Consider the following 124,124-nt stretch of genomic DNA (forward strand, 5'->3'; position numbering starts at 1 on the left):
AAGAAAACAGAGCTATGAAATCACACAGTTGCAAGAAGCCTTAGCAAGAGAAAAACAAAAGTGAAACGAATATGGAGGGAGAAGTGCGATCAACAGTTGGCCCATGAAAAAGCTATTGATAGTAAAGACCTAGAAATAGCAACATTGAAGACTCGTTTACTTTCACAGACAACTAGTCCACTGCATGAAGAACATAATAGTCCTGATGGTAGCATGTTGACTAGTACCCCAGCTCCATCATATCATCGGGGGAAGGCTCCACCCGTTGACCAATTCAGTGCCGAAAATGAAGATGAGCGTTGGGATGATTGGCTACCCTCATTTGAGAGAGCTGCAGAATGGAACGGGTGGACCAATGCCAAACGCCTATTGCAGTTAGCAGGGCACTTAAGAGGGAAAGCAAGACAAGAATTTTTGTTACTATCTGAAAAAGAAAAAATATCGTTCAAAAATGCTGTGACTGCTATGAGATGCCGTCTGGAGACCGGTAGTAGAACCTTAGCAGCACAAGATTTCAGGCATGCCACTCAGGGGTTCCATGAGCCAGCTTCAGATTACATATTACGTCTCGAAAAGATCTTTAGGAGGGCCTATGGAAGAGATCATATGACGGATGAGACACAGCAAACTCTACTGTATGGCCAGCTGCAGGAAGGATTGCGGTACACATTGATGAAGTCCCCTGCTGTCTCTGGTGCTAGGAATTACCAGGAACTTTGTGTTGCAGCAAGAAATGAAGAGCGGCGGTTGAACGATCTCAACAAGAGGCAACAGTATATGCGGAACAGCACAGTAGATGGGTCACAGGACCGCCAGTTACCCAGGCAATACAGACCTACCACAAGTACAAGGTCATCCCCAATTGATGGTTCCCCCTCAGTGAACAGGACACGCCCACTCCCTTCTAACCATTCCTTGCCACCAAGACGCTGTTACATCTGTAATGATACTGGCCATATAGCCAAAGACTGTAACAAGACTGGGAAGTCTGAAAGCACGGGCAAAGCCAATCAAGTACAAGTCACAACAGAGGCATGTGTGAACACTGACTGTATGTCCCCTGTTAGCAAACTACAGGTGTCACCACTGGATCTTTTGCTTTCTGACTCTGAAGATGAAGATGTGATCCGTGAGGTGAGAATTACTGATAAGGGCAGTGAATCTCGATGTGTTGATGTCCAGGTACAAGGTGTTCCTGCAGTGGGGATAGTAGACACCGCAGCCGATATTACCATAATGGGAGGGAGTTTATTCAAGAAGGTTGCTAGTGTAGCACGACTACGGAAAAGAGACTTTAAAAGTGCAGATAAGGTTCCCCATGGATATGATCAACGCCCATTTCAACTGAATGGAAGAATGGATCTGGATATCACATTTGGAGACAAGACCATGAAAACGGCAGTGTATATCAAGATGGATGCAGTAGACCAACTGCTATTGTCAGAAGGTGTATGCCGGCAGTTGGATATCATATCATATCATGGCAATGTCAAAAAATGTAGGGGAGCAAAGCAAGGAGCCACACACCATATAAAAGTTGTGAAAACTGTCTATGTCCTTCCTCATCAAAGTGTCATGGCCCAGGTACATGTTCCTGGTAATTGTCCACTGTTGGTGGAAGATAGCTGTCACTTGCACGAAGCTGCGGGCCTGCTGCTAGAAGATACCTTGGTTAAGCCCAATGCAGATGGACTAGCATATGTAGTGCTCTCAAACCCCATGGGGTGTTCTGGCCATGTGACTGCTGGTACTACAGTTGGTATTGCGGCAGAGGTTCAAGTGGTTGACAAGGGTATTACAGAAGTTCCCATACTGGACAAGAGTACTCGCTCTCCACTAGTTGAGGATGCATCAGCTGTGTGCAGTGTCACATCAGAGATGGATCGTAAGGGAAGATTACTTGAGCTAATAGAGAAACCTAGCTTACTGAATGACCAACAGACTCAGGAACTCCTTGGTTTTCTCACCAGTCACCACACTGCATTCAGCTTAGATGATTTGGACAGGGGTGAGACTAATCTGCTTGATATGGAGATTCACACAGGTAATGAATCTCCTAGAAGGGTGCTTATGCGCCGAATGCCCCTTGCGGTTCGCCAGGAGGTAGCCCGACAATTGCAGAAGATGCAAGACACTGGTGTGATTGAGCCATCAAGCAATCCTTGGTCAAGCCCAGTTGTTATGGTGCGTAAGAAGGATGGCACACTACGTTTTTGCGTAGATTATAGGGAACTGAACAAAGTCACCAAGAAGGACACCTATCCATTGCCACATGTGGATGACCTCCTAGATGAGATTGGAGACGCTCGATATTTTAGTACGCTAGACCTGGCAAGTGGGTATTGGCAAATTCGTGTTGCAGCTAGCTCTCGAGAAAAGACTGCCTTTATAACTCCTGAAGGATTGTTCCAGTTTCGTGTGATGCCATTTGGGCTGACCAATGCACCTGCGGTTTTCCAAAGACTGATGCAGTCAGTTTTGATGGGGTTGAACCCAGTGGGAGGAAAGCATTTCGTTTTTGTGTACATGGATGATGTATTGGTATTCTCTGAAACTCTAAAGGACCATCTGAAGCACTTACAGCTAGTGATACAGCGAATACAAGATGCAGGATTGAAGTTAAAACCTAGCAAGTGCCACTTTGTACGTGAAGAGATTCAGTTTTTAGGGCATGTATTATAACTCCAAATGGGTTGAAGACAAACCCCAAGTTAGTAGAATCAGTCACCAAATATCCTAGGCCACAGAACATTAAGGAAGTCAAGCAATTTTTGGGGCTGAGTTCGTATTATCGCCGTTTCATAAAGAAATTTGCAAACATTGCGCAGCCGCTACATGCTCTTACTCGAGGTGGAGTGGATTTTCACTGGACCGAATATTGCCAAGAAGCATTCGACAGTCTTAAACAACATCTGACAACAGCTCCCGTATTAAGTTACCCATCAGTCAATTTTCCGTTTACACTTGAAGCCGATGCTAGCATACAAGGAATTGGTGCCATTCTCTCCCAGGCACAAGATGACAGCTTAGTACACCCAGTGGCATATGCTAGCCGGTCCCTAACAGCAGCAGAACGTAATTACAGTATAACAGAACTAGAAACACTGGCGGTTGTGTGGGCTATCACACACTTTCACCCCTACTTGTACAATAATGCTGTTACAGTATATACTGACCATTCTGCAGTGCTGGCCATACTAAACACTCCCTCTCCCTCCGGGAAACATGCACGGTGGTGGTCAAAAGTATATGGAGCTGGTATACAGAAGCTGGACATCATCCACAGAGCTGGGAAGACCAATACAAATGCAGACGCTCTTTCCAGGAATCCTCAGTCTTCAGCTCCGAAGGAAGGCATCGGAGAAGATGAACTACAAGTAGCAGTGGTAAATACTGAACCTGTGTCCAACATTCACACTCTCTTACAAGCTGAACCAATCACTAATACAACTACCTCCTTTCGAGTGGAGCAAGAAAAGGACCCTTACCTACAAGACATCATTAATTTCATGGAATCAGGTATACTCCCAGTTGACACAATCCAAGCAAGAAAAGTTGCTATTCAGCAGTCGTTGTTTACTATAATTGACAACATTCTTTACTTTGTGGATCACAAAAGGGATGATTGTAGAAGGATAGCTGTTCCTACACATTTGAGAAACACAATTTTGGAGGAGGCTCATCGGGGTATTATGTGTGGACATTTTTCGGGTAAGCATACATTCAGCTTGTTGGTTCCCCATTGGTGGTGGGAGAATATGTATTCTGATACCATAAGATTTGTGAGTAACTGTCCTGAATGTACTGTCACAGCAGGAGTAGGCAGACATAATAATCCGCCTTTGCACCCAATCCCAGTGAGTCGCCCTTTTCAAATAGTAGGTATTGATATTATGGAACTCCCCCAGACCAAGAAAGGTAACAAGTATGTTGTTGTCCTACAGGACTACCTGACTAAGTGGCCATTAGTCTACCCTACGTCTGACCAAAAGACACTGACTCTTGCTCACATTCTGGCAGAGGATGTTATTCCTTTTTTTGGTGTGCCAGAAGCACTACTTTCAGACAGAGGAACAAATCTTCTTTCGCACCTCATGACTGACCTATGTGCCTTACTAGGAATAAGAAAATTGAACACCACAGCCTACCATCCTGAGTGTGACGGGATGGTGGAAAGGTTCAATAGAACATTGAAAGCCATGTTACGTAAGCACGCTGCTAGATTTGGAATGCAGTGGGACTGCTATTTGTCAAGTGTCCTGTGGGCATATCGGAACATCCCCCATGCTAGCACAGGGGAAAAACCCTCATTTTGTTATTTGGATGGGATCAGAAAAGCCCCACAGAAGCTGCATTTGCTCAACCAACACAACCTATTCCAAGTACTATAGAGGACTACCGTGAGAAAATAATATTGTCCTTGTCATCAGCAAGAGAATTGGCTCTGGACTCAATTAAGAAGGCACAAGACCAATACAAGCACTACTTTGATCGTCGCTCAAAGCAAGTTGACTACCGGGTAGGAGAGTGATCTTCATCAGATTTCCAGCTGAAGAGACGGGACGGAACAGAAAACTGTCACACCCTTGGCACGGACCGTATCGAATACTTTCATGAAGAGATCCGGATGTGACTGCTGCCAAAGTTTACTTTCCCAATGAAGGACAAATACAGGTCCACCAGCAGAGAGTATGCCAGTGTCCACCAGAACTTGTCCCTGGTTATTACTGGTATGGAAAAGGACAAAGGAGTGCTGGGAGAACTCCTAGCTGGGTGGAGGACTTGCAGATAAGGCTATGCAGTGAAATAGAGAGGAATGCCAACACTACAGATGACAACCCCACCTATGATAATGCTGAAGTTAACCCTGACAAAGATGATGATGTAGATGATGATAACATAATTGAAGACAATGAAGAATCCACTGAGCATAATTTAATTGGAGATGACAGTGTGTCCACGGACAGTAGCATGATTTTTAGACATGTGCCCCAGGATTGCCCTTACTCCCTGAGGAGCAGCACATCAATTCCCCTCAGATTCAGGCAATAGCTCGGGATGAGCTTCATTCAGAGGAGAGAGTGATGTAATGACTGAACAGTAACTCATTATATTGCATTGTAATGTTATGTCATAGTGTGTGCGCATGTGTGGGTGTGTGTGCTGAGCATCATTAAGAGTGAACCGCGTGCTTAGTAGTAGTACAGAATCAACCCGGTACCTATAAGTATTTCACAGATGTGAGGTCGCGCAAGCTATGAAGCGCGAATAACTTAAGGTTTGTAAAGTCGATAAAAAGTATGTTTGAGGCATTATAGATACGTGTGAATGGCAGCAAATGGGAGTAGCCAGTGCCAACATGGCTGTCTTGGTCTACAGAGCGTGCTTTAATATGGCGAAGGCCACAAACTGAATTAATGGCTTGTACCGGCCTCGCTCCGGGCAAATTTTTTTTTGGGGCACACTTTAGACTTAGAAAATTTTCACGAAACATTTTTTCCAGATAATGTTGTGTACATAGCCAGATACTGACATGTTGAAGCCGACTAGTTCGCAGGGCCAACAACAGAACAACGTCGTGTTCTCCACCAGGCTGGCAGCAGCTAGAAAAGAAGGGCGAAAAAATTGTTTTAAAAGAACTCTTTTCTCCTGCCGTTTTTCAGAAATGCATGGACTCGCATGGATTATCCTTGTTTCTCTCACTGGCTGCCTCATCAACTGATCTGTTAGTGACGTCTCGCATTACCTGGCAGCACAGAGCTATTCACAACTATTGGTGAAACTGATAATGTGAGTGTGAAGCAGCTTGTGTTTTATTCTTGTGACACCACTGTGTGTAGTGTGTGTGTTGTGTGTGTGTGTGTGTGTTCGCTATTTAGACTGCATGAGTGTATCCCTTCACTGGACTGGACTACTGGACTGGCATATTTTTGATTTTTGCACATTCTGTGGTTGAAATGTATTAAGTCTCACAAGCCAAGGGTCCTGAGGGAACCTATACAGCCCACTACTAAATTCTGAATATGAGCAGTGGAGTATGCTATAGCTGTCTTAATAATTTCGCTCTGATTTATTATGTCCTACAACACTTATTCCTTACCCTGGTGTATAGTAATACTGTAGGGAATGCATATCAGCAATAGTTAACCAGTGATCAACTCACCAGTTGACAAGATATCCTTAGTGAGCTCAAGGAGCAAGCTATATATAGTATAGTCTTGTGTGGCAAGACCTTTACTTCTGGAGAAAGGCTTAGCTACCGATTAGAAACTTTTCAGCGTGTGCTTAATTATAATCATTGCATCCCGCAGTACTGAAAACAAGTCCGTCCATGCTAGCTCAATTCCTGAGCTCACACTAAGGATATCTTGAAGGATATTGTCAACTGGCAAGTCGATCACTGGTTAATTATTGCTGATATACATTCCCTACAGCATTACTGTACACCAGGGTAGGGAATAAGTGTTGTAAGACATAATAAATCACAGTGAAAATATTAAAAACAGTTATCGCATACTCTACTGCTCATATTCAGCATTTAGTAGTGGGCTGTAGGTTCCCTCAGGACCCTTGACTTGTGAGACTCGATAAATTTTTACCACAGAATGTGCAAAAACCAAAAATATACCAGTCCAGTAAATGGATACACCCATTTAGACTTACCCTATAGAGATGTTACTGTTTTTATATACGTTAATTCACCTATCAATGTATTACCCCACTATCCCGCCCTTGGGCATATATGGGGATTTCAAACAGCTGAATCAACTGACCCATAGAAGGGCAAACCTATTGTGTCAAATCCCCACTTATCCACACAGGGATATGACAAGTTATGTACAAGGAAAAGTATTTGTGTGCTTAATGAATCATTATCAAAATTAATGCCCCATAGCGTGGCAACAGTTTTGTGTCAATTCTTCCTGTAAATACATTGATAGGTACATTATAGATATTATAATTTTCATCACTACATTAGGTGGTAATGTGGTCATGATGTTGTGTGATCACATGTGTATTGGGTATGATGTTCTTGTTTGTAGGTGGAAACTCAGATATTGCAAGCAACTGGCCAGGAAATTTAACGTCTAATGAGGTAACCTAACACACTACAGAATACCAAGAAATGCTTATTGGATCAAGTCATCTCATCTTCATGCAATCACTGTGAAAATAAGGACTCATTGTTCCAACTCCATGCCAGACAGTTTGTGTGGGGGTGGCAAATAAGCCTTCTAGTCACTGTTGTACACATTCTGTGACCACTGCCGGAATGTGGCAGAGCCAATCAGATTGCCTTGCAGGCTCTATGATAAAATAAATACCAATTATTAAAAATCTTACTGTAATAAAGGACTGAAGTTGAACAATTCCATGGGCTTAGGATCTTTGTTCCCCTTGTACAGAGCTCTTAAAATCATTGTTGTAGTATGGTTCGCTATGGATTTGTGAAGTAGTGGAATTGTCGAGGAAGACCTTCAGCAATGTTTCAAATACATCATGACATTAACAGTACAATTTTTGCCTCAGCCTGCTCACAGACGTGACTGGCACGATTATCCTTGGCAAAAAGCAATAGTGTGATGTAATCTAATTACATGTCAGTGTATTCATGAAAAGTGTACAACAATGACCAGATGGTTTATTTCCTGCCCCCACACAAACTGTCTGGCACGTGAGACTAGTTAGGTACCTATATACAAATGTTGCTTCTTTTTTTTTTTTAATAACTGTGCATATTCAATTTGTGTTATTCAGACAAAATAATTGTTAAATCTGCAATAATGGGTAAATATGTGGGAGCTGATGAAAACAGAAAAGAAACTCACTAGTTTCTAATAATTATGTTACGTACTGTGCAAGAATTGTGTATGATCATAGTCCACAGATGTGGTTACTGTTAACCATTTAATTGAGTGACTGCCAGGCTACTTACTGGCTAATGTAGAACGTAGTTCTACGTATACGACTCAACCATACAGTTAGTCAGTTACAGTGAACCCCTTGATTGTAGACAACCTCATCTGTCTAGGTTCCAAATCAATAGCAGTGGTAGTTTATTACCCTCTTACATCTTTATTATTACAAAGGACAAAAAATACCAATCTTTAAGAGGTTTCTTATCTGTTGGAACCACTATGTAATGAACCATTAAGTATGTAACGAACAGTTTGAGACCAACTGATGAAATTTTACTGAGAGGTCCTATTCTATAGGAACCACAGAAATGTTTCTTTATAGTGGAGGGTACTTTAAGAGAGGTTCTACAGTACTTAAGTTAGATAATCCATTCAATGCTGCTTTAAACTCAGGAGTAAGAGTTGCATAATGCAAGTCAGGGTTGTTGATCAACAGGAAGAATAGTCTGCAAAAGAAAATGAATGAGCAGCTACAGGTACCAAAACACACATAGTCAATGATTGATAAGTGGGTGTGGTTCCATGATAGTCTACAGGCTCCCATAAGCAGGCATAGCACTTGTTCTTGACACCATGCAGACTTTTGTTGCCTACAACACACTGCTTGAAGTATCTTAGTTTACTACAGTGGTATATCCCCAGTATATGGAACAGTTAATTGTTTGTTATTTTAGTAGTTTTTCAGTAAACCCGCATTCACTGATGTTTTACTGATAGTTTAAAACTTAGTAAAATAATTATGTTCCATATACTTAAGTTTACTGACACTTTACTATCAGTATAACTACAGTAAGGCATCTTAACAAATTAGTAAACTAAGAACCTTCAAGCAGTGACACAATCCGACGTGATACATAAATGCCCATAGAGAATGCTGTGAGTGTGGCTCCATATATCACTTAAGACACCAAAAACATTCTCAAATGGTGCATGAGTATGGGTCCACATTAAGTCTCTTGAAATGCAACCCAAATGACCTGACACTAACACACTATTGACCAATAGCACTTCAAGTTCACACATGCATATAGAAGTACAGTAAATGTACTCTATAAAATTGACGAGGATGCATTGATTTTTATTGCTGAAATTTTAAATGACGTGCTCTTATACTATAGTACCTGAGAACTGATACCAGTAGTATATGGCTATGGGAGAGTAAACTTCACAACTTCCTTTTTTATCCCCTAAATTAATTAGGCTATCATTAGTTGTACAAGAGATGGTATGGTAACACAATTAGTACATACATAAAGCATCCACTATAGCTGTCACAACAATGGATTAAATATATCACACCTAATAGAAGTGAATACTTGATTATCTGAGCTTCAACTATCCACATACCTACAGTAGATGTGTCTGTTCTATTAGAGTATTTCATCTAAGGTGTGCATTCCATTAAAGTAACTCTGTGTATAAAATGGGCTTTGACTATCCAAACTTTTGATTGTCTGAACATGTCTTGGTACCTAGGGGTTAGGAAGCACTGTACGAGTAATTTCTTTACAGCCATCAGCCAGGCATTGTTTAGACAAATACGTTTTCAAGTACAACTACCTTATAAATCATGGAGTAATAAAAGTACTTCTTCAAATTTACCATTGGATAAAATAGTAAATAACGTGCACTAAATCTACTACACTAACACTAATGCAGCCTTCAGGTGTGGGGATACAGCTAGCATATTGTGTATTGAGGTGAGCATACATTCTATGTACAGCAAAATACAATTGGCTATATACATTCCAGCAAAAAGAATATACCATTTTCTTAAAGACAGTGATATCAATAACATGTAGCCATCAACAAAAATTAGTTGTGTGGAGGTGCTTTACAATACACACACTGGTGCTATTGTAATATACATCTAAATGCAAAACTTCAATCGTGTCTTTTGTTGTTGCCATTACCCTTGAATGCTCAATGTCAAACCATTCATTGTTAAACATAGATCACAAGATCACCGTGATAATATGGACTCATTGTTCCACACCTCAATTAGACAAGAAGTAGCTTGTTCATTCACAATAACAATGTGAATCCACCTACAAATTAAGAACATCACACTCAATCATAGATCGTCACACAATATCATCATCACCAGTGTTGGGAGTAATGTGTTATGTAATATTATTACTTTTGTGATATAACAAAATACGCTATAAAAACAGGTAATATAACTCAAGTTACTTTACTTACAAATGTAATGCGTTACCTAAGTAATATAGTTACTGTAACGAATCTAATATTACATAATATTATTACTCTAAGTAGGTTAGTGATCCACTGAGTAACGCCTAGCCACAACGAAGTAATGAAGCCTACTGAATGAAGCTTATTCACCAGCTTCTTACTTATAACCAAGATTTGCACATTGTCCAACAATGCAATCATGTCACGTGATAAGGTGGTAGTTTCACACGTGACAGCTAGCCTAGGGCTGTGGACACAAAGTAATATAATATGTAATATTATTATAGTTACTTTACTTTATGGGCAATATGTAACTGTAACTAAATAGTTCAGTTGCAAGTAATATGTAATATGTTACCTTTATAAAAAGTCACTGTCCCAACACTGATCATCACATAATAAAGTAGTGAATTGTTACCTAATACAATACCTATAACACAATACATAAAATCAGCAACATTTCTGTAAAGTAAGGAACATCTGAGTGGCAAATTAGGGAAAAATATTACTTTATATTGTGAATTGTGATGTAATTCAGTCTTTAAATTTGATATTACAACGATAAAATAATTATTACAACAATAAAAAGCTTGAGACAGATACCTGATCAATTCAAATCACATTTATAGTAATTTCACTTACCATTACAACATGTTTTGGTATTTCGGTAGTGCATTCCAATCTTCAATTATAAAATATTTCTTTACAAACTTTTATGCACTGCATGATTGTAGAATCTAGTAAGCTGCAAGGATTGGTGCATATTACCATGAAACAACTGATACATGGTGATCATGTCTTCTCTAAATTTTGTATATACTAGGTGGGTAGTTGTAAATGATGGAGTCTTTCATAACAACGAAAATCACTAACCAGTTTTGAAGCTCTGTGTTTAAGTGATTCAACTCACCCTAACAATGAGGCCCATAGATTACAGCAGCATAGTCATAGAACTAGTCGAATCAAAGTTATCTCCAATACTACAAACATCATAGCGTCCAAGAACAAAACATCTCTTTATTAAACCCATCAAAAGCACAACTGCTTGTTCACACAAATATAATACTCCTGTAAAACCATCCATGACAGCGATCAAAACTGAGGTTAGTTTCTACTGACTTAAAAGAGGCAATCGGGTGGCTTGTATTAGCAAAGCAGTGAAGATCTTGAGTGAAGCTTTATCTCCTTTTCCTGAGATAAAATCAAAAATCTTGATCACGATCACAGATGGTTTTACAGGACCATACATAGGCAGTGAATATCCCTTGTTCAGTCAGAATTCATAACACCAATCCTATATGTCCTTGTTATCATCGCTCTGGGGAACCAATACCCACCAACTTCAACCAACTGTCACATTAGTATAACTGTAATAGTAATTGTCTGTGGGTACATGTTGCCCACAGGCCATTAATGCAGGCTTGAAAAGCATATAATACATACACAGTGGTTCATTTATTTCACAAGAATAAACACAAGCTGTTTCCATAGATAATATATAAGGTATAGTATCTGTGCTGTTTCATACTCACATAATCAATTTCACCAATAGCTGTGAATACCTCTGTACTGCCAGGTAATGCGAGACGTCACTAAGAAATCAGTTGATGAGCAGCCACTGAGTGAGACAACAAGGTAAGAACAGCTAGGAACAGTCCATGTACTTCTGATAAAACGGCAGGAGAAAAGAGTTCTTCTATATAAACTGGTTCTTCTGAAACAATTTTTTCGCCCTTCTTTTCTAGCTGCTACCAGCCTGGCGGAGAACACGACGTTGTTGGCCCTGCCGCGAACTAGTCTTCCACATGTCAGTATCCGGGATACGTACACAACATTATCCGGAAAAAATATTTCGTGAAAATTTTCTAAGTCCAAAGTGTGCCCAAAAAAAAAATTCGCACGATGCGAATGGTGTATAAATCTGCTGAGCTACCCACGATAACAGGGTATTGGTAAAACCGGGAGGGGAGTGGGAGATTTCTTGGTAAAACCCGGACCGGGAGATACTGAAAGCAACTGTTATTTTTGCACTAAAGATGGTTTGTTGATGCAGAAGAGGACTCATGCAAGTAGTCTCTCCTCCTTCCAAACATGAGAACAAACTAGCTGTAGGCTCGGGAATTGCAATACTTTTTACAAAAGATCGAGATACTCTAATAGAGCAGTCAGCCACTTTAACAGAACAGTCTCATATTCTGTCTCTTAACTGCAATAACAAAGTGAACAGTCTTAGAGCTTTCAAATTTAAAAAAAAAATCATGCTCCCAGAATGTCACCAATATCATTGTCTTACTCTTGTATAGTTGTATGCTTCACTCCATGTATGACTTCCATTGCTATAAGTTCACCCAGATTCTTTGACCTGCTCCACTTCTACTGATTTTATTGTACCAAGTTATTATTGCTCTGGTTGCGTAGACAGTTGCTAGATCCAGAGTGCGTGCACTTTCACAGTTAGCTATTGTCAGTTTATAAATTCAATAGATATAGCTATCATAGTTGGGAGTTTGTACAGCAAGAAATTTTGTTTGTCAGTTAGCAATAAAAGTTCCTTAAATTATCAGACTAATTTGATTTATAAATTATGCTCTGACAATTGGCAACTACCATTCTTCCTTGTCAGAGCAGCATATAACAACGTTGAAACCGGGTCACTACTGCTGACCCGGATGACCCACTGACCCGGATAGCAATCCGGGTCAGACCCGGATTTGACCCGGATGTGACCCGGATTGACCCGGATGTGACCAGGATTAATTAAAGCCGAGACGTGTTTCGGCTAGTCTCGAGCGAGTGAACGAGTGTACATTTTGAGCGTTCGATTCGTGTTGAGTAAATATTGCAACTTCAGCCTAGCTGTAGGTTGAAGACCAAAAAAAAAGGTCTTCACCTACTGACAATAGCTACCCCTCACCATAGGGCCACTCCAAGTCATACCTTAGTTTCTGGTCACTCCCAAGCCTACAAATGGATGCGGGCGGGCGGATGATCAGGACTTCAGGACTATAGACTCTACTGTGACAATATACTGTATGGTATTATTATTTGCTCAATTTAGCAAATTCATGTTGATTTTATACTTAATCAATAACATAAGTAGTTGTGCTTCGGCAAAAAATGCACTACGAAAGTTGTTGATGGATCATGGCTAGCTATACACTGATGTATAGCATTTAAGTATATATTTATTTATTTATTTAGAATATACTATAGGAAATGTTTTGCTCATGTAGCTACCTATGCTTTCCAAGTGAAATAAATGTCTCATTAGCTATGTCAGGAAAGTATTACTATGACTTATAGCTATAAGTTGTTCAAATGATCATGATACACAATGAAATTTAACTTCTATTTTCACATCAGAAATTCTTCATTCATGCAAATGTAAAGTCTTACCCCACTAGCTATGAGTTTCCAGCCTTCTATTCAGTAACCTTGAGAAAAGTAACTGTCAAAGTTTTGAGTCATTGAGTGCTCCAGACTACTGTTTTTTTAGTGATCATCTGGGAATGTTTACACTATAAGGGTTTCTACTTGCCAATCTAATTTTAGTTATGGAAAAGTTTAAGTTTAAGCTCACCGAATGTTGCCGGCTTTCCATACCCCTGTAGTGTTCAGTGATAAGGAATTAGACTAATCATTAGAGGACTACATTTGAATTATAAAGTTAAAGCTATGGCCCATCTGCATGGACTAGTAGTTAATGCTACTGAAATTACTTTGGTTACAGAAGCATTAGTAACAGTTATAATCTGAACAGCTATATAATCAAGGACAAAACTAGCTATAGTTAGAAACATTTTATTAGTGTGGCATATATACCTAATATATACCTAATATTAGAGTTAAGAGTATAGTGTGACTGCTCTATTGGAATCCCTGAATGCTCTATTAGAGTATATCGATCTTTTGCAGTAAAAAATAAGTGTCTTGCTGGGTCACGTGCACTTAAGCACCTGTAATATTAATAATAGTCCTCATAAACTAGGGTTTCAGGTTTACCATGCGGGCGGGTGACCAGAAACTAAGGTTTGACTTGGTGTGGCCTAGATACCCTCAGTTTCGTGCTACATACTGCACTTACTAACAAATGGGCGTGGCTGAGCATATGTTGGTAATGCGATAAGTGGGCGTGGCTCACGAAAGAGCTACGCGATAGCGTTTATAAGTTCCACGTCGTCAAACGAACAATTTCGTTTCTCACGTGATCCAATCCGGGTCAGACCCGGATGACCCGGAGAAAATGTGACCCGGATGACCCGGATGACCCGGATGACCCGACCCGGTTTCAACGCTGGCATATAATACAGACAAAACAATGAACATCTACAAGTACAAAACTTAACACATGTCTGCAAAACAAATATACATGGACACAAATACAACAATTATCTTAAGGCAAATTATTGAACAAATACATGAAAACAAATAAACAGCAAGAACAGACACAGCATGCAGAAGTTGCCAGGATTGTCCAAAGCACCACGCATCTTTATGAACTGGAGTATATATGTGAACACTTCTTGCCTGTGAAGGAATAATTCCACTCTGCAATGAATGATTAAATGTTAACAGTATAAGGTAACCAATGGAGCAGCCTATATCTCTTTCAGGAACCTAGCAGATAGGGAATCTGGGCCTGTGGACTTCCTAGGATCCAGAAAGTTCAGATAAGACAGGACCAGATTCAGAAATCTCAGCAAAAGTGAATGGATTAGTGTCAAGTAGCAGGTATTGCAAAGTTGTCAGCAGATTGATGTGATGAAGTGACTGCTATAGTAGAAAAATGTTTATTAAGAGAGTCTGAAGTAAATGAATCATTCAATGCTGCTTTTATGGTATTAATTCTTCCAATTATGATTAACACATGACTACAATTAAGAAGCATTTTGTAGACAATTCTTGCTCTGCGACACTGATGGTTGAAAATGATCTGTCTTGGCTTGGTGTAGCTATACCATGACTTTGAGGACAAATTTCCATGCATTCCCATCCCATCTAATAATAGAAAAGAGATTTCTGGTAGTTACATCATGCCATTGTGCTTGGTCCTTTTCTTTAAAAAACAACAAAAACATGTATTATTGTCTATATATATATGTATGTATATACTATATTGGCCATATCTCTGGAATGCTTCAAGGTATCGGTGTAAGACCTATTTTGCTAACAACACTTACTATCATCTGGCTAGAACACAGCAATATTTTTGACATTGTGCCACTTGCTGGTGCAATAAGCTACCATTCGAAGTGCCCCACAAGCATGGAGAATTTGTCACTTTAATGAAGATCCACTGTATGACTATATAATAATAATTAATTTGTGTATTATTTAAATGTATTGCTCATGTCTTGTATGTTTTTCAGTTTTGTACTTGTGTATTTGTATGTGTCTCAGTGTACTCTGACGTGGAAGAACGGCTATGCCGAATTTCATGAGTTCAAACAAAAAAAATCAATCAAAATATCAAGTTAATATTTAGCACAAGATATAGATAAATTAATATCCATTTCCTTATATTCCAGCTACAAAAGAGAAAAATTGACCAATTGAAAAAGGATGTGTACGTAAAAAATGAGTAGTGAATACTGTGGCAAATAGTAAACTTCAATACAAATTCTTAGTCGGATGCTCATGCACCATAATTTGCCATGGTAGCTATTCACTGCTCATTTTTACTGTCAACGTTGGTTCACATTTATGATGTCAATTCATTAGGATGGATTTCATAAAGAATAAGATGTTGCCAGGCAAATGAATTAAATACAGTATAGCTACCATCATTATTAAGGGTGCTCGCTGATATTTGAAGCCGTTTAAGTGCCAGCCCAGAAACCACATGCGGCTATTACATCATAATTGGCATTACTACGCATACTTGTAGTATCCGTGTTAAGTGGACATGTTTTGCACCAGAGAACACGAGGAAGAATAGCTCGAAGAATAGCATGTTATTTCGCTTTAGAATCGTCACTGAAGTGTTAGCAAATGATTGTCTGATGGATCAACAGTTATGAATTAATTTAAAGCAATCACAGACTGTTTCAGGTAGTGACCTTAATTTAATCTCATGTTGTGAGCCAGTATCTGTTTGATGTTATTGTGAACTAAGCAGCTAGTTAGTATTTCACTATCTTGTACTACATGTTGTAGTGATGCTGCAGCCCCTTGATATAACTAATGTTGATAAGAGTAAACACAAGTTCATGGTGCAGTCGATGTATCCACCAGTGGGAGAAGTTAAACTAGAAGAGATATGGAAGAGTGTCAAGAAAGATGAGTTGATGGACTCAAAGTTGAGGTGTGTGTTTGAAGAAGGCAGTGATGATAACTCTACAATCAAACCAACTGATGATGTTCCAGTAGTTCAGCCATCAACTCCCAAACAGGATGATGTCATGATGTCCACTATAGAGGATCTGTCACAAACTAATGCTGGGAACACTCCATCTGCTTCAGTGACTAGTACTACAGCACAAGATTCTGATTTAAACCAGTTGAGAATGAGGAGGGACGACAAGGTGGTCCCCAATCATCATCGTCACCAAACTTGATGTTGGTCGTGCTAATAATATTAGTTGCTCTAGTGATGGGGTACTTCGTTGGTAGACTACTCTAACTAGACTATTTCATTATAATTGCACAACATTTGATGACGGCAAACAGTTTATAGGTAGTATTGTATGTTAGTTGTGCCGTCCTTTGTGATATTAATATTTTGTGGAATATGAATTATAACTTATTAAAAAAAAGTAAGTGTTATTTAAGGCAACAAGTGTGAACGCACTTTTCGCTTGTAGGCAACATGCGTTCGTGCCTTGTTTTCTCGAGTGATAGGGTATGCTGGTAGTTAGTATTGTAATTGTAAGCTGCTTATGTAGGGGACAATGTTACCAGCTGGAATCACAAGGCGTTACAAGCTGATGATGATGGCGTGCCTAGCGTAACCTATCCAAGAGCGACTTGGAGACTTCAGGCGGAGCAAGAAGCTGTTCCTGTGTGTGAAGAAGAGAAAACAGAGCTTTTTGTGTTTAGAACAGCGTTTATGACATGTTATTTTGAAAAGTTGGTGATTGCGGTCAATAGGAATTTGTGTGGTTATTGTATCAATAATGTTGGGCGCACGCAATCTTTACACATGTTTACTAAAAATAAAACTAGTTTTTGAGTGATACCCGTGAAGGCTTCAAAGTTTGTAGGGAGATTCGCTGATAAATTCTCCAGAGGTCTATGTTTAGATTTTGTCCGTAGCGTTATGGCTTCATGAGTTACGGCACCGAGAACATGAGGTTTTGAATGGTGTAGCACACTTTTAGTACTAACTTAAGTTCTATGTACGCTGTGTACTAATACTAAACATAGAGTTGTGAGTTATAAGCTGAAGTTTGTTCAACGTGGTTTCCAGTGCGCTACTGCGAAAAATGGAGGACTAGTTTCGATTTAAGCGCTTCATAAAGAACTACGCATAGTTATAAAATGGTATAGGCTAGAAGAATTCTGTTTGGTTTGTGTTGAAGAGAAAGAGAAGCACTTCCAACGCAAGTAGCATATGGATTCATTTTATACATTATGTGAGTATTAGCAACAATACAAAAAATGCATGTTGTATGGCTTCAAATAGCCGCGAGCACCCTTAAGTCAGTGGAACAAGCCATAGCATGAGAAGGACAACAGTGACAATACTAATGGATTGGACTTATAGAACATGCAGTGCTCACACCAGCATGCATCCTTTCATGGGACAGAACTCAAAATGAGAATTTTCTCCAAGAAAAAGTTTGATTTAGTAGAATAATTAAGTAGCAAAACATATGAGGTGGAGCAGGTCAAAGAGCCTGGGCAAACTTATAGCAATGAAAGTCACATATGCTAGATCAAGTAATCATTTAAAGTCTCTATAGTTCTTGTTAGGTTAGGTAATCCTAAGGCTGCAGTACATATTGCTGTCAGACCTTCAGTGCTGGTCACTGTAAAGTGTTAATAATAGTAATAATATGTAGTTTGAAGCATGCAACTACAAAAGGCAGACAGTGATGGGTGACTTTCTGGGAGCATATAATTCCCACCCAGTATAATTGACCTTTTTTTTAATTTGAAAGCCCTGAGACTATACTTTTTTACTTATTACAAATAAATTAACAAGCTACTGCCCGTTAAGAGACAGAATATGAGACTGTTCTATTAGAGTATCTCGATCTTTTGTAAAAGTTTTTCAATTCCCTAGCCTAGCTATAGCTAGTTCGTATAATATCTCATGTTTGGAAGGAAGGGAGACTACTTGCATGAGTGATGAGTCCTCTTCTACATCAACAAACCATCTTTAGTGCAAAAATAACAGTTGCTTGCAGTATCTCCCGGTCCCGGTTTTACCAAGAAATCTCCCGCTCCCCTCCCAGTTTTACCAATACCCCGATAACAGCGTACCTGAGTATAATTTCTTTGTAATAATCTGCTTGTAATCGCTTGGTGTTTACTGATGTGCGAAATACTAATTGTCCACAAAAGGCTAATTGCATTACTGTAGGTCACATTGTGGTTGTAAACAACTGTCGGGTGTCTTACCAGTAAGACACCTGATACCAGGTTTCTTTGCAAATAAGAGACCTCCACACATCAAACGAAACGCTGCATACCATTGTCTAAGTATAGAAAACAGTCTCTAAAAGCTGTAATGCTTGCAAAATCTAAAATAAAGAAATTGTGTGTTTTACCTGTAATTTACTACATAATCTGACATAATTCTAGACACTGTACAATGTCAGATTACAGAGGCGACTTCAAAATCTAACAACCTCTCCCATTGAGCATAGGATTAGAGAGATTTGACTGTACATCAGTTATACAAGCAATATTATTTTATACTTGAATGCCAAACTATACAGTGGCTATTCTATTAGAATAGTCTCCAACTACCAAAAAAAAATCTATGCATAATTGCATTTAACATACAATATCAATGGTAATATTACCAACCAGTAACAGCCAAAATATTCATGAACATATTATGCGAACAGAAGATGATCAGTTGCATGTAGTCCATAGCTACACACCACAATAATGATAACACAAGATCTGTAAGGACCAACACTAACTTGTACTTGTTATTCACAACAAGTACTGCTATAGACTCTACAAGTAGCGTTCTGTATACAGGATGATTTAAAAATGTAATAAATTACTTCTTCTAACTGTGAAAATTGTCAAGTCATAACCATTCTCCATTATGAGTGATGCACGTAATTGAAATGTATGCTAGTAGAACCTTCTGACCATGAGAAAGGAACTAATCATGTTAATATGAAAAGACACAACATAATACTGAAAATGATTAGACAACTTCAACATTATCACACTATACTGACATAATTCCACACATCTTACAGATGATCAGATACAAAATATTTCATACATGTTGTACATGGAAGAGTTGATGGTCTAGTTCCAGCTGAGGTCATCTCGTTGCAATGTGTTCTGTAGAGATTTCATGTTGTACAAAAGTTTACGATTTTTCTTAGGAGTAGTAGGGCAGGATGACTGTTTTGGTTTAACTGTAGTTATAATTTCTACCTCTCCATCAGCAGGAATGGTGACTGAAGAGCTTCTACAATGAGTGGCAGGTCGTTTGTGCTTATGACGTTTAGACTGAGCTTTAATGATCGTGATGTGTTCACCCTTACTAGTCAGTCTGGCTTCAATCTTATACAATTCATCTTGCAGTTGTGATAGTTCCTCAGCACTGTCGACCCCACTTCGCTCTTGCAACACCCTTGCCAACTCTTGTTGTTCACTACAACAAAACAACAATAACAAGAGTGTCTTCATACATGTACAAAATTTCCCATGACCCAGCTATACACAGTTGCTCTTACATATCAAATAGTACAGTAGCACTGTTTAAGTGGGGGTTTCCCCAAAAATGATACGCGCCGCCTAAAATGCCACCTTTAAAAATCATCCTAGAGACATCTTACACCACGGAAATCACCTTTATGGAATACTATTAACCCATGCATCTAACATGAAATACAGCCTTAAAAACAAGAAAACACTTACCGGTGACTGGATAGAGTTTTAAAAAAATCTCCATAGCTTGAAATTTCGTCTCACTCACTCACTCACTCACCCACCCACCCACCCACTGACCACAGTAGCAAGCCTAGAGCCCAAACAAAGCAGCGCATGGTCACCATTTTACTCTACAACAATGGAATGTGCCCTTTTGGGGGTGTATGCACTGTGCACCTTGTCTTTCCTTTATCTTCAATCAGGTTGGTTGTCTTCTTTAAACATCGAAACCATACGGAGACATTAATTTTCCGTATCAACACTTTTCTGTAGTGTAGACACCACAAAATTATTTCAGAAAACACTTATGCTGCTGAAAGAGCAGGGCGCTTGTTGCACATGAAACATTAAGGCTGCTGAGTTGTCACTTTGACTTTTGCCATCACCTGGACTGCAATCGACAAAGAGATCTGTTACTTAATAGACGAACAGATACTCGACAGCTTGCTCCTCTGAACACACTGACTCAGCCACTCAGTGCTGGACAGCAAGATCAGCGAGTGATTGGATAGTATTTGAGTGGAAATTGTATTACTTCATCCTGTTAGTCGAGACTAAGCTCCAGAAAACTGAAAGAGTTTGTTCATTTAAACAACTTCTGGCCCAGGAGAATAGAACGCGGACCTTTGTACTGAGACAGGTCATAGATCTGAGCGCCACTGCTACTACGATCAAAGTAAGCTATACATGCTACTACGGGCCTATGTGCTTCCAATTTTGGCACAGTACAGCCTGTATGTACTTTAATACGCTGTACAAGAACTTAATAGCTAGCTCACAAGTTACACTATAACTAGCTGTGCTACAACAAAACAAACTAGTATTTTTTTTTAAATGTTAGTTTAGAAATGAAGTTGGGATCTATACAATGAAACAAGAGATGAATGATGGTATTACAGCATAGCTCAATGGGAAAGTCCCTACTTTGGCACATTAGCTATAATTTTGCTCAATGCCAAAGTAGAGACTTTCCCATCGAGCTATGCTGTAATACCATCATTCATCTCTTGTTTCACTACTTTTTATTGCATAGATCCCTACTTCATTTTTAAATTAACATTTTTTAAAAATACTACTGTATTTATTGGGGCCGTTTATCTACTGTACTACACCACTACACATACCATTGTAGTATGGTGTACTCCTCTTCAAGTTCCCTCAACATACAGGACAAATCTTGTTGAGATATTCCTCCAGTGAAGGAGCTCCTACACACTAGAGGTACTCTACCACACAGTGCTGGACTATGGGTCTTCATCAGTGACAGGATCCTCTGATAGTTAGCAGTGACCGAATGAGACTGACCTGTAGACTATAATGTATAAGAGTAACAAGTTATTCCATATTACAACTTAGAGATAATTTAGGAACAATGAAAAGAAAGAAGTCATTTTTATCTACGTAGCCATTTCAAACCTACATTGTAAGCATACCCACCTCTCTGTTTGGTGGTAGGTCTCTTGATACTGTTTGTGAAAAGATACTTATTTCCAAAAACAGTTATGTAGTTAAGTGGTACATATAACTAGTTATAATACATATGCAATGTGATATCTCAACAGTTGTAAAACAAAACATCAACACAATCACATAGCAGCAGCACAAAGCAGGAAGGTAGAGAACATGTTGGTGTGCATATGTTAATCACATGCAGGGTACATGTACAAATACTAACCGTTCCTACTACAAATGGCACATCTTGGTAGTTGGCTCTGTAGTGTATAGTGGAACAAGTAGTAGAATGTGGTCTGTGTGTGACCTTCTGTGAAGTGTTATAACAATGTGAATGTAAAAACATCATGTGTGAATGTACCTTTTGTCTATGTCTCTTCTTAGCAGGTATTGACAATCTTGGCTTTGATGGAATTGAGTGAGTTTTAGTGTGTTCTACATCATGTGATGACCTCTTGTTAGTGTTGTACTATGAACAATGAATACCAAACATACCATATGTACATACCTAATGTACTACATGTGGGCATACATCTGCGTGTACATGTGTGCCCCCATATGCACCATAAGCACACTCACGCACACACATGCACACACTAACACTTACTACAAATAGAATAACTACAAACATACTGTACCTGCTCATTACAGTCTTGTAATAGTTTTCTCTGATGTTTCTCCTCTAGTAACTTGTTCTCCATCATCTTCAGCCTCTTCTGTACAATAATTTAGTTGACAAAATCAAGACACACGATAGTGTGTCGTGCGGCCCAAGAAGCCGGCGCGCCACACCGTGAGTATATTAACAGGAAGAAAGAAAACGCAATTTTCACACCTATGTAGCTCTGTGATCCCTTATCCGATTGGAACCAAATTTGCTAGAGACGTGCCGCCCAGTTAGGGGAGTCTACATACCAAATTTGAAGAAAATCGCTCCAGCCATTTCCGAGATACGAGCGAACAAAATTTCGTTTTAATTTCTTCGTTTTTCTTCTTCTTCTTCTTCTTCTTCTTCTTCTTCTTCTTCATCTTCTTCATTTCGCACACTTCGCAAAATTCGCCATAAAACACGAATGCGTGCTCGGATTGGGCTGAAATTTGGTACACTTAAAGGGCTCATTAAGGCGGATCTCCGTACCAACTTTGGTAGGAATCCGATGAACATTCACGGAGTTATTACCGATTATTTGCGTAAAATAAGGTCGAAGGTCTGTCACGCCTACAGGGTAAACCCCTTGGAGGAATCAGTTGAAAATTGATATGTAGATGGAGCAACCATTGTAGGAGTGCCTTTTTGTGGTTTGAAAAGAATCGGGATAAAGACCATGGAGATATGACACAAAACCCAACCTGTGTCAAAATTACGCGATCGATTTTTATGAATAAAAAACTATTAGTTTTCGTGTCTACCAGGCAAACCGCTTAGAGCAACGAGCTGAAAATCAGTATGTAGCTGGAACAATCATCATAGAAAGTTATTGCAGTAGTACAGAAGAATCGGATTACAAATCACTGAGTTATGATTCGAAAGGAAACTACGTGCAGCAAATGCGAGATCGAGATACTCTAATAGAACAGTCACCCTAATAAAGCATTCAGCTGCATGTATAATTTACACAGTTATATTACATTGCAAGTTATTCTGTAGGGAATTCAGCTACAAACAAGTCACCCTGTAGTCAGATCAGCTAGAAGAAGGTACCTAATAGAGAATTCAGCTACAAAGAAGCCATCATGTAGAGAGTTCAGCTCAAATAAATCATCCTGTAGAGAATTCAGCTACAAACAAATTGCCCTGTAGAGAGATCAGCTAGAAGAAGTTACCTTGTAGAGAGTTCAGTTACAAAGAAACAATCATGTAAAGAGTTTAGCTGCAAACAAATCACCCAGTAGAAAGTTCCGCTATGAACAGATCCCACTATAGAGAGTTCAGTTAGAAACAAGTCATCCTGTAGAGAGATCAGCTAGAAGAAGTCACATTGTAGAGAGTTCAGTTACGAAGAAACAATCATGCAAAGAGTTTAGCTGCAAACAAATCACCCAGTAGAAAGTTCCGCTATGAACAGATCACACTGTAGAGAGTTCAGTTAGAAACAAGTCATCCTGTAGAGAGATCAGCTAGAAGAAGTTACCTTGTAGAGAGTTCAGTTATAAAGAAACAATCATGCAAACAGTTCAGCTGCAAACAAATCACCCAGTAGAAAGTTCCGCTATGAACAGATCACACTGTAGAGAGTTCAGTTAGAAACAAGTCATCCTGTAGAGAGATCAGCTAGAAGAAGTTACCTTGTAGAGAGTTCAGTTACAAAGAAACAATCATGCAAAGAGTTCAGCTGCAAACAAATCACCCAGTAGAAAGTTCCGCTATGAACAGAAAACACTGTAGAGAGTTAAGTTAGAAACAAGTCATCCTGTAGATAGATCAGCTAGAAGAAGTCACTTTGTAGAGAGTTCAGCTACAAAGAAACCACCATGTAAGAGAGTTCATATGCAAACAAATCACCTGTAGAGAGTTCAGCTAGGAACAAGTCACCCTGTGCAGAGATCAGCTAGAAACAAGTCACCCTGTAGAGAGTTCAGCTAGAAGAAGTTACATTGTAGTGAGTTCAGCTACAAAGAAACTACCATGTAGAGAGTTCAGCTGCAAACAAATCGCCCTGTAGAGAATTCAGCTACAAACAAATCACCCTGTAGAAAGATCAGCTAGAAGAAGTTACCTTGTAGAGAGTTCAGCTACAAACAAATCACCCTGTAGAGGGTTCAGCTAGAAACAAGTCACCCTGTAGAGAGATCAGCTAGAAGAAGTTACATTGTAGAGAGTTCAGCTACAAAGAAACTACCATGAAGAGAGTTCAGCTACAAACAAGTCACCCTGTAGAGAGTTCAGCTAGAAGAAGTTACATTGTAGAGAGTTCAGCTACAAAGAAACTACCATGTAGAGAGTTCAGCTGCAAACAAATTGCCCTGTAGAGAATTCAGCTACAAACAAATCACCCTGTAGAAAGATCAGCTTGAAGAAGTTACCTTGTAGAGAGTTCAGCTACAAACAAATCACCCTGTAGAGGGTTCAGCTACAAACAAGTCATCCTGTAGAGAATTCAGCTAGAAGAAGTTACATTGTAGAGAGTTCAGCTACAAAGAAACTACCATGTAGAGAGTTCAGCTGCAAACAAATTTCCCTGTAGAGACAAACAAATCACCCTGTAGAAAGATCAGCTAGAAGACGTTACCTTGTAGAGAATTCAGCTACAAACAAATCACCCTGTAGAGAGTTCAGCTAGAAGAAGTTACATTGTAGAGAGTTCAGCTACAAAGAAACTACCATGTAGAGAGTTCAGCAGCAAACAAATTGCCCTGTAGAGAATTCAGCTACAGACAAATCACCTTGTAGAAAGATCAGCTAGAAGAAGTTACCTTGTAGAGAGTTCAGTTACAAAAAAATCACCCTGTAGAGAGTTCAGCTAGAAACAAGTCACCCTGTAGAGAGATCAGCTAGAAACAAGTCACCCTGTAGAGAGTTCAGCTAGAAGAAGTTACCTTGTAGAGAGTTCAGCTACAAACAAATCACCCTGTAGAAAGATCAGCTAGAAGAAGTTACCTTGTAGAGAGTTCAGCTACAAACAAGTCACCCTGTAGAGAGTTGAGCTAGAAGAAGTTACATTGTAGAGAGTTCAGCTACAAAGAAACTACCATGTAGAGAGTTCAGCTGCAAACAAATTTCCCTGTAGAGAATTCAGCTACAGACAAATCACCTTGTAGAAAGATCAGCTAGAAGAAGTTACCTTGTAGAGAGTTCAGCTACAAACAAATCACCCTGTAGAGAGTTCAGCTACAAACAAGTCACCATGTAGAGAGTTCAGCTAGAAGAAGTTATATTGTAGAGAGTTCAGCTACAAAGAAACTACCATGTAGAGAGTTCAGCTGCAAACAAATTGCCCTGTAGAGAATTCAGCTACAAACAAATCACCCTGTAGAAAGATCAGCTAGAAGAAGTTACCTTGTAGAGAGTTCAGCTACAAACAAATCACCCTGTAGAGAGTTCAGCTAGAAACAAGTCACCCTGTAGAGAGATCAGCTAGAAGAAGTTACATTGTAGAGAGTTCAGCTACAAAGAAACTACCATGTAGAGAGTTCAGCAGCAAACAAATTGCCCTGTAGAGAATTCAGCTACAAACAAATCACCCTGTAGAAAGATCAGCTAGAAGAAGTTACCTTGTAGAGAGTTCAGCTAGAAACAAGTCACCCTGTAGAGAGATCAGCTAGAAGAAGTTACATTGTAGAGAGTTCAGCTACAAAGAAACTACCATGTAGCGAGTTCAGCTACAAAGAAACTACCATGTAGAGAGTTCAGCTGCAAACAAATTGCCCTGTAGAGAATTCAGCTACAAACAAATCACCCTGTAGAAAGATCAGCTAGAAGAAGTTGCCTTGTAGAGAGTTCAGCTACAAACAAATCACCCTGTAGAGAGTTCAGCTAGAAACAAGTTACACTGTAGAGAGTTCAGCTAGAAGAAGTCACATTGTAGAGAGTTCAGCTACAAAGTAACTACCATGTAGAGAGTTCAGCAGCAAACAAATTGCCCTGTAGAGAATTCAGCTACAAACAAATCACCCTGTAGAAAGATCAGCTAGAAGAAGTTACCTTGTAGAGAGTTCAGCTAGAAACAAATCACCCTGTTGAGAGTTCAGCTAGAAACAAGCCACCCGTAGAGAGTTCAGCTAGAAGAAGTTACATTGTAGAGAGTTCAGCAGTTTAGCTGCAAACAAATCGCCCTGTAGAGAATTCAGCTACAAACAAATCACCCTGTAGAAAGATCACCTAGAAGAAATTACCTTGTAGAGAGTTCAGCTACAAACAAATCACCCTGTAGAGAGTTCAGCTACAAACAAGTCATCCGGTAGAGAGATCAGCTAGAAGGATCACCTTGCAGAGAGGTCAGCTACAAAGAAATCACCCTGCTTCATCTTTTCTTCTTCCTGTAGTAAAGAAAAAATGGCAGGTTAAAAAGCCCTAAAGCCGGCCACAGGCCGGCTTTGGGGTATACAAATACAAAAAGAAGTGAAATCTAATCCAAAACAGCCAAGCTGTAAAAAAAGAGTGCGGCCCTGAGAAAGGCTATGGTGAAAAAAGATGTGAAATCCAAGGTGGCGGCCAAGAAATGGCTGTGATGGTAGGTTAATGGTAAAAATTTTAATAACAACAATTCAGGTGAATTTGGTGCCGCTTGGTCTTGGCACAAAATTCACTTGAATTGTCGTTATTAAAATTTTTACCATTAACCTACCATCACAGCCATTTCTTGGCCGCCACCTTGGATTTCACATCTTTTTTCACCATAGCCTTTCTCAGGGCCGCACTCTTTTTTTACAGCTTGGCTGTTTTGGATTAGATAATAATACAACTTCTCCTTATAGGCTTGGCACAGTATCAGTAGCTCATAAGAACCTTCAGCAGTGCTTATAAGCTCCAGCATGAGCTCCATAGAATGTTTATGTCATATATCACAGGCATTAATGTCACTATATATCATATGTCACTATGTAACTTGTTCTAGAAATGATCTAGCAAAACATGTTTTCCTTGGTGAATTTCTGCAAAACGGCCACACTTTCAAGAGTATAATTCACATAGTTTTTTGGTCCCAATATTCAAACTTATACATTAAAGTAGCCAAATTTGTGTGCTATTTCTTTGTCACGACATAAATGGGCCACGACATACTATGCATGGGATTTAATGTCATATGTGACCGGCTGAGCAAAAACCGGCTGTTTTCGCACATTCCATGAATTCCATATTTTTTGCATCTCTGTAGTCTATAGTAACAAGAGTGGACAGCCAAAGTTTCAGCCTTTTATGATGAATGATCTTACCTGACAGTTAGAACAGTGATAACTCAGCAACGATACGGGGAAATAAATTACAGGTGCTTAGATAATCGATCATAACTCACGACTGAAACAAGCTACAAAGATGGGACTTAGCTCAATCCATGCACCATGAACTGGCAAATTTGATCAAGGTATAGTCTTTCTCTGTACTCCTCCATGTTGACAAGAAGAAGGCCATTCCAACTAAGAAATGGTGAGGGTGAACATTGTTTTTACCACATTGTAAATAAACACCCTAACTTGCTTATCCTTTGCTGTGCGAACGCAAAACAAAAATTTTCTTACTCTCCATAAACAGGCAAACCCATTGGTATATGGTTTTCATTGATCTGAGCTTAATTCAGTGCGTACAAATGCGATTAAAGCATGCGTAAAAATTTCATGTAGCATGTGTATTTTTACCCAGTGTATTTCAATACAGATTTATGACAAAATTGAAATTTGCAAAAATGGCCAGTTTTTGCTCAGCGGGTCACATATATCATATGTCACAACTACATCCCTACATGGATGGTACTGTACTGCTAGGTATTGTTAAGTGGGAGGGGAGGCTATTGCCCTAAGTACTTCTTGCAGGATCCATCATTGTTTACTAAGGAACTTGTACACATGTACACATGCAGTGTCATGCAAGTATAACTTGAAGACAAAATGAAACATCGGTAAGTACATCCTTTCCACAGGCTTCTCTGGCTTAACCATGGCAATTGTATGTAACTACAAAAGAAAAGGTGATGGAGATACTCTAATAGAGTATTCAATAGCTACAAACAATACAGTCTTTGCAACACCATGAGTTCAAATCTTGATTGATTACATAATTATGCAAAAATAGGATCTTTAAAATGAATGTTCAGTTTAATCTACGTGTACCTGCACACTCCAGAAAACTGATCTAAAATGCATGCCTGGCACAGAACTCTGTAATTTTTGAAGTTGAGTAATTGAATTCCTATAGCCTAAAACTATACAATGGTCAAAAGTCTGTTCACTGTGCTACTTGGAGAAGTTCAAATGAACACTGTAGTTAGCAGCTTACTAGTTACGAAGCGACGAACAGTGACTTGCATTTCCATGTTTCAAAGTGCTAAATTTCGATTATGGATTTAATCACGTGAACCATATATGGCCTGATAGAAAATTTAATGGAGATGGAACAGAACTTGTCACGAGATGGCAAGAGCAACCACCATCGAGTTATGGATCATTACATATGTAAAGGGTCTACATGCTTCTTTAGCGAAGAGATACTTGCATGGATAGTTTTAGCCTCACCGTTTAGCATTAAGGTAAAATCCTAGGAATCATTTTAATAGAATGACATCAGTTGTAGCCACAGGGCACATACCTAATGTCACTATGCATGTTCGTATTCTGTAAACACACCCCCAAAAAAGCTCTACTACGCAGGTTTAAGCATTAAACAATGGATAGATTGAATATCTCATCATAAAATTGAGTGCACTAAATCAAGTTTACATGTAGCTACAGAATTACGCATGTCTTCTGGAGGTGCCAAAAACATTTGTAGAAATACTTCCATACTTTTCAAAAGCCCAACAAAAACCAAGAAAGAGTCATTCAAGATGTTAATTGTCTCCACTGAAAGCAAGTGGCAAATTTATTTGTGATATTTTGTACAGTGCCATTATCTCACATAATGCCTGCTCACAAATTATACATACATGTACATAGCTACCTCAGTCTGAGACTGTGAACTCAACAGTCTCTGATGTTCTTGTTCTAGTGACTTTAACTTTATGATCAAATCATCTCTAGCATTAACACCATTGCTATGGTTACTGACACCTCTTCTGTGTCTTGATGATAACGTTGATCCCTCACTGATCTTTGATGATGTTGATATGGCTGGATCAACACTGACCTATGACATGTACATAAACAGCTAAACAGAAAACACATATACCTGTAGGTATGCATGTATGTAATACATACAAATAATTTTATACTACTGTTTTTAATGTACTCTAATGTAAAGTTAGGCTTGCACGAACATGTGGGATTTTGCAGATCCAGTAGTATGTTTAAAAGAAGACTTGTAATGCTGTTACTGGTGTATTAATTAACAAGCCTTAATATGGCAATTGCAAACAATTTCTTTACCCAAGCTACGTACAAAGGTAGCATTCATGTTGTTTCTCATGTCCCACAAACAAATTAACTTTGGCATGCATACATCCTTACATACGTACAAAAGAATATCTAATCACTAAAGTAAAAGTCTTATTTTTAGTATGGTAAACATGCATACTATAAGTGTATGCCAAAACCTGCTGTTTAAGGTGAAGTAAAGTGTTGCTGAGAGAAAACAAAGAAAATTGGGGCTTGCATGGCATTCTGCTTGCCACCACTGTATCATCTGTGTTAGCTTCCCTTGCTGCTAAAATGAAACATGGAGAAAGCTAGAGGTGAGCTGGCCACTCAGTTCAGCCCTTGCTAGCAAGCCTACAGGCTGATTAGGTCATCAATTTAACAAGTACACAATTTTTTTTGGAATTTTCAACTAGGGTAGGGTCCCATAGTACACCAATAAAAAGTACCGAAACAAGCTGGAGCAGTCCATGATATTAAATCACAGTAAAACAATAAGAAGTGTTATATCCCTACTGTGCTCAAGATACCATAATGGAAATGCACAGTAGGGATATAACACTTCTTATTGTTTTACTGTGATTTAACATAGTGCGCTACTCCAGCTTGTTTCAGTACTTTTTATCAATGTGCTATGGTCCTTACTCTAGTTGAAAATTCCAAAATTTTTCGTGTACTTGTTTGTAAACTTTTTTTTGTAAATAATTATTATGACTGGTGAACCCACGCATACAGCATCTGAAATGGCACCGCGCACCCCAGCTACGTATATCAATTATCATCTGAAAAGCTATTACGCTTCATTGTAAACTATATTCAACCCGTTACACAGCAGTACGAATCAAGAACTGTTTGAAAGCACCTCTGCAATCAAACTAGTCACTATGAAATATAGGACAATTTCCGTTATGACGGGAAGCCATCATGTGCTACCACCAAATCAACACTTTTCGCTGTCAGCAAAGATGAATGGAACACAAAAGAGGACACTGGTAAGTCCATGAAGAATGCACTGTATGTACTGCGGTATGTCAAAAGGCACCTTTCGGGCCAAAGCAATGTCGAACAGTGAAAAAATCAAGCCCATATATCTTAGCCGTTGTCAAGTTACGCTTGTCTGAAAGCATCAGTAAGTCAGTCAGTTACCCAGTCAGTCAGTAGAAAATACCAATAATTATATTAATTTTTAATTCTGTAAAAACTTGTTGAAAGCATTTCAGGTCGATTTGAAGGCTTGTTTGGGTTTAGTTTTGCCTACCAATACTGCCCCATCATAGTCTGGGAAAAGCAAGGGTAGTTTTGGGTAATGCTTTTTCATGGGCCATGCCTTCTCCTTTGTGGTCCCCACTATATGGTACGGTATGATAATCGTTTCATAAACACGGAGTCTTTCTTATGCACTCCCTTCACTAAACTCACATTAGCACACACAGCTTTTGGTTCGGCAAACAAATTCCTCCAGAGTATGTGGAAATGACAACATGCTATTTGTAAAATCATGCAATCACATTTTAATCACAGTGCCAAACATTAAACCCATTAATGGGTATTATACAGCTTTGGTCATTATAATACCTTATGTTGATGGTGATGTTCCTGTGACTTCTTTAACAGTTCTCTTTCATGTTGTTGTTTAGTTATCTCCATCTGATGTTTTAATAGTTTGTGTTGTTCAACAAGTTGGGCCTGTTCCCTCTTAACATCTTCACGTTGTCTCTCCAGTTCTCTTTGTTGTTGCCCCCTAAATCTTTCTTCTTCCAACTGTCTAAGTTTATCTTCATGACCTTTACGTCTCTGTTGGTTAGTCAATTCTTCTTCCAATAACTTGGCTTTGTTTACTGCCAGTTGTCGGTCAGACTCAGCTTGTCTGATCTTACTACGTAATTGTTCCAACTCTTGACGTTGTCCCTGGAACTGATCATTAAATGATTGTAGCTTCTTCTTGAGCTCCGTGTCTAAAAATATTCATGTACGAATCACATTTGCACAATTCAAATAGATTACATGTGTGTGTGTGTGTGTGTGTGTGTGTGTGTGTGTGTGTGTGTGTGTGTGTGTGTGTGTGTGTGTGTGTGTGTGTGTGTGTGTGTGTGTATGCACACCTGCATGTGTAGTGAAAACAACACACCAACCCACTCAATACTACCACAAAAAATGGCTTCTAATAAATGTAGTTAGTAATGCAGTCAGTAACTTTTCAAATAGGTACAAGTACAAAGAAAAATTTGGAATTTTCAACTAGAGTAGGGACCATAGCACATCGATAAAAAGTACTGAAACAAGCTGGAGTAGTGCACGATATTAAATCACAGTAAAACAATAAGAAGCGTTATATCCCCACTGTGCATTTCCATTATATAGCTATGGTATTAAGGGCACAGTAGGGATATAACACTTCTTATTGTTTTACTGTGATTTAATATCATGCACTACTCCAGCTTGATTCAGTACTTTTTATCGATGTGCTATCCATTTTGTATTCAGTACCAGCCAAAGATGCGTAGCGAGAGCCACATTCGATAAAAGAACTCTTTATTTTTTTAAATAAGGGCAGCAGTGGGGAGAATTGTGCAATGTTAAATAGATTTTATTAATTGCTATTAATGACACAGAATATGGTTATTAGGATTGTCTAAGGGCGTGCCAGCAGATGCGGTTAATATGGTCCCTACTCTAGTTGAAAATTCCAAATTTTTCTTTGTACTTGTTTGTTAACTGTTTTTGTAAATAATTATTATGACTGGTGAACCCACGCATACCGCATCTGAAATGGTGCCGCATGCCCCAATTATCGTCTGAAGAGTGAAGTATCCATTACGCTTTGTTTTCAGCTATATTCAACCCGTTACGCAGCATTTTTGAATCAAGACCTGTTTGAAAAGCACCTTTGCGCACCGAGACGCATTCCGAAAGAAATGATGCCACGCGCCTCAGTTATATTAATAATCGTATGAAAAGTGAAGTATTCATTACGCTTCGTTGTTGGCTGCGTCCAACCCATTACACAACAGTACGAATCAAGAACTGTTTGACAAGCACCTCTGCTATCAAAATAGCCGCTATGAAAAAATGGACGATTTCCATTATGTGAAGGGAAGCCATCACGTGCTATCACCAAATTGACACTTTTCGCTGTCAGCAAAGATGAATGGGACACAAAGGAGGACACTGGTAAGTCCATGAAGAATGCATTGTACGTACTGCGGTATGCCAAAAGGTACCTGTTGGGACGAAGCGACGTCAAACAGTGAAAAAATCAAGCCCGTAGCCTTAGCCATTATCGAGTTACGCTTGTCTGAAGGCATCAGTCAGTTACTCAGTCAGTAAAAAATTCCATTAAATAAATTACTTTTAAAATTCCGTAGCAACTTGTTGAAAGCATTTTGGGTTGATCTGAAAGCTTGTTTGGGCTTAGTTTCACCTAACCAATGCTACCTGATCATCATTTGGGGAAATTGAGGCTGTTTTTTGGGTGATATTATTTCGTGGACCGTGCCTACTCCTTTGTGGTCCCTACTATACACTACTATCGTAGTGTATGATGGGTTGATTGGTGTTAACTAAAATCCTAATATCATAGTCACCGATATTGCATATACATGTATACACTAGTACTACAACTTAACGTACCCTCAGTGGACACCTCAGAGGCAACACTGTACTGGGATGACTTGTTTAGTTTTTGCTTGACAGATTGTGTTTGTTGTTGTTTATGTTGTTCAGCTTGTTGACCTAGATGACGGAACTTTTCTGCAGCAGCTGTCCTCTCCAGCTCAAGTGATCGTATTTTGTCTTGTAATGCCTTCAATGCCTTGATCATTGCTATTAGCATCCATTAGTTATAAATAGGCATATATTGTACACATGTGTTTACTAGAGTAAATAAATGTGTCATGTGTTTTTGTTTGCATGATAAATATGTAAACAAATGCTGTATATAAAACTGAACTACATATGTACACATTTCTAGTGATGCACGAAGCACCTCTGTAGTTGCAATGCAATATACTATATTTTTTTGTCATGAGTGTACACTATATCTTTTGTTATAAAAACCTGCAAGTTTAATAAGCATGTGTATGCTAGTTGGCTTTTCTCCATGTTATACTTAAGTTTCTTAGGGTACCCTCTGCTGTAGGTAACTGTCCATAATTTATTTACCCACCTATAGCCATTTGTCCCCATATAAAACTGAGGCGTGCACACACGCGAAACACAGTTATTACTACCCAGTGAACCAGCACTGGAATGTCTGTGCATCACTCCGACACGTGAGTCCTGTGCAAATCTTCTCGGGACAGGACTATAGTAACCTGCAGGAGGTCTAACAGAAAGAGGCCATAAAACTCAAAGTTGCACAACGACCCCAACAGTACTAAGCAAGACAAAGCACCCCAGTTTATAAAAAAGAGGTACATATGTACTCTCTCATATCACAGCTATATGGACACAAGACCACCAGGTCCCCAAATATATAGCTGGCTAGACTGGAGCAATGTGAGTAATTTATTTTTGCTCAAGGAAACAACACAACTTGGCATGCCTACCCAGGTATTGCATCTGTGCAGGAAAATCATACTGGGGCAGGGCTAGTAACCCACAGGAGGACTGTACAGGTCTTACACATGTACATACACAGTCATATCACATGCACCTTGACTATTAGTAGAGGTCCCAGAAGCCTCTCTGTCCATAACATCTTGATGTGACTCCAGTACATCAGCTAGTGGCCTAGCCTGCTGCACAAATCGGTCTGGCTTCTCATGAAAGTATAGTGATGACCTCATAGTACTAGTAGATAACATGGACAAGTTGGATACTGCATCCTCATTGGTTGTGTTGTACACATCTTGTGACATCATCATTAACAACCCCTACAATGACACATACAAATACAGGATGAAATTTACAGAGATATTAGCTTTGCTTTAAAAGGTTGTGAAGGAAAACATCAATCATTGTGAAAGAAACATACGCAAAACTCCTAGCTAGTGATTAAACGATCCCAGGCATACTGTATAGCGGGTTATTTTTGAAGCAGAAAATTTCACACAAGAAGCAAAATCTGAATTTCGAAGGATTTCAATTTCAAAGAGTGCATATTTTAAAGGATTTCAAATAAACAGAAATTCGAGTCACAAATTATGAAGATACGTGAATGCTTGCCAAAAACTGACTTACTGATGGAATAATCTCCACCCCTGTGCACTAGAGAGAAGACTGGGGGAATATCAAGTGGAGCAAATTCACTGGTTTGATCGCGCTCAATTGTAGCTAGCCATCTACCATCATGAGATTCTAGAGCAGACTACATCAGTTCCCATTCTGGATTATCTGTTTTCTGGCTATTGGTACAGTAATGATACAGTTTACCCATTATCATCAGTAATACTGAGCTGAAGTTCGAGGAAAACACAAGCAAATCACCAAAAGTTGGACCGTTACTTTCACTTGTGGGAATTTATTTTCGAAGAACAACCGGATGTGGAAATTTACTTTCGAATAGAAGGGCCTCTTTAAAATATCCAAAAATAAAAACCCTTAGAAAATTACCAGCTATACGATAGCATGTGCCAATTTTGTTTGGTCACCATTATACATTACTATTGGTCTGAATCCCAACAGAAAATTGCTAGAATTTCATAGCCTTTTTGGATCCCTAGTGGATGTTAATAATCAGGGTAGCTAATTGGTGATATTGTTAACCCATTACTCAAACATTCAGAAAATAAACAAACCTTCAAAATGTTCTACTGTCAGAAGCCCATTAACACCACAAGGTACGTTTAACTAGTAAAACACACATTTGTTGATTATTTTGTAGCATTACCTTATTCAACAAACCACTTATTGGATCTAATTTGTGGTGCATTTTATTGGCTTCAATGACCAAGGTATGTTATGGCTTTTGATAAAATTGTGAGTGAATCTTCACGACTGAGCATGATTTTGTTACACGATTAAGCATGATTTTGTCGAAACAAATCCACTAGCAATGACGGTGTGGATACAGTAATGAAGAATGCTACATCTTGACGTGTTCTGACATAGATCTATGGTTCTGAAAACACTATGGAGTTGTGCTTACAGATGATACAAAGGCATTATAACCAATGAAACCATGTTAATGCTGTTTTTACCATTTAAATGTCGCACCTTCAATAGTAGCTGCACTCAAGTGGTACAACAATTGGTATTGAAAATAAGGGCTGCAACATCGTTTTCAAGCATCGAGTGGTGGCAAAATTCAAACAGTCGCCGCATCAATATTTAGATCCAAGGTATAAACACTGTGGCATTAACCAAGTAAGTATGGTAAGTGTAGAAGTTTTCTGTTTTGTTTTGTTTTGTCCAAGGGATTTTTTCCTTAGATTTTAGATTGGCTGCTATCTAAAATCCCCACTCAGAATTCGTAGCTTGATCAGGTGTAACAAATGAATAACAAATCTTGAATACCCCTTTAAATTTTTTGGTGTTGGTGATCCACAATTTTTTAAAACCCAAAATAACCTATTAAGCAGTATCAGGGGTACATCAAATCCTACAGACAAGGGAGCATAAACAGCAAAATTCAATCATGGCTCCATATAAGTTACTTTTTAAAAACAAATCCTAATAAGGATATTATGTGGAGGCGCATGCTTGAGTACGTCACGTTTCTGCTGCAACAAAGTGAAGCTATGGAAACAAACTTCTATGGCACAACGGAGGAACAGACTTAGCAGAACAGTCTTTCTACAGCTAGTCGATAATCACGCAAAATTACTTCATTTGACCATTCTATTCCAAGCTTTACCTTCAACTTGACGATATTCCTATCAAAGCAGTTTTTACTACCTTCACACAAGATCAGATGATGGAGTAGCAGCTCATTCAGTGTATTCCCATTGCACATAAGAATAGTCCAATTATATACATAGTAACACTGGATGCCATGTTTGAATTTCACCCATAGTATTGGTAGTGTACTGAGATACACACTCCTTGTCCATAGGATTCGATGAGATACTGGTGGTATATAACTATGACCATAAAAAATCATGGATTATTTCAAGGCTACACTGAAATAAGGCTGAAATGTCCACTAGTTGATCTCAAATATATGTGGCCTCTCTTGTTTTCATGTTTTATTTCTATGATCCCTAATACAACAAGGAAGGATGGCCACATGTCATCATGTTCAAACCAGAGGGTCATGCGGGTCAGCAGTAGTGACCCAGTTTCAGTGCTTACAACAGCCTTATCAGTACAACGCACTGGCAAGTCTTGGCACCTGGAATCAAACATCATCAGGCTATGACTGGTGAGCAACCTCCTCTGGTTTCTCATCATTTTGCAAGCCGTCAAGCACACATAATCCTAAACAAAACTGTGTACCACTCCACAGCAAATCAAATATTACAATGTGTCAACTATAATACACTCTAACTCAGAGTCCTTTCCTTGACTGATAAAATACAGGGTGTGGTTTAATTAGAAACAACAGCCAGTTTTGCAATACATAAAATGACAAATTACATGGCATCATGTAATGATATTATACAGTAGGGCAATGTAAAAAGTCTGATTCTCTAACAATGTATTGTTTGAGCGTTCGTAAGGAGGGAACGTTCTTTCTTACTAGCAGCTTTGCCAACAATACACTACACAATGTTCACACAATTACCACTAACCTTGACACACAACTCTGCTGACCTCTTTAAGATAACGTACTGTTGATATTATGAGGGTAACTTAAATCATAATTTTTTTTAAATTAATCTCGCCCGTTTCCATAATAACACGAATACAGGATTATACGGATCAATTATCTCTCCGTACACTCGATTATGGTTGATCCCCGTCTGAAATTTTACAGTAGTGTGGTGAGAAAAGTGACAGTGTGTACATTGATAGTGATGGAGTCGACTGCCTTGTGCTAACAGCCACAGGTTTCAGGTAAGAAATATTAGAGGCGCTTTGTAATAGAACCACCCTCGGATTGTGCTTGTTGTCTTTCCAAAGGCGGGGCTAATTAACACGTGAGGCGTAAACAATGGGGACAGAATCACCAGCGACGTCTCCAGTCTCTTGGGAGAGCGATTTGATCGGTGCGGCCACTGCTGGCAATTATCTTCCTATCAAGAGATGGGTGGACAACACGCTGCGTATTCCTTGCGAAGAAGTCAAACGTTGCTCACCAATGAACGCCAGCCTAGCTGGTAAGATGTTGAGAATTGCCGCACTCAATGGGAAAGTAGCCATCGTTGACCTACTACGCTCATATGGTGAGTTTGTGTACGTGTGTTAATTGGTGTACGTGTAGTGTGAATTGCCGCTGAAGTACTTGATAGGGCTATAACAAACCATTCAAATAGTTCGTTGTTCATTCTAAATCAAGTCAAGTATTCGATGCTGTGGTAGCAGATTTGATATTCTAACTGACATGATACTGTACAATGTTAAATAATAGACTTTAAAACTTAATGAAATATTTTGTTGTTTTCTCACAAAACTGGAGTGTGGTATTAACAGATCAGCACAAATGTTGTAGCTTTATTTCTTACAAAAACATAATTTTAACTGTTTGTGAATCATTTAGAATGTTCTTTCTTTTTAAAACTATTCATTTCATTTTAGAATATTTGTTTTAGCGCACTGCTTTAACACTCCAAAACTGATTTTGATTTTTGCTTCTGACCTCTCTTATATGTGCACCTGTATTGACTATGTAATAGTTATACAGGCACAATGTGGAGTCTATGACATTTATAAACCTGAATGCCTGAGTCTGTAGTGCACAAGTGAAGCAAGGGTGCTATAAGGGCTTGAGGGATTATGTAATAGTTTTAACATGGGCTTGAGGGCTTTGCCTGATATGTAACGAGGGCAGTTGGGCATACATATCAGGCAAAGCCCGAATGCCCGTGTTACAGCTAATATGTAACACTTATTACGCTGATAGCCTGTACAGGGCAATCAATCACCCAAGCCAATACAAGTGCAGCCACTGGATGTATTATATATGTATACCTAAAAATTTTTGATTATGGGTCAGCAGCTAGTATGTTCTGGTTTCGTTTGGTTATTATAAACGGACATATCCTAGAGATATCATGGAGAATTTCAGTTATGCGAGTTTAATGTTTTATTCAGTGCTATTGAATTGTTTATGGAAAAACTACGCAGTTCACTAAAGGCCTAGACAGGTAAGCTTCTTTGTAGAGTAGTTACTCCGTGCAGGGTAGTAGCTTCATGATGTGTGCGTGTCTGTATTCGAAAACGTGTGGAAACGATCGGTGAATAAGCTATAGCGCTAGTACTCACCTTAGCACAATGTTTTTCAACTCGTAGAATGGCAAGGATAACAAAACGCTCTCCGCCTGAGTGGTTTTCATGGTGAAATCCAAGTTGTGTATCCTAATCACGTGAGTATTAATCGATCTCACGATCGATTTCAGCGTCAGCGTCTATATAATCACTGCCCAGTTGTAGCCCGGTCTACACTTCGTATGTAGCCCGGAAAGGTGGGCTACATACGAAATGTAGCCCGGGTGGCTCCTTTGATCTGAGGTGTGAAAGTGTTGCATAAATTTCATAAACTTCATGTTGTGCCCATATAACTGCTTTAGACTCCTTTTTATATTACACTCAGATTACTTACCTCGTCCATGGCTGTTTCTGCTGTAGGCTTGGCAAAAGCAGCTGGTTTTCTTGCGATAATCCTAGCACCATGGCAACTATGCGTGCTCACATGACAAAATTAGTGCCCTCATTACATGACTGCACATGAAAAATGCATACTGATTGGATAAACCTAGAGTTTGAGCATATGTTATATTGTGCCGAGTATATGTCACAGCTGCTTGTGACATGAGAACTTTTTCTCAGTAGTACCAGCACTTATATCCACTCATGCATTGTAATGCTATACACATGCGCACCAGAGAGAAATCTATTGAGATGAAAACAAGGGATCTACAGGATCCAGTTTAGATCCAATGATTTTACTAAATTAGAATAGCTGCTTAGACACTTCACATTATAATGTTGTGAGCTGAATCCCTTAACGCCCCTCCTCCCTTAGCATAGTTTGGAGATGCCCCTCAATTCCTGTATATACTACACTATGAAATCTTGCCCTAACGTTATATCTATTATGGGCTGAATAGGTTTACCATTGTGTGATGAGTTTCATGTGTGTACCTGTTGTGTCTTGTACTGTACCGCTGAAACGCAATGTCATCTCGCGACAATTAAAAAACTTGCTAATTAAAGGGCATGGCACCCATTTCACTCTCAAGCATTCATCCGGTTTTCTTTGGGTTACAAGCAAAATGGGTGCCGTGCTGTTTAATTGGTGAGTTTTAATCACTTGCACGCTCGCAAGACAACATTGCGTTTGAGCAGTACCATATTTGTGTTGATGAATGTAGATATAAAGTTTTGTATGGTTTCCCTTGTCTGCTTTTAAAAGTTCATGCATGAGATTGTGTCGGTTTAGTAAAGGATATAGTTAGTGCTCCATGTAGTTTCAGTTTTAGTGTGTTGTGTAAATTAATAATGGGTAATCCCTCTCTGTAACTTAGTGACCTCCAGGGTATATTTTATTATAACAAACAAAATGATTGATCAATTGTATTATGTACAATAGTGAATACTACTTTGTTCAAGGTCAATGTACTATTGTGTTGATAGTTAAGTGTACTGTATACGTGTACACACACACACACACACACACACACACACACACACACACACACACACACACACACACACACACACACACACACACACACACACACACACACACACACAATCACGATGTACATATTGAAGGTAACTGAGTTACTAGGTCAAATATGTTACTGTGAAGCTATCAACCTTGCACACAATAATGTCAGATGTTTTGTTTACCTTGTAGCCAACATCTATGTCTAGTAGTTATATAGCGTGGATATGCATATGCATAATGTTTACAATAAGACCACCTTTATAATAAAACTACCATAAAGCAAAACATACAAGTGTTTCTCATGTACCTAATATGTTATCACTGTTATGTATTTATGGGTGGATTATTTATCTATTGATGTTACCTACTACAGTACCGCTCAAACGTAAGGTCGCAAGTGATTAAAAAACTCACAAATTAAAGGGCGTGGCACCCATTTCCTTTGCGAGTATTTATCCTGTTTCATATGAGATGAATACTTGAGAAGGAAATGGGTGCTATGCCCTTTAATTAGCGAGATTTTTAATCACTCACTGTGAGCAAGTGTGACGTTACATTTGAGCAGTACCGTACCTAAGTAGATATGTACAATATGTCTAAATACATAAGTTTTACTCCAGTACTCCAGTAATCCCTGTAGTATTATGTAGCTGTATTAGAGTGGGAGAGGTGTATGTAACTTTGTGTATGTACATAGTTGTGGGTGCATGTACTTAGACTCTATTTAGGCTGTTTTGGGTGGGTAATAAATCTCATATACTCCACCTTGTTTTCTAATATACTCCACGCCTTTAAGCACAATATGACATATGCTCAAAATCGGATTTGTCCAATCGCTATGCGTTGTTCACGTGCAGTGATTTAACGAGCGCGATTATTTAGTCACATGAGGACGCATAGTTGCCATGGCGCTAGTATTATCGTAAGAAAACCAGCCGCTTTTGCCGAGCCTACAGCAGAAACAGCCATGGATGAGGTAAGTGATCTGAGTGTAATGTGAAATAGAGTCTAAAGCAGTTATACGGGCACAATGTGGAGTCTATGAAATTTATAAACCCTCAGGCCCTTAGTAGCGCCCTCGCTTCGCTCGTGCGCTACAGCCCGGGCCTTCGGGTTTATAAATTTCATAGACTCCACATTGTGCCCGTATAACTATTATATATGCAGTACATGCATACTTACAGTAGTTGTCATGTGTGTGTGTGTTCTTGCTTGTAGCCTATGTGAATGAGAGGGGAAATGAATTCAACCAGGAATGGGTGAGTGATAGCATGTAGTATGTATGTACACACAATAATGTACCTGCTACACAGACTGCTCTACACTGTGCTGTGATGGGGTTCAGACACAACTCAGTTAAGGTATGGATAATAATTGGGAGAATAAAGTGACACCTGGGCCACCTATGAAACCAAATTTTTGGCTTCGATAATGTAGTGACACTTTCATGAGATCATGAAGTACACCTCACCTAGTAGCTGGGCATAGAACATATTTGATATGTACGTATGGCCACTATTTATAAAGATTTCATTTAGAATGTGACCAGTTATTATGCATCCACTATAATGGAATACCATGACCATGTGCTCACATGACTGTACTACATGTACATGTTTGTCATTTTAGCGTGGCCCAGACCGTTTTGTTGCTGGTCTTAACTGTGTTGAGGACGATCAGCTCCTCATCATTTACATGTTACATGAGTCTGGAGCACAGGTCACCACTGAGGCTAATGGTGATATACCATTAACACTGGCACTAGATCCTGAAGTGAAGTTTTATGCTGGTGCTGTTTTGTTAGGTACTGTATGCTATCTGTGTGTGTTGTGTGTTTGTGTTGTGTATGCACATGTGGTTGTATACATAAGTGCACAGGTACGTATGTATGTGTGCATTGTTATGTACAGTACGTATGTGCGTACATAACAATGCTGATGTACACACTTGAGTATGTGTGTGATTGTTTTCAATTTCAACTTCACATTTTGTTTACAGAAAAACTGCAGCAGATACAATGCAAAAGTAAGCCGTACACACATGTACATGAGTACACCCAGCTTTTGTTACTGTGTTAATTCTATAGCCAGTCCTACTCGGATTAATGAAATACCAGAATCAATGTACCTGAACTGTGTCCAGAACTTAGTACAATGGTAACAATATTCCCTGTATAATACAGCTAGTATACATACTGTTCCCATAGGGCTACAGTTCGGCAGTACACGGATCTGGTGATGCATATACTGAAGCAGTACAAAGGGATCACAAAGTTGATCAACAAATTCTTACTGCTGAACTCAAATGAAGCAACAGTATTTCACATTGTGGCAGAGATCGGCAACCATGACTTTATGTGTGATTTGATCAACGTGTGCTGGACAGCTTCTGGGTCCATAACTCCTGAACATATCGCCAACTGGCAGTGTAAACATGTGCTCCCCAGTAATCCCGAGAATGGGATTGATACAATTGAAATGTACCAAACGCCTCTGTCATTAGCTATCGGGAAAGATCATCTTGCTATAATCGATGCCATCAAAATATCAGATACACAGTTGTGTAGTGTGACTTATTTGAGCCTCAGTAATGTTTGTATTAAGACAATACCTTTAGAAGTGTTTACATTTCCATGTATAAAAGTGCTTGATCTTAGCACAAACATGCTGCGAGAGTTGCCATTGAATAACAGCAATATTGCAGATGTCAAAATTGTTGAAATTAATTTGTCCCACAATAGATTTGCTGCTCTGCCTGATGCACTCTTTGCTTTACCGATGCTTGAGTCTCTTAAAGCCACTTCCAATGCTTTAGCAAATGTGCCCAGTAACTGGTGGAAAGCTAGTAAATTACAGCGATTAGATTTGAGTGGTAATAGAATTATGACAATAGGTAGAGAACCAACATTCAGCGATGAGCTCTACTTTGAAGATGATAATCCTGCAACTGCTACCACCTACCAGCTAGCATCAAGCCATGTTGAGTTCAGATTACAGCAGAGAGCTACGCTCCACAGTGTTTGTATTAACAGAGATAATAGTGTGTTGACTGTATTACGACTGAATGACAATATGATAGAGCTGTTCCCAAGAGGATTAGCCTGCCTCACTCCTAAACTGGAGTCTCTACACCTCGTGAATAACAGCATCAAAAATATCTGTCCAATTGAAGAGTTGCCTCCCAAGTTACGCATTCTTGATATATCACATAACTATCTCACTTCACAAACTGGTGTGGTGTTCCAGCCAGGGAAAAATGCACTGCCATGTTTTAGAGCACCTAAGCAGTGTCCTGTGTATTGCCACCATATGGTACATAACAAGTTATTTAATTTGGGCAGCCTCAACTTCAATCACAACGACCTCGAATGTTTATCTCTTTTTGACAGAGAACAAAACTTACTCTTTCCTAAACTATTTTGTTTGAATATCAGCTACAATAAGTTTACCGAGCTACCGTTACAACTGTACCGTTTTCCTGAGCTGAGACTACTCAACATTAGTAACAATCCTACTGTGAGGCAGATCCCTCTAGATATCGGTAACATCAGTACTCTCATCGACCTTGAGTACAATAATATTGGTGACCCACTGGTGGAAACACTGGACACTATTCCCAGTATAATTGAGAAGTTGACTTACTTGAGGACATTGCAACAAAGGTATGTATTCATGTGTGTATTTATATTATGTTTCAATTATTGCAGTTCAGAGAAAAATTCCATCATTAGACTGATGATGGTTGGTCCTTCAGGACACGGTAAAACAACTCTGCTGTCACATTTGAAGTCGAAGAATAAAGCCATTCCTCAGCCTGTTACATTTCTTGACCGCCAGCTGTCATATTCTGTCAATGCTTCAGCTGTTTTATCAAAATCCTGTAACTCTTTGTCAAAATCAGGTATGTGTGGGTGTAGTATTCCTAAAGCAGTCTAGTACTACTAACATCATTGTAAACATGACATTTAATTTCACTTCTTTATGTATATGATGTAATATGGTGCATACATACATACATACATATTGTCTCCAGATCTTCAGTCAACTGTTGGTATTGATATTGACACCTTCTTCTATGAAGACTGTAGTGCCATGTCTCAGCAAGTTGTCTTCTCTGCTTGGGATTTTGCTGGACAGGTAAGTATATATGAGTGTGTTGGTAACGTTGTGCTACACAATACTCCTACTAGTCAAACACAAGTGTTTACACACAAACATTACTTGTTTACAGGCCAACCTACGTACAAACACAACACTGTATGTACAAACACAACACTGTATGTACATACATGCATACCTGTACCTATCTCCCTAGGAGGAGTACTTCATCACTCATCACTGCTTCATCAGTCCTGGTGCTGTATATGTTGTGTGTTGTAAGACACAAGAGTTGTTTGATTGTGGAGCCAGTATCCTCCTACCATGGCTAGCCATGATCAAGGTGTGTGTATACAGTATTGTACAGTAGATAGAATTTTTAAAATACGTATTCATGGCCGTATGTAGCATAATAGCATTTCCTGCAAGTGTGTAGTAATCATTATTCTCTGCACAAGTTCTACGTATGTATATACGTATGTGCACATGCGTGGCACAACGTCACTTAGTAACCACTCATATTCTTTACAGGCGAAGGCTCCTGGTTCCCCTATACTAATAGTGGGGACCTTCATTGATAAGTTATCCCGGAAGTCACTGAAGCAATGTGACATGTTACGTAGTCACATCATGGAACACTTTGCTAGTCCTACATCATCTCTACAAGTGGAGATTGAAGATGTTGTTTTTGTGGAGTGTAGTAGTAGAAGGAAACGACCTTGTATTGCTCTACTACGAAGGAAGTTGTATGAATCAGCATTCAATGTCATTATTCCTCCAGGTGTGTGTACGTGTATGGTTCAAGTTCATACAAGTGCTCTAGTCAGCCACACACACACGCACACGCACACACACACACACAGAGGCAAGTGTAAGGCATGTACATATATCTTTATTCAATATCCATTAGGTCCCAACAGGAGGAACCATTTGCATGTACTGTCTCAACAGAAGCTACTCAACCAACTGGTCCCTACAGTGTACACAGAACTACACAAGAAGTTAGCAGCTACTGCAGCACACATCAGGAGGCATTTATCAACACAACAACCAGTCTTCACTTGGGATGAGCTGAAGTAAGTTGAAGGAAGGTCCCCATGTACACCTGTAGGGCTTAACAGTGTCTGTATGTTGGTAATTGTACGTAGCCACACATATACTGAATAACAAAGCCACAGGACTTATTTTTGAATGTTCCACACAGAAATTGGGGGGTTACTATTCAGTGGACTGGACTACTGGACTGGAACACTGGACTGGACTACTGGACTGACATATTTTTGGTTTTTACACATTCTGAGGTTGGTTTTATTGAGTCTTGCTAGTAAGAACCCTTTGGGTACCTGCAGCCCACTTCTAAATACTGAAGACAAACAGTGGAATATGCGAAAACTGTCTCTTAATATTTTCGCTACTGTTCATTATGCCACTATACAACACTTATTCCTTACCCGGTGTGTAGTAATGCTGCAGGCAGTGCAGGGAACTGAATATGACAGCAATAGTTAACCAGCGATCGACTAGCCAGTAGACAACCTTTTGAGATATCCTTGAGGAGCAAGCTAGTCTCGCCAGCATGGCCAGACCTCTCTAGTCAGTGCAGGGGCTTACCAATTAGAGACTTTTCAGCATGGGCGCTTATATTCTTTATTTGATAAGCCCCTACACTGAAACAGCGAGACTAGTGAGAGCAAGACTAATGAGACTAGCTTGCTCCTCAAGCTTGCTCCTCAAGCTTGCTCTAAGGATATATCTTGAAGGATATTGTCTACTGGCTAGTTGATTGCTGGTTAACTATTGTTGTCACATTCACTGCCGGAATTCCCTGCACTGCCTGCAGCATTACTACACACCAGGTAAGGAATAAGTGTTGTATAGTGGCATAATGAACAGTAGCAAAAAATATTAAGAGACAGTTTTCGCATATTCCACTGTTTGTCTTCAGTATTTAGAAGTGGGCTGCAGGTACCCAAAGGGTTCTTACTAGCAAGACTCAATAAAACCAACCTCAGAATGTGTAAAAACCAAAAATATGTCAGTCCAGTCCAGTGTTCTAGTCCAGTAGTCCAGTCCACTGAATAGTAATCCCCCAGAAATTGTGATAGCAACATATTGAACATGCCAGTGTGTACAGCAATTGTTTATACCAAGAGTCTTGTTTATACGTAGTAAGTTGCAAGAAAATTAAACAGTTTGGAATTAAATCAAACCTTATGTTCTGGTTTAAATTTGTTTACTTTTGAGAGTACAAATACCAAACAAACAATACTGCAGAGCCTTGTGTGTTCGTACGTACATTTCATCCCGTGTTCCCATAGGGACACTGTTTCTGATGTCATCGAAGATGAGATGGACCTACACTCTGCTGTGGAGTACTTGAAGAGAAATGGTGAGTGTATCAACAACCTGTATAATATGATGTAATGTCACTACTACTACTACAGGTAGTCTGATACATTTTGACACTGATGGTCTACAACACTTATACTTCATTGACCCTCAATGGTTGATCGATAAACTAGCACTAGTAGTGACCACCCCTAATAGGAGTATCCTCTCTGAACTATCTGGTGAGGTCAACTAGTACTGTCTAGCTACTGTGATTGTATTATCACTGCTTCATGGGTTTGTGTTGGACAAGCTCCAATAAAATTAGTAAACTACTCTAATGTAGCATACAGGGTGTTTGATAAGGCAAAATGGTGCTCCATTGGCCCAGTGATAACATAAAATAACCCACACAACCCATGGCTTCTGCTCCACTTTTCTCATCACTAGTTCAGTAACTTCAGTTTTGTGGTTACTACACTTCACACTTGAAGTGATTGGTCCAATCGATTCCTGGGTTGGGCCAGTTTGGCTCAGAGTCGGAATACTTTACCAAAAACCCTGGTAGCATAATTATTATAAAGAGCACTAATCAAATGATAGCTTGAATGACAATCGTTTTATTCCATTGGTACAGTGTAAGACTCTACTGTACACCATAAGTACTGAACTAGTTATGCACTATTATAGTGTGTACTGTCTGTAGGTACTTGAGTTTGACATGTTTATGCTGGTATCAGTGTATAAAGACTTGCTGGTCTAAGTGGGTCTCTAAGTGGGTCTACAAGTGGCTGTGAGTTTAAGCTGTCACTATGGTAACCTGCTTTTTATTATTAAATGGTCAACCTTAATTACATTTTTTTGGCTCCTTTGTAATTAGTAGCACCAATGTGTTAAATGCATTCCCAGCAACTATCATCTTCTAAACAAGGACTTGTTATTGTACTGTGGTTAGGAGAGGTGTTTATGCTCTAGCAGCAAGACCACACAATGTATTACTGTTTCTCCTCTGTAGCACCTACAGCAAATTTGTGTGTGTTCAATGAAGTTCCACTTGTGTAGCAAACAAGACTTTTACAACTGTTTGAGCAAGACAATTATATGCTTCTATATCCATTCTTCACAAAGTCCTCTCCCTTCAATGTTAGGACATCTAATATGAGATTTGTTGTCTCTGTAATATTCTAATTGAACATTCACTATACTATAGAGACTACATGTTTGTGTTTATCTTCATACACAGGTCATCAACACCCAGAGATCATCAATACACGCAGTTTGATGAGGTATCTCTTTGAGTATGGATTCCTGCCTGTGTTCCAAGATGCCTTCTGTGAGCTGCTATCACGTTTTGAGCTAGCCATACCGATAGGGGATGGATCACGTCTGTTCTTCCCATCTCTTCTGTTAACACACTCAGAGTTCCGCTATTTCAAAATGCACTATTCCTTCCCAAGAAATTGTGACATTGAGAATCTTGAATCTGAGCTAACAGATAATGTCTTTGGTAGTCAAGTGACAGCCGAGCATAGTCTATCTGCACCAATCAATGTCATATTAAGGCCAACGGGGTTGTGTTATCGAAGGTTCTTTGTACTAACTGTTGTTCCAATCCCTCTATGGCCGAGGCTGATATCAAGGTGTCTAACCACTTTAAAATTCCTTGAGATAATCAAGAAGAATTGTGTGAGTTCGCTACCGTTTCAGTTATTTCAGGAGTTCGGTAAGACCAGAGTAGGAAATACAATTCTGGAGTGGATCTATTGGATGAATGGGATAGAGTTAAGGCTTAGTGATACAACACTGCTGCAGATTTCCAGTGTGGATTTCACTAGATGTGACTCTGATGTTGAAAGTATTTCAATGCAGACGCACATGAAACACATCTTCATAAACAATGGCAACCAGTGGCTACAACTACCTACTGCATTTAGTGGCGGTCTCGAAGTGGTGGTCCCAGAATATCTTCTTCTCTCAGTGGGAAGTTGTCCGGGCCAGTCAATGGTGTCTAACACTGTCAGTGCCCAGATCTTTACTCATTGTATTGAGGTGATTGATGAGATATTTGTGGAGTGGTTTACCAGTTCTAGTTCAGGCAGTGATATACATGCTGTTAGTAGGTATCTTGTTAGCTTCACACCTTGTCCAATTTGTGCTGGTGACAAAGATTACAGGACCCCCGGGAAATCCCCACCCCCTAGTCCACCACCCTTTGAGATGTCCATGTCACAACAATCTCATTCAGCTAGCGTGGAATCAAATTTTGTAAGATCTAGAAGTAGAAGCCAGAGTAGTGTATCCAGTTGGTTTACTCGTAGCAGGAAGCCAAGTTCAATATTTGACCTCAGACAACCTGAAGTGATAGCTCAAGTTAACAAACTTGGGTACCGTTATGTGGACTCTTCAGACACCATCGGTCCTAACCCAGTTGGGTTCACTATCATGCACTGTCTGTGGATAGCTCAGTATCAGGACTATGTGTACTGCCCCAAACATGGCAAACTGGAGTTGATGTATTTAGCTCCTGACTTGGTAAGTAAAAACACATTTTTTTGTGATTGAGTGTGACTGCTCTATTAGAGTATTTGCCTGTTCAAGTACAGTAACCTCATTCTGTGTGACCAAAACATGTGGCCTTAATCATGAAGTGGCCTTACTAATGAGATCTGTTAGCACACTTCAACTATGTTTCGGACCTAATGGAGGTTGCCACTAATGAGGTGGTCTTATTATAGAGGTGACTTTTAAGTAAGTTAATATCTTCAATGGCTTTTTTCATAAAAATGAGCTCCTAACTTTTAACACCATCTAAATATGTAATTGTGACTGTATGCTATCTACATGCAACCCTATATTACATGTATTGTTAAAGGTGTATGCTGATGCCAAGGACTTCATTATTCCTAATGATCAGCTGTCACGGGATGTTGAAGTGATTGGACAAGGAGGATTTGGCAAAATCCTAAAGAAACAGCTAAAAATAGTAAGTAGAATTTGTTTATAATAGTATTACATGAGTACCTGACTCTTACTGCAGAGAAAATACAACCAAACATTTGACGAAGTAGTAGCCATCAAGATACTATCAGAACAGACTGAGTGTACACCAGAGAACATACTACACCAATACAATGATAGTAGGAGAGAGTTGAACATGATATATGGACTGGATCATGAGAGGATTGTCAGGTTCTATGGAATCACACTACAACCTGTAGGGTTTGTGATGGAATGGGCTGGATTAGGTAGTCTTGATGATGTCATCAAGAAGTACCACTCTCATGGACTACATGTCTGCCCTGACTGTGTCTTTGCTGTCACTAAACAAGTAAGAGCCTCACATACTGTACAACTAAATGACTACCAGTAATGAGGCCATTATTATGAACTTACTAACTTTGATGAGTACATTAATTTTGTAATTATTGTCTAGAGCTACTTTGAAATAGACGTGCATAAATTAGAGCTGTGTACCATCTCAAGTTGTGGCAGCATGATATAAGCATTCATCAGTATGAAATTGTTTTGGATTAGAGCATTGATGCATTGAAACATAGATATGTCAACCTGACTGTTCTATTAGACTATTTGTCAACAGGTGTATGTTCTATTAGAGTAGTTGTAATGAGTTCTGAATGAGTGGTTACTTTTGTGTACTTGTATACAGCATCATTCCCACCAACATATAGTTCAAATAATTGACCCTTCACTGTGTCTATATTAGCCTTTCATGTGTTCATTACAATTAGTGTTTGATTTGATTCCAAGAAATATACTATCATAGTTTTCTTAGCACTAAAATAAGTGTGGAACAATACACAGGAGTTGTAGACTCACATGAGTAGTGACTTTTGGAGACCCTCTACACAATCAGTTATGTACTTATACTAATTGACACTTTATATATTTATCCACAGGTTGTTACTGGACTGGGATATTTACATGGACTCGACATTGTTCACTTTGATCTCAAGCCACAGAACATTCTCATATTCAAGTTCCCTCGTGAGACTCACTGCTGCTACCCTCAGACTGATGATGAGGCCACACCCACCAGTCACAGATGTGTACACTGTTACAATGAGGCCGGTGATATTGATGGGGTTGTTATTAAACTGGCTGATCTGGGTATTAGTGTTCGTAAGGGCCCCAGGGGATTTGTGAGGAGTTGTGCCACACCTGGTCATACTGCCCCTGAGGCATTACTTCATCGTGGACTGAAACACCTCAATGAGAAGGTAGTGTGTGTAGCCTTGTAATAGCACATAGTGTTGGGCTGGAAGTACTATGGAGGGGTACTTTTGTCTTCTTTGATCTAATAATATACTCTGTGTTTCAGGTAGATATATTCTCACTTGGTATGTGTATGTATGAGACCATGTCACTGGCTCTGGTACCTCCTAAGGAATATGACATGTTTGAATTTGATGAAGAGATCAAGAATGGGATCAGACCTGGATTTTTAGAAAAGGTACTTGTAGATGCTGTACTCATAGAGTGTGAGTGTGTGTGCTAGGAATATTTCAATAAATCGCCAATATCACCTAAGCAAGTGCTTGCAATACCATCATTGCATGTATTTGCCTTCGAAATATTATCACATAGGCAATATTTATCACCTTTCACAATAATCATTGCATTTATCATCTATTTTGTTTCCCTTCTAGGCCTCATATTTGATACAGTTCGTGCATATTATTACTAACTATGTCAATTGGTTAACATGTTAGCGAAGAAGTTGTGTTTGTAAACTAATTCTCAGTGAAAACAAGCAGTCATATGGATTTTTCAAACCACGTGGTTGTGTTTCAATTTTCACATGCAATATTGCAATAATTGCATTAAATGACTCATGCTTTAATTGCATGTCACAAATTCAATATCGCCCAACCCTAGTGTGTGCGTGCGTGCGTGCGTGCGCACACGCTACTGTAGATACGTACATACAGACTCACAGCTTTTGGGAGTGGTATTGTAATGGTTGGTTTGATGATCTACTTTACAAGCATGTACAATGTGACTCAATTTTGGAAAATCATCTGTATTGGCACGCGTGAAATAATTAGAACTTTATGGTTATTAATAAGGGGTAGTGCTAAAAGCCGGAACGGAACCAATTGGGGCGCGCGCCAAGTAGAGGAATCATTTGAGACAGATTTTGCATCGTTTCCAACTGCCACATAGTGACTAGAATTGTGCTAGAGTTCATTTCCTTCCACTTATATGCAAGCTAGAAATCGCACTCTCGAAGTTTCTATTTAATGCCCGCCACGTAGCATGTGCTCTTACCAATCCATCAAATTCTGTTTAATCCTGATGTAGAATTGCTTCCTTAACATTCTAAAAGGTAAACTACTGTCGTATTTTCATGTTATAGACGTGTCCAACTCTTCAGAAACAGCGAGGATGGTTTTCTGAAGTCTGCCAGCATGGGCAATAATTTACGACAGTTAACCACAGTGTATGTTAGTGGCTGTGAATCATATGCTTACAGTGCTTACAAAATAATAGTTTAGCAGGTTAAATGATAGTTTTTCAGCGTAGGTAATTGCAAAACGCTTTCGTGCAGTGGGCATTAAATAGAAACTTCGAGCGAGCGATTTCTAGCATGCCTACAAGTAGAAGAAAACTAACTTCAGCACAATTCTAGTCACTATGTATGGTAAGAAACGGTGTGCAATCTGCAAAAAAACGATTTATTCACTTGGCGCGCGCCCCGTTCCGTTCCGGCTTTTAGCACTACCCGCTAATAAGAGCAGGGAACAGTTTTAAAAATATTTCAAGAATTTTCTTGTAATTTATAGTATTGTGAATAGCTTAAAACCATCAACAAGTAGATTTGCACTATAAAGTTTGGGATTTGATTGGATAAATGTAGCCATGTATACAGAGAGCTCTGTTAAATTACTCTAGCAAAATACTCTAATTCAACAGTCACATTTCGTGTAGTTACAGTGGAACCTTTTAATCAGGACACTTGAAAAGTGGGCACCTGTGTATTCTGGGCATTTAGTAATGGTCCCGAAGTATCCTTAGCATGCAAACTGATCTGCAAAATCAAAACACCTTGATAACCAGGACTGGTCAGTCAAAAGGTGTCTACATATTTCACTATACAACTTAGTTATACATTCAAACACTCTTCATACTTGTAGGACCCAAGGTATCCAGTGTTCCTCTATGACTGTATGACAAGTTGTTGGGACCAGAATCCTCAAGTAAGACCATCCACTGACCAGTTACTGGACATCATGACACCAATGAAACTACAACTGGTTGACTTCTTTGCCTTCAACAACTACAAGATCAGTGACATACAGTGTAGCTGTGTTGTGTTTAGTGAGGAGAGTAATGAAGAGTCCTTATGGCTTGCCATGAATGAGCAGTGTGGAATGACCACTTTGTTAGTAGTGAAATTTCAAGTACAAGAAAGCAAAATTATTTCCAAAGTCATTTCAGTAAGTAAAAAAAATCTTTTCTTTAGTTTTTACAATTAATTCTTTCTCCTATAGCCAATTTCTTTTATTGGGAAAGTTGTCACACTTTGTCAAGTACAACAATTTGTGTATGTTATATTAGAGGGTGTAAAGGTAGCCACCATACACTCACAAACATTTGAACAACTCGACATGGTGGATAATCCCTTCAACACAACTATCAATGAAAACTTGTGCACAGTTTGTTACATTGAGAAACTACATGTACTGTTGATGGCATTTACTGGTGGTACCATTGGTGTTCTACGCTTGCCTCATAATGGGTTTAACCTGACTGAACTAACTTCACAATTCCAGTACGAGGTGATATCATCTATTGGGAAGAAAGGTGCCCACATACATCATTTAGATGTTGACTGTCATTTCATTTGTATGGAGCAAGTTATTGTTAACGGTGACACAGACGAGTTATGGATTGGTTGTGACAATGACACGATCATCACCTTGCCATTACAAGTGCTATTGACAGAGGCTACCCCTGAGGTGCGGTCACTGATCCGTAATGTCTCCAGCAACAGTGATTGTCCTTGTAAAGTGGTCCAGTTAAAGTCAGTGGAGGTGTTTAAGAGACAGTTAGTATATGCCTTACTTGATGTGGGTGTGGTGGTGTGTTATGATGTCAGTGTGGCTGTACAGGACTGGCAGTGTCTGAAACAGATATCAATACCATCAGGTACGTACTGTGGTGTGTTTGTCATTGTCTCTTTTTTCAATTGCAATTGGATGGTATGTGAAAACACTGCTGTTTATAATAGTACAGATCATTGACACTTTAATTTCCCCTTTATACATTCCACACTAGACACAAAGTAATTCTTATAGTTAGGGATCTGCTGGTTATGCTATTACAGTATACTACTCTAATAGAACAGTCACATATCACAAGTTAAGTGATTGCTCTATTAAAGTATTTACTGTGGTGATGTTTTCCAATATACTGCAACATAATTGGCATTGATACTACAGATTAGTGGTCACCTAAATTGAAACGGCACCTCTCTAAAAAGGCCGGCTTCACAGACTACAAGGTTGTAGTTTCTTTTCTCCAGGGTGGTAATGCATGGAGTACTTACAATCAATAATGATCCCATAGGTATAAGGTACAATATGAAGGCTACATGTAACTACACAATATATAATTTAACCCATCATTTATGTAGCACATAAACAAGGAAAAAATTTGCTTTAACTAAATCATTAATGGTGACAAGCATAGTGAAAGAGAATTGATTTTTTGTCCCGTGTACGTGGAATCAATGGCATAAATGAAACAATTGTACCGGGTACATTTCACAACAGCATGAAATGAATTGGCCAGTAATGTCTATTATAACAAGACTACACTGAACACTGTTGTGTAATAATAAGTGTAATTGTTTCATTGAATTATTTTACTCCCCACAGCTAGTGTTATGTTAGTTCATGGTACTAAACTCTACCTGGGGACCAGATCTGGACAAATATTTTACCTCAAAACAGACACTTTGATCACTGACAAGGTCAACACCCACAAACCACTGCTGTGCGGCAAACATCAAGACAATCAACCAGTGTTTGACCTGGTCACAGTAACTGGCCAACTATCACCGCACAACTTCCTCCAAGGACTGGGGACTAGATCACACCAGCAACTAAACAAACCTTGTGAAGTTATGTTGAGTATTGGAGGTGGGTATACAGAGTTACTGCCATCATCTGAATCAACAATGAACCTCATCAACAATGATCTCTGTATAATAGCAACCCTCCTTTAGTGAAATCTGATATTTGAATATATTTAGTATGACAAAGTTTGTGTATTTAATATATACTGTGTATATATATTATGAAGGTATGTATAACAGGTGTACTATGAAAGATATTGTGATTTTTATTGACTTCTAAAAGGTTGCAAGGCATGATATACAGGCTTTCTGTTGTAACACAACACAATACACAAACACAATTACACACAAATAATAAATAATACAGGACTTGATAAATTAACAATAAAATATATATATATATAAGGGGCTCTGATGAAATTTACTTTAGTATGATACCATCCATAGTAACAAGAAATTGTCATCAAAGTCTCTGCCTGTTGCTAAGGGTTCTACCTTTCCTGCAATGCCATGATAACCCAGTCCAAGACTGACTAACATTTTAGTAGTTCTACCAGTCATTGCCGATCGAATGTTGTGAGCTTCATCGAGTGTTTCTGAAGGCATTAGATGCATGTACTTGTCAATGACATTAGAACGACCAATGATACTGGGTAGCCATTGTCTTGGCATAGTTCTACAACTAATTGGCAGGATGGAGTATACATTGTCAATGTGCCCGTGGAGGACTTGACCAGTCATCTGTGATGTGAGGTTGTCTAGTCTCAAGATCCTGCCATTGCTCAGTGAAGCATGGATACTAGAGTCCAGGGTGAGAATGGATGTCACTACAGTAGGAAAAAATTTTTAATAACTACATAGCACAAGGACACAAAACACACGAACTTACCAGCTTCATTGGTGTACGTTGATAAAGGAAATCTCTTGTTGACTTGTTTACTGTAAACATCTACACAACACAGAGTATTGGATGGTTGTAGTAGCACCCATACAACAGATTCATTAGAAGAGAATGCCATACTAGTAACATTAACTACACCACTACGAATTGTTTCTGTACATGAGATACAAGGCTTTGCTGCCATTGTAATGTGTCCATAGGTCAAGCTGAACACAACAATTGAGCCAATATTTGTACCACACCAGATCTCTACTGTACAAGAGTTACCAGTTGATACAACAATGCCACAGTTGAATAATGCTTTAACCAAAGATTTTCCAACTTCTTTCACAGGTAATTCAGTGCTGTACATGGAATTGTCGAATTCTTGAGCATCACTGACATTATGTTCACTAATACCTTGGTCCATCAACAACACATAACCGTCATGACGAACGATCACAGTGTGGTACATGTCAGGTACACTAATGTCTAAGATGCTCTTGATAGCTTGAGTTTCAGGATTGATAGATAGTGATCTCTCATAGAGCAAATCTCTAGTGCTAGTAGCATATATGTAGAGTTTGCCTTGTTCACTTCCTATCCACATTGTATCCTTGATTGGACACATGGCTGTGATCCGAGAGTTACACACTGATATTGACTGTGGAGCAAGAAAAGTGTGACATGACATGACATGCAACAAAGAAATGTACACAATAACAGACATGTAAGCTAAAAAACATTAGTAACACATACGTCAGTGTAGGGTTCAGCTTTTTTCCTGAAGCTGACAATCTTGACATCAGAAGAGGGGACGTTCTCACTACAGTAATACAGGCTGAGCCACACCTCCTCCTGCAGGTCACCCTTCACCACATCAGAATACTCCGAGGTGATCATGTCCAGAGACGACCTGCGATGTGCTAACATTTTCTTGTCTAACATGGCAGCATCACGACGTCTGATGTGAGGACTACTTGACCTATAGAAGAATAACAATGTATGTGCTGTCTGCTGTGGTGCTCTACCATTACACTTTAACTCAATGAAACACAGTAGCAAACTATATAGCTACAGCTTTAACACTGACAGCTCTATTAGAACATGTAAACACTGTGAAATCTCTTAGCAATACACAACCAGTTCAGCAACAGTCAGTCATTTCATAGCGCATGATAGACAAATCTACTAGGCTAAAATTAAAGCTATAAACCTTGTTAATAATGACTAGTTGCCTTACCAATGAACTAATATAGTACAGTGAAACCTCTCTTAACAAACTTTGAATTAGGTCAACAGGAAACATCTGCAAGGTCTCGCCCCCTACAGATATACTATTGTATAAGGTCGATCTCAGCAAAAATTGAGCCTAACTCTTATTGAGAGGTGTTTACTGACATACTTGTATGACATAGACAGACGAGGGGCTTCAATTAGAAAGGTACCAATACAGGCACAGGTAATCTCAGCATTAGAGTTCAGTGCAATGGCATCAACCAGTCTGGGGAAACCAGGGGCAGTGATGTACTCTGATACTTGTGATGAACTGGGACGATGACGATACTCCTGCTGCCAACACCATCTCATCATGTCAAGGTACAACATGGGACTATTGAGCTCCTGGAAGAATAATAATACGATGGTCATTGGTGTGTAGACACACATACACACCCATACAGACAAATACAAGTGTGCATACACAACGTATACCAAATAATGCTTATATTAACAAATGTCCAGTATTGCAAATATGCTTTTGCACATACACTACTTCAACCAAAAATAAGTTAGCACTCTTACTATACTCCTACAAGAACATTCCAGTAAATGCTCCACACATCCCATCTACTAAACTATGGATACAATATTCAGTAATATGGTTCAATAAACTACATTTGGTGAAGGCAGGATGGTAAGGCTTAGACAAAAACTGTCAATTTAACTCTAGGAAGATTAATTTTTTACACTATATATTCACTTACTCTACTGTGCAAAGGAGGCCTCTCTCCTTGTATGGTCAACTTCTCAATCTGAGAAGCCATGATGTTCTGCTTCTCATAAGGGAAATACAGGGAGATCATCTCATACAGGAACATGGCATATGAGAACATGTCAACCTGATGAAGAGGAGAAATACTGTATATGTACAGCCTTGACAACAAAGTGAGGAGGTTTTATTATATCATTACCACCAAGAGTAAATAATATTCTCTATTGTTTACTCTTGTTACCACACATCACATACACACATAATAAGAACACTATAATACTATATTACATACCTTATTTGTACAGGCCTCAGTTCCCATGTATTTCAATATTTCAGGTGCCATAAATCCAGGGCTACCCTTGAAGCCCATAGAGCGGCCAGCAATAGCCTGTCTACTGATACCCAAGTCAGCAATCTTGACGTAAACCTCTCCAGTCTCTGGCACGCCAACAAATCCTGGTTTCCTGATGGAGTGCTTGGGTGTGCTGGCCATCTGCTCAGAGGTAGTACCAGCAGTACTTTGTATACTGTAGTAAGCTGATGGGTACTTGAAAACTAGTACGTTAGGGGACTTGAGGTCATAGTAGATTACATTAGCATCATGGAGGTAGACTAGTCCACAAATCACCTATGGTGTGAGATGGGTGAGTAATAAGAGTGGATGTGTACACACACACACACACACACACACACACACACACACACACACACACACACACACACACACACACACACACACACACACACACACACCCTCATGATGGGCAAATCACGTGCCCTCATGATTTGCCTGATATGTACACCCACACTCTCGGGCCTGACGGCCCTCGAGCTTTTGGGCACATAATACAACTATTACATACACTCTAATAGACTGCACATACCTGTCTGGCAGTCTCCTGCAGGACTAGGGGACTGATACGAGCATCAACCTTCCTGTACTTCTGTAGTAGTGAGTGTAAACTACCACCTGGTGCCCACTCCAGTACAAAACACAATGGGGACAGTTGAACACCTACAACAGCACATTACAATTGAGAAACAGTACACTGAGAATAGTTAATCAGTAGAAGAAATAACAGTTTGGCTTCATCTGATATCATGGTCAAACAAACTAATCTTTTAGCTTGTATTGCTTCATAGTTTCAATGTGGAAGCTTGAAAAAAAATTATCTGCCAACCAGATCCCCCCTCCCACACACACATACACACAAATATGAGATGTTACAGGTATAATGGAAATCTACATAGGCCAAGGACTACAGACCTTAGAAGACAATGAGACACTGGTCACTGATGAGAAGACGGGCTATATAACACACCTATGAACTCAATGATGTGAGGATGTTTCAATGGTTGTAGTATAGACACTTCACTTCTCATCTCCAGGTAAGCCTTACAAGCATTATCCATAATCAAATCTTTCCCCTCGTCTTTGTCAATCTTAATAGCCACCTCTCGGCCTTCACTATCCGTGGCATGAGCACTGGGGTACACTGCTCCATGATAGATCTCTCCAAACGTACCATGGTCTACATACTCCCTCTTATCTACACAATCTGCTGCCAATATATAAACCTTGTCCAAGTCTGCAAAGACCTAAAACAAAAGATTTACACACACATAAAGCAATGTGTAGTGTATGGTACATATGTGCATAGCGTCTAATCACTGAACTGGAACTACTGAACCAAATTTTTTATTCTATAATGTTTAAGCTTGTCATCCATCAGTGAAGGAATTACATTACTTGTATACCAACTATATGTATGTGCACAGTGTAGTACATTAACTGACCAGGTCTGGAGCCAGACTACTGATGGCTAGTGGCTCGTTGTGTAGAGGACACACCACACACTGGTCAGGCTGTCGTGACGCTAACACACACACTTCAAACATGAAGCCAAATTTGGACACCATCATTAATCCTGATCCACTAGTATCAGGCAATGGGTCTTCCTCCCCGTCTCCTATACCTGATGGAGAGGGTAACAACAATGGCTCTGAATGGGACTGCATATAGTCTGTATCACATTCATCATTGCTGTTCTTCAGGGAGAACAGTTCACGTTTGGCTCCCTTCCTGCTGCTGAATCTGTTAAACTTCTTGCGTCTGCTGCTGGTCTGTTCTTCAGGGGTATTGGTTGGGGCTATTATTAATGGTGTGGTTGACTCCATTGTTGGCAGTGACTCAGTGAAAAAGCTGTCATCCACCAATGTAGCATATTCCTTCATGGTGATTGCTCCACTGACACAGAAGGGACAAGGAATGATACGGTTGACATAAGGTATGGCATTATTACTTTGCTTTGCATCCCTAGCTCCGATACCAGGGTACCAATCTTCTAACAGTGAGTCCAGCGTGTTCACAATGTGAGCAAGAAGCTTGGCACTCATCCATGAAGGCTCTCTTATAACATCTTCAGCAGTGGCCGCCAAATTGAGACCCTTTTGCACCACCTGAGGACACACAGAATCAGGTACTAATATTTCAATTCCTCTATGAGGCTGTAGGTCCACAGGTAACCACTGGCAATTTAGTTCAAATGTGAGGCCATCACTGTCACTACTTGGCTCAATAGGTGTAGTATCAGTGTGTTCAAATATTGATGGACTGGGCAGACAATCTGTATAAGAATACTCTGGTTTTATTTCTGCTACTCTTACAACACTGAGTTCCTTGTACCAGAACTCAATACCAGTATTCCAGTAGGACCAGGAAAGATTACAAACTGGAGCAGATGAGTCTCTGGCATGTTCTTTCATTAGTTCATTGATTTTAGCCTGGGGTAATTCAAATGATTTCAGGATAATAGTGTAAAATGTGCTGTCAGTGAGAAATCTTGAGATGAGACGAGGCCAGAACCCATTGGGGACAAAGCTCATGAAGTAGAACCTTCGTAGTAGCAGCCCAGTTCTTATCAGCTCATTGGTAAATGAAACATCAGTACTGATCACTGGTACACTTCCAGTGGATTTGGTACTATCCCATCCAGCAAACAAGCTAGTGCGGTCACTAAACTGCTTCAGGACTTGTTGTATAGGAGGACGAGGGAACACATTGGGGAAGTGGTGTATAGTGTATTTGGGCTTGCTGGCTAGCATGGAAGGGACCAGTAGTCGAGATCTGTCCAGTGTCAACGCCACTTCAAACTTGCTGAGCAGCTCAATATACTCGTTGCGATAACTAGCTGGGAACACCTTCCCTTTAAACACATGGCTGAGGACACTGGTCATGAGAATACCAGAGTCCGGACCTGTAGATGACAAGGGATACAATATGATATACAGAGACAAAGCAATAGATAAATTATTATCTACCTAACATAAAAAGCAGATGTGCACATGTAGCATGTGAACTTAATACATATAACATACACTACAATACACACACAATAAAGACAAGTATATGAGTGTGTGCATCAATAGGAAAAATCTGACTTAATAACGGATTTATTGTAGGACAACTGATAAATCATACAACATGATACACAAGCACATAAATACCTCTTAAGATATACATAAAACTATTGGTTACAGTTCATGTTATAGTTTTTTAAGAGTAACGGTGACGCTTAAAGCACTTCACCAGTGACAAACACTGCTCAAATCATTAAATGCAAGAGTTTTGGAGTAGGGCTGGGACGAAGCTTGAAATTTATATTCGAACATTCGCTAATAAAATATTCGAATATTCGAAGCTTCGGTGTTGGTAGGTTTTCTTGTATTTATGTTTAAGTTTTATCTTTCTAATCCTATTTTGTAAGTTTGTAAGCATTTGGATAATGCATAGCAGCAGTTTTGAATGACGCGATCGAGCGATTGCAAATGGGCGTGTCCGCTATACTGCAATCATGCATAGTTAAATGCCAACTAATGGCTTTAAAGACATTTTTCATGCATTATCTATCACTTTATAAGGCATTAAAGGCTTCTACCATGGTAGAAAGATAAATTTTAATTAGCTTTAAAAATGGGCGTGGCAGGTGACATCGATCGCATAAGACGAACATTGATCGTGCAAGGTGAATAAGCTGCTGCAATAAAGAACAGAATGTTTATTCGTAATTCTTTTTGTAGGTTGAGTGCATTACGAAGCTTCGAAGGATAGTTTTATAATTCGAAGTTTGCTTAACCCTCGAACCTACCGAACATTCGAAGCTTCGTCCCAGCCCTATTTTGGAGCAAGATATTTGAAAGATGCCAATTCTATGGACTACATACACATCATTCCCCTCATTACCTGCATCACGTTTGATGAAGCGGTTCACCTCAGGTACGGTGATCACATGAGCTAACATGTCACACAACCACTGAGGATCCACAAAGTAGAGATGACTAAGTGCTGGTGTGTCATAGTGTAGGAGGATACCATTCTCATGTAGGAATGATACTGCCTGAGATAGCTCACGAGGATTAGATATGATATCCTTCACTTTGTCCCTGTAATACAGAACATGTAACATACAACAATCACAATCAACTGAACACTTGAACAGCAAATTGACTAATCTATGTATTCTGCTGATGAAATCATCCTGCAACAAATTCCACTCGATTCACCGCTAAATTTTCTATCAGGCCATATATGACTTACATGAGTAAACCCACAATCAAAATTAAACACATGGCAGGAATTTTTAAAAAATGGAGACGCAACTTGCTGTTGTTCATCGCTTCATAACAAGCCACTGTAGTTACAGTGTTCATTCAACCTTCTCCAAGTAACCCAGTGAACAAACTTTCAGTTTTAGGCTATAAGAATTAAGTTACCCCACCTAATGTTGCCATGCGTGCCCGTATTGTGTAAACATGCATTCCCAAAAGTTCTTTGTGGGTTTAAGGGTTACATGCACTGGATTACTGCAAAGTGAATTACCTACTGTTGATTACAGCCAGGGCCGCCCACAGGGGGGACAACTGGGGCATTTTGCCCCAGGCCCCTGCCTGAAAGGGCCCCCATGAAGAGCCCCTTGAATACCTGTTTAAAAGATCGATATACTCTAATAGAGCAGTCAGATCTAGATACTCTAATCATAGATAATAGACACCCCATACTGGATTGGAAACTTCTAAGCACCACCTAACCTATCTGCGCTTCATGCCCCTTATACTGTACACAGTACCCGGAGTGGATTTTATAAACACATGTTTTCCTTACTGGAGAGTAGTAGGTGCACCGCTATGGAATATAAGGTTTGGCCTATTCATAGTGGGTGTACTGATGTGTATTAGCTAGAAGTTTGACAAGCGCGAAAGGTTGATACGAGAGGTGGGATTTGTGAACTTGGCTAAACTAGAACGAATATACCATGAAATCCATACTAGTACACGTAGCACTAATAACTAATAAGCATCAGCCTTAAACTAGACTTGTTCAACCCGCCATTTTCACAAACATGTGCAAATTAATACTTTTTATACGGAAAGCGGCCTATACCATTAGTAGGCTAATCGCCATCCAAGAAACAATCTACTAAACTTACTAGCTAAAACAACCAAGCTGTATCCAGACAGTAAAACAGAATCTTCGAGTGAGAAAGAGTGTTTCAAAACTTCAGGTGCAAAACGCGGATAGTCACGTACTTTTGTATGGACACTGTACGTGTGCTTCCATTCCAATCCAGGTAGGATGTCTATTATCTATGCTCTAATAGAGCAGTCATAGTATTCTTCAGAGGAGCAGTGTAGCAAGCTTATAAATAAGGAGGTACGGTTGGTGAGGGGTAGCTATTGCCATTGTCAGCATGTAATGACTTTTTTTTTTGGTCTTCAACTTACAGCTTGGGTGAAGTTGTGATTCAGAATGGAGCCTCCTTGCCCCTGGGGCCCCACTTTAACTCTTTGCCCTGGGCCCCTTGATTTCTCTGGGAGGCCCTGACTACAGCAAACAGCACATATCGTATTAGACCAGCTAATAGCCACAGCTTGTATAATAGCTGCTCCACAGCCTAGAATTATTGTCATAGGAGCTGCCCTCGGATAAGAGCCATGGCTTGAATCTGAATATACTGATGCAAGTGTTAATAAGACACGTTCGAAGTAGAAACCAGAAAAGGAGTTGTTTTATGCCAGGAAATAGTGTTTTTGAGAGAAGTTAAAATGAATGATAGTGATTAAACTAGGTCACCCACTTTTACATCCGTATAAATGCTGTGGGCTGCCACCACACAAACCCATAGTGGCCGCCCTCGGATAGTAGCCGCAGGGTCTTCCTTGTGTAGCTGCGGGTATGGCCATCAATACAACAAAGTAGAAGGCATCAATATCAAGCAGCCACTGAAAATTCACCAGACTTGTGTACAATGATGGACTATTTAGTGAATAATTTAAGACTGAATCATATGATTGTTGCAGTGGAATTACAAATATTTATGTGCGTAGCCATTAATTCGTTGTTAATTACTATGGTAACGTTGTTGACAGCCTTGTTAGAGGGAGTAATGTGGTCATTCCAGTGTCTCCACGGGTCGTGTCACATTCACACAAAGTCTGCATTGCTGTAATACAAAGGAAATTTTGATGGAAAATATAACACACAAAACTTTATTTGGAGCAGATGGTATCACACATCAATTTCATATTAGTTTCCAACAGTTAGACATAACACTATCACATTTCCACTTGACATCTAACAAGCTAGAATTGTTAGACAACACTGAAGGTTATGTAATCTCCAGCAGTATATGCAGATACACATACATTCACAACGAGATTCCGCAAAATGTTTGCACACAAAAAGGGCGGTTCATATTGGCATCAATGGTTCACCATGCAGGCACAAGTTCCATGCAGGCACTGAGATAGGATGTACAGTAGTTTACTAGTACACTTTTACTTGGCACAATGTTTGCCAGTCATATTTAGGAGTTGCACTTACTTAAAGATGGTCTCTCTTAGTAAAGTGGGCCGGTCTTCAGTACGACACTGTACAGCTAATTCTCTGATCCTCTTCTCCAACTTGAGGAAACTAGCCGGGATGGGTTGTTCCAGCAACTTTGTGTTGTTCTTACCAAATTTGGTACGAACTTTACCCTCTGCAGCAAAGTAAAAGAAAGGAGACACAATAAGCAAGTCAAAACCTTACAATGGCAAATGGTTGGATGCTAAATTAGCATAAAATAAGTCACTGTGCTGATCGAGCTCATACAGACTGAACACTTAACAAAATAACAATACCATTTTAATATTGAGGGCATATCTACATAGGAGGACATAATAAGACTTATACAACTAATAAATACCAAATACAGACTAAAATTATCAGATATCATACCTTTTGGTAAGGTAAGGTTAAACGCCACATCATAGAGTGTTTGTCTCAATTCTGACACTCCCTCATTCTTTCCGTTCGGAGGACAACCAACAAACGCAATCTCAATGATCTTGGGAAGCCCTCTCTCTCGGAGATCACGACTGTTACCACCAACAAGATATTTGTTGTAGATGAGCTTCACAAACTCAGCTTTCCTCTGGGACTTTTCTACTTCTGACTTCAGTCGGTCCCAATTAGTGCCCACCAGCACTACTGGAGAACCAGGAGCTCTAGCCTGTGGTATGCACAAGAAATAAACCATCTGTATTCTGATGTTGGGTGACAGTTGGCAAAATGACTAATAACCAAATGGCAATTCTAGAGAGTAATGGGTTGATTGAGGCGTGTAGCAGGTGTTAACTAGCTGGTAATTGGTACAGTTTAATCTGCACTTATCATGATTTATTAACACAAACACACTCCAACCAATAAGAAGACAGGGTGAAGCAACACATACACAACTCGTATTCGACACTAACTGCAAAGTCAATGAAAAGACATTGTGCTGTAGTTGGATAAAGAAAGCAACTATACACATAACAAACACGGACATGGACACACACACACACACACACACACACACACACACACACACACACACACACACACACACGTACACTAGCTACACTACATCTACAAATTAAAGCACAGCAAGTATACCTAGAATTACACACATACACACCCACCTGTATATTATGCAGCCAGGGAGCCAGTTCATCAATCCCCTTCTCACCATCCATGATGTTCCATATCAACAAGTACAGTGATCTCGTGGAGAGGAAACACTGATGAGTGACATAGTACTCCTCCTATAGGGTGTGTAGGATATGCTCATATACACACATGTCATAAATAGACAGTCTAGCATTTAATCAATTCACGATACCTACGCAATAAGAAGCTATGACAGCGGCTTACCTGTCCACCAAAGTCCCATGTGTAGAAAGTGACACTTCTCATATTCCTCACAGACCTTGTTAGCCTCTTTTCCAGATCCTTACGATACTTCCATATGCCTAAGTCTACCCCAACTGTAGACAATGGCTCCCCTGCAAGTGATGGAGTAGTATATACATTACAATGTGTAGTGTAGTGTGTGTGTGTGTGCGTGTGCGTGTGCGTGTGTGTGTGGTGTGCATGCATGCATGCACGCATCTGTGCATATACCTGCACCACTCCTGCTTAAACGGTTGCCAAGAGTCTCTCCAGAGTTCCTACTGTTATACGTGGTGGCCACTTGTTCAATCTCATTCAACTCTGTTAGCCGAGACAGTAGTGTAGTCTTGCCCCGCCTCTGTAATCCAACCAGCATCAGCTTCAAACTCTCGTTAGCAGTAGCACTACAATAAGGATACATTGTAGGTACTGTACAATGTTCATGCGCATGCGTACACGCACGCACACACACACGCACGCACACACATATGCTTACTGGTGCAACAATGATCTCATATACTGTAGTTTATCTGATGCAATCCGGAACTTATCCAGGTCCTCAGCAGGAGGATTAACGAGGGGCACCTCATCATACTCAAGATTCCACAAGTGCTCCAAGTTGCTCAACTCCAAAGGCAACGTGGTGATGTGCTCATTATGACTGATATTAAGTGATGCCAGGTGGGAACAAAGATGCAGGTAGGGTGGAACAAACTTCAATTTGTTACTGGCAATCTCTAGTGACGCCAAATCAGGAAAAATGGCTACAGGTATCATGGAATCTTTAGTATCGTCAGCCTCCGCATGTGATGAAGTACCACTAGTGTTATCCGACCCACCTACTATAAATCTGGTTGGACTTGCTGTAGACTTTGTCAAGTTACTATCTGACGGCTGTTTCTGTATGCTAACATCTCGCATGCTTCCATGGCCACTGCTACTGCTGCTACTGCGGGTACTAGTGCTGCCGCCACTTGCCTGATTGACAATTGCAAAATCACCAACACCTTCTTCAATTGTTAGGTCAGTGCTCTTTCGTTTAGAGACAACTCGGAACAGTTCCAGTTCAGTTAGTTTGTTGTTGTTCAGTTTTAACGTACTCAATTTAGATAGTGTTTTATGGTGCCAGTGGCCACAAGGCTTAGGTGGTAGTGGCATATCAGGTGTGAGTAGTTTTCTGGGACAAAATCCTTGTAAGTACTGAAGATAAGAAGGTCTTTCTTTGTATGAACTATCAAATGCTATAGCTGAAATTGCATCATTCTCTGATGCATCTAATACCTCTAATTCCGGAGGATAATCAATGATATGCCCAAGATTTTCAATATGGTTTCCACATATGTTCAGTTTCTTCAGTTTTGGTGAAAGACATGCTAGCCCAGATGGCAACGCTGTCAACTTATTGAAAGCAATATCCAACATTTCTAACAATGAAGTCTCCTCATCAGCGTTGTAATGAGGTGCCTCCGACTCCTCTGTCCCATCATTCAACAGATCCTGGAATGCCAATAGTCTTCTGCTAGTTAGACGGTTTATATATGTAGCTGAAGGTGTTCTACGTTTTGGTCGGCCAGCTTGCCTGCCATCCGGAGACATTATTTGAGTGTTAGCTGAATACATTGAGCTAGCAGTGAAAGAAAATGATGTATTTGAGAATGCAGATGAAGAATCTACTGCGAGGAGATGGGAGCTATGAAAGTCAGGACTAGGATATTCTATAGTAGCCTCATAAGAAAATATATTTACCGGCGGCGATGTTTCACTAGGTGTGTGTGGTAATAGATCAGGAGACCCATGTGATTCATGTCCAGCTGGGGTAGGTAGTTTACAAATAGAGTTACGACTCAGTCGAAGTTGCTTCAACTTTGGAGCACTCCACATATCAATAGGTACTTCTTTCAGGTTATTCTCTGATGCAGTGAGCTCTTTTAGTTTTGGCAAATGGAAAATACAAGGTGGTAGATTGTTGAGGGAGTTCTTGTGTACATCAATAGTACGTATTAGAGGACAATTCCACCCACAACCACTGTCATCTGTCGGCAGATAGGTTAGCTGGTTCCTACTTAAGTCCAAGCTAAATAATTGCTCTAACTGAAAGAGGGCAAGTGGAACTTCTCCTAGCAAATTTGAGGACAAATCGACTTCTGATATAGCACAGAAATCAGTTTGGGGACGTGGACACTCCACAACAGCTGCTTTCAACCATTCTTCTTTGACATAAGGCAAACCTTTACTATTCCAATTGAGATCCAGCAATATCTTAGCATAGAACAATGACATGTCACGCGGTAGCACGTTACGATCTTCAGTTGTAGCTACCACATTGTTGTTGAAGGCTAATATTAAACCAATAACTTCATCCTTCTTGAATCTTATTGATCTGCCAAGAGCCTTGCCTCTTGCATCTGTTGCTCCATGTTGCAGTAGAAATCTTACCGTTTCCGCGTCATTTGACATGCAGGCTGTTACCAGTGCAGTAAGATCAGCATTAGCTGAGCGATCAAGATACGGACGCATGATAGCATTGATGTCAGCACCAGCATCAAGCAATGCTTCCATGATCTCAAAATTATTGATCTTTGTTGCTTCGTGAAAGGCAGTACGACCAAGTAAAGTCAACATGTCTACAGCAGGGTGAACAAATGGTACCTTGTTAGCAGGATAATGTGACGGTGATGAAGCATATGATGTCGGTGTAGCAGCATTGTCTTCAATCAAGTCAGTAGTTGAGTTTGATTGTAGTGGATGTGTCTTAATAAACTCCAAATACACCAGGACTATGTCAAGATGTCCATTAGACACTGCTTCATGTAATGGTGTTCGTAAGTCATTGACAGACTGCATGTAAGGATTGATATTGATATCAGGTAATGAAGGATTAAGAGAGGTAGTGCTGCGATCACTTTCCTGCCTAAAGGTCACTTTATCATCTGCAATAGAGACCCCGGCTTGCTGCAGTACAGGTGGTACATGTAATTCATCATTTTTATCAGCTATTCTAAACAGAAATTCTATCACACCAACGTGGCCATTCTTGGCTGCTACATGAAAAGAGTTATAACCAGGGCATTCATCAAGGGCTAGAAGAGCTGGTAGTCTTTGCAATAGTAACTCCACTACTTTGGTGTGGCCTTCACGGCATGCTTCATGTAGAGCTGTCTCTTCAGTTTGTGGGGACAGCGTGGCCTCAGCTCCCTCATCAATGAGGTGTTCCACTATATCTATGTGACCCAACTTGCTGGCCCTATAAGAACAACATAGACAACACAAAAACTGGTAATGGAAAAACTATACATAAATCTTTTGCGTGCATGTATGGTAATCTCACATAGCAGTCAACTCTTTATTAAGACCACCTTATTACAGAGGTCACCTCTAGTGACAGCTAACCTATATGTCATTGTTACAATATAATGGCTATTTTCACTGTACACAAATATTCAGCTGCGACAGGGAAGACCTACAGTGTATACCTGATTTGACTTTTAAACACCTATAAGTTTACAGGCAGAAGTGTGCTATACAGTAGCTTGGGGGAAAACGTATTGTATATACATACACACCTGACCTATATGGTAATTGCATAGTGATTGTATTAAATTACAGTGTGGCTTGATATGTATGGATCAGGTTGCAGCTCCTAGGTGATGAAATGTGTATGTTGTATATTGATCACCAGGACAACCCAGTAAAAATAAGTCTAGTTGGATTAGGTGCATCACACCATGTACAGAATCAGTTGCTAAGAGCTAAATCAGTCTACATGTAATTATTCTGTAGATTATGTGCAATTGTTAGCATTCCTGTATATAGCTAATGCTAACTAAGGTATTACATCACATGTGTGGGAATTTATACTCAAACTGGTACACAGTGGAATCTTGTCTTAGCAGCTATCTGCATCGAAAGGCCGCCTAATGAAAATTGCTAACTGTAAATTTCTAAGTGAAAAACATTTATAATTTAGGCCAACATTTGATAATACTTTGTTTCCTGTCACCTGCCCGCATCCAGTTTTGTCAAGTGCATTGGTAATTATTATTGTAATTGGCATTTATAAATAATTAGGAATATGGAAAATATTTGTAATTTGTGTGCCTCCAGTGTTAGTCTATGAAGTCAGTACAAATATGATAGTTTATTGGAGTTTCATAAGCAAAGCCAATCATTCTGCAGATTGTTTGACCCTACAGATGGTTCATTACTCTTCACTGAGGCAGCCAGCTGGCTTGGTTTTGTAGCGTTTTGATGATTTTCAAAATTATAAAATTTTAGCTATTAATAATAATAATAACTGCCTGCCTGCCTGTACTGGTTGAATGTTCTTTTGACAGGAAACTAAGGAATTAATAAATGTTGGCCTTATATATATACAGGGGGTACTATTCCACCTGTCTAAAGCAGCCACCTAGCTGCCTATTACAGCAAATAAATTTTGGCCTGAAAGTGACCAGCAAGAAACCACCATGGTTAAATGGCTGTCTTTTTAAAACGACAAACAATGAAACCTGAGTATTAAGGACACCTCGGGACTGACCAATGTCCTGAGTGTCCAGGTCAGTTATATGAAAAGGGATACTTTGGGGCCATTACAACATGTATCCAAACTACGCAGGTGTCCTCTTTTTTAGTGGCTGATTAACAGATCAATCCTCTTGTGTACACACATCAAACAGTGCACAACTATTTACTACTTAACATTATACACTAACCACATAAGCAGTGATCGACCCTCATACACACTAGAATTGAGTCCATCATGTGCTATCTGGAGTAGTTCCTTCACTTGAGCCAAGTTACCCTTCTTACATGCCTCATACAATTCTACAGGGATGAAACATACAGTATACATGTGCCATATAAGTTATTGTTATATCCCATTACGAGGGTGATATCATTGTTATTACACGAGTCCTCAGCTCCGCCTCGGACGAGTGCAACAACAATATCATCTAAGTATACGGGATATAACTATTTTATATCCCAGTGCGTGGAAGTTTATGGATAGCAAATTAAGTTCCGGATGAGTTCCTGTCACTGTGCTCAAGATTTTGTTCGAATTGTGTGGAGATTCGACTTCTCCACATACTGCCTACAAACTGTAGCAAAGGGCAATATTATGAAGCAGCAGTTTCAGATACGATTCGCCTTCATCAGAAGTTGGTGTGGTGGTGTCGCATGGCATGCAAGAGGAAAAAAGACTAGCAAGTGGCTACGTAGTTCGAGATAGAACGATGAAGCTAGAGGTTATCGAAAGAAGTTAGTTCTTCACCATAGTGACTGTTGGGACTGATTACAGGAGCGAAAATCAGCACAGACTGTTTTTGACATTTGTTAAACTTGTAGTGTTACTGTATAAAGGATTAACAGTTTTCTTGTAAGATTTAGCAGGTTTTAAGTGCTGTACTGGTGTGTTTTGTATCAATATTTCCTGATTTGGCTCTTTGTTCCATTGGTAAACAATACCATTCGCGCTTACTATGGTGTCACGAACAAGATTGAGTGGCTCCGCAACAGGGAATTAAGTTAGTTATTACTGGACGATAACTAATAGATAACTAATAGATAACTAATATATCGTGCAGCAGCAGCAGTAGCAGCGCCACTCTGCCCAGCGCACACTCCCACGCACTGGGATTTAATAGCATATAAGTGCCAATATATTATAGCCATTAGCCACTGTAATTACTAAACCACACAGGTCAATAAAAGGGCAGCCAGGACAGCAAGTTATTACAATGAAAGATCAAAGGAGATCAATAAGAGTGTTTTGTTGGGATTGCCATAAACTGACTGAGGACAACTAACACTTACACCATGGCTACACAGCTCATATAAGGTTAGTGGTTAGTGTGGGACTACACCACTAAACAATACACCCACTACACAATGATGTCATTACCACTAAGGTGATAGTTGTACAGTCTTTCTGCTGCTTCTGCTTCTTGTTTCTCTATTGGGAGAGAAATGTGTGATAAACAAACAGTATACATGTGCGCGCATGCGTGGATTGCATCAAGTTGAGCTAGGGCACAGGGTATAACATCAAAAGTTGTAGCTAGCTTATTTCTTTATGAGATGAGGCACAAGGCAATACAAAAAAGTCCAATACTACTAACAAAAAATGCAGGTAGTATTAAGTGCCCATGGCACTTACCCTCAGAGCTCATAGGCACCTGGTACTCCTGGTAGTACATGTATAAACATACTATATTACTAAACACACATTTTTTTTTAATTTAATTTAATAAAGCTTTACAGCACAAGTGCTGAAGGTCTGTAGGACAGCCTGCTCAAAGACATTAACTAAGACATTAGCTGCATATATATTGCAGTACACTATGTTTATGTAAGCATTAAAAAATCCTTTGGTCCTTAGGCAATTTGAAATTAAAATGGACTACAAAACTCAAGTTTGTAGGATGTGGTACGTATCCTACTAAAACAAGTTTTAAAATGTTGGTTGAATTTTATATGATATTTAATCTGGGTTGTCAAAACATGCAAGCTTTCTAAACAGTGTGACATTCTAAACAGCAAGCTATGGAAGCTGTACAAATAACCTTCAACAAGCTGCCATGGAGACAAGTTTTTAAAAAAACTGATACATATTTAATAAAAATTGACCCACTAGTCAATGGTCCCATAAATATTTACTGTTATAGACTTACTGTTTAGTTCAATCATGATCTTCTCACCCTTGATAAAGTCATTCTTACAAGCCAACTCCATTGGAGTATCCCCAGACAAATCTTTTACACTCAAATGTGCTCCCTTCTCAGCCAGTAACTTTATTATCTCAATCTGTTGCTTCTCTATGGCTAGTAATGGCTTCTCCGGAGTTGAATACTATTAAGAACATTAGGAAAATGAACTATAATTCCTAATAGCCCAGTCACACAAATAACCCTATAAAATCACCTAGTAACAGCTTAAAAATTTTATTGAAGTATGTGTATGCTGTGCAAACAATGTTGTACAACCATACTACACACCTTAGAAGTCTACACAAGACAAGACGTACATACACACTAGGTACATACTACACAATCTTAAAACAGAAATCATAACATATGTGGTAGTGTATATATGTATTAAGTTGAGCTGAGCCTTGAGTAAAATCAGCAAGAAAAAAGAAGTGTTTTTCCCCCCTCAAGACAAATACCATTTCAGCCAACCAGATGAGTGGTAACAACATGTCAAGTCCAGACAAGCTTGATTAGGCTCCATTACAATTGAGCAGAGGAAACAGATGGTGTGCTTTTAAGGAAACGAAAACATGAGTTGGTCATAAATACTTGGAACGAAAAAAATCCGAAATATTGTTTTCAAGAAGTACAACAAATGAGCCAAATTTAAGACCTTGTGTAATTCCAACCTTGATGTTACTTGGGGCTCAGCTCAATATGTCACAGTACACACACACACACACGCACACAAATAACTTCTCACCTGAACACACACTCCAACTGCTGCTCTGTGTAATGCAGTCTGTATGATATGAATAAGAAGTACACTAATAACTATAGCATAAGAAATCATTACATTAGCTAAGTAATAAAACACCTGTGAATATTTTATAGGCCAGAAAGTGAACATGTGCTACTCTGTGAGCTAATGTGAAGTAACTACATACAGTACTTCATCAAAGGAGGTCAAAAGTGATTAAGCACTTTTATTCAAAGAAAGCCAATTTTCTGGGATGGAATAAAATGTGTGGACGTAACAGTACTGAATATATGCACATCTAGAAGATACGCATCCAATAGAGTTACATCTTTGAAATCAATAGGAGCTTTTACAAAATAAACTACATTACCTTAATGTGTACACAAAAAATATAAATATCTGCGGCTTGAATGAGACACGTTTGAAGCAGAAACCAAACAAAGTAAGTCAAGAAATAGTGTTTTAGAGAGAAGATAAAATAGATAATAGTATTGAAGGATGACTGAACAAGATAAGTCATTAGTGAATCCGTATAAACATCATGAGCTAAAGCTCACAGCAGCCACCTTTGTTTTCCTTGCAAAGTTACAATACCCACAGCTATTAACTGTCGATTACAGTATTCATCAAACATTTCTGACAATGCACAACTTCTTGGAGGATTCACACTATACTTGTTATAAACTTCTGAGCGAAAATTGATAGAGCAAATCAATTAACCATTCTACATACTTATATGGCATTGTGTGTGTTATGATGTCTCTTCCCATATAAGGTAAGTTCTACTTCCTGATAATTAAAAAATCCCTGGTGACTAGACAATATAATGCAATCAACATTGATCAGTCACAGGTGATTACTCATAATCTCTCTTAATTCTCTACACTAACAAACTCATGATCAGTTGACACCATGAGCTGTGACCAAGCTCATTTGACTACACAACACATTACACACTTACCCAGCCATGTTCACCAACCAAGTTCACATCAGCTACAATAAGAACAGTATCATTATAACAGCCCATATGAAACAGTCGTGTGTGTACAGCGAACATACATCAAAAAGGACCAAACACGTGTTTCTGGTAATAAAATGAGCATAAGGTGAATAGTTGCATGAAGTATAGTGAAACTCCAAACGGATTTATGAAAGCTACATAATGGTTCCATGAGACCTACACAGTAATCAGCATGGGTTAAACTACAAGATATTTTGACTTGAACGGAAACTGTGAAAAAATGTGAGACTTCTAATTCTCTATCACAGTAGCACTTCAAATACATTAGAATTTAGATAGGCAAAATATATATAGAAATCACACATACCAAAATATAGCTAAAAACTTAAGTCAAATACTCACTGAGGTACGGTGCTTATGGGCTCCTGGTAAACAGAATGCTTACAATAAATGTCTTATAGTATCAATCTCTGAACACATAACCATTTTCACAGTTCATTAACTTATTAAATAAACCTATTAACACTACACTACAACTAGTATAACAACTGTACTACACAACAGAATGGAAAGAAAACTGATAGATTCAATGAATTGGAATGCATGTGTCTATCACCCATCACACTATTCCACAGTGTTTTTAACTCGTGCTAGCTCTATTTCACATTAATGCATCTGATACGAGCTCAATACTGTGCAGCAACTAATAGAACAAGTTGTAAAATATCACGACCACCATGTTTAAGCTAGTGGGTACACAACTGCAAAGAAACTATGAACACAACACAAATATACTGTGTAAATTAAAGCTTATGGCACATAAGAATATTCCACAAATTGCATTACAAACATACCATTGTACTTCAGTAGTATGTTAACACACTCTAGTTGTCCATAATAACAGGCGATTTGTAAAGGACTGTTACCCCTTGCATCCAAAAGGTCAGCGTCGCCTGTGGTACCATTCTTCAGCAAGTTATCCAGCAGCGATGTGTTCGCATGAAATACAGCGGCGTGTAGATCAAGAACTAAGTCACTACAGACCGCTTCTCCTTGCTCTGACATACTTCGCTAAAGTCCCTAAGTAGAAACAACACACGGTAACATCTGACAGGATCACTTTAATTTGTGGAAATGAACGACAAAGCCATGTAGTAAAAAGCGGGCTCAATTAACAACATAATCGAAAGTCTAAACTAAGCCCATTTACCAAAATAGCATCAACACTTACACAACACACTTGTAACTGATACAATACAAAACCACTCTGCTTACTGTGCAGTTTACAATGCCAAAGGTGCAATTTACCGCTCTTAACACGGAAAGTTTCGCTGGACCGCTACTCCAATTACTTAATGTTTACTGACCTGAGGAAGCGACTCAACTTAACAGCATGTACTCCATTACGAAATATTCATCTTCGTGTCTAATCCCAGGATACCAGTAAAGTAACCGCCCGTTCTTATTAAAGAGCGATTTAAAGGGGCGTGACATTTGAATTTGAAATTCCGGCGCTTCACCCTGGGGACTCGTCAACAACGTTCATTTTAACACACAACAAGCTGGTGAGTAAATGGTGAGCTGTATTGCTTGTAAGTAAATTTTACAATCAAAATAGTCGATAGTGGTTGTCGCTATTTTACACACTGCCCTGTAAATTGCGGCGAAATTCTGAAGTTTTACCGCAAACCCCTCAATGCTTTGGTGAAGGTAGTAATAATGGTGAATTCAAGCGATGAAGAAGTTTGAATGAACTATCATTTGTTTGGTGTTGCTAAGCTACTACACTGGTGATGTAACACATTGTTATATAACTGTAAAGATGTGTATCTAGTTGCATATAATATCAGTTTCAAGGTAACCAATTCTGTGAATATGAATTTATTAAAGGATATTCAGAATTTGATATGAGCTGGAATTTATTAATGTGTGATAGAAACTTTTCATGGCTCAGCATCAGACTGGTACTCGGCTAGTTTCATCAATGTATTTACATAATTACACTATATTCATAAACTACACAGGTATTGAGTGATGTTTTTCACATAGGTGTTGTGCATGAAGTAAGCAATCTTGTAATTCATCTTGATGTTTTCCGTTTTACTATTGAATTGGGTGAATAAGTTTCTGTTAACATGTATTTGTGTTACCAGGATATCATAAGTGCCAAAGGTTGTACCTTGCGATCCTTTTAGTAGGTGCTACAAGAATATGAAACTAATCCTGGCTGCCACTATAACTGAAAATGTTATGTGTTATGAATTGAGGCCAAACCTGTCTATAACTAAGTCAATTTCTATCAGTAATTCTGCAATGACTGAATGACATCACCATTGTGAATTCATGATGTATATCATCTAAGGTCTGATTAATTACAGGCAGATGTTCTTAAGACATCCATCTAGTACATGTTACATCAGTAATTATATGCCATTATGTATAATTGTATTTATTACTAACCTAATGACACTTGTCCATTATTGTAGTTTGAAGCAATGCAAGCTAGCTGGTCACAGATGGAACTAGGAGAGCTGATCTATTATGAGACAAACTTGGCAGCTTGTTATGAGGCAGAATACTTGTTATCACTTCAGTACACACAGAACTGTCACTGTTCAGAACCCTACATCAATAATACTTGTAGCATTAACTACACAGAAACGTTACCAGTAGAAGGAGAAGTTTGGATGGAGAACTCTGGAGAGGTTAAGATGGAAACTGGCCAAGACAACACAAATCTTTTTAACCAGGACCATCAGTTTAACACAAGAAAGAGGCCATCATCCTCTAACACAGACAGCGAAGATAGTTCTGATCAATCTACCTCCTCACAGCTACATGTACCCCATCACATTACACCATCTGATGGTGGCAGTACATCAATATGTAGTGATATGATGATGAGTGGTGATAACAGTTTATCAGGTCATGTATCCCCTCACATGAAGAGAGTATGTCTTGGACTACAACAGTGCCATAGTTAATAATGGAATACGTTATAGGATATAGTACGGTTAGATATTTTATATTTTTTCAATGTAATTACCAGTGTTAAAAAGCCAGGCATAGTTTTGTGTTTTAAATGTTCTCATTGCTAACCAAGGAAAACATTGTTGCATGTCAGTTGCTTGCATTAGCTAGTTATATTAAATGCTATAATTATGTTTTGCTATTACAAAATAAAAATCCCTAGATGTTGATTCACAATTCTTGGAAAACGTTGAATAATTAAGTTAGGGATTTAACATTATCGTAAGCTAACCACACTCAATACAGTAAGGGATTGTGGTAGTTTTTGTATGATTTTAGGTGAGCTTTATAGTTAATTAAGTTTGTATTAAAAACATATCTCTTTTTGTTTCACTTGTCACACTGGTAGGTGATTTTTTCTCATACTGTTCTATCATCTGTTTACTGGTGAAAGATGCTAGGAAAATCTAGTGAACATCTCCCCAAATTTAAAGATACAATACATATCATGACTCTCAAGAGCTAGTTACCATGGAGTTGTATATACAAATTCTGTAAATTAAGATGCACCCTTATAATATTGTCTATGTGTAAGAAAACTTGCTCCATATTCTTCAAGAAGAACCTTAGACATTTTACTGATCCTTTCAGTTATAGTGCAGCACAGTATAATATTTCTCTTATTCATCAAGAACATAGTGATATTTTGGTTTTGTGTTTACCAAAGAATTAAACCCGACACCATACTCCTTTATAAAAGTTCTCAGCCTTTTCTGGATCACAGGATGGCTCTGAAATCATCTTGTAGACATTATATAGCTGTTTTCTAAACTGGACCACTTGCCAGACCAGGACATGTAGCTAGACGTTGAGGTACTGTCATATGAAACTTCACTAATTTTGCTCTATTGGAATCATTGGATACTTCATTGTACTTGCATCCAACATAAGCTGCATGCTTAGCTGTGTCTCACATTTTGGTGCTAAGATGTGTGTTGCAATGATTCGTGGGATGTCTTAAAGCTACAAACTTGTTAGAGAAGTTTTGGCCGGCACCAGATAGTGTCAATACACTCTAATGGAGCAGTCAGTAGTAAATGGACAGCTCTGATACAAAGCAGAGTCTCAGAATATTTCTGTGCAAGTCTTTTTTTGACTTAGTGACTTGCAATGTCATAGTCTGTGTTTAGCTCTATTTGTCTCTTCTTGCATGTTACATAAAGTGTGTCTGGATTCAGTGGAATGGACAGAATGGCACAGTGATTAGATAATTTCACCTAGTGGTCACCTCTTTATAAGCCACCAAGACCACCTCTTTATAAAGACCATTTACTTTAATGTCAAACAGATTACACAAGGTTTTGGAAAATTGCAATAGATTACAATGTAATAGGTTAAAGCAGATTACAACAGGTTACAGTAGGTTCGTTTTTACAACTAAATGGTATACCCCATATATAGTAAACATCTTTACAACTAAGGATGATGACCTGCCCTCAATACTCCATTCACTTTGATAAAAGCATCAAACCAGTTGGTACAACTATTTACATTCATTTCATATTAAATATGGTGCCATTAAAATTGCCAATCATATCATGCTCACAAAAACCAATACTGAGAAAATGTACTTGGGAAGTCATGAAGTGTTCAATAGTAAAGTATGCTGAAACTTTGATTTACAATGGATGTTCATATCCAGAGGTGTCATCCAGCTAACTTGCAATTTTTTTTAAAAGCACAGGGTCAAGGTATATATGTGCAATAATAATTCCAACACTGGTGAGTGCCATCTATATTTTTCTCAGCAAATAGTTGGTCCCATCGTTCAATGCATCTTACAGCAGTCTTCATCTTCTCCCTCTTACAGTATATGTCGGATCTACAGCACACAATTTTTCTTGAACAATCAAAGAACAAACATTTACTGATGCTGTACAGTCCATTCATGCCTTAAAAATTGTCTATCTGAACTTCAACACACTATTGATTACCTGCAGGAAAAAGGCTCATCTTCCTCTCTTCCCATTAAACAACATGGGTTTGTAACTTTGTTCTTCACAAGGCTAGGATGTATTCACAGATGTGCTTTGTTTGTGTTATGGTTGGACACCACCCAGGTTGCCATCTCATCGTGTTTGTGGCAGTGATTTCTCAATCCCTCTTAGCTGTCCTCATGGTGCCTTTCCCACCATAACAACATTCGTGACTTCACCGCATCTGTCTTATATGATGTCTGTCTGTCATGATGTTAAGATCAAACCTGTCTTTCAACAGCTATCTGGTGAGAACCTAAGATTTAAGACTGCTGTCCGTGATAATGATGCCCATCTTGATATTAGTGCTACAGGTTTTTGGGGTGCTCGCCATTAACGTGCCTTGACTGCCACTGCCTTCTTTAACGTCCTTGTGTTTTAACTCCCTCGCTCCCTCCGATAGGTCTCCTCTTTGTCCTCAAGTGCTATTTTTCGGAGGCATAAGCAGGAGAAGCAACCTGCATACAAGGAAAGGGTTTGAAAGGTGGAGCATGGTTGCTATATACTCCACTTGTTTTCTCTTCATCTGGTGGTATGGGGAAAGCTGCTTCTGTTGCGTTTAAACGTCTAGCCAATCTTTTGTCCATTCAAAGAAACACATCTTAATGAGTTGACTGTGCTGCGGTCTAAGCTTTTCACTGTTGAGGTCATCCAAGTCAATACAGTAGATATCCTTTCCTGTAGTTACTACCTAAACAACAGAACCCAGTGAGTTTCTGTAGACAATCAACTATCTAAGACTCTACCAGTCATCTCTGGTGTACCACAGGGTAGCCTGTAGGCATATAGCTAACAGTTTACAAATTTCTAGCTTTAGGGAGTGTTAATCAGTAATTTTATTGGTTCAATCGTAGGGGGTATGATTATCTGTGGCTCCAAGAGTAGTCTGGCACGGCGAGTGGCACGGTCGCCCTTTGATCTGATCGAGATTAATCAAAGGGGCGGCCGCGTCAAACTGATGCCTGAGGATCCGCCCTGTTTGTGAGTTGTGAACGGAGGATGGAGGATTACTTACAGTGGGTGCCGGCATCGAATGGACACATCCCGCCTAGCGCAGTGTGCGGAGGGGTGAATGAAAAAGGTGATATTGTCGTATTACAAAAACACCAGGCATAAACCCGCATTTTAGTATCATTTGGTGCAAGGTCATGTAGGTACGCGCTGTAGGTAGATCTGCGACCGAGGTCAAAGTCTTGACCTGTGTCTAAGAGCCTTCAGAGGCCAGGCGACGATTTTTCTGTACTTTTCGATTGTGGGTTGGAAATTTTGTCCATTGACTTGGCACAAATTTGGTGGCCTTGACCTTTGATTCAGACTTTGACCACGGTTACATATCTACCTACAGTGAGTGCCTTTGTGTCACCTCCTTGTAGTATGATTGAGTCGAGCTACGAATCCAAGACTTATGCCCAGACCATTTTTCTTTGTTTTGTGTGGGGGTAGGTAGTGATACCACAGAGATGATCGGTCTGCATTGGGGTGAGAGTGGGATCTATTATCTTGCGTGGTTAGACTGCTTTTTTCCGTGTGTTGGGTGGGGAAAAGGATCTAGTGCAGCGTTTACTTCTGGGTTGTCCCTGGATTAGATTGGCCGCAAAGGATCAAGGTCCGGACGGTATGTCAGTAAGCCAGGGAAAAGCGATCTGGCCACACAAGACTAAGCAGTAGACATCACAGCAGAAAATTTATGTTCTTTGTGATGAAAGCATGAAACCCCTACGTAGTATAGTAGTCGGAGAGATGTTATTTTTCCTTTTTGACTGGTCCGGGCAGCAGATAACTTCTGTCAACCATCATTTAAAAATAGTAAAAATGTGGTCTGGCCATGAAAGAGTGTATACATGTAGTTAGTGGGCTGGTGACATGAAGTCTGAGAGGTGGAGCCATTACAAATTTTACCTTTGGTGTCCTTTATATCTCCAAAAATAGTGACCTTTGTCTTTAGAAGACTCCGAATTTACCGGACACCATTATGTCATGTATACACTAGCTACACTGTAGCAAACTTAGATGAGACATTTTATTAAACACTATTATGAATTGCCTATACCGTATGTTCACGTTGAGCTGAATCCTGAAAAACAGCAATATTTAAAAGTGGCCATTCCACTGTTTATACACTCCCGTTAGGGAAAGGGGCTGTAATGGACACTGTACTTATATGGCTTCCCCATAGGAAATGTATTGTGAAATTTTTGATTGGCCTTAGATATGTCAAACATTTGAACAAAAAGATTTTGAAATATTTTTAGTGGGTCAAGCAATACTACAAAAGAGCCAAATTTCAAGATCATGTGTAATTGCATCCATGAGTTATTAAATGTTTTTGAAGATTCAGCTCAACGTGAACATACTGTAATAAAATGATTATATTTTTAAGCACTACTGCTGAAGCTATTTAATTGCAGTTTGCTGGCAAATCTGCATTAATTTTGACCTAAAATTCAGTCTTGGTGACAAACCCTTGCTTACTGACTTTTCTTTGTAATATAGTGCTGGGTAGTCAATATCCAGTATATTCAAGATAGAAATAATTGGTTCAAAGCTTATTCTGTTCCATGTAAATGAAGCATATGTGTAGGTTCATATACTGTAACATTGACCCCCTCCCACACACATGTGCAAACAATTAATCATATTACATTCATTATCTACATTCTTTTGTTTAAATTTTAATTCAATATTTTAACTAGCCATTTAGGCTCTGCAGGGAACTTATGCAACTTGGTTTGAAAACATAGGAAGTATGTACCCTCCTCTCTTGAGGTAGTTTAGCAATGATCATAATTATTCTATCGTCAATATTTGAGACAAAGATTTGTTTATGGCTATAATTTGCTTCTATAATAGCATTAATTTTGATGTATAGAACTCCATAACTTGTGAAGGACACATCATACTTTTAGTCAAGGTTGCTGTACAACCCAGTGGCGGATCTAGGATTTTTAAAAGGGAGTTTCTGAAATTGATATAGCTAAATAAGGCATCTGATGACAGAAAATTTTTGAGATTTTAGAAGCTCTGAGATTGGATTTTAGGCTATTTTTAGTTAGCAATTACAATAAACTCAATGCTTTAAACTGTAAATAGTTACTAAGTACTATAGCTAACTATAGGGCAAGTATGGTGACTACAAACTGTAGCTTTGATTGCTCTGTTAGAGTAGTTAGTTGACTGTTGTATTAGAGTATCTCGATGGTTTAATGCAGTGGGAGATGAAAAGTGAAGTGTTGCTGAGGGTTTAATAGCTACAAATGGTGTTAGTTGAGTGCAACTGCATGCATGCTACTGAAATACAGTGTGTTTGCTATGACAAATTGTCAATACAATAATGTTTATGTAATGAGAATGCCACTAAGCTAAATTTAAAAGGGGATTTCTGTCGAAACCCCAGAAACCCATCTAGATCCGCCAATGAACTCCGGAAACTTTTTGAGGTTGTAAGCAGTGTTGAAAGTGGGTTGGGTCATCTGTTATTTTCTGGTGTGAACTGCTTTATAGAATATAGATCTGGGTCTTGAATCATGATGATGTGCAAAGTGTAAGTGTATTAGTGCATCATAGTCTAGTCCAAGCTTCTTTCGTGAGCCATGCCTAGGGATTATGTGTTACTGTCTGTAGGCATACGTGGAGCCACGCCCTATTGTATAATGTATTTTAGCAGTGCTTAAGTGTGCTGAGGAAAAGGAGTTGTCTGCTTTGTGAAGTAGACTATCCTGCAGTATTTTTCAGTGATATTTTCAGAAAGGAATAGTCATGTGTCATACCTTTCATCTGATGTTCCTTTTTAGTGCGCATTGTGCTGAAATGTGCTGGATGAATTCCGCCCTTGAATAGTGCCTCCCTTCCACCCAACCTTTTGAATAGTAGCCACGTGCACATTGATTTTTGACACTAGCCTAATAGTAGCCACAGCATTTAACCAAGTACATATGGTATACTGCTCTACTAGGGTTTTCTCTCCCTCACAAAAAAGAAAAAAAGCAGTCTGAGCACAAAACGGAGTACATATATTACTTTAACAGACAAAGACGAATTTAAAACCACAATCAAAATATCACATAAAATTTCAGCAAAATTCCTTGAACAGTACATGTAGGTTTGTATTGTTTCACTAGCGGTTGGTTGCATAATTTTGCTTGCCAACCTTATCATCGTATCAGTGTAAACATACACACCACAAGAGTGAAGAGCTCACACTTACATACAAATAACCTAGTTCTCCCTGTACGCGAAAGTTTGACAGTTTGACTAGTCTAATGATCATAAAGGTACACGCCAACTGCAAGGGGTGAAAGTCTTGACTATGTGTATAGTGTGAGTCTTGTGCCCAGACCTCTTTTTGCGTGGGGTCAAAGAAAAAAGGGTCTGATGGGTCTCCAATAGAACTTTTGCGCAGCCAGACCTACGGATCATTGCTTAGTGATGAATAGTAAATTAAGGCTTGTTAATGAAGTGAGAATGAGAAAATTGTGTGTGTGACAAGACTTTAAAGTAGGTCTGCAACAAATATTTGATTTGTTCGGATATTTGCTTATTAAAGTTACCATTCTGATATTCATGTAGTAGTAAATTACAAGTATTTGCAGTGGAAATTGTGTTGGTTACCAGCTTTATTTCTACAAGATGGCCTGTTCTGCTATGCAAAATTGATATATAGACAACCAACATTAATTTTGCCTAAATTTCAGAGAGGAAGTAGTCATGTATGTGGCAATAAGTAGCTGAATTCTAGCACTTTTGCATTAAAAAAATGTTGCCTAATAGTTTGGTATTAGTTCGTTAAGACCTCCATAAAAATATCTGGATACTAAATTTGACATTCGTTGCAGCCCTACTTTAGTATACCGTATTTCCCTTTCTCGTTTCATTGACAGGCTTTTGTTATTCATCAATAATCCCCAAAAGTTGTAGATCCAGCTGCACAAAAATTCTATTGGAGATCCACCAGGCCATTTTTCTCTGCCCCCACACAAAAAAGGAAAAAAGTGGTCTAGGCACAAGACTATAACTGTACGTGTGGATTTACCAGAAGGATGAATTATTGGAGGTAAAATAATTTCACTTTATAGATGCTTTGTGTTGCAGACCTGATGGTAGCCATTTGAAGTTGTTTTGTTGCAAATTGTTGTAAAGTGGTCTCCTATCTACATAGCAACTTCAATGAAAATTACTCTAATAAAACAGTCAACATGTAAGTAAATGGTTTGTCTGTACTTTAATAGTATTACCAAGAGTATATAATAGAAGCCAAGAGTGTCGAACGGTGTATTAGCCCGTGATTAGTGATTGCGTAAAGTAACATGGGTATTTCAGTAATTATTTGTTTATGCGAAATAGTAATCTGAAATGCGTACGTGGCAACAGGTCTTTTTTTGCCAGTTTTCCATGTTATTCAACCAAGTATTCAACAGTTATTGTACAAAGAAAGTGTAGTAAGGATCCAAGATAATTCCAGCTTGCTAAAACAACGGTTGCACAAACAAGCGTGTCGCCACACCTTCAAGGATCCGCTTGGCAGTGCCAGAACTTTAACATTATAGCCAATTCCCTTTAACGTTATCATGTTTTCACTTGGTTTAGTGATCAATTTGGGCTAAATACAGCAACCCTTAATGGCAATGAAAATGAACAATTACTGAAAAGCCGTGTTACTTTACGCAATCATTAATCACGGGGCAATGCATCCGTTCGATTCTATTGGTTTGTATTATATACTCTTGGTATTACATAACACATGGAATAACTACCTGAAATGTTAGCAGATTGATTTTCAGTGTACATTAACCTTCTATGGTTCACCCATTGCATCACTACTCCGTGTTTAACATTTCAGCAGTGTGTGTACCTTATGGTGCTTCTATTTATGTCTGTGTCAATATGATTTGTGTAGGAGAGAAACTTTATGTTGCTCGTACCGTCCATCAAACTGATGACCCACACAATCCGACCACTCGTTGGCCATCTGATTCATTCCCAGGTGTTGTGATCCCTTCCCGTGGAGTGATCAGCTACTTCACTATCAAGATGCACCACCGTAAACAGATCAGTACTAGTAATCTCAGTAGTAAAAAGTACATGGTCTTAACATGTACAGTTCCAGACATACTGTACTGGGAACCATTCAAGGACTATGATTCTCCAGCATTTCAATATAATGTAATTTCAACTATGGTTTCAGGTGTTAATTTTGGGTACATCATGTTCTTTGGCAAATCTGACAATCCTAGTACAGTACATGAAAGTTTGAGTGAAGCTCCTAAGGAAGTGTGTGGTCCCATTGCTGGGATGGGGTACTACAAAGTACCCATCTATGAGTGTGGGGAACATGAATGGTATGCTGATAGTGAATATCTCCTTGAAATACACTTTCATACACAGAACACAGAAAGGTTAATTGAAACTGTTCACTTTTCAGTTCTTTGTGCTCATGAAGTTCCTCCATTATCTCATTCTTGTTTATCTTCACCAGAAGTGAATTGGACAACTGTTTGTTTGGATGGTTGTCTACCTCCTAATTCATTTCCTACTGGCATATCTCCTACTGGAGAAGTGCTATATCTCGGTTTGGTTGAAAGAGAAGGACCCACTTTTGCAAATACAATGTTAACAGCAAGGGATAGCCTGTGTAGTGATACTTCTGTTAAATGTAATGTATTAACAATTAATGATCCCAGTGCAGTTAAATGGGACAACTGTTCTTCTAGTGCTACGCCTGAAGCTCCTGTGTATGTACCAGTATATACACCTGAAGCATCTATACCATATGATACTAATATGTGCATTGGTCGTACACTATCTAACTCTGATCTCACTATTGGAGTGTCAGCAGATCATCGTCTCATAAACTTACCAATTGATAGAGTAACTGCTACACAGTTGGTAGGTGTAGTTAGAGGTAGCACTCGGAATCTTTTCATCAGATGGGATGATACGGACTACAGGTATCTGTCTTATGAAGTTTTGGTCAGGAAATTGATTCCTAAGAGTTTACAACATCTTTGTCGTAACACCATCATCATTGCCACACTGGGGATACCTAACCGGGTTGATCAGTTACTTCTACCTGATGGACTGAAGGAATTTTGTAAATTAACAGATGACGAGAAAAACAACATTGTACATTTTGATAACTAGAGAAGATTATTACTAAGCTGTAACTATACCTGCATTTGTACAACCACTTTTGGTGCAACTTAGATTTTTTTTTTTTTTACTTATATAGCTGTATATCTTTTTTTATGGAAATGTTGTACGTTTTTTTGAAAGTAAGACTGCTCAATATAAAAATACAGTACTGCTTTTCAGCAGTGCCCTGACAAACATACAGTTTTGAGTACACATTAATTACATGCATAAAAATTACTTATATAAAAGATTTAAAATCCACCAGTTTCCTTGCTTCATACAGTGTTGAGTTCCAAATTTGTGTACCACGAAATAAAAAACTGTTCTTTGCAAATGCATAGTTCTAACTCTTAGTACAAATGCATTATGAGCAATGCAAGAAATGAAGTCAACAGTGCAGCTGTATAATAAAAAGTGTCATGTATGGGTGTATGATAATGTCATTGCTCTGTCAGAGTAATACTAATACTCATAGAGCTGCAGGAACTGGTAAATAGGAAAATTTTGAGTGAAATCTTCCAAGTTGCTTGAAGTGCATGGTAGAGGAAGGTGAGTCAGTAGTCTAATATTGGCAACACAAACAGACGATGTAGCCTACCAAGAAGCCCAGTTGCTCTCTTGTAAGTACAGTAGGACCTTGATTATCCAAACTTCGATTATCTGAACCCCTTCACTTATCTGAACACTTTTGTGATTCAGCTGACACGTACAGGTGTTCGGATAATGGAGGTCCTGCTGTAGTTGTTGCATGTAACTGACTTAGTAGCTATTTATTTACTAATTCATTTGTTAGTTTTTCAGTGCAAGATATACATAGTAAAGGTAGCTAGTTGTGTAGTTTTTGTTGTAGTTTTGGCTACTTATAGCTACATTGGTTTTGTGTGTGTGTGTGAGTGCGTGCGTGCGTGCGTGCGTGCGTGCGTGCGTGCGTGCGTGCGTGCGTGCGTGCGTGCGTGCGTGCGTGCGTGCGTGCGTGCGTGCGTGCGTGCGTGCGTGCGTGCGTGCGTGCGTGCGTGCGTGCGTGCGTGCGTGCGTGCGTGCGTGCGTGCGTGCGTGCGTGCGTGCGTGCGTGCGTGCGTGCGTGTGTGTGTGTTACATTATTATTAATCTTTGTTGTGGTTCATAATGCTTCATAATAGAGATTAGAGATCGCCTATGTTTTTGGCCAAAATCCTAATACAACACACACCTAAACACCACCTTAGGAAGATCCCCCAACCACAAAAGAAGCCCTAGAAGTTAATTTGGAAGACGTTTAGGTTCACTGGAAATATGAAGTCAAAAGGAATGCATTAAAGTACTTTTTTAATTTTCTGAAATATGCCATTTTGTTCTTATTTTTTTGTTTCCACAGGGCTAGAGCAAAATGTGAGTACTTTTTGGGGATAAAAACTACGTAACTTTCCTTCCTATGTCTTTCTTCACATCCATGACCTATTTTTAAATGCATAGTACAATGATATCACCCATTCTCAAGCAATTTGCTTCTTGTTGGTTCACTTTGCCATTGATCTTCTGACTTAGTTTCTGCAAGGGTGACCAATGTGTTAACAAGTATATGTTAACAAGTTCATTTGGAAATTTGGAAACCTTATAATCATTACCTATATATTTAACCACAGTATATTAAGTTCATACCAGAACAACAATGTTGTTGTGTACAACTGTGTACTTGACTTATTGTGATCACACAGCTGCACAAATCAGAAGCCATACTATTGCTGACCACAACATGCTATACACTGCCTATAGTTGGATAACATGCTAGCTTGTTTGACTCTTTCTTCATTACTTTTTTCAGTGAAAATTATTTTACACTGTTAGTATTATTTAATGTACAAAACTCAATCATGAGTACAGTCATGCATAAAATTTAAATGATCTCTTATTTTAAGCGCCAATTAGAAAACAATACATGAAAATAAAAAGCTGCCATTTGTATGAGTAATTTATTAAAGCGTGTGTATAGCTATGAAGTTTTCAGGAAATTTTACCGTATGCTAACCCACATATACTTCCATGCCTGAAGTGCTAATGTACAAAAGAGTCATAACATTGATTTAAAGATTCTTTTGAAGTGTCAAGGCTGATTATGTCTTGTGATAGCTGATTCCACTCTGCATGGTATATTGTTCTAGGAAAAAAATAGGATATCTGTAACATTCTATTTATGCATAGGTTGATAGTGTAGGAACTCTTGGTCATGATTAGATCTTGTGATAGTTACAGGTGATAATATTGGTAAGTAGTTGGCAATTAAGTTGGGTTAATCTTGCACATTTGTATTTGAGGCCATTCAAGTGCTGTTAGCATTTCAGTTGTGCTATCTCTCATGTCTCTTCTGCAAGGGTGATTCAAAACAAATCTAGCTGTTCTACGCTACAAGGTCAACATTAATTTGCTATTTTATTGGTGTTATTAAGATGGTATGGGTCTCAAACTGCAGCTAGTACAGGTAAGACAAAGTTGTTTGAAGCATAGCTCATGGATTGTTTCGTAAGTCGAGTTGTAAAAATCCAATGAGTCTGGTTGGCTAATTGCCTTGTTGATTATATGGTTTACTTGTGGTCCCCAAGAGACTGAGATAATAATCTGAATGCTGTTCAACAACTTTGTGGGGTTTGCTTGCCATGTGATACGGAAATGTTGTTTTGTGGTGGTGTCTGGAAAATTTTTTGAAGATTGTCAACATTGAATATCATTAATTTGCCTTGTTGTAGTCCATGTGTTAATTGCTTGATAGATCAGACATTTAAGACAAAATTGACAGTTGACAGCAAATCATGAACAGCAAACAATGCTTTGGATGTTCGTTATTAGATCACTGATATATATGGTAGTACTGTTTATGTAAGGATCCTCCCAATTAATGATGCATGCTGCCTAAAATTCCACCTTTAAAATCATCCAAGAAACATCCTACATGATAAAAAATCACCTTTATGGATCAATATTAGTCCATCTAAGTTGATCTAACATCAAATACAACATTAAAAACAAAAAAACACTTATACAGACAACCAGATATAGAATTTTATAAAATATCACCAAAAGTTTTATCTGCCTGCCTGCCCGCCCGCCCACCCGCTTGCCTGCCTGCCTACAGTACCACACCTTTGTGGTCCCTACTATACAGTACTATTGTACTGTATGATTATAACTATATAGCTAGCTGTGTTAGCTATATATATCATTATTGCTGCAAATTACTTCATGATTTAAATTGCAGTGCCATGTATGCATGCAGTTTGAGTGCCACCTACTTTAAATTGCCTGCATTGCATATTGCATAACCCTTTTCTCTTTTCCACATAGTGTATTACACAAACATAAACTGAATATGGGGGGAACTATTAGTGTTACCTGTACTCCTCACTGCAAATATGATGTGGAGAAGCCCTGGGTAACTAAGGAAGTTGTCGGATACCATCCGGAGTATATACAATCCTACCACTACTGGTTTAACCCTAACAAGAGAGAGACAGTACAGCAAGTGGCAGTGAACATTGAGACTTGGGTCCAGGGTCTGGGGGATCCAGGGCCTGGGTCAAGCATGATTGTTCAATTTGGGTACTTATAGGAAGTTGCATAGCAATCTGATATTGCCATTAATTTTAATAACTGATGTTGAGAACAAAATTAGCTAACACTATCAATACTAATATTATTTTATTCTGAGTATTATTGTATAATTGAAATGATCGTGACATAGCTATACATTGTTCTGTGACCATCTCTGTGAAAATCAACCTTATAGCTTTACTAGATGTGTGATGTGTCAACATAATTTGACTGAGGGATTATAATTGGTCAAACGTAATAAGGGCTGAGAGAGACAATCACATGATCATCATAATGAGCAATCATGCATGTAAACTTATTATTAGATCTTTTAATAAGGTGAAGCACAATGTGCCAAACTGAAAGTTGTGTTGTTCGTAAAGAAATCAAGATGATCTGTATTCTGTGCTGATAAAGATGGCAGATCTAGTGGCAACTTTTATATCAATTAATAGTCCCACAAATGGCCCCTCTATTATGAGGAACATGCAGTCTAGGATGGTCAAAATATATACTGTACTAGTCCTCAGGCATAATCTCCATAAATGAGTTATATGGCATACGGCTGCAGTTTTACCTATAGTTGTTAGGTACACAGGACAAGTATTAGAACAACAAAGTGTTGTGGAATCTCCCTTTTGAAAGAGCCTCTCTTACTCAAGATACTCTAATAGAGCAATCAAATCGAAATACTCTAATAGAGCAGTCACAGTAGTCTTTTGAGGACAGTGTAGCAAGCTATGTATCTAGATATAAAAAAGGAAACATAGTTGGTGAGGGGAAGCTATTGTCAGCAGGTGATGACCTTTTTTTGTCTTTAACTTACAGCTAGGCTGAAGTTGCAAAATGGAACCTCCCCTTTTAAAAGTCTGAATCCTCCCCTGAGACCGCATACTCTTAGTATGGCTTCCATTTTTCTTCTGTGGGAAGATCAATATGAGGAACGTTCTCCCCTATAAATGATCTGAAGTGGATGGCAACATAATGACCTGTCTTCATACCAATAATTGTTGCAAGTGATCTTTGTTCGTGCATCACAGAGGCAGCAATTACTTTTTATTTATTTATTTATTTATTAATGCTTTACAGCACAAGTGCTGAAGGTCTGTAGGACACCTGGTCCTACAGCCTGCTCAAAGACTTTAGCTGCAGAAGGTGTGTTTGAAAAGTTGTACTGGATTGTATCTCATGGAACATCTATATTATTGCTAATTGTGAACTACTCATTTTCATTTGTTTTACATTTTCTGACCAAAGTTTGACATTATAGTTTGGGATTTATTACTTCTTGCAACATTGGAGAGTGAAAAGCATATAGAGCGTGGTATGGCTTCTTACATATTAACTAGCCACAAACATGTATAGTTAACTCCCATTATGGTGTTGTTTACTGTTTTCATTCCTAATATGGACTATAAAACAACATTCTTTGATCAATTAAAGAAGCCATATGATGCTTTACGCTTTTTGAATTTTGCCTTCTGTGTTGCAAGAGGTAATAAATCTCCTGTACCAACATTTTTAGTCAATATGACAGTATCTTTGATGTTGTATTAGGTTCTACCACATTCCCAACGTTCCTTCACACAAGGATTGTTCATAATTATGTTAAAATGTCTAACATGTTTGTCAAATCTCTAATATTTTATTAATCATATTAGGCATGAGAAACTTTCCAAAAGTCAAAGGGATGACTGAACTCTGATAAAAATAATAAAAATACTCGACAACAATGATACGACTTCCCCACTTCCTTCTACACTACCATATAGTGATATTCTGCATATTCATGCCGCAGTCTAGTGTCACCACAAATTTCTATATGGGAATGCCAAATTTGTCCACAGCACTCTTGTTCCCCAGAGCATCTTCATGCAATGCTGTAGGCAATACTGAACGAAATGCTGCAAGATAAGAAAAATCAACAGACTAGCCAGACTCAGGGGTACCAATACTAAACAAGTAATTAAGTTTGGCCTTGGCAATACTTACACCATAAATCAATCACATACAATTTACAACATGGTTATAGGCACTCAGAGAATGGACTACACAACAAGAATGATACCTCAATGTGTTACTATCAATTTACCCATTAGGCACAGGAGAGCTATGTAATAGCTATACACAGAAGGCAGAGCCTGTACAAGCCACTAGCTTAATGGGAGCCTACATAAACCATTGAGTGTATCTATTAGTATTAGTATTAGTGATTTAGGATACATAGGCAATGCCTGTATATGATCCTATTCTATAGCTATAGCAAAATAAAATCAAACATAATTTAAATTAGCTACCAGTCATGATCGATAGTAAACATTTGTGAGGAGAAGTGTTGACCCAGTAGGTTTTTAAAACTGTTGATAGATTGGGCTGCAATCACATTCTCTGGTAAATTGTTCCATACAATAATGCTCCTTACTGCAAAAAAGTTTGACCTTGGCCGGGTGACAGCACGTGGTTTAAAAAATTTGTTTGTGTCTAAACCGCTATCATTTGACATGACAAATCAAATGGACCAGCAATCTCTGAATGGCTTCCAGCTTTTTGTACTTATATCTGGAAGGCATTCAAATTTTGTTTGTCTGGTTTCCTCATACCAAACAAACCCGGTTGGAACAAAATGAATATTCAGAATTGACAAAGCATTATTGTTGTGACATATAATAAGCATTGCTCTTACAAAAGTATGCAGTTTAGGTTCACTGATACGCATTAACAGTGTAGTCCACTGCATGTATGTACATGTGCAAGGAAAATGTGGTTAATATATATATAAGCATCACATGCTATATACCATCAATATACTAACCACAGGCCAAGTAATATGATGCTAGCCTACTAACACCTCTCCAATGTGAATCACATGTTTTGCCCATTTTCAGACAATTGGTGTACGTGATCATTGATCACATGTAGAGTTAGTCCCACTTGTTAAACAGGTCGTTTCCGTGCAAGTATACAATTTCAGTTGTGTAGCTTTTTATAGCTGGGGCGTACAACTTCTGGCTTGTCAGAAATCAGAATACTTACACAGACACCGATTACTATTTTCCATAAAATGAGAAAGCTATATATATACCTTTGTTGTTTTAGCATACTACATATATACTTGTTTTACACTGTGTATTATGTTTTTTTCCATCCATGAACCAGAATTAAACGTATTACTGTCTGTGGCAGATTATCACTTAAAATACATGTAAGTTCATTTGTAAAGCTCAAATTCCATAGATATACATAGCTGCATATAACCGCTGTTCATGCATGCCACGGCAACCAAGTAGTTATTCAGAACATCATAACCCTTGGATGACTTTTTATTCAACATTACCAGTAATCAAAACTTGCATGCTAGCTATTAAGAAACATGACATAATGAAAAACTGATTATTGAAAAAGACTGAAAGAATCAGTTTGAAGTAAATAATTTTTTTTCAGTATGCTTGACAAAAAGAAGATTAGCTATTGACTGGTGTCAGTAATAGAGTAGAATCCAACGGTGAAGCTCCTCATCAAGAACAATATTATTAATTATGACCATGCAGGTGTTGAGTGCATGTGTGGCAACAGTATACTGAGCTATGTACAGTTGGCTGGTGTACATGTCCCTTTGATATTGATTTTTATGTACAAACATGGCATAGCAGAGGGTTTAGAAAGGGGATGCATTTGGGGGAAGGCCGGGGGTGCTTTACCTCTCCCCCATGACTACCTGCACAGACACACACATGCACATTATTAATCAGCTGTATGGCTGAACATGGGCGCACGTCTGATTCTATGGAAACACGACTTGGGAAAGCACGTGCCTGGACCAGTTTGCTAAAAATGTCACAGCCACCAAAGCGCTCTATTTCAACAAGCTACGCTACTTTAGCTGACGCAAATATTCCAAAGAGGATTCATACTTGTCATAGTGACAATGAAGACTTAGAAGACGTAGAGAGTTCCAAGGAGGGACACAGCAGTGATTTTGATGAGGAATCAGGCTTGGAATCAAGTGATGAAGAAATTAACGCTAGCGATGGAAGCACAGTGTGTGATTCCCCTGGTGACAGTTGCAAGCGTTTCTGCTTATTGGAGGAAATAACAGCTAAAATTAAATGGGCACTATCGTCAAGTCTGAAAGGAGATCCTGTGTGCCGTATTGTTATGCCATTTGACAAGATCTTGTTTCAAGATTCGCTGGCTGTGAGAGGTAGCAAAGAGTATGAGCACAAAGCTAGGAGATCAGAAGCGAGAGAAGTCTACACTATACCACACCTACAACATTTCAATGAGGTTTTTGGAGAAAGGTGGTACATCCGTGGTCTGAACCGTGCAGGAGACTTCTGCTATGTCATACCTGGCACAGTAAGTTTCTATTTAAGACAAACAAAAAGAGGGGTCGACTATCAACTGCAAAAAGATGGTACACTACAGAAGACATACTTTGGAAAAGGCTTCCAATTAGTATTTTCATTTGTCCGAGGTGACGGAAATGTATTACAATGGAATGAGGTGCTAAAACAGTGTGGGGTGTGATTTTGGTTATGTGTATTATATTTAAGTGATATTGTATATGGAATACAATGTATGTGTGTTGATGGGATAGTATCTCAACTTGCAGTGTCTTCAGTGTCAATAATCTTGTGGGTACTAGTGTTGTAGCCACTTTATAGTTTTGTACGTTTAAATTCTGTGCAGAAGTACAAACCTATCTTTGCTACAGTTATGAGACATTTTTCAAAATTTCTCATCCCTTAAATAAGAAGCAATTTTTTTATGTGTGAATAGTAAAAGCATGCAATGTACTGAACATACCATCTGTGATACAGTGATAGTATCTTTACTAAGAAGCCATCCAAAACTCGGATTATCCAAAGTGGTTTCCAAATCTGATAGTGAGTTATAGGGGTTTGAGGTGCAGCCCCCAGTCGCTGACAGATTAAACATTAAAATGCTCACTAGATTCATGGATAAGTTGTACTATATGCTTGGTTACCTTTGAGTCCTAATGTCAAATACGCTGGCCAGTATTGTTACTATGTAACACAGATAATAATTATCAGTTAAAAATACATCCAAATTTTCTCCTCAAGATTTAGCTGCTGTTCCATTACGAGTGTTCTATAAAGTAGTTTTGACTGCTGACTGCTCTATTAGAATTTATCTGACTGCTCTATTAGAGTATCTTAATCTTCATGAAGGTTTTTCTATACATAGTTCAGAGGGGTTTCTAGAACCCCCTCTAACATTTTAACCTGCAATTGTTTGCATCAGTACACCAGACTGTTAATTTAACAGCATAGGGAAGCATGGCTATGATGTAATAGGAGACTTACAGTGGGTTGATATGACATTTGTCACAGACTATATAATGTAATTGTATTTTTGAAGATAAGATTTGAAATGCAGCAGTAATATTTGGATTTCACTTGAACCACTCACACACACTGTGTGTGTGTATGGGTGTGCAACCTAGTCTGGTAAAACCAGTCTTATTGCCTATTTGAAAGTATTGAGAAATGCTGGTTTTAAGTATTCAGTGTGCTGTAGCTTGCCAATGGTTGAAGCAATTTTTTTTACATGGATTCCTTACTTTCCAGAGCATCTACTCTACAAGTACTTAGCCAACAGCTAAGTTCTCACCATTTTAGACAGCAGAAGTGACTGTATCAGGCGAGCTCCAAAAGGAATGGGATGCTGGGTCCAGAAGAAGCTGTTTCAAAAATTAAGGAGAAAGGCATAGTTAGACCAAGTTTGGACCATTCAGGTCTCAAAACTAGCTAAAATGAAAGGACATTCACAGCCACAGGTCTTTCTTCAATACCACGAAGCTGTACAGCCACATACATACATCACCAGACTGGCCAGAGCTCCATTAGGGCCGGTACGGATTACCACTGTGCTTTAGAAAAGCAGCCAACAAAAGCAGACCACTCAATCTAGCTAATTTTTTTACATTTTATTCATGTAGCTTTGTATTCTTGATGGAAATCAAATTTGCTGCCATGGGCTTTCCCAGACCCACTCACATATTCAGTGGAACCTTCCACCAGGAACATTGTAATGTCAGCACTAGTGCGTTTACCTACTGTATCATATTAACTTTGGAGATTAGAATTGGCCATTCTAAGGTATATTACTACAGTGTAACTATGTAACATAGTGATTACTCCAAATGCATTTACATTCGTCGATCAATAATCAGTTAGGATGCCATTGTATAAGTTGCATGCATGGTGACAAACAGTATATACTGTGAAGTCTATTTCATTCAGATATATTGTGTATGTGGGCATTTGAGATGCTGTAACTTCTGTGACCTGATCCTATGATTTAGATCAATATAAGTACTGTGGTGGCACCATGCACTGAAGGAATCATGGTACAACAGACACTATAATAGAAAATCATGATTTTGGGTTTGTGATATTCTTTGATCAATAATATACCAAGAATTCATACGAACTATAGAAGGGAGAGGGTATTTAGGTCTTAACATATCCCATACAAAACTATTGTGTTTAGTGTAAGGATTTTGTATGGATCGTTTTCTGTAATTTTACATATTCACATCCTTCTATATAATTTATAAACCCTTGATAATAGTATTCACTACATACCGGCATCAATCAACACTGTATGTATAACAAATAAGTGTGTATCACAAACATGTTGATACTACTACAGTTTTCACAAAATAGTACATATTGCATTTAGTAACAAGTGCACGTTGTGTGGGGTAGTAAATGTTGTACAGTTTCTGGATACATACATGTATGTGACCTGATTTAGCAAAATCAACCATATGGGTGCAAAGCCAAAGTGAGATAGCTAACACCGGCATGAAGTTGCTGCACTATCAGGCTAACAATTTCCATATCAAACTCGCCTTCACCTTGTCAGGTCTGCTTTTAGTGGACTGTTTTCTGGCGGCCTGTATAGCCACACCAGACGTCTGTACAGGCCTGTGAACAACAGGGAAGTGCTTCGGGGGGTTCATACACTCTGGACAGACGAGCAGGGAGCTGAATGTGTGATGTATGTCTGTTTTGTGAGATTTTAGTCTATTTCCTGCCTCTGGCGGGCTGTTTTGTGGTCTGGTACCTTCAATTACCATTCTCATCCATTTTGTAGTCTATCTCTGCCTCCCCCCACCCTCCACCCCTTTCTGAGGACTCGTGATGCAGCATCACTGGTGAAAAAAACCTATCTAAAATGGCGGGAAAGTCTACAAGGATTACCTTGGCCACTATAGCTGCTCTTAAAGGTTGTGAATTGCTCCATCTTTGCTGAAAAGTCCATACGTGTAGCTGCCAAGGCTGGTGAGTAACAAAGCTTTAGATTATTAAAATACATTTTTTTCTCTGAATCAACAATGCGCCCATAAGGTGATTTTCCAAAATCCAGTCACATATTGCTGGAATACATCTGTGATACAAATACGTGCCCATACTGTACTGTAATTTTTTTATTAGCTATTTTCGAATGTCATTTAATTTTGTGGTTATGATTAAATTTGAGTTGTAGTGCCTTTATACTAAATATAACAAAGGGACCATGCAAGACCAGGCTGACAAGCCATTTTACAACTAGATATGTGGTAACACATGTATTGATCTGGATAAGTCCACTCTAGTACAAGATATATACACTGTAGTACATGAATTTTCCTTGCAATTTTTAATGTCAGTGTTTTTTATCCATGTGAACAGTGTAGCTGTGCATTCTGCTGACTTGTCTGGTGATTTGTGGTCAACTCTGATAGGCAAATTCAACTAACCTGTCAGAACTAATAATCATGCAAATTTCTTAACTTTTAAAATTGCAAGCTATAGCTACTGCAGTATGCTGATATAATTTATAGTATAGTCCAGTCCAACAAATAGAAACCACCATTATAACATGTTGTGTTCAGATATCCAGTTTTTATGCAGGTCCCATCATCGGCACTTTGCTAAATGCTTTAAATTTACATTAAGTTTAGAGATATTGAGCAAATCTATATTAATTTTTTGACCTTCTCTCCCCCCCATCCCTGCAGTATATAGTGACTCACTATGTAGTGCCACATTGCAAACTTAGCCCCTTTGAAATATTCTAGCCATGCATGCATGCGCCCTATTTAATATGTGTACAGGGTGTTAGGCCACTTCAACTAAATCATATATGTTTATATAACTCAGCTACATAAGAGAAGGGTTGGTTAAAAAAGACAACAAATAATAAAGCAATCTGAGAGTCAGATGTTCTGCCACTAGGGACCTGTGAGAAGACCTATACTGCCTGTGAATACAGGGAGTCAGAAACATGTAACTAAAATATCTAGTAGCTATATGATTGTAGTGTCACTTGTCAATATCCTCAATAGCCAGCCGTTTGATGATAACAATTGATACTCCTCAGTTTGTGATGGAAAAGGTGAACCCCTTTCTCAAGTGATCATGTGGACATTTTAATAAACGGTTGGCAATAATAGGTCTGAGAAACATAAGGATCATGCATGAATTGAAGTGAACCTATAGTGTGTTTTAAATCAGCACATACCTTGTGTACATGCACAGGTTTTGAAAGTCCATAACAGCTTGGCCGGTTGGCTTTGTTGCAACATCAAGTACTATGGGACATCTTGTGAAGAAATGTAATGAATTAAGTTTTCATTACAAGCTAGCTAATGAAATTGCAAGCAGTTTATTAACGTAGCTAATGAAATGCTTTAAATTGATTATTTGAAAGTGCAATGACGGAAATGGATCAAGGAAATGAAGTGCATTAATTTTATTTTTCACGATCAACTACAGGTTCTAGCTAACATGCACATCTTGTACATGAAGCACTTGCAATAAATTTCATTACCTGCACGCAAAGGAAAACATAATAAAATGTCACTATAGGTATTACCCTGTTCATTACTTTTTCATATATAGTACTGAGTGATGCTGCTGGAAATGTGTAATGAGTATGATGATGCAGTTATAATGGTGGAATATGCAAAGATGATTTAGTTTACAAACCATATATAGCTATAGCCGCTAGTTACAGTTGATTAGATAAAATACAAAGTACCAAGATGATAAACTTGTCCTGGCCTTGAATGTGTAGACCTGCAACACATTAATGACAACCTCACGTAGCTACCAAACAATAGGATCAGCCGGTGAAGCCCGTTTATAGACTATGCTGTTAAATTTGAAGTAGCACTTTGAGGTGCTATTTTTTGAATGAAGCAGCCAAAATTTAACACTTATAGGTGCTACTATAGCATTTGTAAGTGCTATATACCATTATGATATCACATCAGTGTATCTAGCTGTGGTAGTGTGGAGATCACAACACACTGCAACACTTATAGTACAAGCTGAATTGTATAGAATAGCTAATAGTGGATGTTCACCCATACTATATACATTATTCAGTTCATTAGATAACATTTGTGTCAGTGGGTACACAGAAGAAGACTTATACTATATGCATACGGTAATAGAGTCCATATTTCGTTATATACACAGGGTACAAATTGCAAGAAAATGAAATCTTTGTAGGCAAACTACAAGTCATCACACAAAACTTTGTAAAATATGGACCCCAGTTCAACACTATACTGAAAATAGCTCAGCATCATCCAGAAACTGAAATGGAATAACCTCATGACTAGTAAATCCAAATCATTACCCTGCACCTGTTAACCTTAACCACAACTGTTACGCAACGAATCAAGAACATTCAAATCATATTACTATATATAGTAATTGCAAACTTTTGTATAGTGATTACAATAAACATGAAGAACTGGTAGCTTTCCTATCAAATGGTATTGACATTCTGCTTGGATCAGAATCTCATGCATCTTTGAAAACGCCATATGTATTAAATTATAGTGAAATATTTCCAAATTGCTACAATATACACAGAAAAGGATAGAAATAGGCACATGGTGGTGGTGTATTTATCCTGATCAAAGACACTTTTTCAACTTCAGAAATCACTTCAGAGTTGCCATTGGAAATTGTTTGGGTCAAAGTGCATGGTAGAGTATGCAGACCATCTTTTACCCATGCCAATCATGTAGTTAACATTACTAGTTATCAAAGTAACACAAACATCCCATTATCATTAATGTATTCGTTACAAATACTGCTTAGCCATGATGATAATATTAATTTAACAATTTCTAAATCAAAATTCTACAAACATAAAGCAGTGCAAGTGTTAAATAAATGTGGCTATCATAATAGAACTAATCTTATCAGTATTGTTATCAATAAGTGCAGTTTCACCAGCATGAAGAATTTAAGCCAAGTTGGCATGATTACACTGCATGTAAAAAGCAGTACTAATAGAGTCTTGTTGGTTTCTATAATTCTATATGTGTATTCAAATATCATCAAATGTATAATATGGTTACATTGTAAAGGCTGATATAATATTAAAAACCATGATGACCTTATAATTGGATCGTTTTACCGTCCACCAAACTCTCCACCAACAGTATGATTTAGTGCACAATTTTAGTGATACCAAGGAGAAACATTAACAACCTCATACCAAGATTAATATTATTATTATTGGGGGTGATTTAAATTGATTTGTTCTGGCATAGATTGCATGGGAGCACGGTCTCTTACTGACAGAGTCATACACATCAAAAACTTCTAACATTTTCACAAGACTTTCATCTCAACCAGATTGTCAACTTTCCAACACGTGGCACAAACATCTAGACTTATGTTTTACATCTCATCCCAACATCATCTTCACTTGTAACTCCATACCTGGCTTTACTGACCATGATGCCATACTGGCTAGAATATCTGTCTCGTTTTATCAGCGAAAGCAAGAGCCACACAGAGTATGTACCTCTTTACAGAAAAGCAAATTGGGATATAATACAAAATAGACTATCTGACCTGTCACATGAATATTTTTATTTCAACAGCACCTCAGCCAGAACTGTCGATGAAAACTGGTCCTTTTTTCAGGAAAACTTTCAGATGATCATTTCCCTTTTAAAACACTATGTAAAAATACTAGTCTCCTCTGAATGACAGCTGAACTCACATGTCTAATAAGAAGAAAGGAACAAGTGTACAAGAGAGCTAAACTTCACAAGCAAGACTCAGATTGGTCAGAATACAGATTTACAGCGTAAAGTATGTCAAATATTTAAACATAATTTTGTCCTCAAATGATAACATAAAACTGTTCTGGAGATATATTAAAGCTAAACAACAGAATTACTACTATAAAAGGACCCGATGGTGAACCTATAAGTGAGTCAACAGGAAAACCATATGTCTTAAATAAAAATTTCAAATCTACATTTACCACAGAACAATTTGATAATTATCTGTATCCAGCTATGCCACATTTTGAGATTACCACACAAGGAGTTTACAATATACCAAATGAATATAATTCAAACAAATCTTCCAGGTCCTGACTCTAAAAGCCACAGCAGCAGAGATATCACCTATGCTTACCCACATCTTCCAACAGTCTCTCAGCAATGGTAGACTACCATTTCAATGGAAGCATGCATATGTTTATAAAAAAGGAGGCAAAACAGGTCCCAAAAACTACCATCCAAATCACTAACTTCAGTAACCTGCAAATCCATGGAGCACATCACTGTCAGCCAAACATCTAGAGTCAACCAACATCTTAACAGAAAATCAATTCGGATTCAGAGAACATCACTCCTGTGAGTCACAACTGCTTGTGACTGTCAACAATATAGCCAAAGCAATAAACAATAAACTACAGGTAGATTTGGCAGTACTAGACTTCTCTAAGGCCTTTGACAAGGTCGCAGATGCACAACTTCTACACAAAGTGGAATATTATGGAGTGAGAGGAAGTTTGTTTGAATGGTTTGAATCCTATATAGTCTCCATAACAGAACACAACAAGTAATAGTAGATCAACGACATAACTACAAACATACATAGTGAGTTGCAACTGTTTGCATATGACATTTTAATTTATAGACCTGTGCACTCACTAAGTGATCAGAAGATTCTGCAGGATGATTTATACTCTTATAAAAAATAATGGGAAAATGAATGGCAGATGGACTTCAACGTATCTAAATGCAACATCTTACAAGTTACCACACATCACACCACCAAAACATTTACATATCAAATGAACGGAGTTGCTACCCTTGAAAAGATTATAATCTTGGAGTTTACTTGAACGATAAACTATCATGGCACGATCACATTGACTACATATGCAACAAAGCAAATTGATTACTTAGTTTCCTATTTACATTCCTGCCATAAACACTTCAAAGACTATGCCTATTGTGACAAACAATTTCTGCTACCATCTATTGAATATCATGGTGCCACCTGGGACCCACACCATCAAATTAAATGACATCTCTAAACTCAGCATCAACCTGCTCGTTTTGTCTTAAATAAGCCTTTGAACAGACACCACCGTGACAGTAGCACAGAAATGTTAATACAATAGGATGAGGCATGCTTGTTTTCTGCGTTCTTGAAGAGATGGCCAGCTTAGTTCATTTAACATTTCTGTGCTACTGTCACGGTGGTGTCTGTTCAAAGGCTTATTTAAGACAAAACGAGCAGGTTGATGTTGAGTTTAGAGATGTCATTTAATTTGGTGGTATGGGTCCCATGACGAGCTTGGGTAGCAGTTTGATTTAATTATGGCAGACGGTGATTTGGGACAAGTATTACTATCTTGTATATAAGTAATACTTGTCCCAAATCACCGTCTGCCATAATTAAATCAAACTGCTAGCTACCCAAGCTCATCCTCATCAGAAATTTAATGATCTTCAGTAAACACTTAGGCCACTCCATATCCAAGAAAATTCATTGTTTCCCATTTCTCACCGTCCGCATGCAGATTCTCTTCCCGCATGGTCATTCATTATTCAGTGCTGTCAACTGAACATTTTATTCATTATTTAACCTGTGGAGAGTAGTAACTAGCTATTCTAGTTTAGCATTCAGAATGAGCCCATTTAGCTAGCTTTTCACTGTTCAGGTTTTTAATTTAAATATTTCTACTGTATTCTTACCTGTAAGTTAGCTATGAATTTTGGCTATAATGAATAATGGGTAATGCATGAACCGCCTGCCGCATGTATTTTTGAGGTCAATGAAATGGGAAACAAGGTTAGCTATCACAATTAGCTAACAACTCCTACTTTGTAATTGTAGCTAACCGATCATGATTTTATTATCAATTTACCATGGGGGAAGGAACAGTACAAAAGGCAAGCCTGTACAAGGTACTGTCCTAATACAAAACACATACAACCACTAAACAAAACACACACAAAATAACACTTACAAAACAAATTTATCCGGTGTAGTCTCACGTAGCCAGACCATAGATAATATAATCTATGGCCAGACCCTTTCTCAGTGCCTTTTCTTTGTGTGGGGGTGGGGAAAGTAGAATCCCCACTGAATCTACGTGAGACTATAACTTAAACTTAGCACTCATTGTACTTAGCACTTCTGCGTACGTGTACATTAACCTGTCAGGTGATTTCTAATATAAATCTGTAAATGAATGAAATAATTAAATAGCCGGCGCCCGCTGTGGACTCCTTTGACTAGTTTTAGAACAAGTTGACACGTGTAAGATGTGATATCCCAACCAATCTTTCCTCCACCCTCAGCAGGCCTGACTTGGTATTGGTTTCTAATGATTCCATTTGTTTGTTCGAATTGACAGTACCAACTAATTCCCAGCAACATCTTCTTGCTGCTAGAGCTAGAAAGGAAGATTGATATAGCTCCTTGCAATATGACCTCCAGCTTTCTGGGTTAACTGTCAATCTTGTTCCCATTGAAATTGGTTGTTTAGGCCACTTTTTGTCAGAAACAATTGCTCAAATGGTTACTGCTTGTGAAGTGCCAAAGAAAACCGTAAGATCCTTGTTTGAGCAGGCAGCTCGCATTGCTGTGTCCTGTTCTTACAGAATTTTTAATTCTAGAGCCTAGCTCTAGAATTAAATGGTGTGTTGCTCTAGCCTAGCTCTAGGACTGGGATCTTTTAGTCCACCTTAGGTAAACTTTAAGTATTACATATATGTAGATTTAGATTTTTTTTGGTGTGTTGTAATTTAATTTACTATTAGTTAATGTAAGTCTTGCCAGGGCTCCATCAGCTCTCTATAGTCGCATGTGTCTAGCTCTCTATAGTCGCATGTGTCTTACTGCAGTAGAGTGGCTAAGCAACAAATTTTGATGAAATTGTATATGTCAGTACAACAATACAATAAAAATATTATTGCTTATTAGTGCTCTGCGATATATCGGTAATACCATTTATCATGATAAATTATTGTAACCGATTATCATACCATGACAGTGTTTGATAACTGATATATCGAAATACCGGTATATCGATGAATACCGGTATAGGATTGCTATTTTTAACCCAGCCTTTGGTGTTTAATTATCCAATTTGTTGTTGATGGTTTAGCAGACACACCCTGAACAAAAACGTAAGGTTGTCACATTACAACACATGCTTTCTTGTACTGAATTATATTTTTAGGTTTTTGGGATGCATACTGCTTCATACTAGGCCAAAGAAATGATGCAATAATTACAATAACAAGCTAACTATATACCGATATACCGCAATATTTTCCTGTTACTAATACTGTGTATTCAAATTTCAATACCGCCGAGCTCTATTGCTTATCTGTGTACCTTAATCTCCATCTTTGTTAACATTGCAAACTAATAACCTGGATGGACACCCCCCTTGAGGATATGACCATCCCTTGCTTTTGTATATGCAAATTCAAAGTTTCAGTATATTAACTACTGAGCACTTTAATGTCTTCCTCAATATATTTTCTATTGGGTGTATTGTCAGGTTGGTAATTTTAATGGCACCATATCTAATATGAACAAGTACACAAAAAACTTTGGAATTTTCAACTAGAGTAGGGACCGTAGCACATCGATAAAAAGTACTGAAACAAGTTGGAGTAGTCCATGATATTTAAACAATAAGAAGTGTTATATCCCTACTGTGCTCAAGGGATATAACACTTCTTATTGTTTTACTGTGATTAAATATCATGGACTTGTTTCAGTACTTTTTATTGATGTGCCTACTCTAGTTAAAAATTCAAAAAAAAATTTTTGTGTACTAGTTTGTTGCCTTTTTTTGTAAATAATTATTATGACTGGTGAACCCATGCATACCACATCTGAACGTCCCAATTATTGTCTGAAAAGTGAAGTATCCATTGTTTCGTTGTCAGCTACAGTATGTTCAACCCGTTATACAGTATTTCGAATCTAGAACTGTTCGAAAAGTACCTCTGCAATCCACGCATACTGAAAGAAAGAAATGGTGCCACACGCCCCAGTTATATCAATTATTGTCTGAAAAGTGAAATATCCATTACGCTTCGTTGTTGGCTATGTTCAACCCGTTATGTAGCAGTACAAATCAAGAACAAGCACCTCTGCAATCGAAATAGCCTTTATGAAAAATACCATAGATCCTTAACAAAATATGGACGATTTCCATTATGAAGGGAAGCCATCATGTGCTACCGCCAAATTGACACTTTTTGTTGTCAGCAAAGATGAATGGGACACAAAGGGATAGTACTGTATGATGAGCAGTATGAATCAAGTATATATTGTACCAAGTTTGGTGATTTTATCAAAAAGTAAACAACTTTATTACTTAGCTGCTCTACTAATAAGAGTGCCTGCTAAAGCTGCTTTTTTCATGTTTTGTCCAGCAATTATAACATTTTATACGTCCAGTGTCGTAAATTTTTATGATGCATGGAGAATCTGTATACCTTAAGGTGACTAAATTTAGTGATACACCAAATTTAGCAATTTTGGTTGTTTCGCTAAATTTAGTACATGCTAAACCTGCAAAATGTATGGTTAATTATTTACATCAATTCGCAAATTCATAAAATCACTACATTTTGTATGCGTTAATTTTGCCAATATACAAAATTGCTAAATTTAGTGTGTCACTAACACCTTAAGATATATACACAACTTCTATACTTTTATTTCATTTAGGCGTTGCACAGGAGTGGAACTATAGCTATTTCATAAATAAAATTGATCTAATTATTGTCATTGAATTGATGGATCAAGATCGAGACAGTTTTCATGAGGAATCTCATATCAACCTGTTGACACTTCCTACAGAGTTGTTAGTTTATATCATCTCATTTCTATCCACACTACGTGACAGGGTAAAACTGAGATATGTTTCAAGATGGTTGAGGTGTGTGATTGAAAGAACACCATCATTGTGGAAGGAGTTTGTGTGGCCTTACTATGACAGTCGTGAAGAATGTAGTGTGAAGGAAGTGTTGAAGGTGTGTGGACAACACATCAAAATATTATCCTTCCCTATTTGTAGAACACCATTAACACTGCTAGGAATGCTGCAGTATTGTAGTAGTAATGTACAACATCTTAGTCTACTATCAGCTGAGTTAGATCCTGATGAACAACTGTTTAGAAACACCGTACTGGGATGTCTGCAAACACTAGAGCTTAAAGTTGACTATCTTTATTATAACTTTAAACAATTACTTCTTAACACTGGTCAATTGAGAGAGCTCAAAATACATTTTTACGGGCTTGGACAATCTCCAATTACAGAGCTGCTTAAGCACTGGAAGGAATTAGAATTTATGCCAACAAGTATTGCTAAATATGGCACTGAATACAGCATTGAAACTTTAGCTGGCATTGCTGTTCGACTCATGACTATTCCTACTGGTACTACTGCTAAATTCAGAGCATTCAAGAAATCTAGAAAAGTACCTTTTAACTTTTCTCCTATACTTCCATATTTTCAACTACATTTTGAAGGATCTGATCAGGTGACCATTCCATGTGTGAAACTCAGTGACTGTGGTATATTGGGATTGGAACATGATTTAGGAATAATAACTGATTGTCAGTATGGTGGAAAGACAATGTGTATGGTACAGTATTATTACATTGCATATACAATCAAGTGCAGTAAATCCAGACTTATTGCCAGATATGGCAGCCTTAGTTGTGCTACTCATTTTGATCTTTCTGAATGTTCCTCACTTCAGTCTGGTCATTTGAAACAAATAACAATTGCTTGTCCTAATCTTCAGAGACTCGACTTACAGGGCTGTCGTCATTGTTTAGCAAGTCTACATGGTTTGCGGGCTATTGCTAGCCACTGTTATTACCTACAAGGACTAAACTTACTTAATATACCAGTGTTGAAGGATCACATACTATTGTGGGAAATATTGAGTGATATGAAGTTGACCCACCTAGGTATAAATTTTAGTACTTTTGGATCAGAAGCTGCAAACAAGGAACAGTTTGTATCAAAAGTGTTGGACTGTAAGAGGAATCCAGAGTTATTTTGATTCTGTGTGTTGCACCAAAGGAGATCCATTAGTGTTGTCCTATTTTCCATCACTAAACTATTGTTATCTAGACTATGGTAAACCCACTATTGTACAGGATGTGATTAATAACTGTAAAGAACTCAAATGTGTGCGTTTCAACTTACATTGTCACCCATCACTACACTCATCAACTTATAATCATAATTTACAACAGTTATGCATTTGTTTTTCAGCGAACTATGATGTTCCTGACGACTTTATGACCTCAGTTTCAGCTCATGGTAGACTGGTACATGTAGTTACGGAGGTAGAAACTTTGACAGCTGAGGTATAACTTCTCTTGTGAGCAACTCTCCCAAACTGATAACATTACATTTAAAGGCAAAAGCTATACATCATGTGAAGAATTTTCTAGATTTTAAAACAACACTAAAGACAATGTATCATAACAGAAGACTGTTTACTTCTGGTCTCTGCGTAATAGCTACCAATCCTAACTATTTGTTGGAGGATATATTTTCATGTACAGATCTTTTACCACTTTGGAACTTCAACCTGGTGTAGTTACCATAGTAGAGCACTTGACATAAGTATGACCATTATAAATTATTATTATGTATACATTTGTGGTAATTATCTGATGCATGCATGGCTTTGACTGTTTTGCAACTTATGTAAATGCATTTGGCACTTATAAATCATATTGTGTGTATTGTGCTTTCTGAACTTATTTATGCACAGCTAAATATTTGGGAGGTTAATTATCATTCTTGTGAAGTATATATGTGATGGATTTAGTGGATATATGTGCCTTGGTCTGAACACAGGACATCATGAAGTATATGGTTTATATAACCAACAGCCTACAAGCTGTTTTTAATTTCACAATGTCATGAATCCTTGACTATTTACAGTGTATTTACAGTTACAGTGTATTTACAGTTTATTTACAGTGTATTTACAAACAAGTGCTATTATATTAGTAAATTGTCTATTACTTTCAATATCAGTGCAGTTTTAACTGTAAATACCCAAAAAGTGGTCACGTGGCCAACAGCTATACAGTTGTATACAGTGTATTGTGTAACCATACAGTAGCTAGAAGTACTACAATTACAATCCTGTACTAGTCCAATGCACTACTAAAGAGTTTGTATGATGTGGCTGTGTTCCCTAATAAACTTCCTAATTGTTCCTTCTAACTTGTTCGTTTACTTTTTTGTAACATAATTATTTTGACTGAACCAGTGCTTACTGAATCAAAAGAAAGAATGGCACTATTGATCAGGGACAGCTTCTAAGGTTTCCAGAAACCGGTCAAGTGTATTCAAGCAGTTAAAAATATAATTTTGCATTGATTTGCAAAGGCAGATTGAGATACTCTAATAGATCAGTCAGTTACTCTAATAAAGCAGTCACAGTATTCAGAGAAGCAGTGTAGCAAACTATGTAGCTATAAATAAAGTATTTTATCAGTGATATATAATACATAGTTAGTGGAGAGCAGTTATTCTCAGCCGGAAGTTACCTTCTCTTTTGAAAAGTCTCCCTGTATATATGCTCCAGATCAGAAACCAGTCACCAAAACTCGAGACTCTTGATATTTTCATATAAATGCATGTTTCAAACTACCATGCAATTACTGAAAAAGTGAAGTAGCCATTACACTGTGCATGTTTGCAGCTACTTTCAGCCCATTACACATGCTGCATTACAAATGAAGAACAGTACGCAAAGCACCCCTCTGCAATCATTATGGAAATACAAACAAATCCCATTACAAATGTGGTGTGTATGTATTGCAGTATGCCAAAGGGCACCTGTCAGGCTGAAGTAACATGAAAAAATCAAGCCTGTAGTCTTAGTCATTATTGAGTTACGCTTGTCTGAAAGCATCAGGCTAGATGTTTGTTATTCAGTCAATGTTTCACTCAGTGGGCCACAATTATTATGAAGTGAGTCACAATACTGTTTAAGAACATCCACATAATCATTGAAGAGGAAATCGATGTGGTTTGTCACCAGTGGTGTCATTGCATTCCACTGGAAAAAAGTGCTGGGTAAAACTTTGGTGGGATATTTACAAGTTTTCTTGTACCATAGGAGGAGATTCCGCCAAAAAATAGATGGCTCTGCATTTATACTGACGGTATTGATGATACATTGAACATAATTGTAGTGTTTTGAATTGAATGAAGTAAAACAATCGCAACTAGTTGTAGAATGTGGACACATGAGCATAGAATTGTTTCATGCGTAACATCAATTTTGAGACTGTCAAAAATTTAGCTGGTCACATAACTTTTTTGTGGCCTGGAGTGGAACACTGATTTCCCATTGTGGAGAACTACTGCACCATCTAGATAGATGTTGAGCCTACTGTGTGGTGTATGGGAGCAAACATAAAATATTAGTAATTTATCAAACAACCTAGTTCAGGCCAATAATGGGTGCTGTGCCCATCTACTGCAGGAGCAGTGACAGTGGGAGTTTATGTACTGTATGTTTAATTAAATAATATGCAAAATTAATATAATTATAGTGAGACAATTTTCTTTCAGATTTGTGAGACATGGTGGTCCCAGGATCAAATAGTAGGCCAAGATACTTCTGACCTGTAGCAACTAACTTTCAATACAACATTATTCACCATAATAGGAGGATAAAAAGGTCTCTGGCTATGCTTAGACGTCCCGAACCATGTCACTGTAGATTTTGAGTAATTCAATTCCATTCTATAGCTACTATCAATGTCCACTGTTTAAGAAGTTCAAGCTGTGAATTCATATAATTCTTTGGGGGTGTCTCCACTACAAATAAGGGTGGTGTTGTCAGCATATTGGAGTAGAAGGCCTTCAGTAATCTGATGAGGAAGACTATTTACATAAAATAAAAACAACTAAGGACCAAGTGCACTCCCTTGAGGAATATAATGAATTACCAAGAAGAAAATTAACACTGTGAGTTCTATCACCACTGTAGCACAGGTGGACTGCCATTCATATTATAGAGCCTTTGCAGTAGAATACAGTGATCCAAGAAATCAAATGCCTTTAAAAAATCCAGAAAGGCAGCACAGACAGCACCCCCGTTGTCCATGGAGTTAACATATATCAACTGCTAGCAAAAAATATCCTCAGTTGACTTTCCTGCATGGTGATGGGGATCAAACAGATTGTATATACTGGCATATTAATGCAGAAGTCTATGTATCACAATGGTGATCTCTTGTATAGTGGGCTTTCCATTAAAAAGAATGCAGATAATCTTATGAACCACTATACTGTAGCATGTGTATCTACTCCATGATGTTGACATTATTGATTGTCAAGTTACCATTAGTGCTAGCTACTCTGAAGATGTCAAAATACTAAATGTGATTGAAAATTTCATCTGCATGACTGTGTAGCATCACACAATAAAAACGACACACTGGAATTAATGCATGACCAGAAATCAAGTAGTTTATTAGCATACTTACATTAAGTCAACATTACAACTAAACATATAGCTACAGAGACCAGTGACAATGAATTAATTATATATATGTTGTTGTCTCACTGACATTCTGGCTCTTGATCATGAGTTCTGGTGGGATGGAAACTACAAAATAAAGTGTGGCCGGATTTTGGAAAATCAACTACATTGTCACACGTGAAATAAATAGAATTTAGTGCTATACTGTGTTACTGTAGCAGTACATATGTAGCTATTTAAATATTTCAAAGCTTTTCTGGTAATTCAAGGTACAGGCTAATAATTTACTCAAGATCAGTGCTTGGTAATCCTTTATTTCAACCATAAATACTTGAGATGACAGTGACTGATTTTCCAAAATCTGGTCACAATTATTTAGCTAACTATAAGTGCATACATATCATAATACTTGCAAAATCCTTCACTACATACATGTACATGCCATAATAGATGACACTATATCATTGACCTGAGCAGTCATAGTGCAAGTTGCATGTCCAGTATACAGCAGAGCTTGTTAGCAAGCAAGACAGATTTCCACCTCACAACTGATCGTAATATGTTAAAGTATGTATGTCAGATCAGTAGCCATACATGTTCACTACAAGTACACATTTGAGGCTTCATACAGATAATTGGATGGTTTTAATTTCCACTACAAAGACATCAAGATAGCTTTATGGTAAATGCAAAGCCAAATAGACAAGTCTAATTATCAGAACAATATAATAGAGTTCTGGTGGGCATGATTCAAATAGTAGCTATAGTACTGTACTGAAAACCAACCTTATCATAATAGCTTAATGAAATGCATGAGTGGGTTAAATCAAAACAGTTCATAATTGGAGATCAAAATGAGCAAAATGGCTTCAAACATAAAAATTATTTTTTTAGATTAATACTTTGGTACTATGTTTTAACAATGCCAATATAATGCCTCAGGGAGATGACAAAAATTAATGATGAATTTTCAATGTAAAAATTAGCTATAGTGGTAAAGGTCATCACTAAGCCTGCGTCAAATATGACAGCATGATAAGAACATAATCAGCTAGAGTGTTATGCCAGCATAATGCTGGTACGTTAGGTGGATATATATTTTAAACTATGCATGGAGCTTAATTCATGAAAATAGATTGATACTCCCTAATAGAGCAGTCAGTGGAAACTGCAGTAGAGGCTGTAAGGTGTGCACTCACTTTGTAGTGAAATACCCTAGTAGAGCATTCACTGTTTAAAATATTTCAAAACAATTTTATTAATATTGCTAACTTAGGAGCATAATGCAAGCATGATGGCAACACTGAAAAGCATAATGGAATGTCCAAAATAAAAAGGAATGTAATATGTAACAATAACACTTATATACTATAACTACTTCACTGGGTACTTACTGTATAAATTGATGTGTCATAATATAATTTCTATAATTCCATACACAATTCCCAATAACTCTATAGCACAATGACAGCGGTGTGTGCTTACCCCAAAAGAGGTGTGGTCATTGTGGTTTTGAATACTGATCATGAGACTAGAGGTGCACTATTTTTGAAGGTTGCATCAAGCATACAAGCTGAGTAATTGTACCCCTTGAAAATAACTAAATTTTTCATACATTGATATGTTGGACCTTGCATCAATATCAAAATTTAACAAAGGCATAGAGATGTAAATACACTAAAATAAATTTGTGGTAATACAAATTATAATTGTTTTCATATATCGGCCACTTTGCAGGAATATTTCATATGTGCAGGAAGATTCAACTGGTCAACTCGGTCAGACATCCCCATTGTGGCAGTGACGATGACTTTACGACTAAGATGTTGTAAGCTGTTGGGGCTTATCTTCATCATCAACACTTCATAAGTTGGGTATATGTACTCCTTACCACCCCATGGAACATACAGGCATTTGTGACCAGGAAACACTTTGCCCACCAACTGCATGTTTGCAACTCTTCCTGGTGGTAACTTAATGGGAATACCTTGCCACGTCTTGCCAGTTGAAATGTCACTACCTGTCACTGTACGGCCAATATACACATCCTTAGACGTATCAATACCCGCAACTACAGCATTACGTGGCACCTCTCCACCAGAATATACACCCCATTCAAATATCTCTGGCTGTTCTGTAACTAAAACTTCATAGCTGTCAAGGCCACTGTAGCAATGTTCTGCACAATTCCAGCAAATGTGAAGAGCTTTACTTGAAGGAGTAACATACCCAGGGACCACAAGAGACTGAGAGGACTCATCAGGATTGTGTTCTCGCCTACCAATATATAATGTCTCTCCATTAGAAGCAACACCACCAGCAACAATATTAGAGGGAAGATGGTTATCTGATACCTGCACCCAGTTTAAGTCTGGAAATGTAATGGGTTGTAAGTCTGGGAGTTTTTTGGAGCAAAGAAAAGAAAACTTGTACACTTCATATATCTTCCCGCCATGAGGCACGTGAACCTTAAACTGTTCCATCAGCACTTCTATACCTCGTGGGCCATATTCATCTTTATCTTCATAGCAAGCTTGTCCAACTCCCACAAGCGGACCATCAAAATCTGCTGGGAATTTACTCTTGTCGTAATGTCCCACTACTTTGCTCCCCTTCAAAGCAGAGACTTCAACCAATCCAACAAAAAGCAGGTAACCCTTATGCCTGGCTATCAGGGGATTCATTATTACCACATCTTTAGGTATATACTTTGTGTTTTCTACAAATGGCTTCCAATAGAACACAGCAGAATCTTTGGCTGTTGGAGCATCATAATTAGTGGAAGTGTTCAATGTTAGTTCATCCTCCCAGGAGTTGTAGTCACAGTAAGTAATGACTCCTTGTGAAGGTGTTATCACTCCAGGAATACTGATAGGTCGTTGCAGTCGAGGAAAGTATGGACAATAAACATAGTAGTGGCCAACATAGACCTTCTCTCCTAAAGTGTATATATGTCAAAATTATTAAATCTTTCATACCAGCATTACCATATAAGTAGGGATCAAGACATTTCACATTTTGTTGAAAATACTAATACTCTAATAAAACAGTCAGTGCTTGTACATGATCTTGATTTTGAAAGCATAATGAGAACGATAGGTTTGATTTTAGAATTATACAAAAAAACATGAATAGCTAAAATCAATAACTAGTATCAAACAGTATGGTAGTACTGTTTAGTAAGATTTCCCCTGAAACGAATGGCGCCAAACAAAATGTCGCCATTAAAAAGTGCCTTAAAAGTACAGTATCGTACACATACAAAATTGCCTTTACAGAATAGCCTTAATGCATTTAACATCAAATCCAGCATTAAGCAAGCTCAGAAAGCTGAAGATTAAATTAAGGCTGTATAGACACTTTCCTATTTAGAATCTATATAGTGAGCATCTCACAGTGACTACTGCCGTTCATAAACTAGCTGTAATCAGTTGCAGTTTTGCTACAGAAACCAACATAAGACAATGTCACATTTTAATTTATTGCATAGCTCACTTGAGATACTCCAATAAAGCAGCCACAGCTACTGCACGCACACACTACACACACACACACACACTGGCATTAAAGTGTATTGTGTTACGAAGGAAGCAAGATATTAGTTCTTTGGCATTTAATTAAGTTACTGTACACGGTAATGATTTGGAAGTGACCTCACACCATGCGTAAATGATCTGCAAGGTTTCAGATTACATTGTATTATCTGTATTGCAGCTGGTTGATATCCTGATGGTCAGTGGCGATTTCAGACTAGGGGGCAAAGCATAATTATTGTATGGCTGAACAGGTGTAATATACAGTAAAAATTCACGCAATTTGAAGGCTTGATAACAGACTAAAATTTATGGTAAAAACATGAAAAAATACAATGCCAATCTATACTGCAACTTTTCCCGAAGATTTTCAAAACTTATTTTTTCAGCGGGGGGATCATGCTCAGTGTTAGCCACAAGTAACTTTTACATTTATATATTCAACTTAGTGGACTATTTTCATCATAAATAAATAATACAAGCTTGATTAAAGGTGCTGTAAATACATGTAATAATGTCTACTAGTTGATTACCAGGATACTGTGAAATACTGGATAGAGGGGTATTTTCTTAAGACTGGATACCAGTATCAAATATGGCATACTGCCTACAGGTGTCCCTATACTGGGTGACTACTATGTATCTCTTACAGTAATGTTGTAAGTGCTATATATAGCTTTGTGGACCAGACAAAATTTCACCTCGGTAATAATTATCAGTCTTTGACCTGTGACTCTAGCATTTCTCCTCAAAACATTGACCGATTTTTTATTTTCATCACGCACTTACACTTTCAACATTATAATTTCTTGATGCATGTTACCTAAAGCTGGGAAAGAAACATCAGCAAAGACAATTACTAAATTACAAAACATTTTGTCAATGATCCTAAGGGCTTACATTAACTGTAATTATCAGGTGTTTTTGAACTCTTTGTACCATCCTGACACTTGACCCACTGTGTACCTAGTATTTTGCAGACTTGACAGTTAAGTTTGACTACAGCTACAGATCAAAACCCTGTGTGAAAACTCAGTTCCATGTGGCCAGACCGCTTATTCTCTGTCACAGTGCTCATTGTTTAGAAAGAAATTATTATTGATACAACTAAGCGCTATGATGGAAAGAAAGTGGTATAACCAGAGCTGCCAAGAGAAATTAAACTTCTAATGCTGTGGCTGGTATAAATAATGTGGTGCAAAACGAGTGAACTACCATAGTTGAGTCGACAAGCATTTGTGTTAATGAATGTGCAAGCAAGCTGGAATAACTGGATATCGTACAAATCACTCCCTCAGAGCTACCACTACTACAAGATTGCATCAAGGATGTATTAAAGAACAAGAAATAATTTAGAGAACTGGTCACAGTGGAGTATTGAAGCTGTAAGAAGTTACAAGTGACCATCGAACGACCAATTGATTCAAGTATCAGACATTTTATAAATGCAAAGAAGTATGTAACAACAATACAATGTCACATGTGGAATTTGACACCTCTAAGGCACTACCTTTGGAATGCAAGTGATTACACTCCAGTCTTCAACCATCATGTTTATCTGTAACAATAAACTACGGAGCAAAATAATCTTCTGCAGATAGCTGTGTAAGTAGCACTTAATCTTTATTTATTGTTTAGCTGCTATAATTTAATTTGCTAGTAGCTATGCAGCAAATTTGTTTTAGCCAATCACAATGCTCACTGACTTGTAAACATGAAAAGGGACTAAGTAAACATGAAAAGGGTCTAGAGGGCACTGTTTCACCCTCTACTATCTATAGAACCAATTCTCCCGGGCTGGGTTGGGGCAAATTGCAAGTGTCCCCATTTGTTCCCTCTCCAGTGCGAATCAGACATATGACACACTTTAAGTGCTATCAAAAAGAATTCGTGTTAATTGCATAAATTGTGACTTTTAAACTGATACCTAAACTTGCTTTATGGGATTATGGAGACCTTGAATACCATTTCCAGTGCTATTCTCTTCCATTGTTGCTGTATGCCCAAGGTGAGTTCTTCATCACATGATTACGTCTCCAATCACCCTGTATATTAGTGGGGTTCACAGCAACATTAAATTACACTTTAAAAAAAGCTTTCAATTGGCACCAATTAAGTTTCCAATGAACCCTTTTAAGGTTGATTTTTTAATTGATTCTATGCGCTCACGTTAATATGTCGTCTGCCTCAGAGTGCGAATAGCGATCATGACCATAATAATTATGTGCCTATCAATGTGATGCCCGACTACCACAGATACAGGCTGAGGATGGGAAGATTGGGGATGGTGATGTGGGGGAATCGATCGCCAAATTTCCCTAACGTAGTGGGGGTTTGTCTTCACTAAGAAATTTAAGGCGTGTGCCTTTAGCATGGAGTTTCTCAGATGCTAGCTAGCTACTAGAAAGCACTCGACTAAACTCACTCACAACCCGAACCTCTTGACCAACACCTGAACGCCACATAATTATACAAAACCCCTCCTAGCTCCGGGGTTTGCTAGTCGAGACTTGGTCGGGGGTTGTATCGTAATTTTCTGTGGTGCAAATCCCCACCTCAGCCCGTATCCCTGGTAGTTGGGGATTAGATTGATAGGTGTATTATACGCAAAGATTTATAAACCCCAGGTACGTGTGGTTTATAAATGTATGATATACGTAACAACAATCATGGATTTTAGAGGTGCATTGCTCTAAGATCCAGGCGACTTACCGTTGACATTTACTCCAGCGCACAATGTTCCTGGAGGAATGTGCCCACCAGAGGCTTCGATCATCTTCAAGTTAGGTATAAAATTATGGCGAAAATCCATTTTATCTCGACGTTGCCTCTTTCGTGAAGGTCACAGTATCTGGTATTACAAATTATAAGCGCACCGATTAAAAGACGCTATCATTTGTTAGCGCCACCTGCTAGGCTGGAAGCATAGACTGTAAGTAATTGTAATTCAAAATTGTAATGTTTCAACAGGGATTCCACTAGTGAGACGCTGATTTTAGTAGAACCCTGCATACAAGCAACAAACACATACATACACACAGACAATAAAAAGGGTAGCTAGCGGCTATATACAAAATACAATGTCCGGCATAGCTAGCTAGTACAATTTCCTACCGGTTGGTTGCCTCAATTACAGCTGGTGCACGTGGTAAACTATTCCAAATAACAGCTCCCCTGTAAATATAATACAGCCGAGACTTAGTCTCGGCTGTACGGAGTGTGTATTTATAATTACCGCACCCATAGTGTGTATATTAATATCTATATACAGTAATTATTTATGTACAAAACTAACATCGCTAAAATGTTCTTAAATCAAGTAACTAGATTTGAGCAAATGTTTTTGGGCCATATAATGCTGTTGGCAAAGCAATCCATGATGCAGTCTAGTTCCATGACGGTAGGAATTGCGTTTCCCACAATTAGTGTTTATCTGTGCCAAACAAATCTCAAAACAAATCATGTCCATTATTTCCTGCTTGTACATCCTGTGACACTGATTACCATATACTCAAACATACTATGGAGATACACTGGAGCTGACTTATATTTGTGACCTGATTTTGAAAAATCAGTCTTGATGTCACATTTGACAACTCAAACATTTATGACCAAATTGAGTATTCCAAACAACTATTCATCTTTATAATGATTAAAATTGTTAGTCAGTAACTTATATTCTGAGAACTTAAATTGACAGGTGCCAAACAGTCTTAACAGTGACACAGTACATTGTAAACTCAGTTCTAATTATTTCACATGTGACATTAAGACTGGTTTTCCAAAATCAGGTCACATTTTATAAATTTGCATAGTAGTATGTAGCTATGAAACTTTCATCATTCAGCTGGTTAGAGAATACTTAAGATAGATGAATCAGTACATGAAGAAATATACTTAGAATGAAATCTAAAATCTTCCAAGACGCTGGAAGTGAGCTGAACATTGGAAATAGTATAGAGTGAAGTATCAATTTTGATGCTGCACATTTTAGATTAGCTACACCCTCATGTCATAGTATCACCCATGCTCATACCTATAAACGGTAGTGCATGTGCGAAGTACACTGTAGCCAAGTAATGGTATGACCTCACTCACACCTAGTATGGTGACCATAATATATATATCAGAAGTGTACTAAAAAATCACAGGAGTCATGTCATCATTTAGAGTGTATGTAGTTACATAGAGTGGTAGGTAGTGACCTGAAATTTCTTCAGTTTAATTATGAACTTATAGCTCAAGAACTGACATTTTCAAAAGTGAAAGTCAGTATTGAAAAATATATAAGAAGTTTACTGAAATTATTAAAATTTATCTGTCTCTTCCCCGAAATTTTGCTGTCTCTTCCCCGACCTCCTAGACTTGGTGGTTTGGGTATTATCAATCTACCTAAATGAGCATCTTCACATTTTGCTTCTTTCTTTTTAGCACAACTGCTCCTTTGGTGGACCTAATTTTGAAATAATCTTCTATTGATGTTTTGGAGTTTCAGCTAGGTGCCAAGCAGCAAGCTATTGCCAACCGTTATCAATTTTTTGTCATCAGCTCTTGCCTATCAATTTCACCCAAGTTACAACATTCTGTACTACTCTCCAGTGAGAAAGGTTTATCTAGCTGGCGTATTACCCTTCTTCATGGCTACACCTTGCATAAAGGAGCCTTTCGTGATGCCCTTTATCTTTGCTATAGTTGGTAGCCCTCTTCCCTGCCTTCTAGTTGTGTTTGCGGGAAACCAACGACTGTTGAGCATGTTTTCAGCTGTTCACTTGGTGGCTTTCTTTCAATAAGGCATAATGAGTTGCGGATATCACTGCTGCCTTGCTGTCAGAAGTCTGCCACAATGTTGGCATTGAACCACTATTACAGCATTTGTCGAGAGAACAATTCTGCTAATGTTGAGGATGGTTCCCGGCTTGATGTGAGTGCTGAGAGTTTTTGAGACAAAAAGATAAGAAGATGGTCATTTTTGATGTAAAAGTATTTAACCCTTTGGCCTTTCTTATGCCTCCTCCCCTTTGGCCTAATGCTGGACTGGATATGAAGAGAATGCATGATGAGCAAGTACGTAAGGTAGAGAGGGGCACTTTCTCTCCATTGGTGTTTTCCTGCTCTGGTGGGATTGGTCCAGCTGCAGCTGTTGTGTACAGAAGGTTCGCAACACTGATTTCAGAGAAATGTGGTCATTCTTATAGCCAGATGCTGTTTTGGATCAGATGTAATCTTTCCTACACATTACTTCGTTCTGCAGTGATGTGCATAAGAGGATCCAGATCAAGTCATCACAGGTGTAATTTACATGATCCAGCTATTGACTTGGCCTGCTCCAACAGTTTGGAATTGGAGTAATTATATCAATTGTTAACCGTTACTTGTCAAATTCACAGATTTAGTGATTTTCAATTTTTGAATTTCGTGGAGAAGGCTACCATTTGCATGCAGGCGCAGATGTGGACCAATTTAAAGTAATGTCACCTGTTGTAATGCATATACATAAGTTAGAAGTTGTATACTAAATTTCATCACCAAATAATGTGTTAGCTATGTACATGATGAGATGAGTGCATATATAGTTGCATGGTTGAGTGAATATGCACTAGTTTAAATTTCTTCATTCCCCAAGCATGAGTGTCAGTAGCAATTTTTGAGCTTTTCATGCCATATCCATTGTTGTAACCAATCACTGCTGCATTACTAGTGTTTTTATTTTTAGTCTAATCCTGTGTTGTTATTGCTGTGATCATGTTTAATGATACAACAGCTAGAAATGTGTATTTGAGCTTTTTTCAGGGGTAGAAATGCACATTGCTCAAGTTACTGAGGATGAGAGCATGCATGTTCTCAGTATTTCCACCGAGACTTATTCCTGCAATTGTAGTCAGGTAAAAAATGCTGTTACATGCTTTAGACTGCCACTTCATGCTTCAATGAGTGTAAAAGTTTGTTTAGTTGTACAGGATTCAAAATAACATTTGGGCAGGCATGTATTGTACATGTGTGTTGTACTAGGGTATCTGAAATTATTTTGGAACACCTGTACATAGTGTTCAGCTGTTGTCAGAGTACAAGGGCATCAGAGTAGGTGTGACCCACAGTGAGGCCAGAGCCTCACCACTTTTTGGCTGATAATAAAAAAAACTTTCAAACTTGATGAAGCCAGAGCCAAAAGTAGTGAACATGCACTAATAGCATTTATTTATTTATTGGCAACAATTGACAGAAACAACACTTATCTAACCTGGTTTTCGCTAAAAACAATTTCATGTAGACTTCATCCATGTTAGGCGCCTCTCAAAAATAATTACCATTATATTTAGGTTTGGCATTGCTTCTCTTTGCAGCTATTTTGTAAACAGTTTATTAATATGCTATTAGGGAGTGTGTTGTTATATCATTATTAGGTAGCTAGCTACAGGCCAAAATTTGTTTCCAAATAGCAACTTAAAATGTTCTGGGAAGGAGGACATTCCCCCAGACCTGAGCCTTACCACTTTCAGTTTTACTCTGACGCCCTTGTGTCAGACCTACTATATATGTGACTGGATCTGAAAAAAGTGGTCTTATAGCCTTTCCAAAATCCACGTTTAACGAGTCACAATTCATCATGTGATTAACCCATTGTCTTAAAAATTACATCCAGGAATAGTGCTATGTTAGGAGTGTAAGGTGACCAAATTTCAGGCTAGTAGCTTACACACAAGTCAAGTTATGGATTGCCAAGTATGTGCAATTGGAAAGGCTATAAGACCCCTTTTAGCAGATCCAATATCATTATATTGTTTAAACAGTGTCACTACTATATCAAGTGTAGCAGTGTGCCTAAACTACATCAGTTGGTCAGGTATCTATTTCTGCTAATAATCAGTTACAACGATGTAAGGAAATAAAGGTTTTATTACCATAGTGAATCTAAATCATGCTTGTTGGTAAATAAAACCATATACCTGACGGGCCCAATAGGACAGGTAGGGAATATTATGAATAGTGCTGATGAGTAATAATGCAATGTTGTGTAATAAATACATGCTGAAACTGATAGTACAATACCAGCACCATAGGACAGGAACCAGTGTGTATACTAGCTTGTTATGTAATGTAGGTACTACCTCAGCCTGTTAAAGTATGTGGAATGGGTACCATCATCTAATGGAAGAATTCCACCTGATACATACAGTGTAGGAACTAATACAAATGGTAAATGTGACATTGCATGGTGTACTACTGTTTATTCAATTACTGGGTGGATGGCAGTTACCAATGCTCCAAGGGGGTGAGTAGCTAATGTCCCAAAGAAATTGTTTGTGTGATTCTTAGCTTGTATTAAAGCCAATTGGTATTAATACTAATAGGAATAATACTTTATGTACCGAAGGTATTACTTAGCACTAGCAAACAACCCACTTTATAAACCACAAGTTACACACATAAGTAGCTATCTTCTCAACTGTTTTCTAGACTGGGTGTTGTGTTTTCTCTCACAGTTTTTTTTATAGTGGAAAGCCTTCAAGCTGCCCTTCATTTTCATTTGCGTAAGTATGGGACTCACTGTAAATAAAGTACGTACTAACTTGAAATTTTTTTTCAGTTTTACCCCTAACATACATACTGCTATTAATTGTCTTAAGGTGAAAACTAGGTTAAACAGAAGAGGAGTTATGATTAGCCTGCCCCACTTGAGAAATACAGTTTAGTCCCCTTTTCACTGATCTGGTCACATTACTATAATGTCCACAAAGCTAAATACGGCTGTTTTATGCCCATATAGCCCATCGTGAAAGACAGTCATAACATCTTCAGTGACTTGCTGCACCCATACTTTTAGCAGGCATGAATAAATCACCTCAAAGCATACTTGGAAAGTTAATACTGCATGGTGATTCATTTCTCACATACACTTGAAGCACAAAAAGTTTCCTCACGTGAGCAGAAGAATACACATACACACGCACGTACACACAAATTAACAGTAACCGGGTGAATGCCCCTCAACCAAGGGCATGCTAAAATCATAATCAAAATTAATAGTGATTTAGTTTGCCATACATTAACCCCAATAGTAGGAGTGCAATTCATATTTATTTATTGTTATTTTCGTACAGCCAGTCTGTACAAACAGACTGGCTGTCTTTTGTACAGCCAGTCTGTTTTTGCATTGGTTATATATACTCAGATTCTCATATGAGAAACAGGACAAACTCATCTACAAATGTAATGAATTCAATAGCAAAAACTTGCAGAATTGGTTTTCATTCACATAGTGGGTGGGGAATTTAATGCTCAGGACAACTTGTATTGCAGTGTAATACTGTACAATATGTCAAGCGGAAATGACACAAGTCACCCTGTATATAATGACACTATGCTTTTGTCAAATATAATAACAATTGCAATTGCAATATTATGTGTATATAACACATAAATGATTTAAATGACAATAATGTATATTGATGTAAATCTCAACTATATTCTTTGTTGTACTGACAGGAGAAAAGCTTTACATTGGTTGCCCAAGAATTTATTTTAATTTCAAGGACGATGTCTGTGAAGTCCATGGAATTATAGTGCCATCACAAGGAGTAATCACATACTTTATGGCCTTTGATGATCCAATGGTGGAATTAGAAGTTTGCAAAAAATATGATGTTCTTACATGTAAAGTTCCTGACCTCCTCTACTGGGAATCTTCAGTTGATCTTGATTGTGAAAAATTTCTACAAAATGCTGTGACAATACCAATGGCACATATATTTTCATCCCAAATATGCTTTATTGCTCAAGTCCACAGCCCTATCACTAAGGAATGGATAGTTGTGTCAAAGTGTAGTACCACTAATAAATTCTCAACAGAGTTCAGTGGTCCAGTTGTTGGTATATACAGGGATTGCACAAACTAAAATACTGATAATCGAAACAAGGGAATTTTCTTTAAGCCACATTCATCCCCATGATCCATACTTGGATGCTCTCAAAGTTTATGCACCTTACAATGGAAAGATATTTGAAGTTGGTAAAGTTTCATTTCTTTGTTGTCATGAAGTTCCAAAGTTAACAAAATTTTCCTATCCAGAAGTGAATTAGGTTACTGTTTCAGGTGACCGTTTGCCATCTAATGCGTTTGTTACCGGTGTTTCTCCTAATGAACAAATACTGTATGTTGGAAGGAACAAGTGCACTAAACAAATACTTCATCCATGTATACCACCTAATAAGTATGAAATATTTGGGTATGGATGTAGATGTAGTAATTTTTGTGAGATTTTAACTGTAGATGATCATAAATCCTTTGAATGGAGAATATGTTCTGCAGGTGAAGTACTACCACATGCTGTAGATGCTTGCTCCTCCAAGATGTGGGTGGTTTATATTGGCCGTACATTGACTGGTAGTGATGTTTCAATTGGAAGGACATGAAGTAATGTAGCTATTGATTTACCGCAGGGAAGAGCTACTAACACACAGTAGGTAGGAAATGTCTGTCGTAATGGTGAATTCCTTTTTGTTCCTTGGGGTGACGAGAAGTACTTGTATCAATCTTATGAAGTTTTGACAATGAAAATCACACCAAAGAGTTTGCAACATCCTTGTTGTAATGTTACTATTATTGCAACACTGGGAATACCTGACCGGAT

At 38.4% G+C, this 124,124-nt stretch overlaps 6 protein-coding genes and 1 long non-coding RNA gene across 10 annotated transcripts; 3 read left to right on the plus strand and 4 right to left on the minus strand.

The window, feature by feature from the left end:
- Positions 1 to 9,174: 9,174 nt before the first annotated feature.
- LOC136258888 (uncharacterized) lies at positions 9,175 to 12,002 on the minus strand. Of its 3 annotated transcripts, none has more exons than XR_010703090.1 (4): positions 10,989 to 12,002; positions 10,758 to 10,934; positions 10,474 to 10,545; positions 9,175 to 9,967 (listed from the first exon to the last, which is right to left on the minus strand). It is a non-coding gene; the product is annotated as an uncharacterized lncRNA (long non-coding RNA). The 3 variants fall into 3 exon arrangements; XR_010703091.1 differs by having other exon boundaries at positions 9,179 to 9,967; positions 10,758 to 11,306; positions 11,648 to 12,002; XR_010703089.1 differs by having other exon boundaries at positions 9,179 to 9,967; positions 10,758 to 12,002.
- Positions 12,003 to 16,148: 4,146 nt separating this feature from the next.
- LOC136259419 (vesicle-associated membrane protein-associated protein A-like) lies at positions 16,149 to 16,672 on the plus strand. The gene is made up of 2 exons (XM_066052907.1): positions 16,149 to 16,166; positions 16,272 to 16,672. Exon 2 carries the CDS (start codon positions 16,274 to 16,276, stop codon positions 16,670 to 16,672), a length of 399 nt encoding a protein of 132 aa, XP_065908979.1. The 5' UTR covers positions 16,149 to 16,166; positions 16,272 to 16,273.
- A 2,696-nt stretch (positions 16,673 to 19,368) lies between these two features.
- LOC136258713 (centrosomal protein of 57 kDa-like) lies at positions 19,369 to 34,840 on the minus strand. The gene is made up of 10 exons (XM_066052054.1): positions 34,821 to 34,840; positions 34,294 to 34,513; positions 33,270 to 33,461; positions 31,215 to 31,594; positions 29,227 to 29,412; positions 22,274 to 22,351; positions 21,997 to 22,104; positions 21,859 to 21,945; positions 21,308 to 21,495; positions 19,369 to 19,905 (listed from the first exon to the last, which is right to left on the minus strand). The coding sequence occupies exons 2-10, from the start codon at positions 34,502 to 34,504 to the stop codon at positions 19,554 to 19,556; spliced, it is 1,782 nt and encodes a 593-aa protein (XP_065908126.1). The 5' UTR covers positions 34,505 to 34,513; positions 34,821 to 34,840; the 3' UTR covers positions 19,369 to 19,553.
- Positions 34,841 to 37,421: 2,581 nt separating this feature from the next.
- Positions 37,422 to 55,281, plus strand: LOC136258712 (leucine-rich repeat serine/threonine-protein kinase 1-like). The gene is made up of 23 exons (XM_066052053.1): positions 37,422 to 37,577; positions 37,644 to 37,906; positions 41,572 to 41,612; positions 41,667 to 41,714; positions 41,983 to 42,157; positions 42,352 to 42,378; positions 42,440 to 42,509; positions 42,560 to 44,014; positions 44,060 to 44,253; positions 44,386 to 44,489; positions 44,668 to 44,793; positions 44,982 to 45,231; positions 45,361 to 45,526; positions 46,769 to 46,839; positions 46,895 to 47,020; positions 48,022 to 49,310; positions 49,651 to 49,761; positions 49,816 to 50,106; positions 50,696 to 51,016; positions 51,118 to 51,249; positions 52,934 to 53,236; positions 53,291 to 53,948; positions 54,680 to 55,281. Exons 2-23 carry the CDS (start codon positions 37,675 to 37,677, stop codon positions 55,027 to 55,029), a joined length of 6,540 nt encoding a protein of 2,179 aa, XP_065908125.1. The 5' UTR covers positions 37,422 to 37,577; positions 37,644 to 37,674; the 3' UTR covers positions 55,030 to 55,281.
- Positions 55,123 to 75,919, minus strand: LOC136258711 (leucine-rich repeat serine/threonine-protein kinase 1-like). The gene is made up of 23 exons (XM_066052052.1): positions 75,781 to 75,919; positions 75,268 to 75,493; positions 74,414 to 74,445; positions 73,456 to 73,494; positions 72,675 to 72,852; positions 71,906 to 71,956; positions 70,716 to 70,827; positions 66,500 to 69,247; positions 66,235 to 66,407; positions 65,986 to 66,116; positions 65,754 to 65,876; positions 65,029 to 65,302; positions 64,633 to 64,789; positions 61,996 to 62,195; positions 59,550 to 61,009; positions 59,075 to 59,351; positions 58,637 to 58,767; positions 58,045 to 58,380; positions 57,745 to 57,879; positions 57,165 to 57,382; positions 56,519 to 56,744; positions 55,769 to 56,423; positions 55,123 to 55,706 (listed from the first exon to the last, which is right to left on the minus strand). The coding sequence occupies exons 2-23, from the start codon at positions 75,476 to 75,478 to the stop codon at positions 55,306 to 55,308; spliced, it is 8,268 nt and encodes a 2,755-aa protein (XP_065908124.1). The 5' UTR covers positions 75,479 to 75,493; positions 75,781 to 75,919; the 3' UTR covers positions 55,123 to 55,305.
- A 4,412-nt stretch (positions 75,920 to 80,331) lies between these two features.
- Positions 80,332 to 86,764, plus strand: LOC136258524 (uncharacterized). 2 transcript variants are annotated; one of them, XM_066051840.1, is made up of 3 exons: positions 80,369 to 80,500; positions 84,492 to 84,613; positions 85,313 to 86,764. In XM_066051840.1, the coding sequence occupies exon 3, from the start codon at positions 85,447 to 85,449 to the stop codon at positions 86,554 to 86,556; it is 1,110 nt and encodes a 369-aa protein (XP_065907912.1). In that variant the 5' UTR covers positions 80,369 to 80,500; positions 84,492 to 84,613; positions 85,313 to 85,446; the 3' UTR covers positions 86,557 to 86,764. The 2 variants fall into 2 exon arrangements, with proteins under 2 accessions (XP_065907911.1, XP_065907912.1); XM_066051839.1 differs by lacking the exon at positions 84,492 to 84,613 and having other exon boundaries at positions 80,332 to 80,500.
- Positions 86,765 to 112,557: 25,793 nt separating this feature from the next.
- Positions 112,558 to 117,363, minus strand: LOC136257670 (uncharacterized). The gene is made up of 2 exons (XM_066050950.1): positions 117,208 to 117,363; positions 112,558 to 113,900 (listed from the first exon to the last, which is right to left on the minus strand). Exons 1-2 carry the CDS (start codon positions 117,305 to 117,307, stop codon positions 112,678 to 112,680), a joined length of 1,323 nt encoding a protein of 440 aa, XP_065907022.1. The 5' UTR covers positions 117,308 to 117,363; the 3' UTR covers positions 112,558 to 112,677.
- Between the last annotated feature and the right edge of the window lie 6,761 nt (positions 117,364 to 124,124).

The sequence above is a fragment of the Dysidea avara genome, chromosome 6 (assembly GCF_963678975.1).
Source record: "Dysidea avara chromosome 6, odDysAvar1.4, whole genome shotgun sequence".
NCBI classification, from domain to species: domain Eukaryota; kingdom Metazoa; phylum Porifera; class Demospongiae; order Dictyoceratida; family Dysideidae; genus Dysidea; species Dysidea avara.

Excerpts from the sequence above, each read along its gene's own strand:
- LOC136259419 (XM_066052907.1), top strand. The coding sequence starts at position 16,274 with ATGCTGCAGCCCCTTGATATAACTAATGTTGATAAGAGTAAACACAAG.
- LOC136258713 (XM_066052054.1), bottom strand. The coding sequence starts at position 34,504 with ATGATGATGTCACAAGATGTGTACAACACAACCAATGAGGATGCAGTA. Across the intron at positions 33,462-34,293 it reads GACCTCTACTAATAGTCAAG|CAATGATCAAGGCATTGAAG; the intron begins GTGCATGTGATA and ends GGATGCTAATAG. Across the intron at positions 19,906-21,307 it reads GAGTACACCATACTACAATG|TGAACAACAAGAGTTGGCAA; the intron begins GTATGTGTAGTG and ends GTTTTGTTGTAG.
- LOC136258712 (XM_066052053.1), top strand. The coding sequence starts at position 37,675 with ATGGGGACAGAATCACCAGCGACGTCTCCAGTCTCTTGGGAGAGCGAT. Across the intron at positions 41,613-41,666 it reads ATGAATTCAACCAGGAATGG|ACTGCTCTACACTGTGCTGT; the intron begins GTGAGTGATAGC and ends CCTGCTACACAG. Across the intron at positions 41,715-41,982 it reads TCAGACACAACTCAGTTAAG|CGTGGCCCAGACCGTTTTGT; the intron begins GTATGGATAATA and ends TTGTCATTTTAG.
- LOC136258711 (XM_066052052.1), bottom strand. The coding sequence starts at position 75,478 with ATGTCAGAGCAAGGAGAAGCGGTCTGTAGTGACTTAGTTCTTGATCTA. Across the intron at positions 73,495-74,413 it reads TGGTTGGTGAACATGGCTGG|ACTGCATTACACAGAGCAGC; the intron begins GTAAGTGTGTAA and ends CATATCATACAG. Across the intron at positions 65,877-65,985 it reads CATGGGACTTTGGTGGACAG|GAGGAGTACTATGTCACTCA; the intron begins GTAAGCCGCTGT and ends CACACCCTATAG.
- LOC136258524 (XM_066051839.1), top strand. The coding sequence starts at position 80,419 with ATGGAGGATTACTTACAGTGGGTGCCGGCATCGAATGGACACATCCCG. Across the intron at positions 80,501-85,312 it reads CGGAGGGGTGAATGAAAAAG|GAGAGAAACTTTATGTTGCT; the intron begins GTGATATTGTCG and ends TGATTTGTGTAG.
- LOC136257670 (XM_066050950.1), bottom strand. The coding sequence starts at position 117,307 with ATGGATTTTCGCCATAATTTTATACCTAACTTGAAGATGATCGAAGCC. Across the intron at positions 113,901-117,207 it reads CGCTGGAGTAAATGTCAACG|GAGAGAAGGTCTATGTTGGC; the intron begins GTAAGTCGCCTG and ends TATACACTTTAG.